General features: G+C 38.3%; 8 protein-coding genes, 3 long non-coding RNA genes and 1 pseudogene across 41 annotated transcripts; 5 read left to right on the top strand and 7 right to left on the bottom strand.

The window, feature by feature from the left end:
- The first annotated feature begins 2,381 nt into the window (after positions 1-2,381).
- PARP2 (poly(ADP-ribose) polymerase) lies at positions 2,382-13,400 on the top strand. The gene is made up of 18 exons (XM_088974405.1): positions 2,382-2,596; positions 2,670-2,943; positions 3,064-3,179; positions 3,336-3,417; positions 4,074-4,309; positions 4,444-4,573; positions 5,388-5,443; positions 6,894-6,967; positions 7,163-7,209; positions 7,358-7,407; positions 8,332-8,394; positions 8,996-9,076; positions 9,421-9,531; positions 9,726-9,801; positions 10,469-10,611; positions 10,705-10,778; positions 12,646-12,751; positions 13,121-13,400. The coding sequence occupies exons 1-18, from the start codon at positions 2,510-2,512 to the stop codon at positions 13,211-13,213; spliced, it is 1,899 nt and encodes a 632-aa protein (XP_088830531.1). The 5' UTR covers positions 2,382-2,509; the 3' UTR covers positions 13,214-13,400.
- A 10,529-nt stretch (positions 13,401-23,929) lies between these two features.
- On the bottom strand, positions 23,930-24,899 carry LOC148867554 (protein LURP-one-related 8-like). The gene is made up of 3 exons (XM_088976105.1): positions 24,567-24,899; positions 24,218-24,442; positions 23,930-24,058 (listed from the first exon to the last, which is right to left on the bottom strand). Exons 1-3 carry the CDS (start codon positions 24,897-24,899, stop codon positions 23,930-23,932), a joined length of 687 nt encoding a protein of 228 aa, XP_088832231.1.
- A 1,787-nt stretch (positions 24,900-26,686) lies between these two features.
- Positions 26,687-40,798, bottom strand: LOC148867555 (uncharacterized). 21 transcript variants are annotated; one of them, XR_016109756.1, is made up of 9 exons: positions 40,451-40,682; positions 38,850-38,973; positions 32,543-32,864; positions 32,206-32,424; positions 32,022-32,130; positions 31,848-31,946; positions 31,389-31,736; positions 27,049-27,104; positions 26,687-26,960 (listed from the first exon to the last, which is right to left on the bottom strand). XR_016109756.1 is itself a non-coding variant. In XM_088977351.1 (9 exons), exons 4-6 carry the CDS (start codon positions 32,398-32,400, stop codon positions 31,848-31,850), a joined length of 387 nt encoding a protein of 128 aa, XP_088833477.1. In that variant the 5' UTR covers positions 32,401-32,424; positions 32,640-32,864; positions 38,850-38,973; positions 40,451-40,798; the 3' UTR covers positions 26,687-26,960; positions 27,049-27,104; positions 31,389-31,736. The 21 variants fall into 21 exon arrangements, 16 of the variants coding, with proteins under 16 accessions (XP_088833477.1, XP_088833475.1, XP_088833479.1 ...); XR_016109755.1 differs by lacking the exon at positions 40,451-40,682 and adding an exon at positions 39,097-39,235 and having other exon boundaries at positions 31,848-31,949; positions 32,640-32,864; XR_016109754.1 differs by lacking the exon at positions 40,451-40,682 and adding an exon at positions 39,097-39,235 and having other exon boundaries at positions 31,848-31,949.
- LOC148867556 (uncharacterized) lies at positions 33,621-35,137 on the bottom strand. Its single transcript, XM_088977345.1, has 2 exons — positions 34,814-35,137; positions 33,621-34,717 (listed from the first exon to the last, which is right to left on the bottom strand). Exons 1-2 carry the CDS (start codon positions 35,020-35,022, stop codon positions 33,631-33,633), a joined length of 1,296 nt encoding a protein of 431 aa, XP_088833471.1. The 5' UTR covers positions 35,023-35,137; the 3' UTR covers positions 33,621-33,630.
- LOC148867557 (uncharacterized) lies at positions 39,648-40,737 on the top strand. The gene is made up of 3 exons (XR_016109759.1): positions 39,648-39,779; positions 39,883-39,941; positions 40,308-40,737. It is a non-coding gene; the product is annotated as an uncharacterized LOC148867557 (long non-coding RNA).
- Positions 40,799-55,198: 14,400 nt separating the features above from the next.
- On the top strand, positions 55,199-77,987 carry LOC148867558 (mediator of RNA polymerase II transcription subunit-like protein). Of its 10 annotated transcripts, none has more exons than XM_088977365.1 (5): positions 55,340-55,549; positions 75,452-75,523; positions 75,691-75,948; positions 76,435-76,547; positions 77,523-77,987. In XM_088977365.1, exons 3-5 carry the CDS (start codon positions 75,783-75,785, stop codon positions 77,655-77,657), a joined length of 414 nt encoding a protein of 137 aa, XP_088833491.1. In that variant the 5' UTR covers positions 55,340-55,549; positions 75,452-75,523; positions 75,691-75,782; the 3' UTR covers positions 77,658-77,987. The 10 variants fall into 10 exon arrangements, with proteins under 10 accessions (XP_088833489.1, XP_088833493.1, XP_088833491.1 ...); XM_088977368.1 differs by having other exon boundaries at positions 75,700-75,948; XM_088977366.1 differs by having other exon boundaries at positions 55,397-56,432.
- A 3,898-nt stretch (positions 77,988-81,885) lies between these two features.
- LOC148867559 (uncharacterized) lies at positions 81,886-83,459 on the top strand. Its single transcript, XR_016109761.1, has 2 exons — positions 81,886-82,240; positions 82,945-83,459. It is a non-coding gene; the product is annotated as an uncharacterized LOC148867559 (long non-coding RNA).
- Positions 83,460-83,773: 314 nt separating this feature from the next.
- On the bottom strand, positions 83,774-85,695 carry LOC148867560 (uncharacterized). The gene is made up of 2 exons (XR_016109760.1): positions 85,149-85,695; positions 83,774-84,059 (listed from the first exon to the last, which is right to left on the bottom strand). It is a non-coding gene; the product is annotated as an uncharacterized LOC148867560 (long non-coding RNA).
- A 451-nt stretch (positions 85,696-86,146) lies between these two features.
- On the bottom strand, positions 86,147-86,958 carry LOC148867561 (heterodimeric geranylgeranyl pyrophosphate synthase large subunit 1, chloroplastic-like; annotated as a pseudogene).
- Positions 86,959-87,312: 354 nt separating this feature from the next.
- Positions 87,313-93,765, top strand: LOC148867562 (folate receptor family protein). Its single transcript, XM_088977372.1, has 5 exons — positions 87,313-87,853; positions 90,290-90,648; positions 91,109-91,443; positions 92,974-93,102; positions 93,458-93,765. Exons 1-4 carry the CDS (start codon positions 87,760-87,762, stop codon positions 93,098-93,100), a joined length of 915 nt encoding a protein of 304 aa, XP_088833498.1. The 5' UTR covers positions 87,313-87,759; the 3' UTR covers positions 93,101-93,102; positions 93,458-93,765.
- A 1,029-nt stretch (positions 93,766-94,794) lies between these two features.
- On the bottom strand, positions 94,795-105,403 carry U1A (spliceosomal protein U1A). Of its 2 annotated transcripts, none has more exons than XM_088977374.1 (5): positions 105,084-105,403; positions 104,644-104,816; positions 98,843-98,936; positions 97,636-97,727; positions 94,795-95,480 (listed from the first exon to the last, which is right to left on the bottom strand). In XM_088977374.1, the coding sequence occupies exons 1-5, from the start codon at positions 105,154-105,156 to the stop codon at positions 95,187-95,189; spliced, it is 726 nt and encodes a 241-aa protein (XP_088833500.1). In that variant the 5' UTR covers positions 105,157-105,403; the 3' UTR covers positions 94,795-95,186. The 2 variants fall into 2 exon arrangements, with proteins under 2 accessions (XP_088833500.1, XP_088833499.1); XM_088977373.1 differs by having other exon boundaries at positions 94,795-95,483; positions 105,084-105,384.
- A 5,526-nt stretch (positions 105,404-110,929) lies between these two features.
- On the bottom strand, positions 110,930-116,917 carry TOPP8 (Calcineurin-like metallo-phosphoesterase superfamily protein). Its single transcript, XM_088980640.1, has 5 exons — positions 116,287-116,917; positions 112,993-113,552; positions 112,324-112,527; positions 112,031-112,188; positions 110,930-111,156 (listed from the first exon to the last, which is right to left on the bottom strand). Exons 1-4 carry the CDS (start codon positions 116,474-116,476, stop codon positions 112,165-112,167), a joined length of 978 nt encoding a protein of 325 aa, XP_088836766.1. The 5' UTR covers positions 116,477-116,917; the 3' UTR covers positions 110,930-111,156; positions 112,031-112,164.
- Between the last annotated feature and the right edge of the window lie 27,262 nt (positions 116,918-144,179).

The raw sequence follows: 144,179 nt of genomic DNA on the forward strand, positions 1-144,179 counted from the left end.
GCGTTGCTTGAAGAAGCCATGAGTGTTGGGGTTTCTTGGAAAAAGAGAGGTTATGAGAGTTTTAGAGGGAGGCTTTTAGAAGTGATCCCACAGATGGCGCCAATTGATGGAGCGCAATTTGGTCGGTCCTAACTGTCAACGATCTTGCCTATGGCTGGAGCAGAAGGTGCCTGAAACGGGGAAGAAAGCGAGTATCTTCGGGGAGGGACCCGGTGAGAATGCTCTGAGGCTCAAGTTAGTATCCTCAAAGGCAAGATGATAAACCAGATGGTGCTAAGTCCACTACCTCATTCTTGGGGGGTAGAGTGCCTTTTATAACCACTTCACGCACTCACTCCTAAGCTTCTGTCAGGTCGGGCATGATTATTTGCGCTTTTGCCAGTTCAGGTATGATTATCTGCGTTTTTACCAGTTCGGGTGTGATTATCTGCGTTTTTACCAGTTCGGGTGTCCTCACCTTTGCTGGGGCAGAACCGCCATTGTTCTCTTTGTTGGAGCCGTCTCTGTAACTGAATATGGCGGTGGCAGGTGGCGGTGGCAGGCGTCCGTTGAAGTGCGGCTGTCAAGCGTCGGGTCCCAAGTTAGTCAGGTGCGTCGCCTCTAGATTCGGACTCCTTCGGTGTCAGGTACGGTGCGTTTGTTCAGTTCGGCGCCCCGGAGGCGAAGTGCTGGAATGGTGTGCGAGGTGAAGTCTTGAATTCGGATAGAGATGTGGCCCGAACTGCCCTGTGGCGGGCCAGTTCAGGTTGTTGCCTTTTGTAAGGCTCGGGATCCAAGGGAGAGCTCATGCTCATTGTGGGAAGTTCGGACCACGGGTTTCTCTTTTCGGAGTTTGTGCCTTAAATATATTGTTGTGCCGAGCCGTTGCCTTTCCACATGTTGAATAATTACAAGGTCGGGCCAAACCTTCATTGATCAGTGCTGAATTTACAAGACATGTAAACCGAAACGAAGAAGAAATCAGCTTTCCATGGATTGAGTGTTCGTACATCACTATCCAGCAATGCTTTGCGTATTGCCACCTCCGTTGCAAAGAGATGGTTGCCGCATCTCTTATTCAATATGCCTCCAAATCGTTGAATAATCTTACAGAAAATAAAAAATAAATAAATATGAGCTTAAGTAGCCAAAGCAAACAAACATAAAAGAAACAAAACAAAATGGTCCAACATCGAGATAGGTGTATCTCATTCGTTCTGGGTTGTTGTGAAACAGTTGTATTGTTCTCAAACAAGACAGAGACGGTGGTCTTGCTGGAGCTACTGATGAGGTAAGAGCTGAAGAAATAAAGGGACAAAGAAACCCATAGATCTGAAATATCTACAGCATAAGCTCTTATCTGTTTTCCGTGCTTGTTCAAGAGCATCATCTTGACAAAGAACCCCCTGCTCTTGGTGGTTCTTTTGAGCTCCACCATCTCATCGTATGTTTAAAAAAACAAGAGTCGGAGATGAATTCAGTTGTTGATATGGGCATGGGGTTTTACATAAAAGGGATGGGTTGATGGTGGTTCGTTTTTACATCATTTTTTTTAACAGACGAAATCGTTCTTCTTTTTATTTTCTTTTGGTTTCGTTGGTGGCTTCGGTTGGGTTTTCGTGAAATGGCATAAAAACAACAGTTTTGGAACATTCGACGGCGAAGATTAACTGAATAAAGGGGACCCTTTTATGACAATGATGGAAAAAAGGATGAATTAAAAACTTAACCAAAGACAACATCAAGATCATGTGAAGCAAAATTAGAAAAAGATGAAAAATAATGGGTTTTAAGAGAAAAAGGGTAAGAAAAAGAAAATAGAAAAATTTTAGTGAGGTATTTTGATAATTTAATGTTTTACATCATTTGACTTAACGGCCAAGGGGGTTTTTGTCTAATGGCTAAAGTTTAGGGGGTTTTTATCGCAAAAAATGTATAGGAGGGATTTTGTCATTGATCTCATAATACAAGGGGGTCTTTATAATTTATCCAAATATATATTTTATCAATAAATAATATATAAATATATTATATGTATTATTTTATATTTTTATATTTTTATTTATAAATAAAATTTAAAATTACAATTTAAAACTTAAAAAGGGTTTTTTTTTCTCACGAAAATAGCGGGGCAAGATTTTTTGAAAAGTTATCCAAAATAAAAAACTATCCCAATCGAACACCTCTAAAAATTTTACATGTATTAAATGTTCAACCCACGACCCAATCATTGAGTCAAACGAGTCAACAATCGAACGGTTCGACCGATCGGATGAACGACGGGTTGTAAACATTAGTGGGAACAGTGTGTTGGTGGCAGATTGAGAGTGGGCAACTTACCACGTTGCCGCACAAGAAGCGTGTCGAGCACAAAGCTTGGGTTGCAATTCTCGAAAGCAAAGCCTAAAGCCAAAAGCGTGTCGAGCACAAAGCTTCCCTCCTTTGAGAAGCTTTTTTTTTTCAAAGAAATCAACCTTCGAAAAGCCATTATCATCTCTTCCCGCCTCGCTTTGGCTTTCCGCCTTCCCCCATGGCAGCAAACAGACTCAAAGTAGAGGAGCTCCGTGTCCAGCTCGCCCAGCGGGGGCTCGACACCACCGGAACCAAGCCCACGCTGGTAAACCTAGCCTTCCCCTCACCTCATCTAACTATACAATGTTCAGCAGCTAAATCACTGTTTGTTCTCACAGGCTCGAAGATTAGAATCAGCTCTTTGCAAAGAAAATGAGTCATTGACGGAAACGACCGATTTATCAGCTGGTCGAAAGAGGCCGAGGGAGTCTGAAAACGCGGATTCAGATGGGCTTGCGAAGGTTAAATTCATTGAGAATCTTCAAGAGATGGGTGTACGCCAATTGCGGGAACAAGCTAAGCTTCGAGGTGTTTCGGCAAGTGGGTCCAAGAAAGAACTCTTACAGAGGCTTTCAGAACACGTAGATAAGGATTCCGAAGAGGCTTCTAAAGGTACCATGTTTCAATTCTTTTCAAAGTTGTTAATATCAGAAAAGGGGAAAATTTATGTGGGTGATTGTTCACAAACCAGTTGGTTTCTAAAGTGAATACATGAGCAAATTATGGTGGCAGATAAAGTAGACGAGGACAAAAAGGAGAAGTTGGTTACCGCTACGAAGAAGGGCAATGCAGTCTTGGATCAATGGCTCTCGGATCAAATAAAGGCACAATACCATGTATTGCAAGTTGTAAGTAATGCAACCGTGTTTATAGTTAGAACTAGCTTTTCTTTTTAGTCAATGCGGCCGTCGAATTGTTCTATTTGTCATTATCTACTCTTCAGCTTTCATATATTGTTACTCAGTTTGTCCTCTACCTGTTTTTTTAATACATTTCTGTTGCAGGGAGACGACATATATGATGCCATGTTGAACCAGACTAATGTCAAGGAGAATAATAACAAGTTCTATGTTATTCAAGTGCTTGGTACATTCAATGGTTCAACCTCATTGTTTTGCTTATTTATAATTTCACTTGTTTTTATAATTTTATTGAAGATATTTGATTGCCAGTTTGCCATTTTTCGTTAGATAAAGTTTCTTATACACATTAAAATCAGAAACATGCAAGTCCATTATCTATCGCACGGAAAAACTTTAATGAAAATGTACAAGTTTATTTTAATCCTTGTAGTCATTGAGGTCCATTTGGTTCGCAGTCTGAATTGGAATCGGAATCGAAATCGTTTGGAATCGGAATCAGAATGGCCTATTCCCATAGTCTGTTTGGTTCGGACAGGAATGGGAATGGGAATTGGAAGCAGCAGGAATGGGATTTCATTCCCAAGGGAGGGGCAGGGAATGGCCATTCCCTCAAATGGGGGAATGCCATTCCAGCAGATATGGGAATGGAATTCCAATTCCGCCTAACCAAACAGTTGGAAACGAACTAGCCCATTCCGATTCCGGTTCCAGATCCCTATTCCTGCGAACCAAACGGGGCCTGAGATATGTTGAAATGAAGGATATTGTGCTCAATTGAACCTCAAGCACTCGGTTTAACTTCTTATTTGTTGGAAAATGTTCAGGAAGTAGTTTATGTTCATTGGATGCTTACTGAAGCTGTTTTAAAGTTAACTGCAGAATCTGATGATGGTGGTACGTACATGGTATACAATAGATGGGGTAGAGTTGGAGTAAAAGGTCAGGAAAAATTACATGGTCCTTACACATTGAGGGAGAGTGCAATCCAGGAATTTCAGATGAAGTTCTTAGCCAAGACGAAAAATGAATGGTCTAATCGCAAACAGTTCATTTCTTACCCAAATTGCTATACTTGGTTGGAAATGGACTACAGTGAAACAGAAAAGGAATCAACTGTGAGTTGGTCTAACGCAAATAATTTTTCTGGATATTTTTGCAAATAATTGATTTTGTTGGGTTATTTTAAATGTGCCTCGTGCTAAATATGCTGTGGTTTATCATGGTTCTCACATTTTGATGATGACATCAGGTTCCAGGCAAGCCAGTTGACTCCATTACAGGGATTCAACCTCGGGAGACACGACTTGAGCCCTGCATTGCCAAATTTATCTCTCTTATTTGCAATATAAGTATGATGAAACAGCAAATGTTGGAAATAGGTTGGTATTCTGTCTATTAACTTCTACTGGAAATTATGGGTTAAATTTTGTTGTTAGTTATCAATGATGGGCATATCATCAACAAAGAAATCCAATTTAAGGCCCATGACCAAAAAATCAAAATCAATTGCTTGGAACTATTAAATTGCAGAATCATTTGGCAGGTGGTCGATAAATTAGTATTGAAAGAACATTTTCGGATTGGATGTATCATAAAAAACTATTTGGCTTGTGGATTTCTGTTAAACTCTAACCGGCTGTACAATGTCATGCATAGACTTGTTCATGGGCTGGGCTCAGGCTTGGCTTTTGCCAAATTTTGAATGGGCCCAGCCCGAAGCCTGAGCCCGACATAGTGTAAAGTCAGGCCCGTGAACAGGTCTAGTCATGCATTCATATTTTGCATAGATATACCATCAACTTAAATTGCAGAATTAATTATCAAAAAAAAAACTTAAATTGTAGAATCATCTGACAGTGAGTCATCAATTAATACTAAAAGAACGTTTTCCAATTGCATGAATGATTATAAACTTTTTGGTTTGTTAATTTCTGTTAAACTCTAACCAGTTGTATTATGCACTCATATTTTGTGTATGATGACATTTGACTATTGGGTATCGATATTTTGCCAATTATATAATGAGGCTTCTTGGACACAATTTTAGAAAGTTTTGGTTACTTAGATAGTGAATTATGTTGAACTCTCTCGTTTGTTTCCCCACATTCCTATGTGTTTCATGTTGTTAACATTATGTTCCAAAAGATCCTCATTTTATCACCTTCTTTATATGTTTTGTCTCTTCCTTTTCAGGATACAATGCTGAGAAGCTGCCACTTGGCAAGTTAAGCAAGTCTACAATTTTGAAGGTAAAGATTTGGATTCATTCATGTAATATATGGTAGAGATTTTTCATTGACAAAATGTATTACAGGATTCATGTAGCTGACCCCATATAGTTGGGACAAGGCATGGATGATGATAATGATTATTTTTTATTGACAAAAAATGCTAGATTCTTTTTTTAATCAGAAAAAAATATGAACAATTTAGATAAGACAAGTAAATAACTTCATTCCAATACATAAACTGAAGTCAAATATAAGCAACAGAAAGATGCCCAGTTAAGACAAAAATTCAAAGAGAAATGTTTACATTCATTAATTCCCCATCCAGTCCTGTCATACCCAAATTAATTAACCTTTTTATTCTCCTTGGACCTCATCTAGAAAGAGTCCATAGTACTGTTAGCAGATATAGGAACCTGAGCACTTCATTTGGTGGCAAGCACTTTGGCCTGTCTTATCAAGTGTCTAAGAGTTCACGGTCCTTCACAGTTCACATCTTTATGATAGCTAGCCTATTGCCACTTGACAATCTCCTTCCACAATTAATCCTTTCAAGCCTGATGAATTTTTCAAAATTTCAATTAAAGTCTTTGTACTAGAGCCAATTAGTGTTTTCATATTATTTATTTCTTTTGTTATATGCTAGGCATACAAAAAAAAGTTGTTGATACCATACACAATGGTAATGAATATGCAAAGGACTCGTGTGAACACTTCTGGGAAAGAATTACAAAATGAGACAAAATAAAACTGGGTGCTTCATTTTGTGGTGAATTATTATCATTGCTGGATTAGATATGCATTGTGGAGAAGAACACTTCTGTTTTTGGTGCTTTAATTTCTTCATAATCTATCTCTGTGGGTTGTCACATATTGAAGAGAGGAAATGAGCAACCTCAAGCAGTGATGATGCTTTAGTATTGAAAGGAGAGTTTTCAGTTAAGGATTTTATCTTGGGAGGTTAAATCTGAGTTAAGAAGCATGTCAGTAGAAACTCAAATGTTTAATGTTTTCCGCCACTTTTCAGTCAGATATTGCTCTCTTTTAATCTTTCCATGTTTGGCTTCTTTGACATTAATGGAATGTGCTTCTTTTGTTTTGAAAAATGTTGATGGGTATTCTGGAGAGATTCCTAAAATTTTCTTAAGAAGAGCCAGGAGGACTCTACTTTTCTAGTAGAGCACTATTAAATCTTTCATTAACATGGCTGAAATTTTTGGTCAACCTCTTAATTTTGTAGTAGAAATATTGGGCACTCTTTTTTTTTTTTGTGGGTTAGGTTTGTTGGATCCTGTTATTTTTGTTTCTGCTCCAAAATTAATTGAAGCAGATAAATACCAGAGTCGAGAATTAGATCAACAATTCAGAATGAATCGGTATTTGTAGATTTGGATTGTATGGTTTAGCCTATATTTTCCTTTCACTATTCTATTAAACAGTATGCAAGTTACTTTTGTTTGAATATATTTAGGGTTATGATGTCTTGAAAAGGATTGCTGATGTGATTGGCCAATCTGATAGGAAGAAGCTTGAGCTATTAAGTGGGTATATATTTCTTCTCATATACTGGAATTTATTTGCTTGGTGGTATTTCTTCTTATTATGCATCTTCTATGGCATACTCAGACTGAATTCAATGTGAAAGTTTCTATCTTGCTTTCCATCTTATTCTTTTCGTTTTTAGTTTTAATATAAACCAAACTATAAATTTACCCTCGCTTGTTATTAATTATTTTGAAGGGAATTCTATACTGTTATTCCTCATGACTTTGGTTTCAAAAAAATGAGTAAGCTTTCTGCCCTCTCTTTCTCAATGAATCATTTCATTTTGATTTTGTATTTCAACTATACAGGGATAATTCAGATTTGTTCTTATGATAGATATTTTCTCATGAGATTAGCAACTAACTAATGAGAACAAACAAATAATGACAGGTGAATTTGTAATCGACACTCCTCAAAAATTGAAAAGAAAGTTGGAGATGGTAATTTCTTTTCCTTCTAACCAAGAAAGAATTCGTTATCTGTAATTAACAGTCTTTGCCTAGGAAACAATTTGGGAATGTTATAGAACACAAGGAAGTTCCTGTTTTCTTGGGAAATCCTTGGCAGATGTGTTCTTCACTGTGATTAGCATTTTCGCATGTTTCTCTCTCTCTCCACTCCTTACGATTTCTTAACTGAGTGTTTTGTGTTTTGTAAACTTTTCCTTCTCCCTATTCTAGGTAATATGTTCTTTTTTTATAAAAAATTATAGAAAATATGTTTATTCAGTCCATCCTTGACATTTTCTTTTAATGATTTCATCCATTTGCCATGTCAACTTTTTAGATTGTTGACTTGGTTCAGTTGGTTTATGATGGTACATAGGTATGTTGGACTTATAGGAGTATCTATATCTTAACTGAGCCTTTTTCTGTTTTGTAAAGCTTTCCTGCTCCCTATTCTAGCTAATATGCTTTTTTTTTTATTATTATTAACAAGTTCTAGAAAATATGGTTTTCCAGTCCATTGTTAACATTTTCTTATAATGATTTTGTCCATCTACCATGTCAATTTATTAGATTGTTGACTTGGTTCAGTGGTTTATGATGGTGAATAGGCATCATGGACAAATAGGATTACCCAGAATGGTCCAAAAGAGTTTTACTTCAAACTTTGAATTCTAAATATTGAGGTTAACTGTTCTATGATTTATGAGTATTATCTGTTTTGTGTTGCATATCAATTGTGCTGTGCGTTAATAGTATTTTATTTGTTTTCAACTTATGTGATTCCATGCAAGCAATTTCTCTTTCACGAGTGAAGATGGTCTACTAATATCCATTTGTTATTTGTTTTCAACTTCTTCAGCCTTCATCTTTATTAATTATTGATAACTGAGGTTTCTCTTCTTGTTTTCCACTAAGGTTGAAGCCCTGGGTGAGATTGAGGTTGCAAGCAAGCTGTTGAAGGATGATCTTGAGATGCAGGTAAAATTCTGTTGTTGTTCTTCTTGATGGTGGATCATTTGTGGTATTAATTGACCATGCATTGGCAATATGACTTGTTCCCCCTTTTAAATAATTTCCATGTCTTCATTGCAATGATGAAAAAACAACTAGTCTAACTATATGTAGCTCAAAATGAATCAACCTATCATTGAAAGTACTAATGTTAAAACAGTTGGAGGCCTCTCAGTCTTGTCTTGATTGAATTCTTTAGCATAATATGCACAAATATGCATGTATACGTAGGCACATATTTGAATAAAAGATGTTATTGCATTTGTTAGTTATTCAGTTTTTTTCCCTGTTGTACTTTTCACTTTCGTACTGCTGCAAAATAGCAAACACACACATAAATAATACTAGCTCCATCAGTCCTTTTCTTTTCCTGGTGAGGTTAATTTTATACTCAGCTTGAGTTTCCATTCCTCATTTCCTTGATGAAGTTTCTTGATTTGTAGAATAAATATAAGTGATGGCCTATGGTAAAATGATTTGATTGTGACATTTTTTTTATAGGAATGATTGTGACATTGTTTTCTCTCCTTGATGAAGTTTCTAATTTCATTTTCCAACATTGTTTTAGGAGGATCCCTTGCATTCTCATTATCAGTGTCTTCATTGTGAACTAATGCCACTTGATGTTGATTCCGAGGAATTCTATATGGTAACTTAATAGTTTTGTTACATCTTTCATCCTGGATCCAGTAGTAACTAAAGGAAATCAATGCTAAGTTGCTCTTATACCCAAGGTTCTAAATATAGATACAATCTGATATGCCGAGTGGGGCATATCGGACTTTGAAACAGTGCATTTATATTTTTTTAGTTTTTTTAAACCTGTTCAGGGGGTCGGTATAAGGCCTGTTTACCCCCCTGAAATAGGTCAAAATCCCAAAGTGTTAGAATTTCTCATGTTGGTGACCCACCGATAGGATACATTGCGAAATTTTGATCCTTGCTTATACCTGATACACACTTATACTAAAATTGCTATTTTCTTGGTGCTAGATTAACAAATATATGATGAACACTCATGCAAAAACACATTCAAACTATACTATTGATATTGTTCAAATATTTAGAGTTTCCAAAGAAGGAGAAGAAGAACGCTTCAGAAAGGTGAGTGAAACATATTTTAAGACTTTGGATCTCTTGCTCTCCCAAGTTTCATCTGCGGCATATATTTCCTTCATTCTCTAGTAAAGATTTTTTTATGTATATTGACATTTTTTTTGATATAAAGTGTTTTCTGTAATTTCTTCCACAGTGCATTTGACTATGTATGGTGAAATGCTATTGGTTTGTTTATGCAGTTCTCTGCTGCAAAAAATAGGATGCTTTTATGGCATGGCTCTAGACTAACGAATTGGACTGGTATTCTATCACAAGGTCATGATTCTCCTATATTATTCATTGTTTTTTTCTTGCAAATGAAGTATTGAAGTGGTAGATTTATACGATTAATTTTCTGTAGTTTTTGGCTTTGAGCTACTATGTTGTATACTTGTACTGCATTGTGGAATACTTGCATCAACCCATGAAAACAGAAAGAATTTCCCTTCCATTTTACTCTATATACTTGCAACATGCATGGGGATTATGACCCGCCTATGGAACTTTCTTATTCATATGCAGTCATCCAAGAAAACATGGTCATTAACTATTAGTTCCCAGCTTGCTTACTGAAAGAGAAGAAGTTTGAGTTGGATGTTACAATCTATTTCAGAAAAAGAGGTCTTTGAATTAGATGCTTACAATCATTCTTTGTGGCTGAAGCTTGCCTAGAAAACGCTGATCGAAAACGACATTGCATGGTTAATGGCTTGAAGCCAATTCCTAGCATGTCTGCCAAGTGTAGGTGGAGGCCCTAGAGGGGAGGATGGTTGTCATCTTATCTGCTAATCTGTCCTGATGTACCATTCTTCTTTTCTTTTAAATGTGGCTATCTTGGACTTGACACATTGTGGAATACTTGGGGAGAGCCATTTCTAAAATGAATGAAAAATAATGGTCATGCAAACTATGTAAGTTCTATCGTCACTTTTTTAAACAACAGGGTTACGGATTGCTCCTCCAGAGGCACCTGCAACAGGATATATGTTTGGGAAAGGGGTTTATTTTGCTGATATGTTCTCAAAAAGTGCAAATTATTGCTATGCAACTCATGCATCCAGGGCTGGGGTGCTGCTTTTATGTGAGGTTATTCTTCATTTTTTCCCTAGTTCTCGTATTTTGCTAACTATACATTTATGGTCTCTGCCCTAATGTTCTTTGTGATACTTCATTCTGCAGGTGGCACTGGGTGATATGGCTGAGCTTTTAACTGCAAATTACCATGCTGATCAGTTGCCAGAGGGAAAGTTAAGGTGCACTTAAGCTTATATATTTCTGGGTTGACAGTTTTATTCTATTTCATGATTCCTAATGCAGATTCATGATAAATAGAGATTGAGCCGTTATCTTTTCTATTATTCACTATTTGGTCAATAAGAAGAAAGAAAACTGGAAACAAAGAATATAGGATAATGGGAATAGTCTAACTACCTTAAACACAGGAGTTTCATTTACCAAATGTATAAGTGAGAAAGTATCATCACCTAGGAACAAGAGTAGTTCACCCATCAAGGCAAACAGGACTGTAGGGAATATTCACTATAGGAAATGAGGGAGTATTTGATGTAGGGTGAGAAGGAGAAAATCCTTGGATGAACATGATAAGAAGAAGAGGGAGAACTAAGGATCTGAATTATGAGAAGAGATTCAGATCTGAATCTAAAAGTGAAAGAGAAGAAATAATGCTCTTCAAAGAGAGAAGATCACACTATTACTTGCAGGTAACTTCAAAATAAACTTGTGTCGCCCTTTACAGACTAAAAGAGAACTTGCATCACCCTTTACAGACTAAAAGAGAACTTGCATCGCCCTTTACAGATTCCAATTTCACTGGGAAATTGACCCAAAATAAATTTTAACTTCTTTAAAACTAAGGAAACCAATAGGTAGCACATTGGGACACTCAAATAAGGACCAATTCCTAAAGTAACTCTAAATACCTTTTTCTAAACCTTGCTAAAACTAACTTAATATTGAAGGCAGCAGATTATACTATAAATAACAAATTTGGGAATCACCATAAATAGTAAATTTGAAAGTTTGCTATAAGTAATAATTTCAATTTTACTAAGAATAGTAAATTTCTAGAAAACCAACACTTCAATTCTCTTCCCAAGACATCAAATAGACTATACATATCAAAAATTGAAAATTTGTGATTGTTTCTAGAATGTAAGGAATCTTGATTTCTTCCACAGATTTTTTCTCTACTTTTCTGCCTGTTTCAGTATTAGTACCTTTCAGTAATATAGCCAGGGTTCTGCTTTAGGAAGTACATTCTGCCTTCTACTGCAAGTACCCTTATAATGAAAAGTACCAAAGGAAATATAATAGTTACAAGTTATCTAAGAGTCTTTGCTAGCTATTTGGAATCCTTCCTCCTTGAATGTGTTGAAGGCTTGAAGCTAGTCTTTGCTATCCACGAGTCAACTCGTGCACAACTATCTAAAATAGTGAAATGTGTCAAAGTCGGCTACAGTGCAATCTAACTCTTAAGTTGACTCTCCAAAATTACAAACCCTCACTTTAAACACCTCTATTTAATCGTGGTCCAACCATTTAAACTGTGTAATAGCAGACTGGTTTTTGTATTTTCCTAATTTACACATAACTAGATCCATTGTTCCATTGTTTGTTGGATCTTTTCCCATTAACATTGAAATTAGGAAAACAATGAAAAACAAGTGTTGGCTGACAGGTTTCAGATTCTGATGTCAGTGTCTGTGTCCATGCAACACTGGTCGTAGTTGAGATTGGCTGCACATGGGTGCAGGTTGGATGCACAAAGGCTGTTAGCTTGGTTGCATCAGAAAAATGTACTTGAATCTATGCATTGCTTATTTGGTTTAGAATAGTCTCAGTATCAGGGATTCCTTTGTCTTTTCACTAAGGATGTGCCAGGTTTATAAAAAATGTACTTGAATCTATGCATTCCTAATGATGCTTTGCTATTTTGTTTTTCAATTTCATGAGATTCAGCCTGAACATGAAGACAATTAAGTGGACAAGTGATCTTCAATATTCTCTGATGCAACATTTTTATGTGGGGAAGCAAAATTTAAGTGCATATATAACCACAGATTACCTATGACTAATGGTGCTAGACATTCAATATTGCAGCACAAAAGGAATTGGCGAAACGGCACCGGATTCTTCAGACTTCCTAAAGCTTGAAGACGGTGTTGTTGTTCCGCTTGGGAAACCAAAGAAGCAACCTGGGCCCAAGGTATCGTTCTTTATATCAAGCATGGTTTTCAAAACCGGACTGGACTGGATGGTCAAACCGGAAAAACCGGGAACCAGACAGGTGATCGGTTCCGTTTTCTCAAAAAATTGGATTTTCCCCCAAAACCATTGATTTTGGTCAGCAAACCGCTGAACCGGGCAGTTAACCATTTGAACCGTTCAAACAGTTTTGATTGTTTTTTTTTTTTTTTTGTCAGAACTGGCCGAGTGTTTGGTTTGAACAGTCGGACGGTTCGACCCAGTAACCGGTCCCTGACCGGTTCGGTCACCGGGTCGGTTTTAAAAACCATGATATCAAGCATTGTAATATGTAAAAGTGAATCATAACGTTCGTTCATATGCCTTGCAGGGTAGTTTATTGTACAATGAATACATAGTATACAATGTGGAGCAGATCCGAATGAGATACGTTGTTCAAGTAAATTTCAAATTTAAAATGTAAGACTCAGGCAACAACACTGTGCTCCATTTCTTAGCAGAAGCATACCTGTGAATTCTTGGTTTTCTTTTTTCCATGTCAGATGGCCTTGTATTTAACTTTGTTTGGTTCAAGACGTCCGCCTCCCAAGTCGTATTGTATATGCTATGGTTATTACTAAAAGGAAGTAAAAAAAATGGTTCTATGTGCATCAGTGATTCGTTTATTGTGTTTATTTGTATCCAAGTTTTTGTTCATTTACCTGAACAATACCTAAAATTACTACTCCCATCCACTGTATTTTGCAATTTGACCTCTCTAACACTTCAGAAAAAACTCATTTCAGATTTCAGAAACATCTCCCGGAAATTTAGTGTCTATTTATCCTTTGGGACTATGGAGGTCAATGAGTTAAATTACATTTTCACTGACACATGCTTGTAATTTATTATTCTATTTATCGTAAGCCAAATCCCAGAAATTCAACTCTAGAATTTAAATTCTTGTTTGGTATTCCAAAATGCTAGAATCTCATTCGGCCGATATTTTCGGCCAGACCTTTACAAGCAAAAGAGCGTAGAAGAAAATACAGAAAAATACATTGCATATTTCTAAATTTCATTGCGGATCTAAAAAAATTCAAAATGTCAAATACCCACATTCTATACACCAATGGTTGCCCATGAATTGACATCAATTAAGAGATGGCACCTATTCCAACTGTACTTTGGGCTTAAGAATTCTGACCCTGAGCTGAACTGTCATTCTCCCAAGAAAACCCTGCATGTGAATGAGACAATAATCATTGACACTGATCAATCATCATCAGTTAGAAGGAAGATTTAAGCTGCATTTGGTTGCATATCAATTGATGAAAAATGGATAATTTGATTGGAAAATGTTATTCCGTAGGAAAATGGACCAAATATCAATTTTCCTGATGCTTTACATGAAAATCAAATCTAAATGGCCGAAAAATGTGTTGTGGCCTTGTATTATATAAATCAAGGGAAGTAACTGTACACACACACATATATATTTCAAAAGTACTGGGGAGGTTGAATTGGACCAGTCCAGTCCAAAGCATTTACTGGATTGGATTGATGGATTTATATTGGGTTGGGCTGGATTGAATCAATATCCAGTCGATTGATAGAAGATAAGATAAGATAACAGGTGTCAATGGATCAGATTTAGGTTGGAACCAATTTAAATAGATTAGACTGTCTAGACATTGAATTGCACCAGTTCAAAGTGATGCAAAGTATTCGTTGGATTATATTGGACTTGGTCCACCTGTAATAGACTCGTATGGGTCAAATCCTACCTTTTACATATGAATCATTTATGTTATGAATTAGATGATCTAGATGTATATACGTGAAAAAAAAAAAAAAACACACATTGTTTTCTATATCAATTTATGGATCATCTTAAACATGTCCTATTTAACCAAACCCACAAATGACAGGAATTGTTCTGCATGACAGAAATGACTCTTGAATTTTGTCTATCGCCTACCACCAATCAAAGAAAGAGAAAACGTTAATGTATTGTAGATGGTAGCAGACATCTATGATCCACCCTACCATCCATGCATTTACGTCGCAGGCATTTTAGTTATATTTTTCTTACCCGGGAGAAGAAGAAAACCTGATCAGACTCAGACCCCTGTTTTATAAACCGGAGAAGAAAGAGGAGATGGATTCTTTGTTTTGAATATCAAAGATAAAGGAGGGACGTCCCGTTATATAAAGCAGAGAAAGTCAAAAGGAGAAGCAGACGTTTCAAAACTCTTTCACTTGAAAGTTGAAAGTTGAAACCTATCAATTCGTTAAAAGGGTCTGCTTGGTTGGCAGTTGGAATCGAAATCGGAATCAGAGTCGAAGTCCTCCAGAATCGGAATTGGAATGATCCATTCCCATGATCTATTTGGTTCAGACAGGAATGAGAATGAGAATTAGAATTAACAGGAATGGGATTTTAATGGTTCAACCGTTTGATTCAAATGGATGGTCTATTGTAGTGTAAAAATATAAAAAAATAAAAAAATGGCCAAAAATTATTGTCCAGGTCAAACAGATTGACGGTTAGACTGCCTGCGTCAATGGGTTGCAGATTAAGTCAATGTGTTTTGGCAAAGGAACCATTTAGGCAGTGTTTGGAACCGGTGCCATTGCTCCAAAAAACAGTGACACATCAGTGCTACGTTAGAAAATTCGGTACTCTAGAAAACAGTAACATGTTTGGAACCAATTTTCCATAAAAAATTGTGTTCTAAACCATGCTTTGGAAATTGAGAAGACGAATTTCAAGCTCGTTGCTGCCAATGAAAACATGATATAGTAGTGAAATAGACTTCCTATAATCGATATCAGTGCTGAAAACATATATAGAGCAATAATACCAAATAGAAGGTGTTGCTATTGCCCCCTCCTAATAGAAATATTTCCAAAAAAAAAAATGATACTTCCAACCTACACATATACAGCATATGCAACATCATGCAAACATATGCTTAGGCTAATTCCCAAGTCCAAAGTCCAAACCCCAAACAACTGTCGGTGCAGAATTTAGATTTTGAAATATCTTAACTAAAATATCTCATTCTCATCTATGTTTTCTCTCTGTCACGGTTAACCTCTGCTTCCAAAGTCAAGACAAATGCATCCTTATTTGAGGAAAAGGAATGGTTAAGAAAAGAAAAATATCTTAGCTAGGCTCAAATTTGAGCTTCCTTCCACGTCATAGAAAGCTTTTCTTTCTTTCACCTTAGGTTCTGTTTCCTTTGTGAAGTTCTTACCCTGAAATATCTGGGCTATGTTCTTGCACTTTTTCCTTCATAGTCAAACAATTGCAGCTTTATTTGAAAAAGTGAACATTAAAATATTGTTAACATGAGAAAAGTGCAATGAATAATGGGATATTAGGCAATGGGGGCTCCACAGTCCACGTGGACAAATTTGTTTTAACTTGCAATGTTAATCCAACAACGATTAAGCACCCTTGACCAACTCACCATGACATACATGAGGTGGACAAACCCTGTGTTTATCATTCAGCGCCTTGAAATCCCGACATTAAAAGCACATTGTATTGCTGTTTTTTGAAAGGAACAAGCTGACCGCTCAACTTCATTTCCATGATGCAATCAAGTGTTACACTGGCCACTGTATCTTATTGCAGAATTCTGAAATTACAGCCCCCATAATCTATTAGGAGTCTCCCCCTTCCCTCATAAATCGCATTTCCCCGTGAATTTGGCATCAATCCACGGTTATGATTCATTCTAAATGTACGATAGAGCTAAGAATTGTGAGGTGAACTGAATAATCATTTTCCCTCAAAATTTTGGGGGTGAGTGTCAAAATGATTTCTTACCTCATAAAAAAAGTTAGGGTTTTCATTGATTTTCTCACCTAATAAATTTTTATTGGTTTGTACAGATTGAAAAATCTATCAAAATACAAGAGATGCTATACCATTGGCGGGGTTTTGATAAATAAAACTAAAAATCTGATAAAAGTTTATGAAGTTAGACAAATTATAAGTTTTCAAAAAAATGAAAAAGGCTAAACAGTCCAAAATCCAATGGAGAGTGGGGACAAATGACATCTGCTTGTGGAGTTGTGTATAGGCTGTTGATGCTAACGTGGTTAACCCGGGATCTCCCGCTATAAGAAAAACAGTCTATGGTGGCAGTCCTATGTATGTCATCTTCTCTTCTTTTTAGGAGAAAAAGCCTTTCTCCATGTTCATTTGTGGTGGAATGACTTGTTAGGGATTCCTTAACTCAGGGACTCTTTTGAGGAAGCCTGCATCCTGAATGGGAAAGAGATAGATAGATAGAGAGATTGGTTGTTAGTTACATTCCCAAATCGATAATCCCCTCCTAGTTTCATTTCCTTATTTATATATTGTTGTTACAATTCTATTATAACCGCCTCTCCACTTGTCCAGTTCGTTAGTTAGTTTGTTCTAGTGGTTGGTTACATTCTTTAAAGGCTGGCGTTGTCTTTTCTTGTACACTTGTATTCCCTTTATTTGTGTCTCAACAATCCCTCCTCCCTTGAAAGTGACCTTGCCCTCAAGGTCAAGATGTGGAAATCTATTCTGTAAATCCAAGGTTCCCAAGTTGCATCCTCAATCTGTTCCTTAGGTTCTTGGAAGATCACTGAGAACTTCTGAAGTAGCTGTTGTAATTGTGTGCGGCCTTCTTCGGATCTGCTTCCTTGGGCTAGAATGGGGTCGTTTCCGTGGGAGCCTATCTGCATTAATATGATGTGGGTTGGGTCTGCTGCCTGTTTCCTTAGGGAGGCGAGACTAATGGGTCCTGGACCCTTGGACAGCTGCCCATGAATATGCACCTGTGAGCTGCCCACTTGAAAATCCATGGTGAGGCAGGCCCAATCACATATCACCGGCCCTAGTTGCCTTAACCATTGGACTCCGAGAACTACATCTGCTCCACTGATTTCTAAGGGGTGCAGATCTACCTCAAACTCATGTCCTTGTATCTTCATCTTTAATTTTGTGCACGTACTGTCGCACACCAGGTTGCTCCCATTAGCTACGTGCACCAGGAATGTTGTACATGGTTGGACTGGAATCCCTAGTTGTCTGACCAATGTTTGGGTAATGAAGTTGAGGGCGCTACCACTGTCTATCAGAACCGACACATGGCGCCCTTGTACCAGTCAAGCCTTACAAGGATACTTCCAGGTATTCCTTTGTCCATTGCCCCCATTCTTGGTTGTCCATTGGCTCTTCAATGTCTGTTGATTGCTCGACATATTTGATTTCAGGTTAAAGGAAGAAAACTTGAGGGATCTTGCAGCAATGGCCCGGCCCGAATTTGTCTCCACATGCATAACAAAGGCCCTTTTCCCATCGGGCTTGCATCTCATCCCAGGTTAACCTCTTGGCTGAGCCAGGGCCTGAACCAGAGTTGGCGTCCTTGCCTGTGATTCTTACTTCTGATCTGGGCTCCGGTTTACCCAAGATACCTGGTTCTAGGTTCGGTAGACCTGGTCTGATTGCAGCTCCTAGAGGTTGATTAATCCTTCTTGCCCGATTCAGTTTGTCTTCATGTAGTTGAGTTAATGTTGCTGCTTCAAGAACGGTGGTGGGCTGCATGGCTTTTACCTTCAGCCGCAATTCTTCCCTGAGTCCACCAACAAAACTGCCGACAAGCGCGTTTTCTGGCTAGCCTTGCACGCGCACAGCTAATCTTTCGAACGCCATCTGATAATCTTGGACGGAGCTGGTATGTCGTAGCTTAGCTAGGCTTTCATCATAGTTATCAAAGGCCGAGACTCCAAATTGCATGGTTAAGGCATCGGTGAAGTCTGCCCATGTGGCTCTTGGGTGTCGTCGCCGGTACCACTGGTACCAGACGATCGCCTCTCCTTCCAGGTGTGCAGAAGCTAATGGGACACGAACAGGTCCTTGTGTTGTGGTAATCGAAGTATCTTTCTGTTCGCAGAAGCTAGGATGTGGGATCTACCCCTACGAGGATGGGAAACTCGATTCTTGTTGTTCCTGATCCGCTTCGATGATCGGTGTCATTACGCTCTTTTTGATTCAGCCCAGGTGTTGCCTGTGCCAATCGTTCAAGCAAGGATGCGAAGTTTTCTTTGATTTCTTTGGCGTTAGCCGATATTCTTTGCATTTCTCCTTCCATGTTGTTGATTCTGTTCTCCATTGAGGATGACCTTGTGCTTGGAATCTTGGCTCTGATACCAACTTGTTAGGGGATGCCTAACTTAGGGACTCTCTTGAGGGAGCCTGCCTCCTGAATGAGAGAGAGAGAGAGAGAGAGAGAGAGAGAGAGTTGTATTCCCAAATCGATAATCCCCTCCTAGCTTCATTTCCTTATTTATATATTGATGTTACAATTCTGTTATACCCGCCTCTCCACTTGTCCAGTTTGTTAGTTTGTTTGTTCTAGTGGTTGGCTGTTAGTTACATTCTTTAAAGGCTGACGTGACCTTTTCTTGTACACTTGTATTCCCTTTATTTGTGTCTCAACATGACCAATGTGGCCCAAAATAATATAGCAATGACTTAAAAGGGAGATTAATGTTTTATAAACAATTGCTGACAAAATTTGGTCTTTGGCTTACTTCTTTTCCCTACCTCTTTCAGCGGAGGGTGACAAAATTGTCTTCTGTTGGGCGCTTGAACTCATTCAAAATTTTTTCTTTCTTTCTTTTTTTTTAATTCAAGAGTTTCTTTTCTATGGGTTTAATTTGAACTTGTTGTAGTGTTCTAAATTTTAAATTTTGTTGCTTTGTTGTGACTTGAAGTAAAGACATTTTGTTTGTGAAAAATAAACATAAGAGAACAAAACTTAGGGTCCATTTGGTTCATAGTCAGAATCAGAACGGTCCATTCCCATAGTTTGTTTGGTTCAAACAAGAATGAGAATATGAATTAAAATCAGTAGAATGGGATTTCATTCCCAAGGGAGGGACAAGGAATGACCATTCCCTCAAGTAGGAGAATGTCACTCTAGCAGGAATGAGAATGGGATTCTGATTCCACCCAACCAAATAGTTAGAATTGGAATAGCCCGTTTCGATTCCGATTCCAGACCCCTATTCCCACGAATCAAACGGGGCCTTATTCCCACGAATACACTAGTGTGATTTTGTCTGTTGAACTGTGTTCTCTCTCATTGTTTTAATTTTTTTAAGCCTAAATTATGTCAATTTGCAAACTCTGACCAACATTTGTCCTTGAGACCTTGTTATTTACATAATATCTCTCTAGCTATTTTTTCTATTCTAGACTATCACTTTTGAGTGATGCCATTGAGTTGGCTTATTTATGTCATTGCTTTAATTTATCTTTAGCCAAAAATATTTGCCATTTTGCAAAGTTTAATCAATATTTACTTGTGAGGTATGCAATATTGGTAAAAGCAGAATTCAATTCAACCTGGTTGAATAAAAAGTGTTGAGGGAAAATTCTCAAGAATTTTTTTTTTCTTGAAAAAATTTCCTCAACTTTCTGTTTCTATCATATTTTCTATCAAACCTAAACATTTATGGAATTCAAAGAGAGGCCTCTACTTCCAAGCAAACACTGTACTGGTAAGCTTCAATTCTCCATCCAAAGTATGGGATGAAGTTATTCAGAAGAGTTGAAGACTACTACATATAGAAAGGCAAAGAAAACTTAATCTTGGCTACTTGAAAGTCTAAGGATATCTTATACAAGTTATGATATCTACTCAGTGCATCCTCAAAGTTGGACCAGGCCCAAAGGATCCAATTATGTCATTATCGAATAGCTTTAATGCTGAAAGTAACTACACTTAAATGTAGAATCTATAGATTAACATGATCGTTCGTCCAGTAAAGTGTAAGATGGGAAAGAAATTTAAACTTTAGAAAGTTAATTATGCATCTCAAAGAAGCAAGAGGGGAAAGATTGCAAATGCCTTTGATTTTGATTACATAATTTTTTTTTTTTGTTTTTTTTATAGAGATGATCTATCTCTTAAAGGGTGCAACTTGGGTTGGTTTAGGTTAACTAAGCCCAACTGAAGTAAGGGTACCTAAACCCTAACCTAACCTTAAAATATGTAACCCTTTAGGGTATTAATATGCAATTTTCACATTTTTAATGACTAAACAAAAATTTTATAAACATTTAATAATATTTAAAAATATTAATAGGGGTAATATGCATGGTTTTTAAAACTGACTTGGAGACCGAACCGGTCAGGGGTCCAGTTATCGGGTTGAACGGTTCAACCATTTGAACCGAACGCTCAACCTGTTCTGACAAAAAATTAAAAAAATTAAAAATGGTCAAAACCATTCAAACGGTTTGACTGCCCAATTCAGCAGTTTGCTGACCAAAATCAACGGTTTTGGGGAAATCCGATTTTTGTGGAAAACGAAACCAACCACTTGATCGGTTCTTGGTTTTTCCGGTCCGACAGTCTGGTTTTGAAAACCATGGTAATATGTATATGCATGTATGTATTAAGTTTGACTTCAGTCAAGTTGCTCAAGGCTTCAACCCTAACCTGACCATTCCGAAACCAGATAGAGCTAAACTCGATTTTTGCAAATCTAGTTTCTTAAAATCCTAGTCCAATTGGACTCAAAATTTGATCGGGTTAATTGGGTTTTGGGTTGACCCATGCAGATTTGCATCCTTACTCTTTTCATCATGATGTTGTGTTAATTTTCAAAAGAAGCCATTGGTGATGGATTACCACTCACTCATGTTTAATAATACTTTGAATTTAGTTATCTTACTGCCTATAAATTATGCGAGGCAAATAAGTAAAATTCAGTGTTCTAAACAATGTTTTTGAACGTCATTGACCCAGACGATCGGACTGTTCAGCCCAGAAACCATCTAAGCAACCAGCTCCATTTCACCCCTAACCCATTCTTAGGTTAAAAACCGTTGGCTCCATCAGAAAACCACTGGCTCGGGCGATTGAACTGTCGACTCGTTTGACCCGGACAACGGTTCACAGTTTTAAAAAAGTTGTAGAGGAAAGAAACACAGGACCTCAGATATGAGATCCAGAACAAAGAGAGAAGAAGAAGAAGAAGAAGAAGAAACATTGCAGAGAAATCGATCTCAGATCTGAGATCCAAGAACTCAGATCTGTGTCTATTGCTACCGCCTCGCCATCGCCATCACCATTATCGTCGCTGGTGGGCATCGAATCATCCACGTCCTCTTCCTTCTTCTTCCCTCCTTCCCTCCTCCTTCTTCTTCCTTCCTTCCCTCCTTCCTTTCCTTTCCTTTCTCTTCTTTTTTTCCTTTCTCCTTCTTTCTTTCTTTCTTTATTTCTTTCTTTCTTTTCTTCTTTCTTTTTTTCTTTCTCAGCTGACATCAGTTTGTCTGTCTCTTCTCCATTCTCATCTCTCATATAAACATATAAATATTTTCCCTAATGCAAAGTTGCAAACTGTCCGAATTGTTTGATTCTGACGATCAAACCGCTGACCCGAAAATCAGTAATTAGAATGATTTCATTTCTGGATCTATTGAAAAAAGGTTTACTCCTATTAATCAATATTATTAGATTATTAATCACACTGGCTACTGTAATGGACCTAATTATACATAGAATTATATTAAAGGAAGAAATTTATATGAAATAGTCAAAATGTTTTCATGTAAATAACAACTAAGCCCGAAAACTATTAAATTCACTAGTTTGAACTTGAAGTAAGCTCCTAAGCTATGGTAAATTACACAAAAGGCTTAGACTCATCGAATTTTAACATGCATAAAATTGGACCGAATCACACGCTGACTGTACCACAAACGAGAGAGAGAGAGAGAGGATGGCTTCAAAAATCAAGAAATTCTACCAAGGAAAAAGATTGTTTAGAAGCATATGAATTGTGTGGAAAGTAGAATCTTGCTATTTGCTATTTAGAGAAGACTAGTTGATCTGTGAACCATCAATCATTTCTCATTGCTTCTCTTATTCTGTTGAGACTTGACACTTCAAAGTTTGCGTCACGTCTCTCTTCATTCTTTGTTTTAAGTTTTTACCTTGGGTGGCATTTTTACGTTGGCTACTTTGCATCTTTGTTTTCACCTTTTAAGCAGAAACTCTCTCACCTTGGGAAACATATATAATTTTCACAAACATAGGATCAAACCCAACTTCATTTTCACAAAGATAACAGCCAAATTACTTGCACAAAGATAATAGACCTGATATTTAACACATAAATCAATTAGACTACATTTGATTCTGGTGTAAATGTGAATCCACGTAAACCTCCACCGTTGGTTCACATTTGTTTCCAGTGTAAAAGCAGATCGGTGTAAAATCTACATTTGGTCCACTTTTTCAGGTGTTTGTTTGGAATGTAAAGCTTACATTGAAAATCGATATAAATCAGTTTCTTGGCTGACTTTTTCATCGTAAATCAATGGAAATGATACATTGATTCTCACGTAAAAAAAAAAATCCTCCAAATGGTGCATTCAAATTTTAAACTGATCAATTGAACTTTACACCGAGGATTTTTCCATCACAATCAAACACAGTCTTAGTTTTTTAATTGTAGAGAGTTTTTTATGTGATTGTTTTGCTTGGCTGTGATGTTATTTGAAAATGATGTATTAGGTTTGGGTGGTGGTCAGTACTCATTTGGGTAGGGATGCAAACGCTTTGGATTGGATTCGTATCAGGGTATATTTGAACCTGATTCAACATTTTTCATGTCAAATGGACTTGATTTGAATTTAAATCCTATTGATAAGTTCCATCTTTGGATCTGATCTGACTTGTTTTCTTTAAAAATTAATAAATTACTAAAAGAAAATAAAATATACTAATTTAAATAGAGTAAAAACAAAAAAATACAAGTATTTTTTAATTATTTTCATCGTATATATACATGTTTTTTATAAAAAATAAATAATATAATAAATTTATAAAAATATAATATATATCGAATCGGATAGGCCAAATAGGAAATTATATCGGATTGGATCGGATCGGATCGTGCCAATCCAATTGCACCCCTTAGCTTGTGGCTGCTCCTATTGTCTGTGTTATGTTTGGTTTTTTAGTCATTGTAGAATGCTTTAATGAAATTCTGTTTACCAAAACACATTACGTGGATGTAATTGGGATTGAACCCGTGTGGCCGTGGATGAGTTTCTTGGTAGACTGATTCTGAAATTTACATTGAATTTGCATTACATCTGGTCATTGGCTGTCAAAAATTTTCTTCGAACTCATCTCATGGCATCATTGATCATAACCATAGCCATTATCATAGCTTGATCAATACCCGGTTGCACAGTCAGAGTAAGCACATCTTTCCCAAGAAAAGACTCTGAAGCGGCGCCACTCTTCCTACTGACCTGCCATTGCCATTACGGAGAGCATATATTTTGAGTTGTTAGCTTCTGGGCAAACATCAATAGAAGAACAATAGTTTGGCAGAACTGATGCATGGGTTAAACAAATAAAACCCATTAATTGCTTTATATATGGATGCGGTTATTTGTTCTTACTCTTACCTCGGCCACCGGAGACGTGCCGGCTGTGGTTCGGTATATCTTTGACCATCCATCGTGGCCTGACCATTTCATTCGGTACTCGTCTCTGGCTGCCACTGTTAGCTTGCAGCTAGGGTTGCCCAGCATCTTTGTGGCCTTGATGAGTGGCTTCTCATGATCAGCACCACATCCTAAAACTTCTCTATCACCTCGGAAGGCTTCCCAGCTCCCTGAGATGCTTAGTTTCTGCTAATTAACATCGTACACAGGTGCAGAGTTACTGATCTCACAGTGAATAACTAAAACGATTGAATAACCAATTAAACAAGCTTTAGATCTGTAGACTCACAGTGAAGTTATTAGTTATTACCTTTCTGCAGCGTCTGATGGTAAACAAGACATTCCCAGCGCAGTCCATGAGGAACGTCTCCTCCCTCCAATCACAGGCATAGTTATCGACTCGAAAAACCAATCTACCATCCAAATCATTATATACCGTGTAGCCATTGCCATTGAAGAGCAGGGACTTACGCCAGATGGTGAGGCGAGCTGGGCAAGCACCAGCCGGGGCGTGGGTCGAGGCCTCTGTGCATGCCGACGCAACAATTCTTGGTTTCAACTCCTGATTATGCACCGCTTTTCTTCTCTGACTCTGAGACTTGATGAAACGTCGTCTGTCTTGGGCTAGAGTTGATATCTCCATTGCTGTTCGGATATCAGCAGATACAGTAGAGAAAGACGACGGTCGATCGCTGACTGGATGTGGCTGGCTGTTGCCGCTGTTAATAATTAACTCTGGTGATGGTATATATGTACACCCACACAGAGGTTCATTCATTCATGGATTGTGTACCATGTTATTTATATATGGAAGCCTCTTTTGATTTTCGGGTATGGTACCGATGGGGAAATAAATATGAAAAGCCATAGAGCCAACCATTGGGGGTGGAAAATGGAGGGGGGGAATTTACAATCACAGTTAGGGATTTTTAAACCATAGGGAGGCCTTCTTTACTTTTTAAGTGGTTTATGTAGCCCGTTGTACAGTGTACACGCCTTGTTTGGATGAAGGATTAAGTCCACTATACTGTATACAGTGTTTCTAATGTTGGTGTCAGAACTCGAGTTAAACGTGCAAAGAAGCCGCATCTATGAAAAATTATTATTTTAAGATTTTTATTTAAACAAAAAATAAAATGTACTAATGGTGATTTCCAATTCCATATGTGCAGATGAATGAATGAGAACGCGGCCTACGTGCACGTTTCTTTTTTCTCTCTTTCATTCGTCTTCACATGATTTTTACATGATAGCTTTCAACGCAATTTATGTATTTGTAGTTTTCCACTTCTTTTACTAAAAGATGTAATTTCATTAAACAAAAACCTACAAACTACGATACATCAACAAGCAAAAGATCGAACCATTTTTCCTTTTGGATGCGTTTGGTTGCAGTGCAAATTTATACAAATTCATTAGAGTGCAAATGTAAAAAATGCAATTTCTTGTTTAATTTTGTTTTAGATTTTACTTTATTCTACTTCGTTTCTTAATTTATTTTATTTGTACTATAACCAAACAAAATAAACTAAAATTTGAAACAAAAATAGATCTGAATTTACATTCAAATCATTTGCACTGCCATAGTTTTGCATCAATGCAAATTTATTTACATTGCAACCGAACACAGCCGAGCTTAGTTTGGAAAGAGTACGGAGCAAAACTTTATAAGTTGTAATTTGTATTATTCTGTATGTATTTGTATTCTTTTCAAAGGCTTAGTTTAGAGTATAAATATAAATATGTAAAATGCAAAACCTTACATTTTGTATTATTTTGTATATATTTATATTGTGCATATTTGTATTTGTATTTGTATTCCTTTCTAATTGAGCCCTAGGTTTCGGATCAATGGTTCAACCATTTAGGTTTAATGTGTTTAATTGTAATATTATAATTAAAATAGTTAAAATAATTATATATATATGTTTAAAGAACGTTTGTATAAATCAATTTGAGCATCAGAATAATGTCTCGAATTTAAAAAAACAAAAAATATATACAAAAAAAAAACGTTTTTTTGCGACGTTACCACCCAAACGTCGCAAAAAACTTTGGCGACATATGCGCAAATGTCGCAGCCATATACGTCGCAAAAACTTTCAACGATGTTTACGAAAAAATTGGCGACGTTTGATAAATGTCGCAAATCAAAGAATTTTGACGACGTTTATAAACGTCGTCGAATCTGAGAAGTTTCGCAACATTTACAAACGTCGTCGAATCTGAGAGTTTTGGTGACGTTTTATAGATACCAAAAGTGATACATTTTTATTTGATAGATTTGTTTTTTGCGACGTTTAATTAAACGTCACTAAAAGTTTTATAGATGCTTATTCCACCTGTTTGTGCGATTTGCCCAATAAGGCGTTTATCTACCTATAGGCTCAATAATTCTTTTATCAACCTGTAATTTGAATTCACATGAAATTTTTAAAAATAAAATTAAATATTAAACTTTGAATAATCTTTAAGTCCAACAATCTTTTTTACAATAAAATATTTGATAGTTGTATGTTCAAAACCAAAAAACGAAAGATATATACATCATCTAAAAAGGACTTTCTTCCTCCCCTTCACATTCCCCCTCTCCCTCTCTCGACTTATTTGATTTGCATGAGATGCTCCTTCCCTTTCCGACTTGTTTGAAGTGTATGAGATGCTCTTTCCCTCTCCTAACTTGTTTCACGTGCATGAGATTCTCCTATAAAAGACAATGAAAATAGAATATTATTTTCATGCCAAAAAATTATAAATGCATGAAAAATAAAAATAACGTTGGGATGGCTTACAGGGTTTGCTGGCAAAAGCATCATGAGAGGTGTAGAAATTGTTTTCCGATCCATGACTACACAAAATATATATATTTTTTTTAATTCAAACAATAACTTATGATTGTTTCTAACTGATTAGTCCCACAACTAGTAAAACAGTTATCAAATTTAGTTAATCCTTTCTTTTTATTTGATATATAAATTCAGTTAATGCTTTCTAGAATAGATACAATCAAATGTTAATGCTTTCAAAACATCAAAGGGGAGTAGTTGCTTCTTTGTTCCCAGAACACTAGAAATTTCGTTCAACTATCATTTCATAATTCATACTACTAAGTTATCAACTTAATGTTTTTTCTCCCCAGTCCACAAGTTCCACGTGCAATATCCGGCCCTCACTTAGGAGATGCAGCCCATCGATTGGTTAAGTACACTTAATGTCAGAGGCAGCAATAACACTTCCTCAGGATAGTCAGAACAAACAAATCATCGAAATATTTCAGGTAATCACATGGTCAACAGACCAAGGCCAGTTGGACCTTCAGGGTCTGAAAAAGGATTCATCCAGGACCCCAATTACCACGGGAATTACTACCATCCTCGGGCTGTCATTAGTAGTTCCAAATCAGCACCTTCCTTCAACGACATACAGGGCAACAACAGACAAAATTTCAGGACGCAAGACAGGTCGCAATATCAAGATTATAACTTAAGGGGTGGAATGTCTGCCTTGACAATTGAAGAAGGTTCAAGGGCTCGACACTATTCTGGTGTGCCACCAAGGATGCCAAACTCTAGGTACTCACAAAGTCCACACCAGGTATATGTTCAGAATGCTACTCTGCTTCCTTGGCCACTCACTAATTGGATTGATAAACCGATGATGAGAAATGCTGGAGATTATGAGAAACAACAGGTGAAGAAGATTTATCAAGTGAGAGCACAGCAGCAACAAGAAACACCAGATGCTGGGTGCTAGTAGTAATTCTTGATGTTGTCTTGGTTCATTTCTTTTTTAGGTGATGGATATAACTGTGGGCAGGTGTAGTAGTACATATGTAATTGGAAAAATAATTTATGTAGAACATTTCAAAGCAGCTGGACCAACTTAGCTGAATGTTCAACAAGGGGATCGATCGAGCTGAACTGAGCCAAACAACGCTGAGATGGATGCAGCTGGATAAATATAAATACATTTTCTTACTGGTGGTGAATGTGAAAGGGAGGAAATGACAGCATTGAAATTGAGTATATATAGCTAAGGTGGCCTCTAAAAAGTTGGAGATCATGGAAACGAACACATGGAATTATAATCACACACTCATGGTGTTGTTTGGATTATAATTCCATGTGACCCTTACCAAACTGACCCCTACAAATTACAATAATAAGTGATTTATTTGGTTAGACGAAAGAAACCAAACAATGAAAAGAAAAAAGAAAAAGCTGCTTAATTGGTGTTTTGCTGTTTCACGCATATGATACAGAGTATGAGAGCTATCCATCCACTTCCACTGAACTTGTGAGGCAAAATGTCTCTGAGTGGACATGACAAAGGGTGGGTCGTTGGTGGCTCCCTCCAAATCCAAATCCATATATATATATATATATATAGATATATAGATATAATGGGTTTCAATTAATGCTGGGTGCTGGGATGCATATCCATATCAAGTTCTTATTGTACTTATTTTAATTAGAATATACATGCATCTATTCAAAACCTTATTTACAATTAGTACTTTTATGATTTAAAGTACTCAGGTCTGGCATTTGCTTTCTATATAAGAAATTAATTCTTGAAATCTTTACTCCTCTTCTCAACTCTTAAAATAAAGGCTGAATTATTTGCTCCATTGTACCCCCCCCTGTTCTGCCCGCCCATCTGCAAGACAGTTTGCAAACCAAGGTGTCCATTGAACGGCTGCTCCTAATTCCTTTAATATCTCTTTCGCTTCTTTGATTTTGTATATGTGCTTTCATGGTCACTCCTCATTACTGACCTTAGTGTCCCTCTACTATTATATTGTTGTGTCTCATTTCCTTAGCCTTTTCTAAACCTGCCAACACAGCTTTCAATTCTGCTCTAGTTGAATTTCCAACACCTTTAGGTTCACAATACATGATCAAAACTTCATCCAAGTAATTTCTAACCATTTCTCCTACCCCAGAAAGGTCTGGGTTACCTAAGCTGCACCGTTCAAAAGTCAACTTGATAAATGGCATCCACAATGGGTGCCACTCCACTTGTATTTTTTACCTGTTTGGAACAGAATCAGCCAAATCCCTTCAATTTCTTTTTTTTTTTTTTTGAAATACCAGTAGAAAATTTTCATTAAACTGAAAAAGAGGTACACTTCCCTTCAATTTCTTATAACATCATTAGTCTTAGACAGGGCAAACAACACCACAGTCCAAACAAAATATGCCACTTGGATAGACAAGTGTTTTAAAGGTGCAAGGGGCTTTTCCAACCAATTTCTCACTTTCTCTCAGCCCCCCAGCTTGCCAACCAAGGACAATTACCCTTGGGTATTAAAGTCCTCCATGCCAGTCTCCCCCTCAATTGTGGAGCCTAGTAGGGCTCAGTAAATAGATTTTTGTTTAAGCAGATATAGGGGATTAAAACGGAAGCGAAGGGGCAGGAGATGTTTGTTGAGATCATAAGATTGCTAACAAAAGTGATGAAGCTACTTTGGATGTTCCTTTGGTAGAGTTGTAAGGAGAATCACAGAGGTCAAAGGAGAGGTTGCAAAAGAGCTTCTGATGTTGTTCTAGCAACAAAAGATGAACAAACTTTGCAGTTTAGGGATAAATTTGAGGTGTAGGCTTTGGAGGGAGGTAATATTGGTCTTTGTAAGCCTCAAGGGTTGACGAAGAGGTAGATGAAGACTAGGGATGAGCAATTGGTCCAGAGACAACTATTTTGGGAAAAGGTGTTGGGGAGCATTGTTCCAAAGCTGTTGGGGGTTACAAGATATAAGAGAGGATGGTCAATCTGAGAACAAAGAGGTGGGTTGGAGAGGGGTTGAAAGAAGTGGAGTTGCTTGTGTAGTAAAAGTGTACAAGAAGAATAGATAGATAGATAGATAGATAGATAGAAGAGAGAGAGAGAGAGAGAGAGAGAGAGCTTTACGTTTAACTGATGTCAGCGAAGATGAAGTTGAGTCAGAAGTGGGGGATGACAGTGATGATGAGGTGCACATTGATGAGACACATCCAGTTGAAATTTGGATGGATATTTAGAAATTCATGAATACATAGGTGGATGTGAATAGAACTTTGGATCTATTTTTTATAGGCGGGGAAGGCTAGGTAGGCTTTTAGAAAGCTGGAGGAATTAAGTAAAGAAAAAGAGAAGGTAAATAAGGCAGAAAGTGGTTTTGATTTAAGTTTTAAGGAGCTTCAAGAGAGAGTGATTTCTTCTAGAGGGGATGGGGACAAAATTTAAGCAGGGTGAGAAGTATGGAAAGGAAATAATTGCACTTTAAGTTCGAAGAATGTTGAGAAGGTTTCTAATGTCATTGGACATTTCAAATGACTGAACTCTAAAGAATCTTCATCCTATTCGGGTACAAAGGTTTTTGCATTTTTTTATCAGCAACACAAAATTGGATTCATTAGATTAAAAAGAACAAATACAACAAGAAGTTATGGGCATAAAACAGAAAGCCCAAGAAGAACTCTATCACATTATTTACAAAACAGCCCAGAACATGGATTGTCTTTGAATTTCTTGTTTAGCTAAAACCATCAGCCATACTGTTTTCAGATCTCCTAATCCATTTTATTTGGATCATCATGTCTTTAGATATCTGCTTGAAGCGCCTGAACTCATTCCTTGGCTTCCATATTACTCCTTCCCCTATTTTTTCGCAATTTTACTAGGCTGAATGGGGGTTTATTTGGGTCAGACCTAAGAAAAAGGTGAAAAGGTCAAAGAGAACAGTCAAAGATGTTCCCCCAGTTATTCCATCTTACACACAATCGGAGGTAACTTTTGGAAGGATAATGGTGTACCAGTAGAATTTTAGCAAAGATGTTCCCCCAGTTATTCCATCTTACATACAATCAGTAAGCAATTGTGGCAGACCGCTATTAAGTTTCAAACAACAACATCACTTGGAGCCCTTCTTTTAGAAGAAACTTTTAAGATAGACAAGCAGCTGAACCTAATTGCATTCAAACCCATGAAAGTGTTTATTTCAGATTGATGTCAATTTCAGATTTCTGAGGTGGATTGCAGATTTCTAAGGTGGATGCCAATCTTAGGAATTAGTTGCACCTACCATACTCATCAAGGTGCATTCTTATCAACTATTTAACCTTAGTAGAGGGATCAATTTTCAAGATTTTACCTGAACCGAAGCGGGAGTGGGAGACAATGCATCCAATCCTTGACGATGCGCTAACTGCTCCACCAGGGCCTCTAGTCGCACTACTTTTGCTTGAAGATCACCCACCTCTCCTCGAAGCATTTGGTTTTCTTTACGCAACTCTGAATCACACAAGGTGGCTGTACTACTGGTGGTACTTTTGAACCCATTAGTTCCAAAAGCACGCTTTGGGTTCACTCCAAAGCCCAAGCAACAAACACGCAATGGATGATCTTTACCCAAAATCACCGCCATTGCATCATTGGCACCAATGGGCTCAACTTGGGTGCCCTGTTCTGCTTGTGCATCCACATACTTTTTCATCTTTGCCTACAACAATTTCAAATAATATATTTATTTAAAATGGACCATCACATAACCACACCAAAAATAGTTAAATGGATAAAAGTAAAAAAAAATAGTTACAGCAAGCTCCCTCGCTCAAGGGTCATAAAACTCCCGCTGGGAATTTGTATGGGCCTTTCTGAATAAGTCCTCTCTCTTAGGTGGGGGCATATTGTTTCGCCTTCTTTCTTCCGTCTACTACAAACCATTGAGAGTCAATATATAAACTAACAAAAGAATCAAAGGTATAAATTGCATTAGTGTTCTCACCATTTCATGGAGGTGAGCAGCATAGGATTTCCGGCCCATGTGGTGAGGGACCATATGATGTGACCTCACTTCAGTCATCATTTCACACTTTGCCTATAACAAAGACAATCTAGTGATAGTAATAAAAAAATTATATAATTACCATATCCTAAAAAGATTTACCAATATTACTTTCAACTTATACCTTGCTCTCTGGCGTTTCCCAATGGTCAAAGAGGCATTGGAGATCACCACGATCAATATTTCTCTTATGTTGAATTGCCTCCGAGAAGGCTTTCTCACGATCAGGAGCATATTTGTCAAAATATTTCTTCTTCACATGACATCGAAAGCATTGATGCTTCTTTCCAGCTGCAGCAAGGATATCTATTTTCTCCATCTCATCTGGGACAATAAATTTTTCCTAACACAGATGAAAGAAGAAAAAATTTAAGCATTAATAATTAATGCAAGGCAATAATCAAATTCATCCAAAAAAATACAAGGCAATAATCAACTAACAAAAACAATGTGGATCTTACTTTAATAGCGTCATAAAATCTGTTTTATGCCTCATCAGTTATTGTCCTCCAATCAGTGTGAAGATTGGGATTATAGAACAATCCCTCACTAACATACCTATATACGACATCAATTCTGGCCTCACTTCCCCAACAGGCTGATCATAATTGGAGCTTGATCTCTCTTCCTCTACTGGACATGTGGCAACACAGTGTTGCCACGCCTCCCTGACCCCCTTTTTCTACGAGAGGGCCCAGGGGCTTGGGAGGATGAACCTCCAACCTCCTCTACAGTGTGATCATTGTTGGGGAGCTTTGGATCTATGTGATCTTTACTATGCATCTGTAACCACACCGAAAGGTTAAAATAGTTAGCACATATGGATTAATTATATTTATAAATAATAAAAAAGAACATTAAACAATAAAGACGATTCATTACTGTAAGAAACATCTACTAGACTTTCTTTTACTTCTATGCTATTTTAAACATCTTGTAGTTGGCTAGATTTATATCAAGTATGTAATCATCTCTTGCAATGGACTAAGTTTGTTCTTCTGATATTTCTATGAAAATAAGAAGTTATCAAATAAAAACTCCGTTATGAATTCAACCCTTGTCATTAGCAAAAAAACAGACAGGAAGAAAGAAAGATAGAAGAAGAAGATAGACCTAAACATATATAGCTCTAAAATATTCTAAGTAGGCTAGCTGCATGAGATATTGCAGCCAAGAATATAGAATTACTAGCTCTAAGAATGCTCATGATGAAGAAGTTTTAATGTAACATGGTTTCACCATTATACAGAATTACTAGCTCACTATGTCTATTGCATGCACCTTAGAAGAAAAGGTTTGTGTTTCTTTCTTTAAATTTGATCGGTTAGACCCAACTATGTATCTCCAATTATTTTGTTCAGCCATCTCTCCTATACATAAATGGTGTGAATCAGCCATTTCTTATAGATTTGATTGATCTGTTATGTTTGTTTTGACAAACCAACCACAAAATTAAAGTCTAGGTCTAGGTAACAATAAACTAATTTAAGCCTAGCTGAAACTACACAGTAAACTAATTCAACCACAGAATTAAAGTCTAGGTCTAGGTCTAGCCAAAAATAGATAGGGCCAAATCTGGTCCTATTGACAGCCCTAACTTAAACTGCACAATGTGGTTAACCATAAACACAACATTTTCATGTAATTGAGTGTGTGAAGAATCACCCAAATAATAGATATTAGTTTTATGATCATCCAACAATTTAGAAGAAATGAAACAATTTAGATGCCTATTACCAGAATCAGAGTCGTCACTAGTTGATATGTATGACTCCTTATCAGTAGTTGACTTGTCCGAGACATCTTTCTCTGACAAATCATTGATGAATTGGCCATTCGATCCATGTGAAGCTCTACTGTGTGAAATATTAGAAGGTTTTTCTACTATACTCGACGCAGCATCATCTCTAGCCCAATCCATGTTTTTATCATTTATGGGGATATTTTCCCTCGCTTGTATAGACACAACAGGTGCACCATCCCTATATGCAACATCCCCTTCATTTTGTACTACCCCTACATCAAATAAATCACGGGGCTTTGTGTTGTTCACTATATGCCAACCCTGGTTCAAATCATCTTCCATATAAAATACCTGTTGAACTTGATTTGCAAGCACGAATGGCTCATCCTCCTCCCTCTCACCTGTATGACACAATTTCCCAAAGTTCACGAAAGTGTATCCATAGTTTTCTTTCTTAACTCCCATCCAAGGGTTAACCCAATCACATCGAACTAATACAAAGTTGACATCCTTTGTATACCTCAACTTAATTACCTCTTTGATCCTCCCATAGTATTTGACATCACTTTGAATCCCATGCATGTCCCGCTTACTTGTATATGAGGTGGTGTCTGCAATAATCATCACCCCACTGTTTTGATAGGCCTTTCCTCTATCTAAGGAATATGGACGGAATCTATAGCCATTTATTAGATATCCTGATAACTTGAATGCATCAGCCTTAGGCCTCATTGCAAGGGTTGCAACAAGATTGGAGAATTGTCCACCATTCCCACGCTCTTGGGCATCTAGTACGCGGTCTTGCAACCAAGAAGCAAACTTGTTTTGATGGGCCTTTTGTAATTGTTGTTGCTTTCTTGGAAACGAAGGGGCCAAAGCTCTTAAATGCTCACTACATTAGAGAAATTCAAATCAATTTAAGGAATCAATAATTAAGATCCATAATTTAAAAAAAAAAAAAAAGATTGCATGAGGTAGTAACAATTACTTGATGTACGGGGCCACCTCTTCTACATGTGTCAATACATAATGGTGGGCCTGGGATAGTGAAAATTCATCTAATTTCATAACTTTTTGCGCACCGATTGCTCTACCCTTGCCAGACATAGATATATCCTCCACATCACCCTCAGAATTCCTTCCTATTCGCGTGAACCTAGCATCAACATCATTGAGATACATGGAGCAAAATGTCATGCACTCCTCCACTAGATACCCTTCCGCAATCAACCCCTCTGAGTACACTCTATTGCGCACAAGCCTTTTATACCTACTAAGCACCCTTCAAAGGTTGACATGTATAAAAGAGATAAAAATCATATTAGTGTATGTATTGAGACAAATCTTGCTAACAAATTGAGTTTAAATTGAGATTGTTACCTCTCAACTAGAGGCATCCATCTATATTGGACTAGCCCTCCTAACCTGACTTCGGACACAAGATGGATACACAAATGGACTATTATGACAAAGAATGATGGTGGAAAGATCATCTCTAACTCACACAAGGTCACTGCTATCTTCTCTTGCAAAGTGTTCAAATCTCCGGGTCGTATTACCTTACTGCAAATCTCTTGAAAGAAATTACTCAAATCCATGAGGGGACGAGCAATATCCTTCAGAAGTACCCAAAACAACTCTCTTTTGGGTCACCTGACAAGTGTCATTTTCTTTGTCCTTTCCCATACTCAAAATTTGTCCCTTCTAACTTCGAAACTATTTGCACACCAGAAAGACAAACTGGTGGAAGTCTAAATTCTTGAGTTCCATCAAAGCTCCACTTATTCTTTCTCCACCTATGATTTATTGGGAGGAATTTGCAATGTCCAAGGTAGCAATGCTTCCCCACCCCCCCCCCCATTCTTCAACCACCTAAAATTTGTTTCAAAATGGCAACACGGACAGGCTAAATGCCTCTTGGTGCTCCAATCAGACATTAAGGCACAAGTGGAAAAATCATTAATTGTCAACATAACACATGCCTTAAGTTGGAAGTATTGCTTGCTAATTGCATCATAGGTTCGTACACCCTCTGTCCACAAAATCTAAAGGTCCTTCACAAGAGGTTGTAAGTACATATCAATATCATTTCCTGGACCTCTAGGGCCTGGAATTAGCAAAGTGAGCATCATGAATGGTGGTTTCATACACATCCATGGGGGCAAGTTGTAAGGTATTGCCATTACAGGCCATATGTTGTTCACGGAGCTCAAAGCAAAATGTGGCTCAAATCCATCAGTTGCTAATTCCAATTGTATATTCCTCTTATCAATTGCAAAGTCCGGATACCTTCGATTGAAATCTATCCAAGCATCTCCATCAGATGGATGGCGAAGCATTCCATCTTTTGTCCTTCCATCGTCATGCCATGTCATACTCCGGGAAGTCTTACTTGACATGAATAGTCGTTGTAATCTCGAGACAATATGGAAGTACCGTAACACCTTCACAGGCCTTTTTCCTCTTTGAAAGGGTAGCATCCTGATCATAATCATCTAATTCAGAATTATTGTCACTCTTCCATCTCGATTCACCACATTTATCACACGTCCTTTTCCACATCATCACCCCAAAAAAGCATAGTCATTTTTACATGCATTGATTTTCTCCATCTTACACCCAATATTTGCAATAATCTTCTTGCACTGTGAAAAACTGCTAGGACATTTGGCACCATCGGGCATTGCCTTTATAAACACCTTCAAAAGTTCATTAAAGGATATATTGCTCCAACCGTACAATGATTTGAGGTGGAGAATTGTCACAATGAATGACATCACTGTGAAGTGTTTGTTTCCAAACCACAATGGCCCTTCTGCATCCTTAATGAATTGTAAGAAAGTTTCCATATCCCCATATGGCTCTTCTGGGGATATTCCCAGTTCATCCACTTGGTGGTTATCCTCAAAGCACATGGGGTAAATATCCTCGAGCATCTTCCTTACATTTTCCTCTTCTCTCACATTTACATTTGAATGTGATCCTAAATTTGTTGAATTGACATGTGGTCTTCCCTCACCATGTGCAATCCAAATATCATAATTCTCCATAATGCCCCAAGTACAACAATGAGTCACCACATCTTCCCATTTTGAAACCTTCCATTGCAACACCTTTTGTAAAGGCATTTTTTATGGCACTGAGAATAAGCAGCACTATGCTCAAATGCATAGACCACCATAGTCATGACACCGAATCTGAATTCATCAGAGTACCTAAATGTCACAAAAACAATACATTTAAAACCTTAGCATCATTCTAGATTTTTTATAACTTCCCAAATACAACAAGAAGTAAGAGAAAAATGGATGAATATTACCAAAATGCCTTCATCCATGATTTATCTGGATAGTTTTCTGTTTCTGACCTAAGCCTTGCCTTCAACCTAATAAGTACTTATGATGCTGTGAATGTTTATAAATGGTATCTTATGGAGTTCTCATTATTGAGGTTTGGCCTAGAGATATTTTGTGTTTGTGTGTGTTTTCATGTTTTTTTTTTTACCAATAACTCTGAAAATTTTCATTAATTAAGAAGTTTTAATATACAACAAGAAGTTACAAAGAAATCAGCATAGAAGATGACCCAAGACAGCATTACAAAAGTGCCCAAAACGTTTCTTTCTTTGAAGCCCTTGCTTTGCTAATCTATCAGCCAAGTTGTTGGCCGATCTCCTAACCCAACCTACCTGAATAGAGCCAATTTGGGGAAATTTTGATGGACCTCTTCTCCACCAGATGGATTGAAATTTTGATTTGTCACTTTCTACAATACTACTCCACCTGATAGGGACTGGCTTGCCAAAACAATTTGTCTACCAAAGTGAACCAACTATAGGCAAGTGGGGAGGTGATAGAACTCTCTAGTCCCTAATGATAACAATAAAGAAATGGAGCCCCTTTGGCAACATGGATGGGGCTTAGATAGAGTCTGATATGGACTGCATTTCTTTATTTCTTTATTTCACAAATCTTACTATGTTCCAGCCCAAAACGAACTCTTTCCATGTGCTTAGAAAGAGTCCTTATAGGCTCTTAAATTTAAGCCAAAAAAGAGCAGAAGCCATCTAATATGGACTGCAAACTGAACTGATACTCAATCTAGAAGATGTTCCATCTGATAGTCCATTTGGGTTGAGCAAATGATTCTTCCACATGGTGGCCTGATCGGGCCAACTAGACTTCTTTCCCGTTCAAACCACACATCAAACAGGTGAGCATATGCCTGTTTCATATATAATCTCTACAATAAGACATACACTGTCCTAATATGGGTAAGTATAAATTTCTTTTTTTGTTAATTCATATATAATCCCTACAATAAGAAAACTCACCAAATAGTTCGTATGATGTCAAGATATGAACATGGATATAGAAGCTATAAATCATTTGTGAATATGTATACATTGACAAATTTGATTAAACTAATAACATATACAGATTTTTCATAATATGATTTATTAAAATGCATATATGACAGAAGTGTTAATACTATAAAGTATACTCCAAAATTGTCCACACAGTATCCAGTGGCATATCAGGTACATATCTTACACTAGTACACTAGGCATGTGCAGGTATCCAGGTATCAGAGAATACTTTGTGGAAATGATTTTCTTTTCTTTTCTTTTCTTTTTTTTTTTTTTTTTTTTGATCAGCAAAACAAAGTTGATTTAGTAAAATAAGAAGTTATACAACAAGATGTTGTGGGCAGAAACAACAGGCCCAAAACTATCCCAATAATTTCAAAACAGTCCAAAACATGGATTATCTCTGAATTCCTTGTTTAGCTAAACCACCGGCCAAATCGTTCGCAGATCTCCTAATCAAATTACAAAAAAAAAAAAAAAATAGAAGAAATGGATTATTTCTTGACATAATTACTTGGGGTAACCAATCAGATAATACCTATTGAAAACAACTAAGATGAAGCAACCATTTAAGTGTCTAAGCTTTTCATGCATCATATATAATATATTGAAGAAAGAATAGAAAACTTAAAGGAGAGCATTGATTTAATTTTACCAGATTAGAATCAGGAAGATTGTTATGATGGGTCCAAGATGTTCCAGTCAGTTCGATATAGACCTGAAATCCTCTGCTAGCAAACAAAAATTTCTTGATGTTTGCTCTTCCTCCCTTGAGTGACCTGCGCAAAAAAATACCATAGTCCAGAAGATAAGAAGAAGAAGAAGAAGAAGAAGAAGAAGAAGAAGAGGAGGAGGAGGAGGAGGAGGAGGGAAGCATACAAAAATGGGAACTCTCCAGTTACCTTCAGTGTTCACAGTTGAACCATAGATTAGATTCCAAAGATGAGATAAAGGGATTAGGGTTTTTCTATTTCAAAGAGTATGAGATGGGAAGATGAAAGGGAGATTGTAGCAGCTGGTGACGAGTCGGCAACAATGGTGGAAATGGGGCGGATATGGTTCGGTTGAACAGGGGAAGGAAAAGGATTTCGAGTTTTCTATGTTAGGGCTTTTGTAAGGATTGGAACTTGGAAGAGAGATGGGAAGATGAGGGAGAGAGAGGGGAACGACGACGATGGTGGAGTGGACAACGGCGAGACGGCGAAAATGGTAGAGCGAAGACAAAATGATGGATTTTTTCCTGAGATGATGAGAATGAGAGATAATGTGAGAGCTGGCTATGAGAAATGAGAGATAATGGAAGAGCGGCGACAGAGTGATCGGAAATCGGCGATGAGAAATAGCTTCAGTGGTGGTCGCTGCCTCGCTAGTTGGTAGAGTAGCTTCAACGCTGCCTGGCTTCGGTGATGTTGAGGAAGAAAGTTTTAGGGTATCGAACAAGGGTGGGAAAGTTCAAAGCTCCAGTCATTCTTCAAGACAGGTGAGGTACAAAACTTTTCCTCTGATATGTATATGAGGAACTACACATCTTGGAGTAACACCATCATATGGAGGTACAAGAAACATACACAAAGACTGCGTTCAGGTTTGAAGTCTTTCTTTTGGATACCAAAACAGGGGCTCTGCCCCATTGTCCCTTTCAACCTATCTTTGAATGACGAAGATCTTTTAATGTTTTACATGAACAGGTTATTCAAGTGGTAGTAACAACTCGGTTCATGTACCATAACACAAACCTTCGTTTCAGGTAAACTCTCTGTTCGAAAATCAAATTTTTAGATGGCAAAACAGGGCTCCGCCCCATTCTCCCTCTACCTATCCGTGAAATATCGTTTTATTTTAATGTTTGAACAGTTCATCTAATATCATTTTTAGGTGAACAGTTTTATGTTTTTTTTACCTCTATTTTATTTTATGCGTTGCATTCTTCATCTAATCTCAGCACTTCATTGCTTTTGTTTGAGAAACAAAGTCTCTTCAGTTGCAGTCAGACCTAGTTTTGTGCTACGCATTATCTCTTTTCTTTAGTTAGTAGTAGTTCAAATCTTTAATCTCTATTTTTCTAAGTGGAAGTTGAATGTAACCATACAGTATATATCTGCTGCAATTGTAGATTTTAGAAGCACAACACCATCAAGGCCTTTAAGAGGATTGGGAGCTTTGTCTTTGGTCACCTGGCAATGATGCCAGAACAACCATCGATATCGATAGAACAGCCAAGGCATGTGAAGATAAATAGACCCCACAACGACTTACCTGAGTTGGAGTTGGAGAGACGAAGATGAAAATTTCCCTGCAAATGTAGCCTGACACAACCTGTCCACGATGGATGAAGGATGAATAGATCGTAATGAGGACTTGAGAGGACAGCCTACTGCCTACCCAATTGGAGATGAATAGATTGTTGTCGGTGTTGGTAGTTCCATTAGAACCATAGAGATGAGTTTCTAGATATCCACCTGTTGCTGTTAGGATTTTTGCTTAGACAAAAGTAAGTAGGAGTTTCCACTTTCCTTTTTAACGGCCCTTTTCTCACTTCTCAATTTTCTTAGCCAACCAATGACCGGAAGTAATTGATTAATTGGGCTTGGGCAATTGGAATTTGGAAGTAATTGATTGCGCGTATAGACCGTTTATACATTCGGGTAAGGACGACAAAGTAAACACGTGTTGTTCATCCGTTGTCAATCCATGTAAATGAGTTTCTAACTTTCTATTGGATGGACCGGTCCGGTCCCTACTTCGATCCAAACTTTTTTTCAAATCCATGCTCCATGTTTGAGTCGATCAAACAAAACTTTAAGCTTCTTAGATAAAAAAAAAAGTATGGTTTTAAAATTCATTATTACATATAAAATTAATTTCCATTAGAATCAATGCAATTTATTTAATAAAAATTACTACTTCAAAAAATCTAACTTCATAATTAATATACTCACAAGACCTAATAAAATTAATAACATTTAATAAAAATTATTCAAGCAATAATTAATAAAAAAAAATTATTAATATATTATTAAACAAAATTAGTATTTCATAGATTAATAAAGTTATACACTATTAGAGAGAGACATTTGGGTTTTCCAAAGCCTCTTATTTGAATGCATGTTATTATTGCATTTAAGAGAGAGAGAGAGAGAGAGAGAGAGAGAGAGAGTAGTAGTAGTAATAAAAATATAAACATCTTTTTCATTTTTTTAAATGGACCTCTCATAGCTTGTTTTATAGCCCAGCCTGGCCCAAGACTTAGCCCAGCATGACCTGATTTACACCTCTACTTAAACTTGCCCAATACCGGGGACGGGGCGGGGGAAATTCAATGACTCCCCATCCTTGATGTGGAGTGGGGTCCCTTGCCCCTAAACTCGTCCGACATTGAGGAGTGGTTGCCTTGCCTTGAACCCGCTTGACATTGGGGACAGGGTGGGAATGGGATAGAGTGTTTTGACGATGGGGCAAGGACAGGGATGTCGGTGCCTTGCCCTGAATCCACCCATTGTCATTCCTATATAATTGTTAATTATTAGTGAAATTAATAAAAATGTTAGTTTTCCTAATTATTTTTATTTATTTAAATTTAATCAAAACTTCATTTAAAATAATAACAATTATTAAAATTACTATAATTTATTAATAAAACTAAATTTATTAAATGTATTTATTCATATTAAATTAGCAATAATTATTTTCTATAAATCAACATTAAATAAAAATAAGTTATTAAAATCTTAGATATTAACAATAACTTTGAATACTTTTAGTTAATTAACAAAAAATTTTGATTATTAATTTAATATTAATTAATATAAAATGAAATTGTTAAATCTTTCATATTTTTCGGTGCATCGTACGGGTCCTCGCTAGTATTAATATTAAATACGGTTTACAGTAGGAATGGCAACGGGGTGAGTTCGAGGCGGGGATGATATTCTTCGTCCCCAACCCCGATTCTAAAATTAACCCTGTCTCTGTAACTTTCAATCCCTGACGAGGATGGGTTCCCCAATCATTGTTATTCAAATTTTTTTTTTGCAATAAAATATAATTAATTTATTTTATAATTATTTTTAGTATTTTAATTAAGATATATGAGTTTTAGAAATTTTGAATTTTGAATTAATTTTTTTATCTTTTCCCACTATTATTCAATATTTTTTTATTAGCACGCCCTAATGGATCATGATTAGGGGGTGCAAGTTAGGGTTGTCAATGGATTGGGTTTGGGTTGGGTCTAGTTGGAATCGAAACCGACTCGATAATAAAATTTAAGGACCTAGAATTGAATCTGGCTTGACAAGGTTTGTAATTAGGGGGTGCAAGTTAGGGATGTCAATGGGTTGGGTCCAGTTGGAATTGAACCGACCCGATAAGAAATTTTAAGGACCTATAACTGAATTGGGCTTGACAAGGTTTGTAATTTTTAGACCTATAACCGAACTGACTGGTTCTCAGAACAATTGGCTTGCTCTAAGGGTAATGTATTAGGACATGAAACCGACCCAAATCGATTTTTTGTCCATCAATTTGTACTCAACCCATTGACTGCCCTAGTGCAAGTTACGCTAGGTTATGTAAAGTATTGGTAAACCAAACCCAACTGGAGTTGTGGAACACTCAACCATAACATCAATTCAACTCGAAAGCTCCAATTAAGTTGGTTTCATACTTTTTAACTCTAACTTTACCTTAAATATTAGCCTAATCCGACCCTTCTCAATTTTTTCAAGTTGCGGGTCTAGGCATGCACCTAAATTGAACGAGTTCGGATCTCCTGCCCATGCTTATCACAGCCATACATGGAGAACATCTCATCCTCTACATAGTGTTATGCAGGGGGAGATGTTCCCAATTCATGGGGGATAGTGTATTGTGGGTAGGCGTGGGTAGGAGATCCGGAGTCAAATTGAACACTCACCCTTAATGAAGAAACTAGTTAATTAATTAATGATTACCAATAAAATAACAATTATAATATAATAGAAAATATTATTAATTAATTAAAATAACATTTAACATTTAATTAATTAATAATTGTTATTGGGGTTGCTTTACCTACTATTTTTCATTTTTTTACAACCAACCAATCAAATGTAAATATTTTCCACCTATTTATTTACATATCATTACTACAATTAAGGTATAAGTATTTTAACTATAATTATTTATAATATGGATATATTTAAAATTTTTAATATTCAAAATAATTTTAATTAAAATGAGAGTATACTTGATACTTGAATACGAATTTCTAATAATAATGAATAAACTAATAAAAATAAATAACTAATTATTTCAAAACATTAGTTATATTTATAAAACTTAAAAATAATTTGTAAAAATTAAAACTATCACTTAATATATAAACGTATTTCTATATGTATTATCAAATTAACTATAATTAATTTTAAAATAAATTAATTTAAGAAATTAAATAATAATAATAATAGTAATAATAACAATGTTATGTGGTGGTAATAGTAGCAATAATAGATTAACATTACTTAGCATAAATAACTAAAAATTTAATACTTTTAACGACGTTATTTGAAACGTAAATTTAATATGTGGCGGGAAAAGGTCTTTTACGACGTTATTTGAAACGTCGTAAAACGTAAATTTTAGCAACAGTTATATATAACCGTTGAAAAAAGTTCGTTTTCTACGATATTCACCACTGACGCCGTTAAAAGTGGAATGTTTTACGACGTTTCGTATAATCGTCGCGAAACTAACGTCGTCAATAATGTGTTCAGTTTTATTCTATGCAAAACACAATTTTTTCTCATTTCATGTAAATGAATCAATGCAAAAAAAAAAAAAAAAGAAAAGAAAAGAAAAGATATTTCAGAATACGCAAAAGCCGCAAAACGTAACAGGTTTTCGGACTTCTGGCAATAGATAAACAACAATGCAAATTAATATCAAATCATAAATAAGAGAATAAATGAAAAGATAAATTACCATCTCCAATTCTAAGAGTTGTCACTGTTAAAAGGGTACTACTATGATGTCGGGAAGACATGATACCAGGAAAATTTTACAACCAATCAAGAGGCACCATAAAAGTAGAAACCAATTAAGTTGGTTTTCATCAAAATTCATAGGGGTTGTGATTGGTCAAAGCCTTTTCGGTATGATGCCTTCATAGATTTTAACCTAAGAGAATGAGCATTAAGAACTTAATAAAATGATTAAAGTCATCCTTGAGAAATGAGTATTGTCAATGTCATTTTAATTAAAAAAAATGCGTGTATGAGAAACATCAATTTGATGTCTTAGTTAGAAATAGCTTGTATTAAACATCTCAAAAGGGTTTTAAAACATTTCAGATAAAAAACATCTATCTAATGGAAATTTATATTGATCAACCCAAAATGCAACAGAAATGCAACACCATTATACCGAACATCCTTTAAATTGCCAAAATGCCAATAGTTTTACAGCATTGCAGTTCCTCGGCATTAAGACTTGACAACTTGATATTTAGGCTATGTTTGGTTTGAAGGAAAATATAGGGAAGGGAAGGAAAAAATAAGAAACCTTTATAACCCTTGTATTGATTTTCTTGTCCTTTCCTACTTTTTCCTTCAGACCAAACATAGCCTTAACATCGAGTTAAGAAAGATTTGAGTATCGATGTTAAGAAATGATTAATCGCCGCCGGCCGGTGTTAAGAGATTCGCCAAAGATTGATTGAAGTGGACAGCGTTAATACATTGGCCTTCTTTCCACTGCCTTCAGGCTTCAACATTCAACCTACTCAAACCTTAGGAAAAAAGGTTTAAAAAAAAAAAAAAAAAACAAAAAGGGAGAAAGAACAAGGTAAGCTACTAGGCAAAAGAGGGTTGGGGCCTTAGGATGCATGCGAAGTTTACAAATTTTAAGCCCAAAATTCATCAAAACAAATTTATTTTTACTCATGACTCATTACTCCCTATCCGGTTCAATGGTTCAACAGTCCGGATCACCCACAAAACACAGGTCTAGTTAGTTCATAATTCACGTAATAGGTGCTGGATGCCTGGTTAGATGAACTTCTATGGCAAACAAAATGAACCCTAATGATAGTCTAAATTGTGAAACTTGGACAGCCAAGCTCTTGTCGATAAAATAGAATGTCCTAAACACTCTAAAAGCGTGAACATCCAATCATGCATCAAAAAACATTTTCCCATAAATTTAACATACATGTGTTTATAGACTTTTTACCTTTAGAAGATCTGGTTTTAGAATTTTTTACCTTCAGAAGATCTGGTTTCTTGGTTGGTGATACTCTTTAAGTTGCGCTTGGAAACGATGCAAATGGAATGTGTAAATTCTGGTTCACGGTAAATTTGCATTTTGGTTCACTTTTGCCTATGTTTGGCAATATTACATTTATACATTGACAAATGACAGACTATGCATATTTACATTGATAAAAAAGAAGTAAATTTGCATTCAAGTGGACTTTTGATTAAAAAAAAATGCTTTATTGGAATTCATGTTTGCATCCATTACAGCTACAAGTCTGTTTGGTAAGAAGGTAAATTTGTCAGTGCAAAACTAACATAATTTTGCAATTTAGGCTGCATTTGGTTGTAGTGCAAATTTATTTGCACTAGTACAAATGTAAAAAATGAAAATTCTTGTTTAATTTTGTTTTGGATTTTACTTTATTCTGCTTCATATCTTAATTTACTTCATTTGTACTGTAATCAAACAAAATAAGCTAAAATTTGAAACAAAAATAGGTCTGAATTTACATTCAAATCATTTGCACTGGCATGGTTTTGCATCAGTGCAAATTTATTTACATTGCAACTAAACACAACCTTATATGAACCATTTTACACCCTACATATTTGCATTCACACTCATTCCAACTACAGCCTTAAGGATGAGGACCACCTCCTTCCATCCCAACATACAAAAGGGTATTTCTAAAATTTGAGCGTGGGTTCATGCTCCCCTTCCTTCATGTCCTAACGCCAAGAGTGATATGGGCCGAGCTAGGCTGGGCGTAGCTCTTGTTGTGTGGCTTAATTTAATCGAGGCCTGAGCCTAGTGTAGCCCACATTATTTATACCTGTAACTTGACCTGTTCATGGGTCGGGCCAAGCTTTGCCTCCTTATCAACAGAAAACGTACAGGCTCAAGCCCGAGTCCAAAGCCTGATCTATACACAAAATGTCTTATTTTCAATGTACTTTTATAAACTAATATTATATTAATTTAGTAATAATTTAATAAATTAATATATATTTTCTAATAGTAAATTAATATTTATTAATAATTAAGAAACAAATATATATTATATATAACACAAGTACTTTTTTATTATATGTAATAGTATCAGGTCGGACTTATTTGAAAAATCCCAAGCCCAGCCCAAAAATTATCAGGCCTAGCATTTAAAGCTTGAGCCCAGGCCCATGGGCCAGAAATTTTGTCTAAACCTAAAAAATAACGAGTTGGGTCATCGGGGTACTTGGCCCATGAATAGGTCTACCTGTAACTAAGTAACCAAGCAACCCATTACTCATGATTCTTTTTTGAATAGAAAAAAAAAAACTTGCAATTGTTTTTTTCGTGACAAATAAAATGACTTGCAAGTTGCAATTTTTTGCACTTTGCAGGTTGCTCATGTCCTTAAGACATCCCAACGTTTTTATAAAGAAACTAGTCGAGACTATGTGATGCACAGGCTTGTTAGTTGTTACACAAAATTGAGGGAGAAGTAACATTATGACATTTCTAATTGAGCCAAGGCAATCTAAGCTAAATCAAATATTATATTTTTGAGTTATATTGACCACAATCCAAATTGAAACCCTAGTAAGAGTGACTAATCTCTTATAAGGATGTCAATGCATCAAGTTAAACGGTAAATTCAACTTGACTCATCCAAATGGTAATCTCCTATAAGTTCATCTTGACTCAGCACTACATGGTCAGGTTAGGGTTAGGCTTATTAAGGTGTAGGGTCAGGTTAGAGATTTGATTGTTTAACCCAAATCAGGTGCATGTTTGGCTGACTTAGCCCATCCGGTCATATTTGTTAGATAGTTTTGTATGCCCTTAGCTTCAATCAAGATGATGCACTTTATGAGTTTATTATAAATGAATAAAATTGCATATTTGATTCATGTTCCCTTGGTATGTTTCTGTGTAATACCCTTAAATTGGACACTTAATGAGACTCGTGTTAGTTTAGAATGTTCACAGCCAGTGGGTCAGTCTGGGGAGACCTATCCTGACAAGGCTGACACTATTGTGCCACCAAGTCGGTTGGGGTGGCATGTCTCAGCTGCCAGGGTGAGACCCTAAGCATATACAGTGTATGATTAATTGAATCTTTGAATTGGACCAGATTTCCAGTATTGCCCTGGACCTTGGAGATTGATGGGCAAAACTGGAAAGTTACACCTGACCCCTAGACTTGATTATGATACTACACTAGGTGTCAGATTGGGCTGTCTTTGATATACCATTCAGTGAGATCCTTAGTGGGGGTCAAAATTGGGTATATTGGGACAGTCCGAGAATTCATCTGAGTGGGTAATCATAGTGACAGGATCAACCCCTTTGTCGGACAAAGGTAATGATCGGGGATGCATTATCACTAATGGAAACCAAGACTGTCAGCAGCCGATTTTAAACATTGAGATTTGTTTTGCAAAATATATTTTATATGAGATATAAAAGTATATATTTAATGGTTTCTAAAAGGTTTGCAAAAATGTTTTAATTCCCGGGATCCATATAAGCAGAGTGCAATATTGTTCCTTGTAGCCGAGGGAGATGTCCTCTCTTGTCGGGCGGTGTGTGATCATTATGGGCTGAGAGGTTAAGTGTAAGACCATTGAGGATAATACCTGATGGGCTAATCTTGCATCTGCCCACAGTCCCTGGGTGTTACAAGGTGGTTTGGCCCAGGGACCACTTAGGATAAGTATTGGGCCGATAGAGCCCATGAGATGGGTTTCAGGGGTGCACTGTCCATAACAGTGTATTCAGCCAAGCCTTGTAACAAAGGCTGGACCGAACCCATGTGGCTGATGTGTATATCAATGTTTGGGTCCCACGCCATACAAGGAAGCCCAACTGGGTAGCAGTTTGGAAGGCTAAGTAAATATATGACCTTAAATGGGCCTTAAGCACATTTCGAACTAGGCTGATTTGATTAGTCACTTAAAGGGGCAAATTCTGAGATGGATCAGTTGATAGGATTGGGCCTAGACCCTATCCACTTAGAGAGTCCAAGATCTAAATAAGATTTAGATCTGGAAGCATCATAATTAGATTAGGAGATGGCTGATCTGATCTGTAGATAAGATAAGGGTTATCCCTTATCACTTAAAGGAACTTCTAATTCAAATATGATTTGGATCTCCAACTCCTAATGGGATTAGGAGCTGATCCCTTTAAGATTATAAAAGGAGCAGGGGGTGGCAGCGTTTAGACATGCAACCAACACACTCTTGTCTTTAGAGTTGAGATCACAAGAAGAGAAAATTCTGCACCCTGCAAATACTCTCTTGCCGCCTCCTTCCTGCAGCCGCCGCCTCTAGTAGTTCGATCTTCTCATCTCTACAGGAGTAATCAAGATTTGATCTTGATACCAATCTTTTGGAGAAAAGATTGATTGGAGTTGTATTCACAAGCCATCCTGTTGATTCTTGCGAAGGGTCAAGTTCTTTTGGAAGAACACTGTTGATTTTGCTCCATCCTGCACTGCGCCATCTTTAGTGGGAGCAGATTTTGGATCATTCCTTGGGCGTGAACACCTCCATTGGGAGATACTGTTTCTCCGTATCAGGTATTATCCCTCACTACTTCTTTTGGTTTAGATCTGGTTCAATTTATGGTTCAAGAATGATCATTGAAAATATGATTTTCTAAATAGGGAATACGATTCTCAGTTGAAGGGAGAGAAAAATTTTTGAAATTCGCCCCCTTATTCCGCAATCTTTGGGCGCCAATGTGATAGATATCCTATCCCTTCAATATTCTGCACATATAAAGGATATTCTTGTAATTTGGTCTGACTAATCTTAAAGTTTATGATTTCTTTCAATATTTGTTTTAACCCAAAATAGGAGTATGATTATGTTAGAGTTTTAATTATTTAAACCGACTCGAGTTCAGGTTTTGGTAATGGTAACTCCCGTCCATCATGTCATAATATCCCTACATATATAAAGGATATTCTTCTAATTTAGTTTGACTTCTAACCCCTAACCTAAGTATATGATTTATTTCATTATTTGTTTTTATTTTTTTCTTTCACTTTGAAGACACAATACCTTGGAGCCATAAACCAGTTTCCAACGTAAATTAATGACTCTTGAGTTTTCAAAAAGTATCACAAAAATTACAATTGAAAAGAGTGCGGGACAGCTTGAATCAGTATTGAGTTGAATCCTATTGGTCGGGTTAGGGTTCAATCAAACCCTTGCCAACCCATCCAACCCTATAGGGTTCAACTTGATACCAACCCAACCTTTGTCGCAGTCTTTCAATTGTATTTTTTTGTGATACATTTTGAAAACTCAAGAGCCATTAATTTAAGTTGGGAATTGTTTTGTGGGTTATTGGGCTGATATCCTTACTCTCCCATGCTCTGTTTTTATTATGTATGGACTTTTTTTTTTTTGAGATAAAATGAAGTAGAAAGAGCCCTATGACATTCTTAATTAGGTGTTATCATGGGTTAAGTTAGGCTATAGGCCTAGTTTAAAGCTTTATTAATGTAATTATTTTTAGAAGGATTTAAATTAATAAAAATTATTATTATTATTATTTTATAACAAATTTGAATGAATTTTTATTATTTTTATAAATTTTAAGTATGGCTTAAATGGATTAAAATTATAACTTTCATAGTTCTATTAGTAACAACAATTAATAACTATGCTACTTGATTAAGTTAATCAGGATTGTTTAACCACATATATAAGTTACCTAATTAAATAAGTAACTTAAAACACATGGTTGATAAATAATTTGCACATATAACTGTTATATAACATATGGGACCATATTGGTATCAAACTAATGGACTCGTATGTAGTGCGTCTAAATTTACAAAGGACCTATATCTAGGGGTGCAAGTAGGGTGTGTCCAGCCTGAGTCTAGACCAACCTAACCCACAAATTTGCATGGATGAACTTGGATTTTTGGTTCCAAGGTTGGGCTTTCTTTATTTTTAGCACTAGACCTAGGCCTAGTCGTTGGGCAACATGAGCCCAGCCTAACCTTATCCCTACTCGAGACCAATCGAATTATATACATACATACATGCATATATAGACACATTATTTGTGTGCATGCACACAAACACACACACACACACACACACACACACACACAAATATATATATATATATAAATAGATAGATAGATAGATATAGGCTAAATTTTAGTGTGTGTGCTTAATTAGTGATTAATCTAAGCCCAACGGGCCAGGCTTCAGCCCAACCCAAGTGTCTCAAATTTTAGTGTCAGATGGGCTCGAGGATAAATCTAGCTTGACCTTAGGCTTGGGCCTTAAGCCCAATTCTAAGGGTTGATCTTGGGTTGAGCTGAATTACTGTTATTTTAATTACTATGAAATTATTTTACCTAATTAAGTAAATAAATGTGAAGTTATTTTAATTACTATGATATTTTACTTAAATGATTCATTAAATATGGTAATTTACTATTGAATTACTTTTCCAAATAGTTCAACTAAATAAGTAACATAATTTACATAAATTGTGGTAATTTTCAATAACAATGACCATAATTATTAATTATATTTATACTTAATAATTTAAGAAATTGTCAATAATAATTTAATTACAATCATTGTTATTTTAATTATTGTAAATAATTTTATAGTAATTAAAATAACAATAATTATAATTTAAATAATTCATTTTACTTTTTTGAAATGTTTGGTAATTAATTAATTATAATTACTTATCAATTATTAAGAGTAATTTTTAACATTAATTAATTATCAACTATACTTAATTAATTAACTATAATTAATTAAGTATTTAATGAATAATAGTAATTTTTTAGTAATTAAATCTACTAAGTTAATCAATTGTATTTGTCTTATTGTACTATATATTTTTTCTTTTATTATTATTTTACATATATTTTATTCATCTTAATACATTAATGAGAAATTATATGCATGTATTTGCAAGGTGGATAGAGATAGAGATGGAAATAAATAAATAGATACAAGGGACGAGATTAGGAGATGTTTTTAGATGGAGTTCTAGGTAGGGAAATAGTTTAGGGGAGAGAGAGAACCAAGGAGAAGCGTTGATTGGGTAAAGAGAGAAAGGAGAGGCCATCTAATGTGATCATCTTTGTTTCAATAATATATTAATAGATTTCTCTTTCCATATATTACCTTTAAACTATACAAGTGTAGGGGCATATGCATGCAAGGGTAAATATATAAATTGACATGATATAATCAAATTTAAATTCCATGACCGGCACCAAAATCAAGGGCATCTACCATGTACTTGTGCAAGTAAAGTGCAAGTAAATGATAAATATATAAAGATATTATATAATCACATTTATCTTTTATGACATACACCACAATATATGCAATCAAGACAAGTATACACTTTATAATAATATGAAGGGGATGAGAGATCCATCATATGGATAGTCGAACCCTATAGCTAGGTAGAGTGAAATTTCAAAAATTTATCTATCTCCCATATGGGAATCACATTCCCTATTTTAGAAAACTGCATTTTCAATGATTAATCTTGAACTTAAACTGGACCAGATTTGAAACTAAAAGGTAGGAGAGGGATGTACCTAATACGGAGTAACAATAACTCTCAACAAAGGTGTTCACGCCCAAGGAAAACGCTAAAGATTGCTTCCATTAAAGATGACACAGCGTAGGGTGGAGCAGAATCAGCAGGTGGTTCTTCAGCAAGAACCGGACTCTTCAGCAAGAATTTGATGGAGGGTGAGTGAGCACGACTTTAGATAAGTTTTTCACCAAAAACTGATATCAAGAATGTTTCTTGATCGCTCATACAGGTGGAGATCGAACTGGCTATGGCGGCAGCAATAGAATGAAGCAAGAGTAGAAGATGGCATCGGTCTAAGTAGAGTTGTCTTCTCTTTTGAATCTGTAATCTGATTGAGTGTAGTAGGGTTCGCCCTCCTCCTCTATTTATAGCCTTAAAGAAAACTTATCCTAATCCCATTAGGAGTTTCCTAATTCAAATATCATTTGGATCCGGACTCTCTTTAAGAGATAAGGATAAACCCTTATCTTATCTGTAGATAAAGATCAGCCCTCTTAATTTTATTAGGAGTTTCCTAATCCAAATCTTTATTTGGATCTAGACTCTCTGAGTGGATAGTGATAACTCCCTATCCTATCTGCTGATCTAAATCCCAGAACCGCCACTCTTTAAATAATCATATTATACCAGTTCGAATTGGGCTTTAAGCCCATTAAGTCTATGTGCTCACATATCTTCCAAGTTGCTGCCTAGTTGGGTATCCTTGTATGGCGTGAAATCCAAACATTGATCTACACATCAGCCACATGTGTTTAGCCCAACCTCTATTATAATGCCTGACTAAATTCACCGTAGGAAATAGTGAACCCCTGAATCCATCACCATGGGCTCTAATGGGCCCAACATTTACATTAAATTGTCCATAGGTCAAACCACTTTATAAAAACCCAAGGACTGTGGGCAGATGCAAGATTAGCCCTTCAGGTATTATATTCAATGGTCTTACACTTAACGATCAAACACTGCCCGACAAGAGAGGATCTCTCCCTCGGTTGCAAGGAACAGTGTTGCACTCTCTACTCACATGGATCCCGGGAATAAAAACTTTTTGCAAACATTTTTAGACCATAATAAATATATGTATATTTCTATACAAATATATTTTGCAAAAACAAATTTCAATGGTTGAAATTGGTTGCCGACAACTTTGGTTTCCGTCAAAGAGAGTGCATCCTTGATCATTCACTTTGTCTGACAAAGGGGTTGATCTTGTCACTATGATGACCCACTCAGATGAATTATCGGACTGTCCCAACATACCTAGGTTTTGACCCCTTCTAAGGATATCACTGATTGGCACATCAAAAATAGCCCAATCCGACACTTAATGCATTATCATGATCGAGTCTAGGGGTTAGGTGTAACATTCAAGTTTTGCCCATCTATCTCCAAGGCCTAGAAAAATACTGAAATTCTGGTCCAGTTCATGGTTTCAAGAAAACCCACACTACATGTACCTCAGGTCTCACATTGACAGTTGAGACAAGCCACCCCAACCAACTTGGCGGGATAAATCTCCCCAGATCTATCAAACGGCTGTGAAGATTCTAAACTAACACGAGTCTCATATGTGTTCAGTTTAAGGGTATTACACAGAAACATATCACAATAACATGAATCAAATATGTACTTTATTCATTTACATTAAATGTCATAAGTTACATCATTCTGATTGGAACTAAGCACAATAGAGATAGAATAAATATGGATGCAAATGGATTGAATCAAATTCCAATCATGGTATATCCGAATCTTATCTAACACTATTAAGAGCCATCCGATCCAAAATTCGATTAGATCTCATAAGTATGGATTTGAATTTGAATTCGATGAAGAAGTTGTATTTTTGGATCTGATATGATCTGATTTAAATTTCTTACAAAATTAATAAATTATTAAAAGAAAAAGAAAATATAATAATTAAAAAAAAGAAAAACAAAAAATACAAGTATCTTTTGGGTCTTCTCGATAGTGCTCTTTGAGGGAGTGGCTTTAGAAGCAAGAGATCAATCAAGTGTGAAGGTGAGATTCTCTAGAAATATCCAAGAGTGAGTGAATGAAAAAGATGGAGGAAGGCCAAGATGAAAGAAAGGATATTTCGCAAAATAAATAAATAAATAAATAAAAACTCACTAAAAACACACAAAGCTCTAAAGGCCCATATGTGAAAATCTTATCTGGCAAACCTTTGAATATTTTAGGTGTAATGGCTCAGATGAAAAGCATGTGGCGGTGGATGAAAGGCTCGATGTCAATAGAATGAACCAACGATGATGTGTTGTGGATCTCTTTCACTAGGGAGAAAGATATTTTGAATATACTCTAGGAGGAACCTTGGATAGTTAAGAGACTATCCATATGTTTTAGCACAATACTTGGATTCGGCTCTAGTTGAAGAGGTGCAACTGAACTATATTACCATGTGGGTCAGAATCCTCAATGTGCCGATAGCCTACAGAACTAAAGAAATAGGTGACCTACTAGCCTAAGAAGTAGGGGAGATTATCAACCTAGAACAGAGGAGAAAGAAGAGTGAAAAAGGAGGAATGGAGTAAGGGGCTAAGAGTTAGAGTGAAAATAGATGTGAGAAAACCTCTTTTGAAGGTTTTAAAAGGTTCTCTGGAAAAATGGACAAAAAGTAGTGTCCAGATGGAAATATGAGGCAATCAATGGAGAGCTTGGCCTCAAGGTTATCAAAACAAAACATAAAGAATACTAGAATCTCAGAGGATTATGGGCCATGGCTGAAGGCTGATATCAATGATGCCAAGGATAGATTTCTAAATTGAAATCTCGCTTGATTAGAACAAGACAAGGCAAAGGAGAGAGATATTAAAACGGATAGGATATCTCGGAGGGAGTAAAAGCAAAAGAAAGTAAAGGCGTAGTGTCCTAGAAGCCTGAGAATGTCACAATTATGGACCTGATTAAGACGCTGATGAGGAGGAAGCTTTTTTAGGAGGCCAATAGTGGATTTGTAGTGGGGGGAACGTCGAAAGGATTCCAAGGTAAGATTAAAAGAAGGACATCTTGAGTTGATTCCATTTAGCACGAAGAAGGGAAAAGTGAAACCTGTCTTATAAGCCTTTCTCGAACGAGGAAGCAGGTGGGTGGACCGCTCAACCCAGAGATAGGCTCAACGGCTATTTCTGGAAATGCTTCAGATGATGAATCACCGACATCCTCTCAGACAGAAAATGAGGAATATATAAAAGAAGGTGATTTGGATCTGGGTCTTTCGATGGAACCAATCCATGAACCGTTTTTCCCTTTTGACCCATACCCGATTCTTTTAGCTGGGGAAAATAGGAGACAAAAGTTGAGGTTGGAACGAATGGTACGAAAAGGGTTAGAGACTCCCCTTTCAAAGAGAAGATTGAGAATGACAAAAGCAGAAATAGGAAAAAATGGAGGATGCTCAGCTATGATAATGAAGAAACACAGAAGGAAGTATTGAGTTATTTTAATGGTGGATTCGTGCTAGAAGACCTGGAGTGTCTGATTAAAAATAAAGACCTATCTACAAGTCAAGTATGCCAAAACCCTATTTCTTTTACTTCTCTCTTTCAATGTGTTAATATGTCAATGCATGTGATTTCTTGGTTAAATGGGTTAGAACCCAAATCTGGCATGGAAACAATTTTTAGAAATTCATATTCCACCCTGTTTTTGGAATGCCAAATATGATACCGTAACCTCAATGAATCCAGAACCTAGGCTAAGGAAATTCATATCAGAGGAAAAGTTTTGTACCTCACCTGTCTTGAAGAATGACTGGAGCTTTGAACTTTCCCATCCTTGTTCGATACCCTAAAACTTTCTTCCTCAACATCACCGAAGCCAGGCAGCGTTGAAGCTACTCTACCAACTAGCGAGGCAGCGACCACCACTGAAGCTATTTCTCATCGCCGATTTCCGATCACTCTGTCGCCGTTCCATTATCTTTCATTTCTCATAGCCAGCTCTCACATTATCTCTCATTCTCATCATCTCAGGAAAAAATCCATCATTTTGTCGCCGCTCTACCATTTTCGCCGTCTCGCCGTTGTCCACTCCACCATCGTCGTCGTTCCCCTCTCTCTCCCTCATCTTCCCATCTCTCTTCCAAGTTCCAATCCTTACAAAAGCCCTAACACAGGAAACTCGAAACCCTTTTCCTTCCCCTGTTCAACCGAACCATATCCTCCCCATTTCCACCATTGTTGCCGACTCGCCACCAGCTGCTACAATCTCCCTTTCATCTTCCCATCTCATACTCTTTGAAATAGAAAAATCCTAACCCCAGCTGCTACAATCTTCTTCTTCCAAGAAATTTTTGTTTGCTTGGGTTTTTTCTAGCAGAGGATTTCAGGTCTATATCGTACTGACTGGAACATCTTGGACCCATCATAACAATCTTCCTGATTCTAATCTGGTAAAATTAAATCAGTGCTCTCCTTTAAGTTTTCTATTCTTTCTTCAATATATTATATATGATGCATGAAAAGCTTAGACACTTAAATGGTTGCTTCATCTTAGTTGTTTTCAATAGGTGTTGTCTGATTGGTTACCCCAATTAACTATGTCAAGAAATAATCCATTTCTTCTATTTCATTTTGTAATTTGATTAGGAGGTCTGCGAACGATTTGGCCGATGGTTTAGCTAAACAAGGAGTTCAGAGACAATCCATGTTTTGGACTGTTTTGAAATTATTGGGATAGTTTTTGGGCCTGTTGTTTCTGCCCACAACATCTTGTTGTATAACTTCTTATTTTAATGAATCAACTTTGTGTTGCTGATCAAAACAAAAAAAAAAAAAAAGAAAAGAAAAGAAAAGAAAATCATTTCCACAAAGTATTCTCTGATACCTGGATACCTGCACATGCCTAGTGTACTAGTGTAAGATATGTACCTGATATGCCACTGGATACTATGTGGACAATTTTGGAGTATACTTTATAGTATTAACACTTCTGTCATATATGCATTTTAATAAATCATATTATGAAAAATCTGTATATGTTATTAGTTTAATCAAATTTGGCAATATATACATATTCACAAATGATTTATAGCTTCTATATCCATGTTCATATCTTGACATCATACAAACTATTTGGTGAGTTTTCTTATTGTAGGGATTATTTATGAATTAACAAAAAGGGAAATTTATACTTACCCATATATCTTATTGTAGAGATTATATATGAAATAGGCATATGCTCACCTGTTTGATGTGTGGTTTGAACGGGAAAGAAATCTAGTTGGCCTGATCAGGCCACCATGTGAAAGAATCATTTGCTCTACCCAAATGGTCTATCAGATGGAACATCTTCTAGATTGAGTATCAGTTCAGTTTGCAGTCCATATCAGATGGCTTCTGCTCTTTTTTGGCTTAAATTTAAGAGCCTATAAGGACTCTTTCTAAGCACATGGAAAGAGTTCGTTTTGGGCTAGAATATAGTAAGACTTGTGAAATAAAGAAATGGAACCCCTTTGGCCCCATCCATGTTGCCAAAGGGGCTCCATTTCTTTATTGTTATCATCATTAGGGACTAGAGTGTTCTATCACCTCCCCATTTGCCTATAGTTGAATTTCGATCAAATTAGTCCATTGCGCTTCATAAACTCCCCGCGCTAAGGCGACACTCTTAGCCCGAGGAGTAGGGGGCAATTGATGAAGGATGATTTGACCCGATCTATGAAGTGGCGACACGTGGACACTGACCCGACATAAGCAACAACTCATCATTGTGGCCCAGTACAGCCAAGTAACGGGCCCATAAAGCAGCTCGCCACATCATATCGCGCAAAAGGAGCTCACCACGACGCGAGCTTTGGGTTCCCCGAGCTACCCCCAAAGGGATATTCCGAGGCAACTTCAGCTCGCAAGCCAAAAAAACCAGCTCGCCCGAGCTCCCCAGCAGACAAGTCATCCCCAGGACTAATTCTACTAAGGGTACTCCTGGAGTATTCCGAGCTTGCTGCAAAGTAGCTCGCGAGTGGGCCGCACGAGCATTCCATAGGAAGCTTCTATTTGATAGACCGTATCAATCATACTGCATCATATCCCTTACCGACGGTGCAGTCCATTGCGCTTCATAAACTCCCCGCGCTAAGGCGACACTCTTAGCCCGAGGAGTAGGGGGCAATTGATGAAGGATGATTTGACCCGATCTATGAAGTGGCGACACGTGGACACTGACCCGACATAAGCAACAACTCAGCATTGTGGCCCAGTACAACCAAGTAACGGGTCCCTAAAGCAGCTCGCCACATCATATCGCGCAAAAGGAGCTCGCCACGACGCAAGCTTTGGGTTCCCCGAGCTACCCCCAAAGGGATATTCCGAGGCAACTTCAGCTCGCAAGCCAAAAAAACCAGCTCGCCTGAGCTCCCCAGCAGACAAGTCATCCCCAGGACTAATTCTACTAAGGGTACTCCTGGAGTATTCCGAGCTCGCTGCAAAGTAGCTCACGAGTGGGCCGCACGAGCATTCCACAGGAAGCTTCTATCTGACAGATCGTATCAATCATACTGCATCATATCCCTTACCGACGGTGTAGTCTCTGTCGTTTCGACAATCTGCGGCCACGTCTCTCAGTAGGCGGAGGCGTGCCTGTCACTTTGGGGACGTGTCACTCGCCCTGGTAAGGAGTACGTCCCAACGGTCACCTGTGCAGCTCTGGAAGGTAACGACTGTGGTAGGAGGCCCTGTGGTGGTTATGCCTGATCTCACAAAGAGTGCCCCTATAAAAGCCCTCAAGGCAGAGGAGAAAACTTCTTCTTGAGACCTCCAATCTTTCGAGTATAGGAAAAAAGCGCGACCTCCACTCTTAGCCTTCGTGTTTCCCTTTACTTCCCATACACAGTACTAACTTAAGCATCGGAGTATTCCCACCGGTTTAATCCCCAGGAATCTTTCCTTTCATCTTCTCAGGTGCCGTTCGTTGCCAACAAGGAGCCAGTCAGCAGTCAGCTAGGAGTGCTTGGATCGCGCTACATCAGTTTACATTCGAAATTGAGGTAAGAACCCATGTTTCTGACAATAAGGAGGGATGTGAAGAACACTCCCTTATCCTCCAGTCCAACCCCCTTTTGGACGTAGGGGCCTAAGCAAAAGGGTAGGAAACCCTATCTCTTTTCTATCAGAACCCCACCTTCGAACTTGGTTGGTCTCAAGGGTCGAAGGAGTATATCAATTCCCGCAACTGTCCAAAAACACCACTGTTCTCGCACTTGTATGAACATGATCAGAAAGAAATGAAAGAATAAAAAGAAGAGAAGCTAATGAAATAAACTGAACTAAATCAATAGCTATTAACATGTGAGGCTCGAGTCTAGATGATTGAGATGAGGTAAAGGCATTACCTCAATGTAGCCTTGGATTGATGAAATTGATACTAGTGTTAGAACCTGGAGACGTCACAAATTCGAGTTGGATGACAATGGTGTTGGAATTGAATGGTAACAGGATATCGATGTCAATGGGCGTAGAATGGAGGTACGTTCGATGGCCTAAGTTGGAGGGATAAGAAGCGTTCTCCCTTCTATCCCTCTGATCTCTCAATCTCTATATCGTCTCTACCGTTTTCTCTCATCTCCTTGGCTTGAAATCTGCCCATCTTCTCTTCGTTCTCCCTTTCTTTTCTTCAATCTCATCCCAAAATCTCCGATGACCTTCTCTCCATTCTCTTTTTCTTTGTTCATTCTCCCCAAAACTCCCAAAGTCCTCCGACCTCTATTTTCTTCTCTCCGTTAGACCCTATTCCTTCGACCTCTATTTTCTTCTCTCCCTTAGACCCTATTCCTCCGACCTCTATTTTCTTCTCTCCCTCAGACCCTCTTACTTGAATCTCCCCCTCCTGAAACTTCCATTGGGTTGCCTTTTTAGCTTTCCGAAAGAAAAACCACTAGAGAGAGACCTCTCTTCCCAACTTCTCCTTTTTGAAACCCCCACGAAAAAGAGACCTGAAATCCTCTCTTTTTCATCAACCCAACACATTGAGTCACAAATTCACAATCTAAAACATTAACTCCTATTAGAAGAAATCCCACATTTTATCTAGATTTTAAGAACCCTGATCAGTTTATCAATATCAAATAGAGGTTTATTCATCAAAAGGCGAGAAAATAAACACATAAACAGATAAATGAAGATCAAAGCATACATTAAAAACAAAATTTCAATTTCTTTTTTCGTTATCTAACAATAATATCTTCGCAATGAAAGATTGCGTTGGTTCAAGAAAGAAAACCCATAAAAAAATTTAATGGTTGGAATTTCATTCATTCGATTTAGAACGCAACAACTGAGTGGATGGGCCCAATATGGAAACACCATGGTTTGTCCAATTCGATGAAAAACCTACCATCGAACATAACCCTTCTCAATAAGTTTGAAAAACCTACTACCGAGACCAAAGTTGATACTTGGTTAAAAAATCGAAGAGAAAAAGAAGGGAGAGACCAAAGAAGAATAATCCATGAATTTGGGTGGGAACATTACACAACACAAGACTATTCACTGATCGATGTTGTAAAGGGCGCTAGGTAAGGGTTTTGGCTCCAGAATCCAGATCGATGCTGCTATTAGGTTGCAGGAATGAGACTCCATATTCAGAATAAACTACAATACCTTAAACTAATTAAATCATACCTTGATTTGTGTTGTGTTAATAGTTGCAGGTATGAGACTTGCACTCGAAAATGGTGCCTTGGTGGTTTGGTCAACTACAGTGAAAAAACAAGGAAAAAAAAGCGAGAGACCATAGTCACTGTGAACTCAGTTCCAGTGAACACGAATTGATCGTTGTTAAACTTAAAATCATAGGTCACATCTCACAAACCATAGTCACTGTGAACTTAGTTCTAGTGAACACAATCGGGCTTCGGGCTTTTTATTAGGGCCGGGCTCGGGCCCAAGTTGTAGGCCCGTTTGTTGGGCCGGGCTCGGGCCTAACAAATTTTCATTAAAGAAGAGTAAAAGCCCAGCCCGAGCCCAGCCTGGCCCGACCCATGCCTTGGTGGTCTGGTCAACTGCAGTGAAAAAACAAGGAAAAAAAAAGCGAGAGACCATAGTCACTGTGAACTCAGTTCCGATGAACACGAATTGATCGCTGTTAAACTTAAAATCGTAGGTCGCATCTCACAAACCATAGTCACTGTGAACTTAGTTCCAGTGAACACAATCGGGCTTCGGGCTTTTTATCAGGGCCGGGCTTGGGCCCAAGTTGTAGGCCCGTTTGTTGGGCCGGGCTCGGGCCTAACAAATTTTCATTAAAGAAGAGTAAAAGCCCAGCCCGAGCCCAGCCTGGTCCGACCCATGAACAGATCTACCGGCAATGATTGAGTTATAAAAAGGGGTACGCAATTTCTTCTGTCGATTTATTCCACAATACACAGAGCAGAGCACTAGTTTGTTCGATTTCAACTTTTCTGGTACACCGGAAAATTTGAAATCAATGCCCGAATGCAACGCTAGAAAAGTTGAAATCGAACAAACTAGTGCTCTGCTTTGTGTATTGTGGAATAAATCGACAGAAGAAATCGCGTACCCCTTTTTATAACTCAATCATTGCCGGTAGATCTGTTCATGGGTCGGGCCAGGCTGGGCTTTTACTCTTCTTTAATGAAAATTTGTTAGGCCCGAGCCCGAGCCCGGCCCGACAAACGGGCCTACAACTTGGGCCCGAGCTCGACCTTGATAAAAAGCCCGAAGCCCGATTGTGTTCGCCGGAACTGAGTTCATAGCGACTGTGGTCTGTGAGCTACGACCTACGATTTTAAGTTTAACAGTGATCAGTTCGCGTGAGAGAGAGAGAGAGAGAGAGAGAACTCACCGCCGCCGCCGGAGTTGTTGCACTTGTGAACGTTAGCCGCCTTGCCAGTTGTGTGGCTGCCTGAGAGTGTAAGGATGAGAACTGTGGAGGATGTGGAGAAGAATGGTTCGACTGGAAAAAAGAAAGGAAAGAGGCAAAGAGGTGAAAAAAAGAGGGGGTCTTCGACTAGGGTTTTTAGGTTTAGTTATAGGTCGGGGCAGGCTGGGCTATTTTGGAAAATCTCGAGCCCGACTCGAATTTATTGCGGGCCGGGCTTTTTGGCCCAAGGTTAAGCCCGCGGGCCCATATTCGTATTCATGTTCGTCTGGGGGCCAGGCCAGCCCGTTGGGCCACTCGACCCATGAACAGCTCTAGTTGCCGGAGAAGACGACTCTTGTTGCCAACACCGAAAGAGACAACCAGAGTATGGTTTTTTTGCTATTTTTTCTATCATTCTCTATGCTTTTTAAGTGTCTTTATGTTACATTGACTTCTGTCTTTATATTACATTGACTTCTGCTTGATTTTAATGCAAGATTTTTTCGGGTTCATCAGTCCAAGGCTACATTGAGGTAATGCCTTTACCTCATCTTAGTCATCTAGACTCGAGCCTCACATGTTAATAGCTATTGATTTAGTTCAGTTTATTTCATTAGCTTCTTTTCTTTTTATTCTTTCATTTCTTTCTGACCATGTTCATACAAGTGCGAGAACAGTGGTGTTTTTGGACAGTTGCGGGAATTGATATACTCCTTCGACCCTTGAGACCAACCAAGTCCGAAGGTGGGGTTCTGATAGAAAAGGGATAGGGTTTCCTACCCTTTTGCTCAGGCCCCTACGTCCAAAAGGGGGCTGGACTGGAGGATAAGGGAGTGTTCTTCACATTCCTCCTTATTGTCAGAAACATGGGTTCTTACCTCAATTTCGAATGTAAACAAAGAGAGAATTTCGGCATTCATACTGACTAGAGAGAGGGGTGCCTAACCCCTTCCCTCTCTCTCTCTCAACTTACCCAGAAAAGCCTTATCTCGGCCGGGCGATATAGAGTCATTATCAGTTCCAAAATGTTTTACTGAATACAATTCCAGGAGGTCCATCACTCCCAGTTATCTGTTTCTGATGGGTGGTGACTCCATATATTCGGCCATGAAGTGAACTGCCGGGTTCATTTTCCCAACGTTCACAATTGTGTTGATAAGATCCTTGATTCTCTTCAGCTTCATCCATAGAACCTTTTGAAATTCAGATTCAGAGTGGACTTTATTAGTTCATGCAGGAGCTCCCCAGGTTTCCATTTGGGGCATGCATATCAGAACTTCAGAAGCATAGGTAGACTCCCATGAAAGATTTTGTTTTGGTCTAGAGTTTCAAGGGGAAAAAGAGATGGTGCCTTTTTTTTCTTTTTGATATTTGCTTTTTTTTTTCCTGTTTTGATGCTTCAGGCTAACGATGCAGCTTGGCTATTCTTTGTTAACTTCTCAGATTAGGTGAACGATATTTGGTCCCCATTGTTAACTTCTCTATTCAATTGTCATCTTCTGTAATATGTTCATCCCATGGCTACTATTTGTTTCTGCTAGTATTAATGTATTATGTTTCAATTGAAAAATTTCGAAATCATGTTTCACCATGCTAATATTACCCTGTGACAGTTAACACTTTTCTCTCTGAACTGTGCTGCTATTGTATGTTTGAGTCATGGATTTTTTTTTTTTTTTTTTTTGAGGCAGAGTCATGAGTAGTCTCGTAGAAGTTATTTTTCAAGTCAATTGTATGTTTGTATGTGGTATATTAGTCAATTGTTTTTTTTGTTGGTTAATGAGATTTTCTTGTGGTTGCATCATGGTGAACCTTGATTATTGGCAGAGAGTGTATTCTATTCACACAAACCCAATTGCAGGAGTGTCTTGCATTATTTTTCTCATTTTGTTATTCAAACCATGACTAGGTCAAATCCAAAACCAGATTGGGCAATTTGTTTTCATAATTACCCGAATTATGAATTTACCATATTAACTCTGGGTCTTGAAAATATTGCCCCCAAATAAGTCTTACATGAGTGCATTACTCTAGGCCTGGATGTGCGGTGGACTCATCAGAAGCCAAGCCACATCTGAGTTTTATTATTTTGCCCACTGTATGTATGTAAGTATGATGCAAAGAAAGGGGGGAAGAAAGAGAAAACAAAAGGAAAAATAAAACAGCACAAATCAACTTACTAGTTTACTCCTCATGGATAAGGTATTGTTAGATACTAAAAGAAACATATAATAAGAAATTTGAAGATTTGTTTATTTTATTATTGCATGTCTATATCTGTCAGTGACAATGTTTCTATATGTCCACTAATCTTGTAATGTAACTAGAATGTGGGATCTACTTAAATTAGGTGCTGCGGCAAACTGGTTCTTATTTTTTTTGATAAATGAAGACAAATTTTATTAGAAAGTGTATAGAACAGGTACAAGTGTCCTGTGGAGAGGCATAGGCTCTGACCTCTCCAAGACATCAAAAACAAAAGCTTTCTACAAAGATGCCCAATACAATTGTTCCCTGTTTACCCCTTGCTTGGCTAAGCTATCAGCCATAGCATTTGCTGATCTCCCCACCCAACATATTCTAATACACAGACTTCTTGTTAACCACTTGAATTTCTTAATTTCATTCATAAAACAACACACCACTGACTCCGGTTTCTGTAACCACCCCAGAACCACCTTGGAATCTCCTTCTATTATTAGATGTTCCACTCCTAGCTGTACTGCAAGCTGCACCCCTTGAAGGACAGCTAATAATTCTGCCCTACTGGAGTCCTCTTTAATTAGTATTTTTGAACAACAAGTAGTTTTCGTGAATATTAGTAATCTGATGTTTATAGAGGACCACATAAGATCTATCATCTATCTAAGACCTGTTAGTTGGATATGTGCCTTAGGAAGTAGATTCAGTATTTTGTTATCTTAGTAGCTAAGTAAAGATTTCTTTTATAGGAAACAGTTACTTTCATTAGATAAAACCAAAAGAACAACTGTCACCTTCTAAAGTGAAAGATGAACCCTGAATAACAAATAACTTACAACACTGCCCAACACAAAACCTCCCGATTCACTCCTTGTTTTGCTAGGTTGTCAGCTAAAGCGTTTGCTAGCTGACAACCTAGACCAATACACTCGTGCACCCAGCTCCCTTGTGAGGCTCAATAATTCCCTTACAGGTTGTCTAAGGGAGCATGTTCCCAAACTATTTGATTGCAGCCAACCTATTACTAATTTTGAATCTCCCTCCACTTCTAACTGTTGAAAACCCAATTGCTTGGCCCATCTGAGCCCCTGTAGGAGAGCCAATACTTCAGCTCGAAGCAAGTTCCCCGAACCTATTGGACCAGAATATATAGCTAGGATTTTTCCTTCTGCATCTTTAAACACACCCCCTATTCCAGAAGGTCTAGGGTTCTCAAGAGAGCTGCCATCAAAGTTCAGTTTGACATTACACTGCAAAGGAGGGGAGCAAACTGCTTGTATGGTAGGTGATGAAGTAGAAGACCTTGCTAAAATACTCCAGCCTCTAGTCAAATCTTCTATAGAGACATCCTTGAACAAGTCAAGAGTTTTCAGCTAATGTACTGCCTTGATGGTGATCCCTTCAATAACTTCAGGACCTGATTTTTCTTTCCCTTGGAAAATCCTATAATTTCTCTCTTCCCACACTGCCCACAAGATAGCTGCCCTCGTTGTTCTCCACATCACCCTTCCTTTCTTCTTTGGTTGTTGGAAAAAGCTAGGGTCAAATAATTCCGCTACGCTTGTGGGAGGAGTCTACCTACAATCAAAGAGAGAGGAGAACCAATCCCAAATTAGAGCACTAAAAGGACAAGAAATTAATAGGTGATGCACCATTTCACCATTCCTCAAGCAAAGGCTATAGACGTGAGGTGACAAGCACCAATTTGGCCTCTTTCTTTGAAGAACTTCCAAGGTATTGATTTTTTAGAGAACCACTTCCCAACAAAAAGCCCTTAATTTTGGGGGTACCAAAGTGCTCCATACTTCTTAAAAGGAAAGGAGGAAACCGGGTTAAAGGGAAGGACCATAGCATTGAAAAATGAAGAACAAGAAAAACTACCTGTAGAAGTTTCAGTCCAAATTCTACTGTCAGGAGAAGAGTGGTCTAGAAAAACTAAGCTTAGAAGATAAAAAGTATCATTTGCCGAATCTGCTTCTGAGTCCCTCAAACCTCGCCTTAGTCCTAGATCCCAAGAATCCTCAGAAGCACGAAAAGAAGAGATAAATTGAGATTTTTTCAATGAAAGGGAATATAGGTTTGAGAATCTATCCATAAGGGGAGATTTCCTAATCCACAAGTCCTCCCAGAAAAGAATCTTATTACCCACGCAAGCATCATACCTGATGAAAGGAGAGAAGGCAAGCAAGAGACCAACAATATCTTTCCACGGGGAAAAGCGTAAAGCCCATGGGTCAAGTCCAGTGTCCCATCCATTTGCTGCCATTCCATGAATACTTCTTATCACCTTATGCCATAAACTCTCTTGCTCCTTAGGAAACCTCCATAACCATTTGCCTAACAAAACTATGTTTCTTATTCTAATATTTCCAATCCCTATGCCCCCTTTGTCTTTCTTTCTAGACACCACTTCTCATTTTACCCTATGATCCTGTTGGAATGTTAGCTTTATTTATTATGTTTGTATTCTGCTGAGTTAGGGTCCATTTGGACAAATTAAAGCAGTTTTTTCTTTTGGTTTTTATGCTGTAACTTAAGTAGGGGCATAAGGGTCCTTTCCCTTCTAATTATGGTCGCCCTATATATATTAATATAAGCTGGCGCTGCCAGCACTGTAGCAAACTCCAAATCTCTCTCTTCTCTCTTCTCTTCCTCTTCTCTTCTCCTACCTCTCTTATCCTTTGTTTGGCTGTTAATAGATCCTTTTTAGTGTCTCCAGGTTCCCACAGAAAATCTCTCATTATTTTTTCAACCTGGTTTGCAATCTTAACAGGCAGTTTGAAGGTAGACAAAAAATACATTGGCAAATTTGCTACTGTTGACTTAATTAGAGTGATTTTATCCCCTAAAGAGATGTAGTTCCTTTTCCAACCCGCTAATCTTTTTGAGAATCTTTTCGAAACTGGGTACCAAAAGCTATCTGACCTCGGGTTTCCTCCCAATGGTAAGCCTAAATACTTAAGAGGCCAATCACTTACCTCACAACCTAGAGACCTAGCCAAAGATGCCACCTCTACTTCTTGCCTATTAATTCCAGGTACACAACTTTTATTCCAATTTACTCTCAAGTTGGAGACCTTTTCAAAATTCTCTACCAAGACCTTTAAATTTTCCAACTCCTCCAGATCTCCTTCACAAAAAAGAATCAAGTCATTAGCAAATTGAAGGTGGGTTACAACTATTTTCTCCCTCCCTACTCTCCACCCTCTAAGCAAATTTCTAGCATCGGCTCTAGTAATCTGGACACTCAACACATCAACTATCAGGGTGAAAAGGAAAGGAGAAAGAGGGTCCCCTTGTCTTAAACCTCTCTTTGCCGGGAAGAAATCCTTGGCTACCCCATTAACTAGAATGGAGTAGTGGCATGAAGAGATACAACCCTTAACCCACATGCACCACCTCTCTCCAAATCCTCTAATTCTCAATTCTTCCTCGTCATTCCATTTGCTAAGGTATGAAAAAATTCGGATGAATTTGCTTTCACATTAATGATTTTTCTCATGTTTTTTTTTTAATCTCTTTATATGCTAATTGAATATCAAGTTATGTATTTATCTCTTTACATGCTATTTTGATTGTGTTGGGCTTGGATTTTTATCTCTTTATATGTTTTCTTATTAGGGGCAAATTTGGAAATCCTGGTTGATTCTGACTCCAACCTCTTGATAAACTAAACAGCATCAATCAGAATCTGATTCCAATTCCTGTCTGAACCAAACAGGTAGGGGGAATAGGCTATTCCGATTATGCTAGTATGTTGAAAACCATGGGAGAAACTTGAGCCTTTAATTTCATTGGACCCAATGGACCCAGTCAGTAGTGGATCCGGGAGCTTTGATCAATGCAGTCTAGGGTTGGCAGTCTTGACCCCAACCCATTTGACCCACCCATTTTAATAGTCTTGAAAAACCATCTGTACCCATCCAATTGAATAGAGGGCAAAAATGGGTCAAGTGACCGATTTAGGGTCAGGGGAAAAGGGTCCAGGTGGGTTGGGTTGAGGGTAGCTGTATTGGTATGTGAGAGAGGTAGGTTGAGTTAAGGTTCAAACTGCTTGAAGTTTTCTTTGCCTTAGGTCCTTCATACTCTGAGATTTTCTTCTTGATCTTCACATCTTTCATTGGAGCAACCTTCAATGCTAAAATTTTCACATTCGCCATTGTCACTGAGTCAAGCTTCAGGTAGTTTTTGCCACTTTTTGTAGCCACAATCTGGAAGGGTAGGGAGACAATGACTGAGGTTTGAAGTCTCTTATTCACCGACAACAACTGATGCTCAAAGCCTCTTCTTTACTGACAAATGGTGCTATTTTCTTCTTTCCGTTGGCTTCAAGCACTGTGCGGGATATTTGCTCAATCTGTTGAGCATACACATCATGTAGGCTTCCTTCTGTGCAAGAGTTTAATCTATATCTTGTTTCGTCCGCTCCTTTCACTATGTCTTGCTTTGACATTTTGTTTTGAGCCAATGGAGAATTTGATTCTGTTGTTTCAATCTTCACATGAATCTGACAAATTCAATAATCAGCGATATTTGTTCCGACTTGTTGGATGCCCTTTGCTATTCCCATTTCACTTTATTCATTCAATTCTGCTGTTCTGGATGGATTTACATGTATATGGAAGTCCTCAAAGTTTTGACTAAATAGAAACTTAGCAATTACTATGACTGTAGCTGACTCCTAATTAGGATCCTAGAAATTCCTAAGAGTAGAAACTCAGAAAATAGAAACACAGCAAAGTAGTAGCCGACTTAAACCGATAGTTTCCTAATTGCAGATCTTCTGAAAAATAGGAATCTGAAAGGAAAACAACAACTGGTTTAAAAACTAGAAATTATAAATTTTAGAAAGCTGTCAGTTTCTAAATCTGGCTGCAGCCAATTGTTCATCCTTCTCTTATATGTTTTAGTAACATTGAGATGCTCAAATCTCTCTAAAAATTGATCTTCTATATCCTCTATTGCTGTAGATGTACATCGGGGCTATTACTGGTCCCAATAGATACAAGATTGTAGCTCCTCTATAATCTGTTCATCCCTTTGTTTTTCTCTGAATTAGGCGTTTGGTCCTGTATAATTAGCTAGGTTTTTCCTTCTATCTTGGTTGGGTTTTTTCTATATTTTGTTATTGTTTCTTTATTTCCTTTTAATAGCTTTGTTTTGATGGTTTAGATAAAGTCTGTTCAGAGAGAGAGAGAGAGAAGAAGAAGAAGAAGAAGAAGAAGAAGAAGAAGAAGAAGAAGAAGAAGAAGAAGAGAGAATTCTGCCAAACTAGAGAAACTAATCCTCTCCCAGTCGACCATAACAATTTATCATATCAATTAAGGATATAAAATCTAATATGCCCCTACTTAAGTATGGGACAAGTAACTTAAAACAAAACAGACTTGACAAGTCACTAGTTAAAGTATAATGAAAAGACTAGGTTACCCTACTCAACCGATTTTAACATTCCCTCTCAAGCTGGAGAATATATGTCGTATAATCCCAACTTGTTACATATATAGTTCATTCTCCCTGAACTCAAACCTTTTGTGAACAAGTTTGCCGATTGATCACTCGAACTCACGTGCTTTGTGCTTTTCTCTTCAATAAGGACTTTCTCCTTTACAAAATGGCAATCAACCTCTATGTGTTTTGTCCTCTCATGAAAAGTTGGATTAGATGAGATGTGGATTGCAGCTTGGTCGTCATAGTACAATCTCATAGGTTTGCTCATTGAGAATCCAACTTCCTCCAGTAGATTTTTCAACCATATTAATGCACATGTGGTGTGTGCCATGGCCCTGTATTCAGCTTCAGCACTACTCCTCGCCACAATAGTTTGCTTTTTACTCTTCCACGTCATCACATTTCCTCTAAGAAATGTGTAGTAATCTGTAGTGGATCTTTTTCAAACACCGAGCCTGCCCAATCTACATCTATATACCCAACTATCTCAAGACTTCTTCCTGGCTTGTACAACAACTCGCAATCTGGAGCTCCCTTCAAGTACGACACAATTCTAAGAACTACATCCTAGTGAGGTACTCGGGGGTTTTGCATAAATTGGCTCACCACACTAATGGCAAAGGAGGTATCTAGTTTGGTAATGGTTAGGTAGTTTAGCTTCCCCACTAACCATCTATATCTTCCATGATCATTGAACATTTCACCTACATCACTACTTAACTTAGCATTTTGTTCCATGGGTGTTTTAGCTGGTTTAACACTTAATAGTCTTGTTTCTTCCAATAGATAAAGAACACATTTTCTTTGGCACAAATTTATACCTTGTTTCGACTTAGCAACTTCTATACCCAAGAAATACTTTAACTTCCCAAGATCTTTTGTTTGGAAATGGTCTTGTAGAAAGGTCTTTAGCCTGCTAATCCCTAGTCTACCACTACCAATTATGACTTTATCATCCACATAAACCACTAATAAAATCTTTTCGGCTTCAGAATCATAGTTGAACATTGAGCGGTTGACTTGACGTTGTTTCATTCTGAAATCTTTCACCACTTCATTGAACTTCCCAAACCAAACACGGGGAGACAGTTTCAACCCATAAATTGCCTTCTTGTCGTACACACTTTACCATCCTCCCTCGAGCAACAAACCTTGGTGGTTGCTCCATGTAGACTTCCTCCAAAAGATCACCATGGAGGATGGCATTTTTAATGTCAAGCTGAAACAAAGGCCAATCATAATAACGACTAAGAAAATCAAGACACGAACTAAACCAATCTTAACCACAAGGGAGAAGGTTTCCATGTAATTCATCCCATATAACTGAGAGTAACCCTTAGCAACTAGTCAAGCTTTCAATCATTCCACACAACCATCTGGTAAAATATTTAACAGTATACATTTACAACCTACAACATGCTTACATGGAGGAAGAGTGGTGAGCTCCCACGTATGATTGTGTTGAAGAGCAGAGAGTTCATTTTCCATTGCTTGATGCCACCTCGTTGAAGAGCCTCTTGGACATGCTTGGGTATAGATATAGAAGACAATAAAGAAACAAACTAGCGATGTGAAGTGAAAAAGTGAGAGAAAGAAACATAATTGGATATGTTATGTAAGGTACAACTATGTTTACCTTTTCGTAACACAATGCAAAGATCGAGGTTAGAAGAGGTAGGCAACTCTGGGATAGGAGCAACTAGGGGTGGCCATGAGCCGAGCCTTTCACGAGCTATTTGAGCTCTGCTCAGCTCAGTTTAAACCGAGCTTCAAGCCGAGTTCAAGCTCGATATAGTCTCATTTGCTAATCGAGACGAGTTCGAGCCCAGTGAAGCTCGGCTCGTGAGGCTCGCGCGCCTAGTATTAAATAAATAATTTTTATTATATATATACATACATACATATAAATATATATAATAATATTTTTATTTTTTATGTATAATAGTAAATAATTTTTATCGTTCTTATTTTCTTGTATGTAAAATAAAAAGTTTTTTATAATTTTTTTTGTATATATAATATTAAATAATTTTTATAATTCTTAATGTTTTGTCAAAAAAAAAATAATTTCATACATTAATTTTTATTTTTCAAAAAAAAACTTGGCTTATAGTCGAGCTTGAGAGCTATGAACAAAGCAAAGCTCGAGCTCAAGCATGATACTATTCTTGTGAGCCAAGCTTGAATAGCCAAGTATTCGGCTCGGCATGGATCAAATCCACCCCTAGGAGCAACTACATGATTTGCAGACGAGGTAGAAGTCGAAGGAGGTGCTGGTGTTTGTCGATGAGTATACACATGCCGGATTGGCAGTCGTTCAGTATGAATTTACACTGGAGGAGGTAAAGGCCCAGTCATAACAAGAACAATTGGAATGGGATCACCAACTAGAAGAGGAAGAGGGGTCAATGGAGAAGATGATGGTACATTAGGACCCGAGAAGAATGGCACAAACTCAAAAAAATGTGGCATTAGGGCAAACAAATGACTTCCAAGTGTTAGGATTGTAACACATACCCTTTTTGGGTCCGAGAATAGCCAAGAAAGATACACTTAATAGAATGTGCGTCCAACTTGTCTAAACTAGGGCCTAGATAATGAGCAAGGCACACACCCAAAGACCCGGGGAGTTAATGGAAATGGAGACAGGGTGGGGAACAAAATAGAAAAGGGAGACTGACCATGAAGGATGAATGAGGGGATCCGATTAATGAGAAAACAAGCCGTAAGCACTACATCACTCCAAAAACGTTGAGGAACATTCATATGATGGAGAAACCAAGCTGTTTCAAGAAGATGATGGTTCTTTGTTCAACCACCCCATTTTGTTGAGGGGTGAATGCACACAAAGTTTGATGAATGATGCCATGTTGTTCCAAATATTGTTGAAAGGAAGTAAGAAAGTATTCTTGGCCATTATTTGAATGAAGAATTTTTATTGGAACACCAAATTGCATGCGTATTTCAGCATGGAATTTTTGGAAAACAGAAAATAATTCACTCATTTCTTTCATTAAATAAATCCATGTCATCCTTGAACAATCATTAACAAAAATGACAAAATACTTGTAACCATTATAGGACTCAATTCTAATCGGACCCTAAACATTTGAATGAACTAAAGCAAATAAGGACACAACATACAATTATCAACCCTAGGACTAAAGGAAACCCAATGGTGTTTCCCATACTGACACGATTCACGCTGCAAAGAAAGCAAATGACTCAAAGAAGGAAGTAGTAGCTTGAGAACCTTGAGAGATGGATGACCCAGCCTACGGTGCCATTGGAGAGGAATCAAGGAAGTTTGAAGTGCAATGGAAGATCCACCATTGTCAAGATAATACAATCCATTAGTTTCATGCTCTCCACTAATCTTCTTCCCTGTCTTGAGATCTTGAAAAACACAAGACGAAGGGTAAAAAGTGATAGAACAATTAAGAGACTTAGTTAATTTACTAACAAACATAAGGTTGAATGGAAAGTTGGGCACATATAGAATAAATGATAAAGAAAGAGATGCGGTTTGTGATGTGGAAGCTTTAAAAAGGGAAGAAAACACACATGGAGTCCCGATCATGTTATTAAAGGCTCCATAATCAATAAACCAGCGAGAAGGTTTAGATGCCAGACAAGCCATACCTGAATGTGCAAGGGTAGCAGTGTTCTGTTGTGATGTGGCTTGAAGGAGCCTCTCATACTCATCTCGTGGGACACTCATCATCTCCTTCCCGAAAGCAAATGTAGTTGTTGAGGGTGTTTGATCTGTCTATTGATTATCACTCACTTCACCACCACTAGCAGTAACATGATTAGCCCATGTGGAAGGTGGACCATGTAAATCATAACAGAAATTAATTGTATATCCTTCCTTGCCACAATGTATACACTTTCTAGTAGTGTTCCCTCTTCCTCTACCATGGCCTCCCCCTGAATCACGACCTCCACCACTTCATGAGGGAGTAAGGTTGCAAAAGAGGTCGTTGGTTGTGACAAGTGAAAGATATCTCTTTGGGTTGGGATGGCATTGCTGCCACCGGTGGTACTGTTGTGAGGGATGACCAGAGAGCTAGTGGTGACTGTCACCATCATCGCAGTTGGATGGAGGGTGGTAGTATATCTGAGCCGTCTGTGGGTAGTGAAAGTGCAACTACAGAAGTTGCCCCTGGCGAGTGGATTAGGTAGCATGAGTTGCGACCAACCACAGACCGAGCTGATGAAGCAAGCAACCATCAGAAGGGCTTAAATGTAGTCAATGTCCCTATTTGCCATGGTTGCTTTGCTCCATTAGACAGATTGTCTTAAATTCTTTATCTTCCCGCTGGCCATGGTGGTGGCTAGCGGCGAGCCCTTTGGATTCTGTTTCATTTTCTTGAGAAAGAAGATGATGAACAATATATTTTATTTCTAAGGGTAATTTTGATATTTTCAAAAATCTTAAATCGCACATGAGGTCACCTGGTATATATAAGTATTAGATTGTGACAAAATGAAAGTGTGGATAGTAGATTGTTGCATTTTAAAGTTTGGATACTAAATTGTCAATCGGCTAAATAACTATTGAGAATTTTTACTAAATATAAGTCCGCATCATTTATGGGGCCCATGAATTTATTACTGTCGTGGAACTTCATAATTGGTCAAAGAGGAGAGAGACCCGATTCAGCAGTCTAATGCTCATTGCTCAAAGAGAAGAGACCAATCTCAATCTGGAGTTCTAGACCCGTCTGTCACTGGAACTCGATTCGGGCATTCAACATAAAACATAGCTGCATCTGGTTACAGATAAATCTGCTTGTGGACTGGTTACGCTACGGTTGTTCCCTTTTTTATGCTGCCGGCGGGCGCCAAATACAATGATACAATGGATTGTGGCCTTTTGTTGTCGCTGTTCTTCGTCCTTCTAATCTCCTCTTCAATTGGTAAGGAAGCCCCCCCTCTCTCTCTCTCTCTCTCTCTCTCTCTCTCTCTTAGGGCTTCCAAGTTCCAGTGCGATCCATCTTGGGCAAAATAAAATTTTGTAGTCTGGGAACCATATCATTTGATGGATTTTTTTTTTATTTGTTTGTTATTCCTGTAAACCCTAATTCCTTTTTCTCCCATTCGCTGACGAATTTCTTATGAAGTAAGAAGCTTCCATACTTCACCCTTTTGAATTAGACTGTTTTTTTTCAAATATACAGATGAGATCCTCTACGAATCTAATTTTGTTAGGTTGCTTAATCACTGATGACAGGAGAATTTTAACCTTCTCAGACTTTGTTTAATGAGTCCCTTCTGCTGATTTTTATTCGTAGTTTTTTTTAGTAGTAGAAGTAAAAGTAATGCTTCAAGTTTTACATTAGTTAGGGCAAATGGCTCAAATGGTCAGGTCGCATTGCAAATTTGCAATCCTAACCTCGCTTTATCTCGTGGGCATCTCCCCCTCCCCCGCGACAAATAGTAGTGAATAATCCTTTACGATGGCTTGCAAGATGACTGTATGGATGATTTTGGAATAAGTTGCCAGTGTCTAATTTTGATTGAAAAGTTGATATCTTCAGTGAATTACACTTAATTTAGCAAATTCACTCTGAAGGTTTTTGAGTTTTTCAAATGTAAGAGATATATAAGAATGGCGACCAAATCTCCTACGGTGGTTTGTAAAACTATCAGAAATTTCTTTCATTACACGTGCTGAATTACGCTGATGCAGATGCATGGTAATTGGTATGTACACTGCTACACTTTTTGTGGTCAGGAATCAACATAAAACAATTAAATCAATATATCCATGCAACGCTGTAGAAGATTGTTTACTTGCAAGAAAACACTGGAAAAGTACTAAAGTACTAACTGAAAAAACAAATATTCCAGTTCAGATAGAAAATATTGCATGGTACTCATTTTTGATATGATTAAGTCTGTCACGTAACTTTTTGGGTTTTATCCTGGTGTCAGTTTGTATTATCCATGACCACATGGAAACACAATGGATTGAAGGTACCTTGGCTTCTTGGCTCTTGGACCGAGGTTATATCTATAACTCTGTTCTGGTTTTGACTTGTAACTAGTGGGGTCAGCATTTGCTGTTTTTATCATTTGTACATCACTGTTGCCGATGCAATAAAAAAGTTTTTATTAGTGTTGTTTATATAAAAGAGAAAATCTTTACTGGTCTAATTGAATCTCTTTTATAGTTATTGCAGAAAATTGAGGTCTCTTCATTACATTTGAGATAGAGAGAAAACTTTCTGTTTTCAAGGTTAGGCACAAGACAGTAGGGAAGGAAATGGCAGAGCGACAGCCACTTGATCAAGTAGATCAGCAGATGCAATCATCAACACCAAGGGAGGACATGATCGCCTGTGTCATGGCATTAGAAGCTGCACTACTTCCATGCCTCCCAGCAAGAGAGCTCCAAGCTATAGATCGTTCCCCCCATCCCTCTCATCAGAGTAATATATGGGCACCCTTTTTTTGTTTGATTTTTCTGAGATGTTTGAACCTGGTATTACAAATAATCTTTTTTGACTTTAATCTTGTTCACCAAAACACCAAGTGTAACTGTGGAGTGAGTTATTGCAACTTATTGTTCTTGTATGACTTAACTTGATGGGTTATTGGAGGCTTATTATCAATTGGTGGATTTAACCATCATAAAAGTATATTTGATGTTGATAAAATGGAAGTTTGAGTAATAATACTGGTATAAACTTCAAGAGAAGCAAGATTTTGAAGTTGGATCTCATGTTTTTGTTTGGTTTTGGCCTTTTTTTTTTTGGTGCTTTTTAGTAAATGAGCTTTACCGTACATAGAGTTGGGGATGGGGAGTTATGCATATGTGGTTTACTCTTCGTATGTGAATGTCTTTTTGAAGCGCATAACCTCAACTTATGTGTCTGTACAAGTATATAATGAACTTATCTTGTGGTTGCTTACAGTTGATGTAGAGAGGCATGCTAGAGATTTCATGGAGGCAGCCAAAAAGCTTCAGCTTTATTTTATTGGTTTGCAAAATGAAGATCAACCTACTAAGGAAGAGACACTTCGAAAGGTAATCAAAATTTTAATACCTCTTTCCCCTGAAAACAGGATCATATTGAGAGGCTATGCAGCTACACTGGATGGCTGTATGATTTCAATGATTCATGGGTGTAACCAGAAAAGTTTCTCTTTCTCTCTCTCTAGAATAAAAGAATAAAGTTTGGATAGGTAATGTAGCCTGACAATAACTTCAATTATAGGCTGATTTGGACTGTGGGAGCAAATGCATGGCCAATCCAAAGGGTCTTCTATCTGATAGACATTTTCTATCTGCCCACAGGATTCCTGCATGTGGCAGAAATATGTGGTATTGTCTGGGGAGCTCTAGCACATTAGAAATATTTTTGAAACCTATTATCTTGTGGTCGTGATGCATACTTCATGACTTCTTGATTTCTTGATTAAAAGCCAATTGGATGCTTGTTGGATTTCTTCTAGTCTTAGCAAAACACACTCAAGTTTCTTATATAAACCTCAAACAGTTAAACCAGACAATTGAAATATCCTAAATTGCGTATCACAGGAATTCAAATTGTCTGCATCCACAGAAGAGGACTGGACCTACTGAGGAATGCTAAGAATAAGACTTTTCTTTTACTATGCAATCTTACACAACAGCTAGAACATTGTCTTATTTCAGGTTGGCCATTCATTTGTCAGGCCAGGTGCCAATTGCCATCCCATAACGCAATGTTCCACACGTGTGGCATGAGATGCATTTGTAAGGGGTGCAAGAATTAAAAAATTGTCTTTGGTATTATTCTTCTCAAATTACCAAAAAGGGGAATGTTAAAAACCCCATGAAGGAAGAGAGAGAATAAAGAGAGATTTGATTTTTTTCATTAGCAAGTATTTTACAAGGTGTAATCTATTTGAATATCAAATCTTAGTTTTCAATGTGTGCATGGGTGCATGTATTCCAAAATGTAGAGAAACATCTATTAGGATTCTTAATCTTCTTGGTTCTTTCTTTCTGTTTTGCCAGGAGATTGCAGCGATGGAGGAAGAGCTGAGACTGAAGACTGAATTGATCAAAAAGCAAGAAAGGTTAATTGAAGGTTGGAGGAAAGAGTTGAAAGAGCAGCTAGACAAACATGTAACAGAACTTGAGAGGGTGTAATTGTCGGCTCTTTAGCTTTATTAATATTGTTGGTTAATTTCCTTTTCCTCCATTTGAGGTAAAAGAAGAGGGCAAAAAGGATTTCTACTGTTAGAGGTGAGAACTGTACTAGCAGTGAAATTAATATTCCTTTCCCACTAGGAAGAAAAGAAAATCAAATGTGAGAGTGGATTGAAATATTGACGTTCTTAAATTCAGGTTTTGCGTAGTGGAGTTTCATTCGGAGTGGGGTTTTACATTGATCTTGATTTACACTCCATTCAAATGTGAACAAAACCGAACTGATGTATATTTTTATATTGATGATGTTTTACACTAGCACAGGTGAAAGCCGTGGGACTTACTGTGTAGGTATGCCATGCAATCTAACGTGAGACTTACTAGTAGGGATGCCATGCAATCTAAAGGAAACATTTGGAATTCACCAAATCTATTGTGTCATAAGAAGGTAAGGAGAATTATCATTGGACCACACGGGTATAAACCAAGGGCCTGTTTGTTTGCTCTGAAGCCTGACATCTGAAAGAATAATTACATTAAGAGGAATATTGGTATTGGTGAACTTTTCATTCATTTGAACTCTGAATGTAAAAAATGTTGTTTTGAATTCTGAATTTTAAAAATTATCACATATCTGTTTTGACCTCATATATGAGTTTTTGTGTGTCTTTCTAGGGGTACCATTGGAAAACAAAAAGTTGTATGATTGTACTTTAAGAGATAAGAGGGTAGTTGGGATTTAAGTCGACCTTATATCGTGTTAGGAGCTTCTCGATATGCCCCTATAGGGGTTGTATCAGGTTAGATCATGATTCAGAGGGTAGTCGGGATTTAAATCGACCCTTCTAAACTAGTTTTGAAAAAAACAATAGAACATAAAAAAAACATTAATAATACACCCTACTTTGAACCTTGGTATAAACTATGGGAATGAAATTTACCAATTCACACTGGTCCTATTGAGTATGGACAATTGGATTTTCCACGTTTCCACCCTTGACTCGGCTTTACATGGCAAAATCTGAACCTCAATATACATGAATATGGTGAAAGACCTAGACCTGGATGCACACAAATTCATTAAGGCTTAGTTTGAAAGGAGTATAAATGCAAATGTGTAGAGCGCAAAACCTTATATTTTGTATTATTTTATATATATATTGTACATATGTGCATTTGTATTCTTTCCAAATTGAGCTTAAGGATCATCATCTATGCAATTTTAGTACAAAATACAAAGTTGTAATGTGGTTCAATGGTTGGACCAAAGTTCAAAGTATTGATATGTATTGTATTGGGAGCTTCCCATTACGCCCCTACAAAGGGCGTATCAAGGTTTTGACCGGTTTAGGGCGTGGATGGACCTTAAATTGCCCTTTCTAAATCGAATTTGAAAAAGAACTAAAAAATCTACTGATATAGCTTGATATGCCTCTATCGGCGCATTGGGCATATCGATATTTTAAACCTTGGGTTGGACCATTAGGTCCAAATGTCCAATAGCTCAATTATTGATATCAATGTCTTAAAAACCGACCCAGAGGCTGAACCATTTTTGCCTTTGGGTCGCGGCTCACCGGTTCGATCAACCATGTCAAACGATTTAGACCATACCACATATATACAAAATACAAAGTTGTAATGTGGTTCAATGGTTGGACCAAAGTTCAAAGTATTGATATGTATCGATCGATACATATCGTATCGAGAGCTTCACGATATGCCCCTATAGAGGGCGTATCTCGGTTTTGATTGATTCAAGGTGTGGATGGACCTTAAACCGCCCCCTTTGAACCGGATTTGAAAAAAAAAACTAAAAAATCTATCGATACAGCTTGATACGCCTCTATCAGCGCATCGAGCATATCGATATTGGACCTAACAGTCCAATAGCTCAATTATTGATATCAATGTCTTAAAAACCAACCTAGAGACCGAACCATTTTTGCCTTTGGGTGGTGGGTCACCGGTTCGATTGACCGGGTCAAACGGTTTAAACCATACCACATTAGTGCATATATATATATATATATACAAGGTTGGTTTGGTTTTAATTGATTTACAAATGGCCAAACCTAAACTGACCTGACCCAATTAGTTAGGAAATTGTTAAACCGAAACCCATTAGAAATACTATAAAGACGATCAACTCGAGTCAAGTTGGGTGGTGTTGGTCAATTTCACCAGTTTGATGAACAACCTATCTGAAATTAATTATTGTTATTTTTATATTCTAAAAAATTATTAAAAGTAGTATATAAAATATAACTAATTATTAATTATTTAAAAGGTTAAAATGTAAAACAATTGTCTACTCTTATGTGCTTTTATTGTTTAACTTTCATTTAACAAAGCCCATGCATCACACGAGTCCTTGTTAGTATTTTCCTAAAACAATTCCAAATTGTATCAAAAGTGAGCCAAGTATTTAGGGGTGTTCATGGGTTAGATTGGGTCGGTTTATTGGGGTTTTTCCAACCGACTCGACTTGGTCGGGTTACTTGAGGTGGAAACCGAAACCGACCCATTGATAGGCCAAACCGACCTGGTCGGTTTGAGTCGGGTTGGGTCGGTTTCGATTTTGCTCCTGTACAAAAGGACACCTAATTGAATTCTAATTGTAATTGCCTAATGGGTTGCCTATTTGGTGTAAAAGACTATAGAAAGTTAGGAACTAGGATAGATTGCCTATTCTAATTGTAATTGCCTAATGGGCCTTCTAGTTCTAGTAGAAGACTAGTTCGGTTCGGGTCGAGTTGGTTTTGGTTTTTATACAAGAAAATCAAAACCAACTCAATATATCAATTTATATTTTGCCCAACCTGAAACCGACTGATACTAATGAAAACCCGACTTACTCGGGTTGGATCGGTCTGGGTTGGGCATTCTTGTGAACAGCCCTACAAGTATTAAACATCATAGAATGAGAAAATAGAATGCACTGGTTTTGAAATTGAGATTTACATGAGAAAGATAAACCTAATCAAACTAAAACTCACTAATCCTTATCACATCTTAACCCAAGATTAATCTCATCACAATATTCCCTAATACTAAGAAGACGCCATTTTAATGGCAAGAGATATGTATTTGAATTACGTGGATTTTTAAAATGAAAAGACATTTGATGAATAAAGACTTGAATTTACAATTCATCATCATTATTTAAGCCATACATGCATGCATACATACATACATATATATATTAGCAATAAATAATGTATAATTATGTTACTATGTTTTACATATGTTATATGTATTATTTTGTATTTAATTTATGTTTTTAATTTTTTATTTATAAAAATATTAAAAATTGTAATTTAAGGTAAAAAAAGAGGTTTTTTTCATGAAAAATAGCAAGGCAAGGTGCCTATGGCTCCTTGGGATGCACAATCTTGAAAAGTTACAAAAAAATCACCCCAGTCAAACATTGAAGTGTAAAATCATGCCCTTTGAAAGTTTTGCATGCATTGAGTGTAACCTACAACCTTGTCATTGGGTTGAACGAGTCAATGGTCGAATCGGCTGGGTTGAACAACTCTTGACCAATTCAACGATTTTTGACCGTCTGATGGGTCTTGACTAAATCAGACCCAAAATTCTGACCGGGTGATGATTTGAACGGTTCGACCAACATGGTCAACTACAGGTTGAAAACATTGATTGATATTATAAATCAAAATGTCTCTAATAAGATATATTATCGTTTAAACAAAATAGTTGTGATAAATGATAATTATTGTCATTGTTTTTAATGGTAAAAATAGCAAAAATATAAAGAAAACCAAAAAATGAGAATTAATGTAGTGACCTATAACCTGTTGGCCGTGTCATACAGTTCAACCATTCAACTGGCCGGGTCATAATTGTTGGTTAAGTCAACTTTTTTCTTTTTTTTTTTATTTTTTTACAAATAAACAATTTGAGGTAAAAATAAAAGACCCGAAAATATGGCCAGGTGGTGGTTTACCAATCCGGCTTGATTGAAAACATTGGTCCAAACTAGAGAGAGAAGAGCAAGGTTTAAATAAACGCTTGAATTGTTCAACGGGCTGTGCAACCAATGATAAGATTTTATCTCAGTATTAAATGAATCCGCGTTCTATGCACCCGTAGGTGTACGGAAGCGTGAACCCTCCAATAGGAGGTGTGCACGTCGCCAACTTCATACTCATGCTAATGTTAACGGGATTCCAACGTTAGCTACTTGAATCCGCTACTTGAATCCGTTGAACTGAACACAAAAGGACAAATAGAAATTAAAACCAATTATTCTTTCTCCTCCGAGCCCTAACCCAAAAGAAGCATCCCACCGGCGCCCGTAAACGTAGAATTGACCGGCAGAAAAAAAATCAATCGACAGCAAGCAGTCTTGTCTTTTGTTTCCTATTCTTCTTCGAATCTTCTTCTTCGAATCCTCACTTGTTCTTCTCTTGTCAACAGATCGAAGGTCCATTGTTCCGAAGCCGGCGGTTATCAGTCATCAGAACGAAGGTCCACCATTGGAACAGGCACTTTCCCCAGTGTATCACCTGAGCCCTATTACTAGTTCATCGGTGACCAACACCAACCGGTGGTCTATGGTAGATTATAAATCTTCCCTTAACTCGCCAAAATAAAAAGAAAAATAGTGCAGTCATTGTAGTGTAGAACTTATTATTGAAACAAATATATTTAATATGACCGTATTCTATAAAATTCTAAGCTTTTGTGGTTTCTTGGATGAGGGATGGATATGAGGGTCATTCAGTTCTGCAGCACACTTTACTAGAGATGCAAAATTCATGGTAAATAGAGGGAGCATTTCATTCCAATGAATCCACAAATTGGCCAACTTGAATTAGATAAGATACACTCTACAACCTAATTGGCTTAGTTTAAAGTGTTTGTATATGAATTTTCATGTTTGCTACACTGCTATCATCTGTATTTTCCAATTGACCAAATTCCATAAAGGTCAACACCGGGTGCTATATACACTTAATGTTGTTCATGGTTGTTGATTCTAGGTGACAATGAGCCCCTAAGTGATGAGTTTGAGATGGAATCTTGCAAAGAACAAAAATTAAGTTATTAGTTAATTCTATAGTTTAATGTACAAAACATGTATATAAATTGAAAAAATAGCAAACATCTTTATCAAATAACACTGAATTTCATCTCAAAGCATGGGAAATAATCAAACCTGCCAGAAGATAATTATTTAGATCTATTAGAGCATGCTAAATTTTTTCTATTAGAGAATCTTTTATGGATATTTGTTGATTAATATGTTGCATCCATGTAGGCAAACAACCCAAATGGGAAGTGGTATGATTATTTTGTGTGAACAGTTCCAAAAGGCCTTGAGGATGATGGCATTTCATCCATGCACAACCAAGAAGATCTAGAAACCCAAATTAATGAGCTTGACAAGTTGGTGGCTGACATGGATGATTGTTTAAAAATATTGGAATCGTTGCTATCTTCCCACCAACCACATATTGAATAGATGAAGACCACTCATTTCATAATTGGGTTTATTCTCTTGTGTATGTATAAGAATTAGTGAGGCGTGTTGCTTTTTGGATGTGATAGAAGGTGTTTATACACTAAACAATGAGGCAGCTAGGTGTTGTGTCTATTTTTGTAATCGCTCATTTCATTAGGTATGTGAACGAGTTTTTGTGAACCCTTTAAGACACCATTCTAGTAGCAGATGTGAACCTTTTATCATTTCTTCGTATCTACTTTTTTTAATTCCATGTGTAAGTTCCTCAATTTGATGAAAATAACATAATTATGTGATCTGGGTTGTAAGTACATGAAGGTCTACATTCACAAAACAGTAACTTTTAACCACACCATTAAGATATTGCATTGTTTCAGTTCACATGTTCTTTAAAATCTTTCAGCCCCCAAAAGAGATACTTCAACATTACAAGGGCGTAGGTCATGCATTTTTTCAGAACCCACGCCTTTTGCACATTATGGGAAGTGTAAGTGGGTTGCAGATAAAAGAACTTCTCCCCTAAGCCATGACTGGTTTCCAGGTCCTGATTACATTTTATGATCTGATTCCTTTATATTCTGATGCACCAATCTCTAACAAATATGATCATGCCCAATGATCCCACTGAAGCCGCATACACCATAATAATGCATAGCTAAATGTATTGTTATTGAGATACAACCAAAAACCAGATTGGGCAAGATTGCCTTGTAAAGAAAAATTAAAATTACAAACTCTCATCAAGAGAGAAGACTATGTGATTACAACAAACACACTGCACGAAGCCTATCATCTTCTACTTAGTATGGCTGAACGAAGCCAAAAATATAATGAAATGCAAAGCCATCTTCCTCTTTCCCCGGGTCCTCTGGACAGCTTCCAGATCCGTATTAAGAGCAAATTCATAAAACCTAAACAAAATTAGAGGGCAAATTAGAAATTGGATAGGACCCAGATAATTCAATGATCAGTTTGTAACTAGCAAAGCATTGGTTTGTTTTGATCCTACATCTGCCTGATCACAATCAGTGCATTTTCAAATATCACAACCTACTGAATTTACAATTCTGTGTTTCAGAGTGTCATGCAATCCCAACCTGCCACTGGAGTAATTGAAGTTGCAACCATGAAGCGTCTCTCTTGGTTCATTTTGCCAAATGGCAAAATGGACACAATGAATAACTTTCAATGCAATACTTGCAAATTGAGGGCGATGGATGTGAACCACCAAATCCCTTTCTTTTGTCAGAACATCTATGAAGGTACTCAGAAGAAACATGGATATAAGAGTGAGAATAGCAGAGATTATAGACATAAATAATCATTAATCCAAACCCAAATCTATTTTCACTCTTAATCTAAATGCTAGACCTAAACCAAAATTAAATCATTTTATCTTCAAATTTCACTCAAATTTTATATTAGACCCAGCACTGTAGGCCCTACCAAGCACCAATCCTGCATCAGGATGGGCATAATGATGAGGAAGAATGACTTTGTTTACCATAGATGATGGCCTAAATGATACAAACCAAGGAAAATGGTTAAAGAGATTTGGAAATGAGAAGAATAAAATTTTCGATTTTATTCTTTTTCAATTCATGTGTATATCTTCATGTCCACATTTTTATTTGCCTCATGGTGTTCTTAATGTGTATCGGCCATGCAACCCAATGGGTTAGCAGCCAACTCTCTTTTATTTTTTCAGATTTATCAATGATATGACTTCATTCTAAGGACCAAATTCCATTATCCAGATCAAATAGAAATAGGTAGGAAAATTTAATCAACCATCATGGCATCATCCCAAAAACTCTATACAAATTCCATTAACAACAAAACACCAATGAGAGACCCACATATGTTTTCAGATAAATATGATATAGATGATGAAAATTGAATGGGAATGCGTTTGTTTGTTTATTTATTTAGTTAGTTAGTTATTTTGAAAGAAGAACTTCGTTAAAGAGAGAAAGAAAAGCAATAGAGGGAGAGGTTACCTCCACGCTAGAGATACAGCAAGGGCATTAGGCTTCTGAACAGGAAAAACAAGAAATTTCAGAGCAAAATTATCATCCCATATCATGCTGCCCCAACGGTGGACCTTCGTTCTGGGGATTGATGACCACCGGCTTCGGAAAAATGGACCTTCGTTCTGGGGATTGGTGACCGGCGGCTTCGGAACAATGGACCTTCGCTCTGTTGACAAGAGAAGAACAAGTGAAGATTTGAAGAAGAGGAAGAAGAAGAAGAGAAGAAGATTTGAAGAAGAATAGGATGCAGAAGACAAGAAGGCTTGCTGTTGGTTGATTTTTTTCCGCCATTCGGTTCCACGTTTACGGACGCCGGTGGGATGCTACTTTTGGGTTAGGGCTCGAGGAGAAGGAAAAAAGAAATCCCAAATTTCAAACAATGGGTTTTCATTTTTATTTGTCCTTTTGTGTCCGGTTCAACCGGATTCAAGTAACTAACGTTTGAATCCCGTTAACGTTAGCATGAGTACAAAGTTGGTGACGTGCACACCTTTTATTGGAGGGTTCACGCTTCGGGTGTACAGATCGCAGACTAGTATTAAATATATGGGAAAATTTCGAATAGGTACGCTGTAATTTAGGCTCAGTATTAATTTAGTATTAAAACTTTAAAATGCCACAATCTAATAGTTGAATTTTCATTTTGCCATAATCTAATACCTGACATTAATTCACTGTTAAGTGTTATGGGAAAATACACAAATGCCCCCTTAAATTTCACCTAATTTTCTTTATCAAATGAATCCCAAATGGAAAAGATTACATTTTCAAACTCCAACGTTCCATCATCGCCACCACTTACTGCAACCACAGGAGTTGCCCCGGAAAACAGAATGAAATAGAATTCTCCCAAAAAATGGCATCTTTCCATTGTTATTTCATCATCATCATATATATATATATATATATATATATATATATATTTTTTTTTTTTTCTTTTTTTCTCCTTCTTCCAAACTATGTATCTAATTATACAACGGAATAAAAATCAAGTCTGTGGTATCGAAGGTGATAACCATGGAACTACAACGAAGTCCTTGCCGGCCGTCTTCCCTAACTCCTTCGAAGACGGCCGAAGCTTCAAGCAATTTTGCAATCTTGTGGACATGAATGTACTCCAATTCCTTTAGATCCATTATTTGCAAACCCTCATAGGCAATGTCAATAATTTGGCCTGCCACAAGTCTGTCAGACCCAACTATTGCACCCAGCTTGGCCATTACTCGAATGACAAGCTCTGGCTACACATTGATGGTCCTAGACGTGACATGCTCAAAGTCAAGGGGAAGCAGTGCATCCCCCACCAGAAAAGCTATGGCTTCCCCAAAAGCCTTATGGTTGGTGGGCTTGCCTCGTCACAGATTATCATTGTCCATGCAAGGGAGGCTATCGTGTATGAGTGACATGGTATGAATCTTCTCAACTGCACACGCCACGGGAAGAGCCAGCAACTCATCCCCTCCCACTAATTCATAGGATGCGATGCACAAGATGGGGCAAGTGTGTTTTCCGCCGGCCAGCAATGAATACCTACCTCATGGCCTCATGTAACTTGAGTGGATGGATGTCTCAGAGGAACAGCCTCGTCTAGAGCCTTATTCACCCTTTCAGTCTTTGTGGCCATGTATTCCTCAAAATGGAACACCAAGCCTGAGTGGTTCAGTGGCATGGTTGTGGGCTCATTCATCTACACTATTGCACAGAAAATAGAACGCACCTTATGGGATGCAATATGAGCACACTTCAAGGAATCAAGTTCATGAAGATGGTTAATGAGATTATTCTTCTTCTGGGTGCTTCTGCGACCAATTGCTTCATGAGGGAGTAAGGTTGCAAAAGAGGCCGTTGGTTGTGACAAGTGAAAGATATCCCTTTGGGTTGGGATGGCATTGCTGCCACCAGCGATACCATTGTGAGGGATGACCAGGGAGCTGGTGGTGACTATCTCCATCGTCGCAGTTGGATGGAGGGTGGTAGTATATTCGAGCCGTCTGTGGGCAATGAAAGTGCAACTATAGAAGTTGCCCCTGGCGAGTGGATTAGGTAGCATGAGTTGCGACCAACCGCAGGCCGAGCTGATGAAGCAAACAACCAGAAGGGCTTAAATGTAGTCAGTATCCCTATTTGCCATGGTTGCTTTGCTCCATTAGACGGATGGTCTTAAATTCTTTATCTTCTCACTGGCCAGTGGCTAGTGACAGAGTCCTTTGGATTCTGTTTCATTTTTTGAGAAAGAAGATGATGAATAATATATTTTATTTTTAAGGGTAATTTTGATATTTTCATAAATCTTAAATCGTCAATGAAAGTTTGGGTATTGCATTTTAAAGTGTAATAATTGCTTAAATAAATATAAGTCCGCATCATTTATGGGGGCCATGAATTTATTACTGTCGTGGAACTTCAAAGGAGAGATCCGATTCAGCAGTCTAATGCTCATTCGGACCAATCTCAATCTGGAGTTCTAGACCCGTCTGTCACTGGAACTCGATTCGGGCATTCAACATAAAACATAGCTGCATCTGGTTACAGATAAATCTGCTTGTGGACTGGTTACGCTACGGTTGTTCCCTTTTTTATGCTGCCGGCGGGCGCCAAATACAATGATACAATGGATTGTGGCCTTTTGTTGTCGCTGTTCTTCTTCGTCCTTCTAATCTCCTCTTCAATTGGTAAGGAAGCCCTCTCTCCCTCTCTCTCTCTCTCTCTCTCTCTCTTAGGGCTTCCAAGTTCCAGTGCCATCCATCTTGGGCGAAATAAAATTTTGTAGTCTGGGAACCATATCATTTGATGGAATTTTTTTTTTATTTGTTTGTTATTCCTGTAAACCCTAATTCCTTTTTCTCCCATTCGCTAACGAATTTCTTATGAAGTAAGAAGCTTCCATACCTCACCCTTTTGAATTAGACTGTTTTTTTTCAAATATACAGATGAGATCCTCTACGAATCTAATTTTGTTAGGTTGCTTAATCACTGATGACAGGAGAATTTTAACCTTCTCAGACTTTGTTTAATGAGTCCCTTCTGCTGATTTTTATTCGTAGTTTTTTTTTAGTAGTAAAAGTAAAAGTAATGCTTCAAGTTTTACATTAGTTAGGGCAAATGGCTCAAATGGTCAGGTCGCATTGCAAATTTGCAATCCTAACCTCGCTTTATCTCGTGGGCATCTCCCCCTCCCCGCGACAAATAGTAGTGAATAGTCCTTTACGATGGCTTGCAAGATGACTGTATGGATGATTTTGGAATAAGTTGCCAGTGTCTAATTTTGATTGAAAAGTTGATATCTTCAGTGAATTACACTTAATTTAGCAAATTCACTCTGAAGGTTTTTGAGTTTTTCAAATGTAAGAGATATATAAGAATGGCGACCAATCTTCTTTCATTACACATGTGCTGAATTACGCTGATGCAGCTGCATGGTAATTGGTATGTACACTGCTACACTTTTTGTGGTCAGGAATCAACATAAAACAATTAAATCAATATATCCATGCAACGCTGTAGAAGATTGTTTACTTGCAAGAAAACACTGGAAAAGAAGTACTAAAGTACTAACTGAAAAAACAAATATTCCAGTTCAGATAGAAAATATTGCATGGTACTCATTTTGGATATGATTAAGTCTGTCATGTAACTTTTTGGGTTTTATCCTGGTGTCAGTTTGGATTATCCATGACCACATGGAAACACAATGGATTGAGGGTACCTTGGCTTCTTGGCTCTTGGAGTTGGTACCACATTGTATGCTTTCAATGAAAATCTACACGGAAGGGGCTCTGTCAGTTATATATTTCAGCCTTTTCCCTTCTTATTTTGAAGTCCTTATTTGAGCTGAAAAAATGCTGACATCCAACCTGCAGACTAAGCTACCTCAGGTTGAAGTTCCAAATCAAACTACTATTAGTCACCAGCCTATCAACAATGGCATGGTGGGGTGGGGGGGGGGGGTGAGCCCTGCTTGTGTGAGGGTTGCCAAAGGGTCATATTGCTGTCCCTGTAGGAACTTTGCTGAAAGGCAGGTTAAAGCTGTCTATTAGAAAGAAATAAACATGATTATGGGCTTCACTTATTATTTACAATTTTCTAATTCTTTATGAAAGACACTGATTTGTTGGACCACTCTTAGTGACAAATCTGATCTAGAATAAGCTCACATGCCATCTGCCGGCCAAGTCAGAAAGCACCTACATTGGCAATAACAATGTAATCACATGCTGACATCCAACCCACATGCACCACCTCTCTCCAAATCCTCTAATTCTCAATGCTTTCAGTAAATAACCCCAGTCCACCAAATCATAGGTCTTCTCCAAGTCCAGTTTGCAAATTAGACCCTTTTCTCCTTGTCTTTTTCTGTAATCCCACACATTCATTGACAATAAGGATCTAATCAATAATTTGTCTTCCTAAAACAAACGCCCTTTGGTTCGGAGAAATCAAGGATGGTAGTACCTTTTTGATTCTTTCTACCAAGACCTTTCTACCAAAATCAATTTGGATGGTTTGGACGGACCAACAAGACATATTGGATTGGACCAATCTGGTCCAAAATATTTATTAGGTTGAATTAGACCTGGTCCATCCGTAACAAATTTATATTGGATTGGGTTGGATTAAGCCAATAATTGGTCCATTGATATAAGATAAGAATATCTGTGTCAATGGACTGGGTTTGGGTTGAAACCAATCTAAATCAAAATGAATTTGAACAGATTGGACGGTCCAGACATTGAATTGGACCGGTCCAAATTGGTTCAAAACATTCATAGGTTTGGATTGGACCTGGTCCATTTATAATGGACTCACATTGGACTGGATCGGATTGGACCAAATCCAGTCCAATTGACACCCCTACATGCTGCTGATTACACACTACCCAAATTTTTAAGTTACTAAACAATCAGTCATGTGCATTGCATTTTTTTCCAATTTAGTTTGTTAGCCATACATCTATTTTCATGTATGCATGCATGTTTGAACACCACTTAGCGTCTCAAGAAATCCTAAATTGCTCTGTGAGAGCTCATGTTGGTTTCAATTTTTCGTAGTGAATTCCAATCGATGTAATATTTCTAATTAGAAATTTCTTTGAATTTTTTGGAATGCAGGAAAACCTGATGGAGTGTGCATTTCCCAAGGTGGTCGATTCCCTCCATTCTCATCTGAAGGGAGTGCTCCAAGAAAAGCAACCAAGGGTCCGAAAGACTTGACCCTCTGCCGGGTATTCCGTAGAAAAACATGTTGTGATGTAGCCCAGACACATCCGGCTTTGCTTTCAATTAGAAGACTGGCTTCTACAGGGGAAGCCAACCAAGAGTGTTTGCAATTATGGGAGTTGTTGGAGTGTTCTATTTGTGATCCACGTGTTGGTGTCCAGCCTGGACCTCCTCTTATATGTGCCTCTCTTTGTGATAGAGTCTTTCAGGCTTGCTCTAATGCATACTTCTCTATGGATGTAAAGACCCAGGTGGGTGGGTGGTCTAATTGTAGGTTAGGAAGTGTAAAGTATCCATTTGGAGATTTTGATAATAAGTGCATGTAACAAGCATGCGTGTTACCTAGAAACTTTAAAATTGGAACTACATGGGTATATCAATGTCTGATTGCACTTCCATATAAAAATATGCCATTTTGAATTGTATACCAGTTGTAGCAAGTTAGGGATAGAATACAAGGGTGAAAAGTTGCATTTAAGATGAATGGAAAATAGGCTCTGAAAATGATTGTAATCATCTATGTGGAATCATTTGTTTGGACTGCTATGACAAGTCTTTTGGATGGTTGAGAATGAATAGTTCCAGTAATCTGGTTGACTTACTTTTTACAGTGTTCACATCTGTATTTAGGGTTTAACCTGTTGGTACTAGGACTTGTATACTTATTTGTGAATTCAATTTTCTGATTAGATGTTATTCTTCCAATGTCAGGTTCTGTCTCCATGCGGATTAAGTGAATTTATTTGTGGAAGAGCTTCTGAATGGGCCCCTAATGGTACAGAGCTCTGTCGCCTTGCAGGTTTTGCTGTTAAACCATCTGAAGATAGCTATCAGAGCACTGAGCAGCCTTCTTGCTATGGAGGAAAGGCCAGTTTAGACTCTATTGCTGATTCATGGAGGACTTCACAATCTCAGGTGCCCCAGAAAGCTGAAAACTCAGGGGTACTTGATGATTTTCAGCAGTGGGTAAGGGAAATGCCATTTAGTGAGAGAGTTTCATGGGCAGTGGGAGGCATGGTGCTCACAACAGGGCTTCTGTTTATAAGGTAGACTACAGTTCTCGGAAAGTTAGGCATAATTTTCTCAGCTCTATTTATGAAACCATCACCTTTTATTTGAAATCCTTGTGCCTGCTGGTTTATGTTGGTTACTTAGCATGTTGATATATTCTTGTGTATGCTTTGCACTTGGTCGAAGTGTTACAATTTAGGAAATGAATGCTATGATTCAAATTGAAGCATCTATCAACAATATAAATTTCAGGTGAGGTCCAACCTTGTTTTTTTGGATTGGGTGTTTTCTTGAAGCAATTTGCATTGGGTTAGTCTGTATGATTGTGTTTTTTTTTAAAGGGTGGAGAGTGGTGTGTTCTTTTGTTTCTTTTCCTGGATTGTGTGTGCTTGTGCTAGGAAGGGTTGGACGGTTTGGACTATCTCTCTCTCTCTCTCTCACTCTCGGGTGATCTCTAAACAATTATTAAATCAAGTTTTCTATTTTTATTATTTTACTTTTGTGAATCATCAAAAAAATAAGTGGACTTCATGTTGTTAGCTAAATAGCTAAATATAACTTCTTGAAAATTATTTAAGTTAGATAAAATTTTAATTAATAATTTTTAAAAAATCATAATTTAAAATTTTATTAGACCAGTAGAGTTTCTAAGATACATTTGCAATTTATAAGTTTTAATTGCTAAAACAATTATTCTGTTTTATATTATTTGTACTTATGTAAATTACCAAAAAATAAAAAAATCATTTTCTTGGCATACATTATTGATGGATCAATAGATTTGATAGATTATTTATAAACCAATCTTATAGTTCTTTCTTACCATCAAAATCATTTTAAGTAAATTATTTATAAATTTTGGATTTTCCCATTTGTGGTGGTGGGGGGGGGGGGTGAAAGATCCATGGATCTACTAATTACAAGCAAGCAAAAACATCACAGATCCAACAATAATCAATATGACCTTGCATTTCAAACACTGATATGTAGCCTACTAAATCTTGAAGGATTAAATGAAAAACATGCGGAAGACCTCAAGCAAGATTCAGAATTTCAATATGTATTGGCCGATACGTATTGTATTGGGGGCTTCCTGATATGCCCCCACAGGGGCGTTTCAAGGTCTCGACCGGTTGGACCTTAAACCACTCCCTCTAAATCAGATTTGAAAAAAAAAAAAAACTAAAAAATAAGCTATCAATACGCCTATACCGGCGTATCGGGTGTACAGATATTTTGAACCTTGACCTCAAGTGTTTTTGCAGATCAACAACAAGAAGTTGTCACAGGTTGGATACGGAACAGCATGGATGATACTGATGGGCATGTTTGGAATGAAAGTTTTCCCCATTCCACCCATGCCACATGCCAGTCTCTATGGAAATGGATATACTGTTTGGCCTGTACCGGGTGTTGTGCCAATAATTTAAACGTTGTGTGCATCTATAGTAGTTCTATACCCAAGATGATCCTCAATGTAGAAAATAAGGACAACTTTATTGTTTTATGTTCTCCAATATATCTGGTTAGGGTACTTGCTTAATAATCTTTCATGGTCTGTGCAGCAAAAGGAAGAGCTATAGCCACCGGCAAAAGCAAGCAGCTATTCTACGCACTGCAAAGAGACTGGAATCTAAGATGAACCAGCAGTCTTCTGTCAATCAATGGAACAGGAAGGGGGGTGGAAGATAAAGGTCTACCTTGTATTTCAACACATTTTCATCTGTTAACTTTAGATTACCTGTATTGGCCTTCTAAAGCCGGAAAATATTCTGTTTATACATGATTAGGCATGCTTGTAAATGCCATCTGTTATTCGCTTTAGGTTTTTTATCAAGGGAGGAAAATGTGTGCCATATGGCACCAAACCATGCTCAACATCCGAATGCTTTCCACCCCTTTCTCTCTCTGTGCTGAAGCAGAGAAAAAGAACTGTGGCAACACAAACACGGCTTGGTCCTTCCCCTATTAATAACCTGTACATAATTGCATTATCTGCCTTCAACCTTAAAGTAACACTACTATTGAATCCCCTTGTTTTTGTTTCAGTTTGGTTGCGGCTTGCAGCCTCGGAGGTTGGAGCTCAGCTAGGAAAACTTGGGGTTGGGGGCGGCTTCTAGGGCTTATCCGCATCCAGGGGATCTGTCTTCTGCACAGCCAATGGCAACATCGGTTGTTAACGGGGCAGCAACCCGCGTGTTCAAATTTCAAGTTCCCATGGAATACTGTATTAATATTTTATTTTCTTTTCTTTTTCCAATTTTCTGCGTCCAATGTCACCCTTGCTGCACGTCAAGGGTAGTTGTTCTACAAGTACAGATCACTTAGAATGTGACTTTCCGATCGTGTCAGTGGAATTTGAGAAATCCTATTGGGTGGGTTGCCCTGCTGTTTGGGAAGATTATAAATGCAAATATGCAATATGATGCAAAATATAAGGTTTTGCACTTTACATATTTGCATTTGTACTCCTTCCAAAAGTGCTAATAGGTATGTTGCAGTGTTGCACCGCTGAAGTTCCTCTTTGGACTTCGTGGCTCGTGCTGTTACACGTATCGGTATTCTTGTTGGATCCGTTCCAGTTCTTCGCTTCCTCAATTGCAATCTTGTTAGATGGCGAATAATACACTAATCATATTATTTACTATTGCTTTGCCCTGCATTGGAACAATAGAACCCACAACATCATCGCCGAAATTTGGTATGATTTGTTCCGACCTCTTATGTAAGATCTATTTTAGACTTTTTGATGGTGAATTCCTATTGATTCTCAAGTGTAAAAGAAAACACGAGATCAATCGATTTCACATGATACATTGATTATTGATACCTGCAAAGAAGCCTATGGTTGTCATATACTAAAGTTTGAAAATCATTTTCTTTTTTTCCCTTTTTCCTGGGGGTTAGTAGGTGGCACATATCCATGGAGAAATCCAAATTCATTGAGATATATTTGAATTTGGAAGAATAGGGTCTTCAGCGTTTCAAATCCATGTCAAATGAGCACAGTTTTCTAAACCAGTCTCCACTTTATCTACAGGTTTGGTTTGTTTGCAGTGCAAATTCATTTAATGAGTTGAGAGCAAATTCTGGTTTATTTTTGTTTATGATTTTGTTTTGTTTGCATTGCCAATGAGACTCCATTTGGAAGGAATACAAATACAAATATGTAGAGTACAGAACTTTATTTGTACTGTACATATTTGTATTTGTACTCCTTCCAAGCAGCCTGAAGTAAAACCTACAGAAAATAAATCAAAATCTGCACTCTTCTCATTTATGCTAGTGCAAATGAATTTGCACTTCAAAGTTCAAATCAATGGTAACTCAGGAGTCAATTTTGCCAATGCCAAATTAGAATGCACAAACCAGCAATCATGATAATCTAGTAATTAAAATGATCTAATTGCATTACGTAGTTATGTAATAGTCAAAAGAAACACAGAAAAGACCAACAGTTGACCTACCTTAGTCATTAGTAGGACTCATCCCCAATTCCCCATGGACTAAAACAGCCTTGCCATCTTGGTTTGTTTACTGGGTCCTCCAACACAAGGTCCAATCAAAAACTACCAGGCATGTTAACGGTAGACCACCCTAGGGCCCACACAAGGGACATATATCCATTCTCCACGATTCTGTGCAAAGTATATGATAACAACATATTGAAAAGGCAGTTGTAGCATCACTTGCTGTCAGGACAAGAAGACCATTGAAAGTCTATTCCTGTGGATGCAGAATACAGCCAGGACAACAAGAAATATCCCAATACTAGTATTTATTTCTTTGCATATGTAATCAGCATTGGGTTCTGTTGGGTAATCTTAAAACCCTGTAGTCCTTGCATTGCAACTGTTGATTGCATTTCATCCCCATACTCCACAAAAGCAATCCCAGGCTTCGCCTCCACCATTCTAACTTCTTTAAAACCAGGGTACTGGCAGAACAGCATTTGCAGCATCATTGGAGTTGTCTCATGTGGGAGATTTTGAACGAACAATATGTTATTTGGTGGAGCTGGGGCCTCTGGAACCATGGTCTTCGCCCCACCTAAATATGGTAATTGTGATAGCTGCTTCGCAATTAAACAAGAAAAAAGAAAGGTTTAAGTCTTCAAGCAAAGTTCAATTGTATAGCTAATTTATAAGTACTATAATAAGCATCAGCAAGAAAACAAATAATTCTTTAGATCTTTAGATCATAAAAGAGGTAACCAAATCAGATCCCAGTGGGATTTACTCCAACGCATAAAAGCCATTAAGCCAATAATATGTAACATCTGTATAAGTAGACAAGAGTGGCAGAAAAGCAATACTTTGCATCAGCAAGGATTCAAATGATTCCTCCAATTGCAATAAACTTTTTCAGTTCTTTCATGCACAGTAATCATCATAATCCAGTTTTCAGGATTCCTTTATTGAGGTAAAATTCATTTTGCATAAAAAAAAAATAAAAATCCAACATTTCAGATCACCAACCATGCACATTCCCAAGTCATTTAGTTACTTCAAGAGAATGTGAACTAAAGCCAGACAAAATCAATGGCCTCGGGAAGGAAATAGTGCACCATCCACAATTACCAATAAACAGGAAAAAGGAAAAAGAGTTGAACACTGTAGGGTGCAAGTGGGTCTATATTTTAAAAAATAAGGCTGATGGATCTATTGAGAGGTACAAGGCTAGATTAGTTGCAAAAAGGTGTCACCCAAAAGGAGGGTGTTGATTATAAAGAGACATTTGCTCTAATTGCTAAATTGAATACCATTCGGGTGTTACTCTGGCTGGCTGCAAATTCTCCTCAAAACTACATCAATTGGATGACAAAAATGACTTTATGAATGGAGACTTGCAAGAATAAGTTTACATGGATCCACCTCCAAGGTAATGACATGGGAGGAAAGGTGTGCAAGGTAGTTGGATACCAACAAAGCAGTGTTGGCCACACATTATTTTACAGAAAAATGGAGAAAAGCTAACAGCATTGATTATGTATGTTGATGATATGGTGGTCACTGGAAATGACCCGAGTGAGATTCAGAAGTTGAAATGCTTCTTAGACAAAGAATTTGAAATCAATGATATAGGATCTCTAAGATAATTTCTAGGAATTGAAGTTGCTAGATCCAATCAAGGAATTTACATCTGTCAGAGGAAATATGCTTGGAGTTGCTAAAGGAGACAAGGAAGCTGGGGACAAGACTTGCAGCACTCTTATTGAGGATAATCATTGTCTACAAGAAGGTGATGGAGGATTATATCTTGACAAAGAGAGATATCAAAGACTTGTTGGTAAACTACATTATTTATCCCTCACCAGACTTAACATTGCCTATTTAGTCCATGTAGTCAGTCAGTCAGTTCATGCAAGCTCCTCAGGTCACACATATGAAGGTAATTGAAAGGATCTTGAGGTATCTCAAGACCTGTCCTGGAAAGGGGTTATTGTTCAAGAAACACAACAAAGTTGATTTAAAGGCTTATATTGATGCTCATTGGGTAGGTTCTCATGGTGATGGAGATCTACACTAGGATATTGTGCACTTGTAGGAGAAAATCTAGTCACTTGGAAAAGCAAGAAACAAACTGTAGTGGCTAGATCAAGTGTTGAAGTTGAGTATAGGGCCATGGCTCATGGAGTTGCTGAATTACTTTGGCTCAAAATTCTCTTGGATGAATTAGGGACACATATGATTGGACCTTTGAAGTTATATTGTGACAATCAAGTTGCAAATAATCTTGTTCAGCATGATAGAACAATATTGAAATTGATAGACACTTTGTGAAGGAACAGATTGTCTCTGGAGACCTTTGTATTCTTTACATGCGTTCTACAAAATAGCTAGCAGATGTGTTTACCAAGGGGCTCACTAGATTGAGATTTCAAGAGGTTCTGTGCAAGCTGGGCATGACAGATATCTATGCTCAGCCTAAGCTTGAGGGCGAGTGTTGTGGGACTTAACTATATGGGCTTGGGATTGTTTTTATTTTTACTATGTACTTGTTTTTATTAGTCAGGATTGTGGCATGGGCTTGTATTGTTCTCTTATGTTTATGTTTATGTATCTTACAACCACCTAAGCAGGGGCATACTTGTCCATCCATGTTGTATGGAATGTCTTACTAGATTAAACTTCAACATTGATGTTTGACAAGTAAGCCTCAAACAAATATCCAAGAATTAGACTAAAAAGAAAACTGAAAGAGAGGTGTATTTGAGACATGCTTACAGGGGGTGCAGCACCATAAGCACCAGTGTATGCAGAATTTAGACCCAATCCAGCTTGATTAGCATCATGTTGTTCTTTTCGCTTTCTCTCAGCTGCATAGAGGAAGAACTACATCTTCATAAAGGTCTCAATAATCAAAATAGTGAAAATACTATATAGGAAATCAATTTATAAACAACCTAAGATGGATAAATTTTGCATAACAAAATTCACAGAATGGAGAAAATAGGAAACAACATTATCAAAAGTCCTGTTGCATTGCTGTATCCTGGTTATGAATTAGTGAAGGATCACGAAAGCAACATGGACATTTTTCATCTGGAAAGGGGGAAGAAGGTTACTTACTAAATTTGGATAAGTTCGAGTGTACTACCGTTATGGTTTGTTATTATGCCTATGTGCCTAAAGCCAACAAAATTACCATATAGAAATGAAATTGAAGGGTTAGCTGCAAAGCTTATTTAATTTTTTTATTTTTATTTTAAGAAGGTACAGTATAATTGTATCACTCAGAAAGTACTAAGAGCATGTACAAGAGAGCCCATGCATAGAAAGGATGCTTTAATCATTTTAATCTTCTGGGTTATTGACTCATTTTATATAAGCATAATATAACCATCAAAGATTACTTGGGCTAAAAGATTATTCATTTTGAAAAATATGTGCCGGGACAGGTTGGCTAGTCAAGTTGTTTAATGAGCTTCCCTAGATGACCCAGGAATCTTCACATGTCAACCAAGTTTAGAGCTCAAGAAAGAGTCTCCTTATTCCCCTTCCCGTCATTAGTTCATTAGAAACATTTTGCCTAAAAGGCATTGTCATATATGTTCAAAGTAAGCCCTCTTTTTAAGGCTAACTTTTATCTTAAAATAAAGAAAAGTATAAATAATTATTATCAATTGGGCTAAATGCCAATTAAAGGTTGCGTATAGGGCTGATATGGACTCTGGAATTGAACATGTGGTCATCCCATAGGTCTCTATCTGTACGCCCATTAGGTGCTGTCAATGAGTTATATCTACCTAGATCTGGATTCAATCCAATTACATACTATATAAATTTGGGCAAAAAACTACCTTGTCTATTAATGGAGATTAACAGATTATACACGACTTAAGGCATCAAGATTTGGGTGTGCAGCAGATAACATTTTGAAATAGAAAAGATTGAGCTGAAGTAGGACATATAACAAAATGAACCACGGTACCTCTTTCATCATGCCTCTTCCGTCTTTCTCGAGGAGCAAAGGTACCATCAGCCTTCGCTATAATATCAGATTTTGTCCTAGCATATTGTATCCTCTGCATTTATTTGAACTCATCTATTACATATTTATGCAATGTATTGTGTCAAAGTTCAGTATGCTTTGGGCACTAGTTATGACTGATGAAAATCAACTTCTAAAGTTAATAATAAAGCTTCAAATAGAATTGTTGAATATATGGACACTGTATGCCCCCAGTAAGATGCTAACAAGATGTTCATCATGGTATACAGAAGAAAGAAGGCCCTGCCCAAAAATCGTTACTTTCTTAAAAAAAAGTACAAGAACAAGATATTCATCATAAAATGGATGTAAACACGGAAGTGTTACAGAAAAAAGAAAACATATTTGAACTACAAGAAAATCTGTTGACCAAGAATAATGAGAGAGTATCTTCCACTGATAATAAACATATCAATAACAAACTGAATTCCTTAAGAATTGGTGCGAAGGAAACATAACACATTTGAAGGAAAGAATTGAAGGGTAAAATGAAGTTGTTAAGCAAAGACATGATTTCTCTTTTCATTTCATTTCTTTTCTTTTAATGGAGAAGTTCTCTATAAAATAAAGTATTAGAGATGTACACGAGTATATAAAATATATGACATCTTTTACATATCACCACCAAGACCCAAAATCTATCTACAAAAGAGTCATTGCTCACAGTATTAAACATTTTCAAAACAAGGAACCAATCAATAAAGTCAACCTTATGAGAAACCAAGAGAAGCCTGCACCATTAGTCGAATCAATAATATCATAACATTCCCCATTTTTTGCTTTCTTTTTCCATTTTTTTGGGAAAGAAAAGCTTAAATCCATTATGTTTTTTTTTTTAATAATTAACAGAAACTTTCATTAAGAGATATTAAGAGAAAGATACAAGAGAACAGGTAAGACCTTTTGACCCTCCCTAAAGGTACATTTCAATTTACAATATTGCCCAGAATAGATTGACTCTTCCCACCCCTTGTTTGGCCAGTGAATCTGGCAAGGAATTGGCACTCCTCTAGTCCTCTTAGTCCACTGAAATTTGATTTCCATGTTTTGAGTAAACTGTTCAACTTTCTTTTTCTCATTTAGATACTTCCACAAACTGAATTCATCCTTCTGTAGCCAACTGATAGCTAGCTCAGAATCACCTTCCACCATCAGTTTTCTGATATTCAGCTCCTGGTCTCTTTTTACCCCTTCCAGAACAGCCAATATTTCAGCTCTTAGAGAATCCCCCCATCCAATAGAACAGAATACATGGCAAAAATTCAACCTTCTTCATCCCTGAAAACTCCTCCTATGACGGGCATAGATTTCCTTCACTGCTACCATCGAAGCTCAGTTTACCCCTTAAATCCATTATGTTTTATAGTAAATAGAAAATTTATAAAAAGAAAGAACAGAAGAGAGATACAATCTTGTGGGATAGTTGGACAAAGGTGAGGGGGTGACTTGGCAGCTTAGGAATGAATACAGGCACTTTAAGTGGCTGTCAAAAGACATAAACTTGCAAGTTCGTTGGGTTAGAAGATCTGCCAACAGTTTGGCAGATAGTTTAGCTAAGCAAGGGGTTCAAAGACAACACATGTATAAGGCACAATTGTAACAAGGGTTGGGTGGCTTGCCTTATTTTGGGCATGCTAATTGCTCACAACTTCTTGTTGTATCTAATTCCTTTAGTCATTAATGAAAATCTCAGGTGATAGGCATCACAAAGCAAACCCCAATATAATAACATCCAACTCCAAACCGAAACCACACCCCAGCACTACTATGCATTATGCAAGACTCAAATCCCAAAGATGACAACCAGAAAATACTAATAAACAATCAAAAGAAATCCCAAAGACCACTGCCAATCCATGATCAAAGACAAAAAATCATCTCACAAAATCATAATACACCCTTGACTCGATGCCAATATGAAATCACCACCAACTTACAAATCTTTTAAATTTGAACAAAATAAACTGCACTTTTCCACCCATTAACCATCAGAACACCCCAAAAGCTTCTATAAGATCCACCCTTCCTCCCAACCTCCTACTGAAAGCACTCTCCTTAGTCCTTCCTTTAGACCCTTTGCCAGGCTCAAACAATGCTCCTTCAATACCATTCAATCTCTCCTCTTCGAAGTCCAAGAATACTTTTTTATTTGTTGCTATTGAGGTAATATGGATATTTATATCATTCACATGTTCTCGGTATTATATGTATTTCTCAGGGCCAGTTCTGGATATGTAGGATAACACACTCAATTTCCCCTTTTCTTCTTCTGGCACATATAAAACCTAAATCAGGATTCTATAATTGCAACTTCGTGGCAAAGAAAGAATAAGACCTACCCCAAAGAAGGAACTTTCAATTACAGATTGCATTAGCAATTTGTATGGTGTACTTTCACTAGATTTGAAAAGAAAAATGCCACTCAATAAATGATTTGTATATGGAGTATTAAGATAAATTTCCAAGATTTTAAGACTAAGGATTTTCTTTTATAAATAACAGAAATAAATATTTATATTCATTCAAAAATTCTTGACTACCCGAAATCTGTGTATCAGGATGAAGGATACAAAGCCAGCTGTGGCTAAAATTTAAAAACCAAAACAAGATTTTACAAGTTCACTCCCGGCCCTAGTAATCCCCATACTAGATTTTCCCTTACAGCATTGTTTTTGCTAAAGTATCAGCCAATACATTTGCAGCCCTAGGCACCCATTTAAATGAGCTATTCAAATTTCTGCCTAGAGACTAGCTTGTCTCACCAAAGGTCTATAACTCATGGAATTTCCTCCTTGGTCGGTTACCTCATCCATGAGATTATTGTTATGCAGTCACCCTCCACCTCCACATCAGTCCACCCATTCATAGTAATCAGTTTTAAGCCTTGATTAAAGATAGCAGTTCCACCTTTAGGGAGTTTCCTAGCCCAATTGGGCCTGAAAAGCTGAAAAGAATATTACTGTCCTGGTTTCTTATCACTTCTCCCATACCTGACACCCCCAGGTTGCCAAGATTACAACCATCAAAGTTAAATTTCAAACTCCCAAATCAGGTGTTCTTCATTCCTCACTTCTTTGTTGGTTCCCCACTTTGTTACCGTTGTATAATCTGCCATCCTCTTAATGATTCATCCATGGTAACTCCTTAAAAGTCATCACAGACCATTGACTAATGTGCTATTCCTACCATTGTGAGATCCATCAGCAAGCTAATCTTCAAAGAAAGTATTTTTCAGACTAAGAAAATGGTTTTATTTTTATGTCTTTTACATAAAAGATAAATAAGAAAAATCAAATAATGACGCGACAAATTTGGTTGACTTCCCCGGGAGATCAATAGAACTGCAGATGTTTTAGCAAAGCAAGGACTGGGAAGGGATTTTTTGTATAGTGCCAACTCTTTGTCATCTCAGTTTGTTACAGGCTCTTCTTTTTGTGCATTTTTAGCCTGTTTGTACACCTCTTATGTACATCCCTCTCCTCTTTTTTTGAATACAAGTTACCATTCTCTTCAAAAAAAAAAAGTTATAACTTCTCAGAGGGACTGGAATATTTTTATTTTGGGCTTTCTAGAAGCAGATAGAAGCAGCGCAATAAGAAATCAAGACATCCAAGAATTGAACATAGTGGTGATGAGGATGTTGAAATGGATGAATGACACAAGGATAAACAACAGTACCAGAAACAAGTGCATCCATAAGGATATGATGCTTGACAAAGTGGAATAATAAAACATGATCCATTTATATCCCACCATACAAGATTCTTAGCGTACATGGGTGATTGTACAAATCTTTTTGACAGATGTTAATACAATACCTACCTGTTCAGGAAAAAAAATGTAGCCAAACCCAAATAGTTGGGATAAGACTATTTAGTTTGGTTGAATTAGGTGTCAACCAGCAATAACTCGAAGGAAAATTCACATGATATCAGTAACTGTATTCTTTGAGAAAATAAAAACTATTGGTGCATTGGAGAATTCAGAAATGATAAGACTACTATTCTCAAACCGAATAGCAGACAACTAATTGAATGCTTGAATTTGTCATGATTAGATGGGATTTTTAGAGTGGAATACAACTTGGGTATAAACACATTCATGGGATTTAGGAGTTGCTCTGTTAGGTGCTGAGATGAGGGAAAGTAGAATATAATGATTTGGATATGTGCATGGAAGACCAAATACTGCACTTAGTGCACTAGTAAGTAGAAAAAGGCATAATTCAACTTGAAGGGTGAAGAAGAGCTAGGCATAAGCAAAAAATAATAAGAATTGAAGTAGTGAAGGGAAAAAATTGATAGATCACAATTTTACCATGATCCATGGATATATCCCTACATAAATTGACGATGAAACAGAATTCATGTAGCCAACCCCCATGTGGTTAGGCTTTGTTGGTGGTGGCGTTGTTATAAATACAAACTTGGGTATATAACAACAATACAACATGGTAAAAAAAAGACTCTCAGAATTGTTCACATGATAAGTGGGAATCTTAGCATTTGACAACCATGTTATAAGTTCCCAACTCCATGTTGCTGGAGATTTAGTAAAGGCTCTTGGTTTTAACCAACAGCCAAAGGTATATAGGATTTTCAAGCCTAGACTTGGTATCCACAGGTGAAGAACTACACCAATAAATATTAGTTCAGCTAACATATCTTGCACCATACTTGAGAGGGATTCTCTATTTAGCTACTTTGCTTCTTTGTGGAGCATGTGGTAACAGCTACACTTTTTACGATAACTATGAAGCAGGTTGACTAAGCTGTTGATACTTACAAGAATAAGATGGGGATGCCTCATATTTTAGTTTCCTAGAGGAGAGTTTTTCAGAGCATAGATATAAAGAAACATATAAAATGGCCCAAACATATCCATGACAAAATTACCCATATATCACAACAACATTATTTAAATCTAAAAACCAGCTCTTTTATGGGGAAAAAAAAAACAATGCATGATATATGCCAAAGCATGCACATTGAGTTGCCATATCTTCTTCACGCCTATTCATCAAGACTCATTTTATACTTAGAGCTTCAGCTCATTGCAGCATCATTGGGTTGGATGAATTATTTGAAGATAATTACAACTGTAGGAGGAGAATTAGAAACTCAAACCTCAGCTTCTTTTCCCAACTCTAAGAATATCAGATCCAAAACATTTTGTTTGTTATTTCTTTCTCCCTTTTCTTGGTAAGCCCTTCATTGCAATTACTTGTAGTGTATTTAAAAGGAAAAAAAGAAAAACGAAAAGGCGAAGTTGTTCTCATCATTCAAAATAATACATCATTTTCTCCTACTTCATACCTGGGATTCACCACCCTCTTGGATAGAAAAAAGTTCCAAAGTGATTAATAATAATGGTCGTGATTCATACAATGAAGCATGAAGGAAGCTAATAAAGCCTTTTTCCCAACTTGTACCACTATATCTAATATAGGAAGTAATAATTTATTAGTTCCACATCTCAGAAAAAATTCTTCCCACCCTCTCCACAAACCTGACCTGACAAATCTTTTTTTCTTCCAAGGAATCCCACAAAGGGAGTGGTAGGTATATTAGAGATAATTCCACTAGATGCCATTAGAGCTCAAAAGCAGTCAAAAGTCCCCGCATTGCAAAACTTAAGACTCTAAAAAATCTAGGGCACGAAACTCCTCAGTTTCCACGTTGGATGCGCATCATGGATTCATCTAAGTTAACCATCAATGTCACTAATTAAGTAAGGTGTACCATTGGCTTGTCATAAAACGGAAAACCTTGCATTTGCCTGAGCGCGTTGGTGGCGGAAGAAACATCCTCGAAAACAACCCAAGCTTGCCCTTTGTGTTTCAGAGTCTTGAATGCTAAAACCTCCAGTATCTTCCCGAATTGAGAGAAAACCGCCAATAGAGATTTCTTCAGCTCTGAAATTTAAACAGTTTGTGCGAATTTAGATGATGCAAGAAAAGTGGGGCAAGAGCAGGGGGTTGGATAGAAATTTCATGTTAGCTAAAACTTCCTTGTATGGTGAAAGCTTCAGAGAAAATAAAAATAATAAAGTTTATCATGATCAATTACATATTTACAGAGTAAAGGGGAAAGGAAAACTGTCCCTGTCTGCGTGTGATATTTCGAGTGTGAGTGTGTGAAACAGAGAAGGAGAGGGAGGAAGTAATGGGGCGAACAATCACCTTCGAGTTTGATTTTTTCGTTGAGATTGTTGATGTAGATGGTCATGTTAGGAGGAATCTCGCTTGTGCTCATCTCTGCAATTTATCTATTAATCTAGGACTTTGTTTTAGTGTCTCTTCTTGTCTCCACCTATTTCCGCCAAAATTCTGGAATCCGAGAAATCAGAGGCTAATGTGAGAACCTGAAAGACAGAATTTCGAAGGGACTACGAACGGAGGGACGGAACTCAAGCCAGTATTAGGGTTGCGAGTTGCGAGTCGTTGGGGTGCAAAACGATATCCGACCCTATTCGGTCGAATTCGGATCGATAATAGGATCCGATCAGATATATATTATATATTTATAAGTATAAATTTATAATACATTTGTTATATTATATTTTTTATATTTTTTATATTATATTTTTATAAATTTGTTATATTATTTGTTTTTTATAAAAATATGTATATATGATGAAAATAGTTAAAAATATTTGTATTTTTTGTTTTTATTTTATTTAAATTAGTGTACACTATTTTGTTTTTCTTTTAAGAATTTATTATTTTTTAAAGAAAACCAATCGGATTGAAACCGCCTTACTAATAGGATTCAAATTTAAATCAATTCATATAAGATCCGATTGGATATTTGGATCGGGTCTGACATGAACAATGTCGAATTGAATTCGGTATATCCGGATTTGAATCCTATCCGATCTGTTTGCATTCCTAGCGAGTTGCGACAAATGTAATATTGAACCAATGAACTTGTGACAACCGGTTTCGAGCAAGCAAGGCCGAAAGGAGGATGGGTTCAGGGTCATGGGTGACCCTGCTTGAGAGCTGAGAAATGAGAATCTTGCCTCGCGAGTTAAGAGCTTGAGAATAGGGGTGCAAATTGGGCGGACTGGGTTGGGTTTTAGTCAACCCAAGTTACACCCCTAGTTGAGATTTGTAGCCTGAGCCCAGGTTGAAAACTTAAAAAGTCCAAGCTTTTGGGCCCAAGTCTAACCCATGAAAAATTGAAGGCCGGGTTGGTCCTGCCCAAGTTACACCCTTAGTTGAGATTTGTAGACCTGATAAAAGTGTCGGTCAAAAAGTGGGTTAGGGGCCTACCTAATGGCCCGGCCATAGGAAGTGGCTTAACCCAGCCCGAATAAAAAAATAATTTGGGTTGAATCAATTTTTTATTCGGGTTGAATCAGGTGGAGTCATGGTCATCTATTTTCAAAATAGTGTTGACGTAGATGGTTGAACCATTCAAATAGTTTGAACCTGATGATTAAACTCACATTTTTTATAACAAATTGTTGACTTGATCACTTGATCAATAATCTTAACTTGGGCAGTTGAACCATTGACCTATTTGATTCATGGGTCAAGCCTAACTTAAAATATTTAGAATTAGGGAATAGCCTTGGCCGGCCCAACCCAAAACTCGACTGACCCAAATGACCTGAAAAATGCCTTGACCCCGGCGGAACTTGATTATCAGGTCTAGACTCTAGAGACTTTGAGAGCAAAGACAACTTGCTGCTCCCAAGCTTAAGTGGCAAAAAAAGCTTAATTCACTGAACCTAACTTAGGTCGAGTGAAGTGAAAGCCCACTAGTAGCCCAGCTGAGGTCTCCAACAACTGAACGAACAGGTGGACATCCAAATTCATTATGTGATGCTGGTTGATTGATTATAAGTTTTTCTGGTATTATGTCAGAACTTCCAAACCTGGTTCATTTACGTAAAGTCATAACTCATATAACTGACTGGTAAGGGCTTTTGCGTTGATTGAGAAGCTTTGAAGAAGAAATGACTTTTGGGATCATGTAAATCTATTTTGGCTTTCCGGTGTTGTACTAAACATGATTTAAAAGCGTTCCGCATTTTCAACTCATGCATGCAGTGCCAGAAGCCGTTGCATAAATCTATTTCATTCGGAAGATTCCTGCTGGACCAGAGTCACGAAGACCTCCATTTTAGGTTGGTTTGTTGCTACAACTGAACCATCCAAAAGATGCTTGGAGGAAGTTGTTTTTGTTCGCAAGCCCAATTGAATAAGTTGTAAGCTCCAAGGATAAGTTATTAAATGACCGAATTGTCCTTTCATCAAGTCCATCTTAAATTTTAGGGTAAAATGCAAAAACCTCCCATGAAGTTTCTGACAATCATAAAAACCTCCCATTTAGTTTCATTTTAACAAAAAAACCTCCCCAAAATTTTTAAAGAATTTGAAAAAATCTCCCTTCCGTACGGAAAAACGTTAAACCAGTGCATCAATTTTTTTTAAAATATCCATTTTACCATTTTGTAAGTTAATATACTTTTATTGAAATACCACCATTTAAAAATCGACCAAAAAACTCCCTTTGACATTTTTATCCTTTTCTAATCCCTGAACTCAATCGTACGAGGAATGCAACTCTTTGATCTTTCATCCAAACTCTATCGGTTCCAGAAAAAGTAGTTCTAAAAAGCCTGTCATTTTATTCCTCCTCTTTCAATGTCCCTTCACTCCATTGACTCAAGAAGAGGCAGTCGTTGACTCTTTCACCGTTGAAGTTTACTCCGGTCAAGTAAAGAAGCAACATTCGATGCTTGGGACAATGGGGTTTCCTTGAACTCCATTGACCTCCCTAACAACTTTCTTCAAGGCGAGTTTTCAAATTTCATCACAAACATGTCAAGGTTACAGAAGATTAAGCTCGCATACAACCAGTTTAGGTCGAACATTCTAGAGATTGCATTACCATATGCGCTTTCCTCTATTGATCTCCACTCAAATCAACTCTATGGGCCACTATCAATGCTTTTAAACACTAACAAAATCAAATTTCTGGAGCTTGTAAACAATCAAATCACAAGTAAGATTCCAGAGTTTAGTGGAGGTTTGGGTTTGAAACTGTTGAACTTGGCAAGCAACAAAATTTTAGGTCTACAACTATGCATATCGATAAGCATCATGGGGACATCCTTATTACCTTCTTCACTACAAATCAACAGAAATCCAACTCCCATCATTAAGAAGCATCCTCAAGCCCAGTACTTGATTAGTGCTAGTAACAATTTAGGGACATTAGAAACAAATTCGCACTGAATCAAAATACTACACAGACTTCCTCACAGAAACCAAGAAACAACAGATGAAGATGCGTAGAAACAAATCGCAAGGCTTAACAAATAGACATTATGATAGCCCAAAAATCTCAGACGAACAGAACAATTAAATAGTAGATGAACTACTGATTGAAAAGACGAACCATAGCATCTAGTGAAAGCGCTTCCATCCTTGGCACGTTTCATAGTACTTTTCGCCACTTCGACCCTCTTTATTGCTCTTAGAGTAGACTTCGATGAAGCTCCTGCCATGTTTTGTTCAATCGAGAGACCAAGCTAGCGAGATAGAGAGAGAGAGAGAGACGGATTCAATGGTGAAAGAATCAACAGTTGCCTCTTCTTGAGTTGATGGAGTTTGAAGAGACATTGAAAGAGGAGGAAGAAAATGACAAGGATTACTCTTTTCTTGAATTGATAGAGTTTGGATGAAGGATCAAAGAGTTGCATTCCTCGTACAGTTGAGTTTTGGTGGCTTTTCAAATGGAGGTATTTCAATAAAAGTATATAAACTAACTTACAAAAGGGTAAAATGGACATTTCAAAAAAAATGATGCACCGGTTTAACATTTTCTGTTTGGGTTAGTGATGGAAGGGAGGTTTTTGTCAAATTCTTTAAAAGTCTAGGGGAGGTTTTTGTATTTTACCCTAAATTTTATTGAGTTATGATTTTGGTTGGTTTTCTGAAAGACAAATGAAACATTTTACTTTACTGCAAGGTTCAAAGTATCAACACGTATCGGTTGGTATCGGCTAATATGTATCATTTTGGGACCCCTCCGATACGCCCCTATAGTGGGTGTATCGGGGGTCTAACCAGTTCAAGGGGTGGAGGAGACCTAAACCGGTCGCCCTGAACCAGTTTCAAAAAAAAAAAAAGTAAAAAAAGGGTATTGATTTTCCCGATACGCCCCTATTGGCATATCGGGAGTATCGATATTTTGAATTCTTACAATTGAAGAGAATCATGTACAATGAGATCATGAATGATAAGAAGGTTTAGAACAGAACAAGCAAATCTGGGTTATCTGATTCGTGAGATTCAATCTAACAAATTAATTTTTGGGCTAAGGACATTGACCTTGTCATTGTTCATGCAATGGGATCTCCTACAAACAAAAACCCTACATCTAATTAGGGGTAGAGTCAAATATCAAGGTGGGGGGGGGGGGGGGGGGGGGGAGAGGGGCGAAAAGACTTTTCTGTTAAAACTATCATTATAGGGAAATTGTCTAAAACTCATCATGAGTTTTCAACATTTCTCTTAAACTCACCACAACTTTTCAAAATTTATAAAACTCACCATGTAAGTAAGTTTTTATTTTCCAAAACCCACCTTCCGTTAGTGCACCATTAATGCTTCTTAACAGAGGTGTCTATGTCATTATAAATAACAATTTTCATGAGCAAATTACCCTTGAGTGGTGAGCTAGAGGAAAATGGTCTTTTTCAGTTTTCAATTTTCTTGTTTTTTTGGTGTTTTGTTATAATTTCCAATGTTTTTTATAATTTCATTTTTTTATATTTTTCTATTTTCTACAATCTATAAATTTTCCTGCATTTTTTGTTATTTATTTATAATTTCTGTGTTTTTTTTATCATTTTTGGTGTTTTTTCTACAACTTTTATTTTCTGATTTTGTTTTTCAATTTTTATAATTTCTATAAATTTTTATATTTTTGTAATTTCTATATTTTTTATATATTTTACAATTCTATGTTTTTTGTGTATTTTATATTTGAAAATATTTTTGAACTTTTCCTTTTTTTCGTGTCTAAATATTAAAATGATAATATACTAACACTTGTTAGTTTATTTTGTATATATTTTATATTTTGCTATGAAGGTTAAAATAGTAATATATTAACACCCGTTAGTCTGTTTAACGTCAAGTTAGTGACATGATGAGTTTTAGACATTTTGAAAAGTTATGGTAAATTTAAGAGAAATGCTGAAAACTGGTGGTGAGTTTTAGAGAATTTCCCTTATTTATATGGATGGAGGGTGGGCATGTAATAAAGCAGTTTGGATCAGGTAGGCACGACGTTATAAGCATACTAAATGAGCACTTAAATTTTTTTTTTTTGCACCTGTTCCTTAACATATCCCCAGCCTTAATACCCACTTTTTGACTTGAAATTTTTTTTGCACCTGTCCCTTAAAATACCCCCAGCCTTAATACCCACTTTTTGACACTGTGGTAAGACGCCGAGGACTAATAAATATGGATAGATGGGCCAAAATATAAGTGGGATGCAAATAAAAATTACGAGGATTTTAAAGGCAGAGGGCTTATATTTCTCCCCAATTGCTATCCTAACAAGTTACATGAGGGAAAGACAGACGGTTGATTCATGCCAACTAAGAATTATAGTTTCTTCCAAGGGGGAATAAGGGATTCAGCTTCATCATTAAATAGAAAACTAAATCAAGAGGATGGATTAGGGCAAGTCCAGGTCAATATTTGAAAATTTTCTTTGTAAGTTGTTACCTCAACGATACCCTACAAGCTACAATATCGAAATTTTGCTATCAGCAACATTTCTTTTGATGGATTATTACTCCTTGCATCAACCCACTCCATTGCACCGTGTGATCGATCGTTTATATTTCCCATCAAGTATGACCTACTTCATCCCAGCTCTGTATTTGGGGAAAAAGAAATCTCTGCATTGCGAGGGGATTTTTAAATGAAGCCCACAAGCTGATCTTTTCGGAAAAAACAGGGATTAGATTATGTAGTTTTTGAACATGCCAGTGTTTGGTGAAAAAGATATTCAAGTCCACTCAGTTTACTCATTGTATTTCTAGTTTGTGATTATGGCTATAATTGGTTGATCAAGATAGAGTCAAACAAGTTCTGGACTATGGTCTGTTGAAGCCATGCATCTACTGGCAACATGAACTTACATTAATAATTCAATTAAAAAGAACTGACTTACACATGTTGGCTCAAACTTCTCGACAGAGTCATACGCTGGTACAACCTGTAAACAAGGCATCTACAATTACTGCAAGGAAGGATTCATGAATAGTATTGCAACATAGCATCCAGAACTTAGGTTGTTCACGGGTCGGGTTGGGTCGGTTTACTGATATTTTTCTAACCGACCTGACCTAGTTGGGTTACCTGAAATTGAAACCGAAACCAACCCTGTATTAAGCAAAACCGATCTGATCGGTTTGAATCGGTTTGAGTCGGTTTCAGCTCACAACCTAACTTAACTAGGATAGAGACAACTTAGTTAAGTAAGAACTAAGTAGGTTGTAACTACTAACTACTAAATCGATTCGGTTTCATTCGGTTTTCATGTGTGAAAACCGAAACCGAACCAAATCATTGGTTTATGATTTTTTATAACCCGAAACCGACTGGTGCTGAAGAAAACCCGGCCGACTCAGGTTGGGTTGGTCCGGGTTGGTCGGTTTGGTCGGGTCGGGTCTTCTTATGAACAGCCTATCCAGAACGCAACCAACAGAACCCTAATCAAGGTGGGGGGCAGCGAGCATGGAGTTACCATGCTTCTTCTCAGGGTTGGTCGGTTTGGTCGGGTTGGGTCTTCTTATGAACAGCCCTATCCAGAACGCAACCAACAGAACCCTAATCAAGGTGGGGGGCAGCGAGCATGGAGTTACCATGCTTCTTCTCAAACCAAATGACCAAGGAGTCATGCAGAATTTGGCATCAAATCTGTACCCTCAAGCTGGATAGTAATAGCAGATCAAGAAAATTGAACAAATATAAATTTAATTTGGGCATACTCTTTTGTAAAGGTAATCCAGCTAAAACTCTCAGTTCCTATACAGATGATTCTGTGCATGGTAAATTTACAAATTGTATGACACTCCAATGAAGTTCACCTATTGACAAGCTTCAATCTCATTACAAATTCTGGTTGCCGCTTGATGGGTAGTAAGGCTTGTTTGGATCCAAAACCATTTAAACCCTCAATCCCCAATTTAACCGAAAGAACTCTGATGTGGAACATCAATTTTCAAACTTTTCCACCTTTAGGTAACTGTTAGCCAAAGAAGTAACATGTACAAATCAGAATTTTAGATGAATACGGAAAAAAAAAAGCAGCCAACAATAAAACATTTTGCATCACAGAATATAGTTGATCAAGTATTAGAAATGAAGTCAAATGGTGTACCTTCTTAGCAGTGGCTCCTGATTTGTTAGAACTGCTTGGTGCTAGTATATATTCAAACGGTTTTAATATCTCAAAAGAACACATTAACTCTTCATCAACACTCAATAGAGCACCTGCATTATCAAACTCACCACCATAGTTTGGAGCTGAAAATATGGTAACCAATTTCCGTTTAGCAAAGAATTCATATCCATCCTCTACCACCTGCAGGTTATTAAGGAAAAAATAGGAAAAAAGAATTAGTCCTTATTTGGTAAATGTTATCCACATGTTGTGTAGCTTACATTCTTCATTTAGGAGGCATGCTAAGAATCAGCATTGGATGTGTGTCCTCCTACGACCAAAAAGGGAAAAGTATGGTGCTCATGTCATCAAGATAATCACATTCTTTTTAAACAGCTAGAAAGAATGCAATGAAATGGCAAGAAAATTGGAAAAAGGTTTGGAAAGATTTTATGGTTTCTATTGATCTGCTATTGTTTCAATTGATCTTGTGACACAGGAGACATCCTAAGTGAGACCATTTGGCAGTGTTTTGTGTAGTTATACAATTGGCAAATCATATGTACAGCCTACTCAAGGAGAATCTTATGTTTTCCAAGAATAGAGCAAAGATTAGGAGACTAATAGAAGGTTGTGATTGATCCAAAAAAAGAAAAGGTTGCTTACCTGATGGCCCCGGCATATGAGGTCAAGGTCATTCTTTTCCAAAAATTCAACGACTCTATCAGCTCCAAAGGTACATGACACACCTCGATCACTTTCTGACCATCCCTCTATTCTTGGATCAGGATCAGACCATAGCAAATCACAAAGGAGACCACTATCTGGAATCTCTGTGGGTCTTGAGATTTCATTTATTTGATTGACATTATGTAATTCTGGTGAGAGACCCCCATGCATGCACAAAATCTTTTCATCAATAAGTGCAGCCACAGGCAAACAATTAAAGCAATCGGTGAATATCTTCCAGAGTCGTACATTAAACCTTCGTTTACACTCATCATAGAAACCATAGATCCTATTGATTTTTGCATCTTCGTGGTTTCCCCTCAAGAGATGGATTTTGTCAGGATACCTTAATTTATATGCCAGAAGCAAACATATTGTCTCCAAGCTTTTCTTGCCTCTATCAACATAATCCCCAAGAAAAAGATACGTTGAAGCAGGAGGAAAGCCACCATAATCAAAAAGCCTCAAAAGGTCTTGGTATTGTCCATGTATATCACCTTTGAATGGTATGCAGTATTAGAGAGACGAAGTGTAATGAAATGCAGGAATATAGCAAAGATACTATATCTAATATGTTTGTACATGCATAAACCATCATTGCTACTATTATTCATGAAGCTAGTATCTCCATGTTTGCATGCTACTACACATAATATGCTAGTTTTGAGTTCAATTTCTCTGATAAATAACAAACATCCCAAATGGCTAGCAAACTCAATAGCTTGCAATAGGAAGAAGCAGCAGAAAGGTACATACATGTTATGGTTGAGAGGACCACTTAAGGTGTGCTTCTTGGTGGAAAGTGGAGTATGATACAAGTCGAGATATGACCTTAGAATAATGTCTCTTTGGTTTAATCTCTAGTTACCTAGGCAAAGACCACCCTAAACAAGCCAAAAACTCTTAGGTGCATTAAGAACCCTAATCCATTTGCAAAAGGTCAAGAAAGTTGCTGTAATCACATTAAGTTCTCAGTTACCCAATCATGAAATTATGCACATTCAACTGGGACATAGCATTTAGATATTTTGTGGTGTCTTATTCTGGTCACCATCCCTCTCTCATTCCTATACCATTTCATTTGTTATCAACTTTCATTAATGTGTTTTTTTTTCATAACCATGCTAAGAAAATTTTGAAGCTTGTATTTGGCCCATTATGTTGTAAACTTGAGCAGTTGGAATAATCCCAAGTGTAATTCATTTCTTCACTCACTAATGTTCTAAATACAATGACAGGACTGCAATGACTATCTCTAAACATATTCGTTTCCTTGGTCAAGATCCTCCATTGTTGGTTTTCCTCTTTCCTTTTAATCTATAAAAATGTTTTCCAGTATGTTTATCCTTCACATCATTCACATCATTAGAAATTCAAAAACTTACTAGAAAAATTATCTTTTTAACAAAACAAATGTTATTAAATGAAGTACAAGGGATAAATCTAGAATGGTGCCATGAATCCATCAAATAGACCCACAAGCCAGTCCAACCTTTGCCTCAGGGTTTGCTCCAACAACAAATTAAAAGAAAAATCTTAGAAGACCACCGGCATAGACTTGGTGATCTTGCAAGAAAGGCCAAGGTAGTCAAGCACCATTTCAAGCATTCAAACAATGTCCAGATGATATTTTTTACCTTAAACACTACACGGCCCAGTGAATAATGAACTGGTTCATTAAGAACCAGTTTGCAGGTCAGTTCAGTTTATTACAATTTGTGTGGGTAACTTACAAGGGATTTTCAAATATAGATAGGAGTAATGTTGCAAGAAGCTCAGGCTAAGAAATGACTTTCAGCTCAAGCACTAAACCATGTAATTACATATTTAACAGATGATCAGAATCTAACATTGAAAGGATCCACCCAAGAGATTATTTGGGCCAAAAATTGAACTGATTAAATGATTATGACCTACTAAATATCCTCTATATAACTAACTGTAAAACTACACCAAGAATCAGATGGGCAAAAATGATTCAATCAGGCGGATTCTTTGTATAGGCAGTTTCCTAGGTGGGTACTGTAAAATGGCTTGTCCTGATCTAAGGTATATATGACATGAACTAAAAAGAATTAAAACTCCTGTCTTTCGATAGGCAATTTAAGACTCCTATTTAAGGTAAAATACCTTTAACCCAATAAGGGGTCAAACAGCATTCTCACTTATCCCAGCCCCAGGTCAAGTTGAAGGTCCTGTTTAAGACCTGAGGTGAAATAACACTCTCCCTTGTCCCTTACCTCACTCAAAAGTTAAAAGACTTCAAAATAATATATATGCATGGAGACAGAGAAATTAAAAAGGAAGTTTTATAAACCTGCCACTATCGATCTGGGTTCTTTTGGAAATTGCAAATTGTGAACTACGAACCTAAACTTGAACCAAGGAACTCACAAAATAGGCAATCATGGTGCAGAAGATGGAAAGGTTAGAGTCTTAGAGACCAATCAGACCATTTTCCCTCTTATCTCATATAAACAGTCAAACAGATATTAATATGGCCAAAATATTAGAGATGAAAGCTCTCTTCAAAAGCACAATGTAACTGAACGCCATACTAGTTCTTGACCATTCCACTATAATAGATTTAGTCATTCATAATTGGCTCTATAACCACTACTTCATTGCTGTAATGGAGACAGAAGCAATGCTCTCTCCGTGTACGTGCATACGCTCTCACCCAAATAAAATAAAGTAAAGGAAGAAACCTTCACCATATTCCACACAGACTCAACCCAACGCCCCAGTTACAAACACAGCTAACTTGGCAATATGATATCTCCAACAACGCAAACCCACTTCCAGAGTTCCAATTCAACAACCTTCGCCTCAAGAGCCAGGAAACTCCTTGACATTGACAGATGCCTCATTGATCCAACGAACACGGGAGAATCGAGGATGCATGTCACTTAAATTTACCCAATTTGTTCAAAGCCACCATTGCAGCCCTATGCATAAATTGATTTCCCGAAGAATATAAATTGGGGGAAAGGCTTAAAGAAATCTATGTTTAAATTATATCCACCACCATAAATATCTACTCTTATCCGGACTAGTTTTTAAGACAATTATTGATAGATAAATAAAACCAGTTACCTTTAATTCTCAAAAGTAAAAAAAAAAAAAAGAAGCAACTAAAAATGATAAAAGAAGCAAAGAGATCAAATTGAATTCTGCCACGAATTCCCCAATCAGAAAGGAAAGGAGCAGAAACAAGAGACAATAACAAACCGCAAATCTTGATAGGAGCATGCAGCTGAAGGAGATTAGGCTGAGAGATGAAGACGTGTCTGGCGTTGACACAGAGCTGCCGGATCTCAACCTCAGATAACTGGACTTGTTTCCCTCCTCTGCCTTCGAGTAGTCTTCGTATGATATCGTCCAATACAGTCCTATCCATCGTTCCCTCTATCGTCATCATCGTGAACGTCTGTCGAAGTCCAAGATTTCTTCTTATTCTTTCTTCTTCTACTTGGGTTATTGTTGATGGAGTAACGGAAAGTAATTACTAGGGAATGCACGGAAGAGTAGTTGGCTTTTGAAGGAGATTGGATCAACAAAGAAAAATCGGATGCGAGAGATTGGCTTTTATAGACGATTCAATCTGTTGCAGTTGATCCTTGCACCTCTGATTCTCTGAAGCAGCGAGAATTCATATTCTTCTCTCTGTCAGACTCTCTTTCCATTGTGACCACGCATTAGTTTCTGCGTTTTTTATTTAATTATTGGTCTGATCATCATCTCTCCAGAATCTCTCCCTCTCTCTCTCTCTCTCTCTTGGGGAAGGAGAAGAACCTGAAATCCTAATCTGCCTTTGCTTGTGAAGATGATTCATCCACAAATGGTTGAACTTGAAATCTTCAAAAGACGCGTTATCTGCCATTTGATTTGACAAAAATATTTTGATTTGGCGCACGCTAGCGGCTAGCTTAAGCCCTTTTGCTCTCTCCTGAAGTAGGTGGGCGCAGACCAGGTCCCGCGCAGGCTAGCATTCTACAAACGTCAAGAAAACCGCGTGTTATATATAAAGTATAAAAAATAAAATAAAATAAATAAATGCTTCGGGGCTCTCAATTACTGGTGGTCTAACAGTCTAACGTGAGAAACATCCGTTAGATTGGAATAAATGGTGGATAGCAATCATCACAATCAGATGTTATTGCTGATTCCTTCGACATTCTTTAACGTTCTTTTTTTTTCCTTACAAAAACGTTTTTTTTATAAGTAGCCTGCATTTTACCTCAGAAATCTAAAATTACAGTCGGTCAACTGAACAGTAAAACCCTTTTTTTCAGTCGGTCAACGGAACCCTCTCGATTCTCAGGAAGTCAGGAGCAGGAGGTTGATGACTTGACCTAGATATTTCGTAATTCATAGCCGGTATGGCCACATGGGCCCTACAATTTGCCACTTGTCACATGAGAAAGAATATCAGGACCCACCATTCACCAATCAACATATCAGGTTTTAAAGCAAATATTTGAAGGTCGATCGAATTTCAAAGCACTTCGTGGTTTTGACCTTCCAGATATCTGTCACGAGGCAATTTAAAGACAACAGCAACAACCAGGGAGGATATAATTAAAATGTTAATCTTCACTAATATCTAATAATTACCCATTTTGCTTTGATTCTAGGTAATTTGCACATAGGTACCATGTAATTTGGGGTATTCTCACTTTATATACTCTCTTAAACTAATATTATTATGAGGGGTAAAATTAGAAAATTGTTCATGTTCTAAATCTATTTTTTAAATTATTCATCTTTCTTCTGCCTTTGCATTTCAAATACAAATTAGTGATGATAAAGTAAGCATGCAAAAGTTATGGATTTGGGTTGAGCACTTGAGCCTAGCTAAATATTTGGCTATTAAAATTTCATTCATGGTTTTCAAAATCGGATTGGACTAGATGGTCGAACTGAAAAATTAGGAACTGGTCAGGTGATCGGTTATGTTTTTTTTTTTTTTAAATCGGATTTTTGTCAAAAAAGATGTTGATTTGGTTAATAGATCGCTGACTCGAGTAGTTGAGCTGTTCAAATTGTTCGAATCATTCAATGGTTTTGACCATTTTTAATGTTTTAAAATTTTTTCATAACGGATTGACCATTCGGTTCGAATGGTTCTACCGTTCGACCCAGGAACCAGACCCTTGACCGATTCATTGTTCGAGTTAGTTTTAAAAACCTTGATTCCATTTGTCAAAAAAAAAAAAAAAAAACATTGGATTCAAGTTAATGTTTAGAGACGTGAGCTTAAATTCAGTTTGACTCAAGAAACTCGTATGTTCAAGCTAAGTTTGGCATAAAATTGATTGTGAGCCAAGCGAATACTCGATTAGGCTCGTGAGTTAAATTTCATTGAGCTCGAACTCGGCTTTAAAACATATTTTTCCACTGTTGGTTTTTATCTGTTAGCAAAAGAGTACAAATGTAAATATGTACAATAAAATTACATACAAAATATTATAAATATAATTTTATACTCTACATATTTATATTTATATTACTTTCCAAATTAAGCCTAAATTGCAATAGGTGGAAAAAAAGGATGAATAGTAAAAAAAAGAAGAGTTGGGATATGGGCAGTTTTGTTATTTTGCCCCTCACAGTAATGTTTAATGTAATTAGGACTCAAATGTATATTTCTAAAAGTTAAGATATTAAAGTTATACATTCGAAAGTTGACCATAAATTGACTACCCAAAATATATTAGGTAGTTATCTACAATTTACCATTGATTTTTTCGAAGCAACTTTTGCTTTGAAATAAAAGCTACAACTTGGTTTACCAATAAAAAAAGAATTTAATATAATTGTGGTTTGAAGCTTAACAAAATAATAATTATCTATGTAGCTTCTCTCTTACTCCTTTGCATTCTTCTTAATTTTTCTTTCCTTGCTTTATCATACTTTCTTACTTCTTATGCGCCTCAGCTTTTAAGACAAGTGCACAAGAATTTATATTAAAAATATCTACCAACATCAATGTGTTACCAAGTGATATCAACGCTGACGGGGGAACTAAAAGTCTAAAACTGATTTGGTCCAATAATTCGTAGGTTTGGAACAGAACTGGATGGAGGTGATTTGGTCCGATCTCGTAGTTCAGGTACATGTGGGTGTGATTTTTCTCAAATAGTGACTCAGTATGACAGTGCAACGGACGTGAGCACAATTCGAAGGGGAAGTTCCACTGAGTTCAGCATGGCAACTCGGCAGGTAAACTACTTGTCGAAAGCCGCCTTACCCGCACCTCCTCCCTGGGGTTAAGGCACTTGGGGGGTCCTGAGTTCGGGGCACCCTGACCCCTTTTGAGACTCGAGCTCCTCCCAATGGACCTCGGGCCACCCCCAAGCAAGAATGCACCGATTCTTCTTCGGACGCCTTGAGGCACAAAGACCTCGGGTTGGCTAGCTCGGCATAACTGACTACAGGCAGCCCGTCACTCAAAGGACAGCCCTGCTCAGGGTAATTCGCAGGAGGGCTTCCTGCCCAACTACCATACCCGACAAACCTGCAAACAGCAGGCATGTCCCCGCGCCGCACCTGCCACCTTTAGAAAGGCGTCCCACACCTGACAGACACGTACTCTGCACGACGGCCCCACATGTGCCACCTCAGCCCTGCCTGTAACGGTTGTGGCAGGCTGACAGTGGTGGTTATACTTGCTCTATCAGAAGTCAGAGGGCCTGAAGCAATGGAATTCGGTTATAAGGAGCTTATTCTCAAGGAACAAGGTATCTTGAATCACTAGCGCAACCTGCACTCTTAGTTTTGGTTCTCCTTCAGCTTCTTGCACACAATACTAACTTAAGCATTAGAGCATTCTTGCCGGGAAACCCCCCGGGAGTTCTTCCTCTTTCCTCTCATTTCAGGTACCTCTCAGGAGCCACGCGAGCGCCAGCTAGGAGTGATCAGATTGTGCTACATCATTTGGCGTCGTTTGTGGGAAATGCTTCGAAAAGCCTTTTTCCAAACTTTCACGTCTGTTTACTCTCCAGAAACCCAACACTCATGGCTTCCTCCAGCAACGTCGAATGAAGCACGGAAATGGATAATTCCAGGGAACAACCCCAACTTCTTACTATCTGTATCGGATAGTTCACCGTCCCCCTCTCAGCGGACGGAATCCCCAGCTTGAACGTGCCCCTCACAATGGCACCTGTCATCGCCCCACTCCCTGCTATAGTCGGGATGACGTTCACCGAACCTTCGTTCGTGCCTCCAGTGGCTATCCCGAACCAGCTGGAGAACCTGATGCAGTGCATGAGGGCCATGCAAGCTCAAATGCAACAGTTCCAGCAACTTCAACTCTATCAACAACATGTACTGCACGAGGTCTCCCAGTATCAGTATTAGCAGCAGTTCCCCCAACTGCCCCAACCTCAGCTTCAGCAGCCTCAACTCCCACCTCAACGCCCAGCCTCGCAGCAAGCCAAGTCTCACCGCCAGAGCGAGCACCCCTCCGGCCGAGGAGAGGTCCCCCAAAATCTCCCAAAAAATCAGGCCTCCCCCCACGACAGACGGGAGAGACTGGCTACCCCGATCTCGTCACGGGCGGACAGGTTGGGAGGACGCCAACTCAGCAGGTCTACGTCGCCTCGACAGTCGAAGTTTGGAACCCTGATCCTTGAAAACCGGTTCGAGATCCTGGCAACAGACTCCAAGCAGGACCCCTTTGTCCATAGCCATCACCAGCAGACCGGGCTACTACCTGTGCAAACCATTCCGGACAGCACAGAGGTGAGCAGCACGAACGCCGAGTCCACCAAGAAGCAGAGGCGCCGCCGCCGAGCTCGCCGATTTGTCACCCGCAATTTTCCCAAGCTCATGGGCAAAAAAGAGGTAAGCTCAGCCGAAGCCAAAGCTCCTCTCCTCTCGGTTCCGTCCCCCCTGTCTTCCAAACTCCTAGCAATCCCAATGCCTAAGGACTTCAAGCTCCCCCCTCTTGACAAGTATGACGGGTCGTTTGACCTGAATGATCATGTAGATACCTTTCAATCACAGTTTCACCTGGCACGAGCCAGTGAATCGTGCATGTGCGTGGCCTTCTCCATTGCTTTCAGGAGAGCAGCCCGCACGTGGTACCGAAACTTGGCACCCAGGTCGATAAGAAGTTAGGCGTAGTTCGCACAAGCCTTCACGTCCCACTTCGTCACCAGCAAATGGTGTCCGCGAACTGAAGAAAGCCTCTTCAACATAGCACAAAGAGAGGGAGAGTCCATTATGAGCTATATCAAGCGATTCAATGACGCCTGTATGCAGATACCGCGCCTGGACCCCGCCTTGCGCCTTGCAGCAGCCAAGAAGGGCGTGAAGCACAAAGAGTTCAAGTGGCACATGGTCGTCAACCAACCCGTGGCCATAACCGTGTTTCTGAATCTTGCGGATAAGTTCATAGCCACCGAAAAGGAGATCAACCAGAAGAGCGAGGGCGCACCCGAAAAAAGAAAGAGAGAAGGAGAGCCTTCCAGTCAATTATTCCGAGCTCCTGTACCGGACCGAGCTGATTGCACCCCACTGAACGCGAAGCGGGCAGAAATCCTGATGGCGATCAAGGATGCCCCGTACGTGAAGTAGCCACCCCGTCTGCCGGGGAATCCCAATGAAAGAAATAAGAGTCTGTATTGTAGTTTTCACAAAGATCACGATCACAGTACCGAGAGTTGTAAAAACCTCCATGACGAGATAGAGGAGCTCATCCGTCGTGGATATTTGTGAAACTTTGTACAAAATAATAACAATAACAATAGTAATAGAACAGGTCGACAAGGGGAGTACGGTAAAGATGCTCCCGAGTCCAGCAGCAGGCCTACCGAACAACCATAGAGGCAGCCTCCAGAGGAGAGGCCAGTCCAGGGAACCATCCACATGATAGTGGGAGGTTCGATCGTTGCGGGTTGCACTTCAACAGCAGCTCGGATGTCAGTTGTTGAGGCCACCCAGGAAGGGCAGAACCCCTCAAAGTGGTCGAAGACGGGAGACCCAATTTTCTTTATAGAAGACGATGCGCGAGGGGTCCACTACCCCCATGATGATGCGCTCGTAATAAAGCTAAGAATCAACGACTTCAAGGTCAGGCGCGTACTCGTGGACTCAGGCAGCTCAGCCGACATCCTTTTCAAAGCTGCGTTCGACCAGCTTCAGTTGTAGAGAAGCGACCTGAGGCCTACGGACACCCCTTTAGTGGGCTTCAGCGAAGAGGAAGTCTGCCCCCTTGGGAAAGTAACAGTACCTATAGAGATCGGTACATGGTCTTGTGTGGTCAGATTCGAACACAACTTGGTGGTAGCGACCCCCTCCCCTACAATGCCATAATAGGTCGACCGATCACCCATGTCCTACGGGCGGTGCTCTCCACTTACCACTTGACTATTTAGTTCCCAACAGACTTCGGTGTGGGAGTAGCACGGGGAGACTAGCTCGAGTCCCGCAAGTGCTACATTGTCACCCTGAAGGGGAAAACCAAGGTGGCCGATGACCTCGAACTGGAACGACCCACGGAGCAAGGCGAAGAGCGAGTTGCGTCCATGGAAGAAATAGTCACGGTCCCGACCTCAATAGCAGACTCAACTTGGACGTTTCAGATCGGCGCTTCCGTCTAGGAGCCCCTACGATCCGAACTGGTAAGCTTTTTACTTCAAAATTTAGATATTTTTGCATGGTCTGCGGTAGAGATGCCAGGTATAGACCCCAAACTCATAACTGACAAGCTGAACACTGATCTTGTAGTTAGGCCCGTTAGACAGAAGAAACACAACCTAGCCCCGGAACGGTGGAAAGCGGTTGACGAGGAAGTCGAGAAGCTCATCGCAGTGGACTTCATAAGAGAAGTCCACTACCCAAGCTGGGTAGCCAACCCCATCCTGGTAAAGAAGGCCAACGGAAAGTGGCGCATGTGCGTCGACTACACTGACCTGAACCAGGCTTGCCCGAAATATTGCTTCCCGCTCCCCAGAATCGATCGTTTGGTGGACGCGACCTCAGGGCATGAGTTGCTAAGTTTCTTGGACGCCTATTCGGGCTATAACCAAATCAAGATGGACCCGACGGACGAAAAAAATACTACCTTCATCACAGAATTCGGCCTTTACTGTTACAAGGTTATGCCCTTCGGTTTGAAAAATGCAGAGGCAACCTTTCAAAGGCTCATAAATAAATTGTTTGCACCATTAATCAGCAGAAAAGTAGAATGCTATGTAGACAACATGGTCGCCAAATCTCAATTCTCACATGAATTAATAAAAGACTTGCATTCTATTTTTGAAATTTTGCGTAAGTTTAATATGAGATTGAACCCAAACAAGTGTGTGTTCGGTGTGACCTCGGGTAAGTTCCTAGGATACATCGTTAACCGGCGCGACATTGAAGCCAATTCAGATAAGGAGGTTCAGAGGTTGAATGGCCGCATAGCCGCCTTAAGCCGCTTCATGTCCAAATCGGCGGACCGCTGTTTGCTGTTCTTTAAGGTGATCAAGAGCAAAGGGTTTGAGTGGACCCAAGATTGTCAGCTCACGTTTGACGAGCTCAAGAAATACCTCACTAGTGTGCCAATCTTAACCAGGCCCGAGGAGGGCGATGTTTTAGAACTGTACCTCTCGGCGAGTGGCGAAGTGGTCAGTTCAGTACTAATAAAAGAAGTAGATCAGGTCCAACAACCCATCTATTATGTTAGTAAAGTATTGTAGGGAGCAGAGACGAGATACTCGGAGATAGAAAAGCTAGCATACGCACTGGTAATTGCAGCTCGGAAGCTCCGTCCGTACTTCCAAGCTCACATTGTTATCGTTCTCACTAACAAACCTCTGAGACAAGTCTTACTGAAGCCAGAGGTCTCTGGTCGGTTGACGAAGTGGGCCGTTGAGCTCAGCGAGTACGATCTCCAGTATAAGCCGCAAACTACCATTAAGGCCCTAGCCTTGGTAGATTTCATCGTCGAGTGCACATTCGGCTCTGAAGCCCCCAGGCCGGTTGAGCACGAGGCTCCCAACTCGGGTGAGCCCGAAGCTCCCAGGCCGGTCAAGTCCAAGCCTCGTGAGGTAGTAACCAGTGTGGCATCTCTCCTAGTTCAACCAAGCCCGAGCTGGGATGAGGAGCACTGGATCCTTCACGTAGATGGCTCCTCGAACTAGCAGGGTAGTGGAGCCAGAATAGTTCTGCACGGCCCAAGTGGCACGAAACTGAAGTACGCGCTACGCTTCGAGTTCGCGGCATCTAACAAAGAAGCGTTGTATGAGGTGTTGATAGCTGGACTATCTCTAGCCAGAGAAGTAAAAGCCAAGCACATCGTTATTTGTAGCGACTCCCAGCTTGTGGTCAACTAAGTCACTGATGAGTACGAAGCTCGTGAGCCAACCATGATCGCCTACTTAGCCAAAGTCAGAAAGCAGAGGTCGATGCCCTGTCTAGGATAGCCAGCACCAACGACATCACCATGAGAACCGTATACATAGATGACTTGTCTCGGCCTAGCATTCTAAGGGGGGTAGAGGAGGTCGCTCCCGTCGTTCAAGCAGAGCCGAGCTGGATTGACCCATTCGCGAGCTTCTTGCTACACGGGACCCTCCTTTAGACCGCAATGCAGCTAGAAGGGTACAACACCAGACAACCAAATATGTCATGATAGACTAACAACTATACCGGAGATCTTACACGCTCCCCTACTTGCGTTGCTTGCGACCTACCGAAGACAAGCTTGTACTCTGCGACACCCATGAGGGTCTGTGCAGTGGGCACTTGGGGGGCAGGGCCCTCGCCCAAAAGGCACTTCGACAAGGGTATTATTGGCTAATAATGAAGGCAGACACTATTGAGCTCGTCAGAAAATGTGACAAATGCCAGAGACATGCCAACATTCATCACCAACCCGCTGCCGACCTCAAGTATCTTACCAGGTCGTGACCCTTTGCGCAATGGGGTATCGATCTACTCGGGCCATTCCCACCAGCATTAGGTGGAAGGAAGTTTTTAGTAGTGGCAGTGGACTATTTTACCAAGTGGGTAGAAGTTGAACCCCTCGTGTGCCGCTTCGGATTACCTCGGGTATTAATCTCCGACAACGGCAAGCAGTTCGAGGACATCAAGTTTCAAGACTGGTGCGAGACATGAGGATCCAACAAAATTTCACTTCAGTCGCGCACCCTCAAACAAACGGCTAGGCAGAAGTAACGAACAGAGCCATCCTCCGCGGACTAAAGACACAACTGGACTGAGCTAAAGGATTGTGGGCAGATGAACTACCCAGTGTCCTATGGGCCTACCGGACCATAGAGAAGACCTCCACGGGAGAAACACCCTTCAACCTCACCTACGGCACCAAAGCAGTGATCCCCGTAGAGATCGAAGTACCTACGCTGCGACTAGAAACATACTGTGATCAGACAAATGAAGATGAGCTATGTACCAACCTCGATCTACTCGATGAAGTAAGGGACCTTTATATTAGGACCGTAGCCTACCAGCAGAGAGTAGCTCGGTACTATAACGCTAGGGTCAAGAAGTGGAACCTCCGCGTTGGCAACCTGGCCCTCCGTAAAGTTATGGTACCTGAGCCCGACGCTGGCAAGCTCGGGTCCAATTGGGAATGTCCTTATCGAGTGAAACGAGTGCTCGGGGAAGGAACATACGAGCTCGAGACCCTCGAAGGGAAACAAGTACCTCGAGCATGGAATATTGTCAACCTGAGGCAATATTATCTATAAAAATCAAGTAGGCCACGAGCCACTCCCTAAGCCTAAGGGCCAGAATACCGAGCTAACATGATCTCGGCACAATAGGACCCAACCACCTCTATGGCATGAGCATACCCTTGAGAGTGGGCCATGAGCCAACTTCTCCAGCCTAAGGGCTAAAACGCCGAGCTAATGAAAAGACCCCGGCGGTGTACAGGACTTAGTGGCCTTATCAGCATGAACTAAGTACTTACAACACTCAAGGTGCAGGCGGTTCGGGCACGAACCTTGTAACGAATAGCCCGCCGTGGCATGCAATGAGTCGAACCCGTTAAGGACAACCGATGTCAACTTAACTTAAGCGCGGACAAGTTGGGCATGTACCCTACTTTGTCACTCACTTCGGGTACGCAACTCTAATAGCTTGGGTGTTAAGATCGTCTTAGTAAAAATAAAGAGTGCGCCAGAAAAATCCAAGTGCCACTCCAGCAAGGGGAAATTCAGGAACGGACTAAGAATCCCTCCCAAAGCCTAATGGCCACAAAACGCCAAATTGACAAAACCTAGTTATCTCTAACCCTTAAGGGAAAGACAACTCGGGTATGAACCCTACGACATCTACACCCCTGCTGCTCTTACACAGCTCGGGTAATCTACATTAAATCGACCAGCTCAGTGTCCACTCACACTTAGAAGTATTTTTGCACTAAGAGATACTTGAAAGAAACTATGTTTCATTAAAAAGAGAGTTCAGGTACAAGAATTTTTACCCGAGCCCAAAGGCTCAGGATAAGTACATTCATAGTCCAGAAAGGAAAAAGACTAAGTTACAAAAGCAAACTACTTTGGGGGCCCGCTGCCTTTATTAGGGGCCCCCTCGGGGACAGTGTCTGGATCGGCATCCTCTGCTCCATCTTTGGGACCTTCATCCTCGGAATCAGGGTCGTCTTTTGACTGACTCACGGCGTCGTCAGTAATCCGCGAAGTAGTAATGACGCTCGTGTCCAACTCGGGGTAGAGGTGCCTGATCAGCCACCGATTGAGCTTGAAGCCCTTATGGTAGGCCTCCGTCATCACATCGTCGAATCTCGAAGAGTTGATGTAGTCAATGACGGCCTGGGTCTTGGCCTCCTCGAGAGCATCTTCGAAGATTAAAGTCTTCTCCCTTATGTCCTCCTAGAGGTAACCCACTTCATGCTCTAGTCTCCCCTTCGCCTCCTTGAGGCCTTGTACCTCAAGCCTCAGGGCATCCTGCTCAGCCTTGAGGCTGCTCACCTTGAGCCCTAAAGCCTCCTGACCGACCTTGAGACCGTTCACTTCGGCCCTCAACTTGTCTTTATCCCGAGCCAGCTCTCCCTTCTCTGAAATCAACACCTCGATGAAACTCTTTTGAGCCGAGGCGTCGCTCTCCAAGCGGTGAACCTAACAACGAGCTGCCCTCAACTCAGTATGGGTTGCGCGAGACGATTCCTCAGCCTCCAGAGCCCGCCTCAGATGTCGATCTGATTGGAGGGTCAAGGCGCGAATGGCAGAGTTCACCTGCAAAAAGGAGAACTGGTTAAGAGGGAGACCACAAAAAAAAAGAGGAGAGAAGGGGGACTCACCACCATAGTATGGGTGACGGCTCGGGCACTGAGCTGACCAGGAGTGAGTTCGGCCCACTCGCTAACCTCCCCCGAGTATGCAGCTCGCTTACTCTTCTTCAGGTTACACTAGGGGTTCAGAACGGATTGGCTCCCCTGACCCTCCGAGTTGGAAGCCGTCATCTCCACATCCTTAGTAGAGCTCTCAGAGACCTTGACAACAGCTTCGGCAAAATGAGCCTCGGCAGCAGCGTTGGCCTCGGCAATAGCGTTGGCCTCGGCAACGCTTTCTCTGGCAGGTCTGATGGGCTCAGCAATAGGCTTGGCGGGCTTAGCGGTAGGTTCCGCCATCACCTCGGACCCCTTAGGCACAACCCCCTCTTCCAAGTCGATGATGGGCGCGGCTGCCACCTCGGGCCCCGAGGCAGAAGTCTGTGGAAGTCGAGGCTCGGCTGAAGCTTGCGGGGACCCAACGCGCGCCTTCTTTGCCACGCGTTTCTTCCTCTTCATCTGGTGGAGGAGCCTCTGGTTGTCTATTTTTTCCGCCTCCATGGGACCTGCGGTGAAACACGACATCAGTAACCCGAAGCAAATATATGAGCGGAAAGCCGAAGTGGGGAAAACCTGTCTGGACTCAAGCTCACACGGACGAGCTTCTCCTCAGAAATGAAGTCTTTGTAATGCAACCTGAGCTGAGCCAATGACTAGAGCTCCTTCTTGGTCTTCCCGTCCAGGATGACACCAGGGTCTTGAACGGCTATCCTCCAATCGGTGGGGAAGGGCCACCCCGTACTACTCCGGACTACGAAGTAGTCCCGCTTCCAAGCTGGGACTTTGCTCGGGAGCTTGTGCATGAGTTTAAAACCCGAGCGAGGGGACAGATAGTAGGACCGCCTATGCCCGGGGAAAGCGCCCGAAGCGCTCTTCTTTATAGCCAAAATCGTACTAAGAACATCTAAATCTATGGAGAGGGAACGGTCAAAACAAAGACAAATGGACCCCACTACATTCCGTATGGAGTTCGGGTGGAGTTGGTCCAGGGTGATGTTAAAGTGTACCAACACCTCAACGATCAAAGGGTGAAGTGGAAGTCTGAGCCCAGCTATTAGTTGCTCCCTGAAGATCACGATCTCGTTGGGACTGTGCTCCCATGGGAAGTTGCCGGTGGGAAGACTATATGAGTACTCGCTAGGGAGGCGGAACCTCTGTATGAGGTCTTGAAACCTCTCTGAGGTCATTATGGAAGGCCCAAACTAATATGGTTCCCGACCTCGGTGGGAGGTGGACGCCAGATGACCCGAAGCCACCCGTACTTCGGACTGCTGGGCAACGAAGGGGACATCCCGATCCGAGGTACCTACCTCGGGCTCGTCTATGAGACTGTCTACACTAGACGACATACCGAACTAAAAGAAAGAAATGAACTAGAAGGGAAAAGGAAACTCGGAAGGACTCACCAAAGAAATGCAACCGGACTGGAAGAACGGAACGACCTAGAGGACCCGAGCTAAGAGACCCCTGGCACGAGCTCAAACGCTAATGACGAAAGCTTTGTGGCGAAGAAAATGGCCATGGAACCCCCTATTTATAGCCGTGACCGTGGGTTCTTTGAGGCAAAAATGATTTTACGAGTTTTTGACATCCACGAAGTCCAAGTCGTGTGAAGTCCGCACGTAATCTGGACGTGACTCAGATCTCTTTCCGGTCAAGCGGGGCGCTAGACCAGTATAGCTGGACGGAATGCGCGACAACACAGCATAAACATTGACGCCAAATCCACCCAGCATGTCATGACCTCCCTGCGTTGGGTCGCCGCCGCCAGCGCAAGGAGTGGGGGGCAATTGATGGAGGGTGATTTGGCCCGACCTTGTAGCTCAGGTACACGTGGGTGTGACCTTGCTCAAATAGTGACTCAGCATGATAGCGCAACGGACGTGAGCACAACTCGGAGGGGAAGTCCCATCGAGTTCAGCACGACAACTCTGCCTCGCCCGCACCTCCTCCTCGAGGTTAAGGCACTTCGGGGGGTCCCGAGTTCGGGGCACCTTGACCCTTTTTGAGACCCGAGATCCTCCCAATGGACCTAGGGCCACCCCCAAGCAAGAACGCACAGATTCTTCTTTGGATGCCCCGAGGCACAAAGACCTCGGGTGGGCTAGCTCAGCATAACCGGCTACAGGCAGCCTGTCACTCAAAGGACAACCTTGCTCAGGGTAATTCGTAGGAGGGCTTCCTGCTCGACCACCGTACCCGACAAACCTGTGAACAACAGGCATGTCCCCTTGCCACGCCTGCCACCTTTAGAAAGGCGTCCCACACCTGGCAGACACGTACCCTGCACGACGGCCCCGCGCGTGCCACCTTAGCCCTGCCTGTAACGGTTGTGGCAGGCTGACAGTGGCGGTTATACCTGCCCTGTCAGAAGTCAGAGGGCCTGAAGCAATGGAATTCGGTTATAAGGAGCTTATTCTCAAGGAACAACGTATCTTGAATCACTAGCGCAACCTGCACTCTTAGTTTTCGTTCTCATTCAGCTTCTTGCACACAATACTAACTTAAGCATCGGAGCGTTCTTGCCGGGAAACCCCCTGGGAGTTCTTCCTCTTTCCTCTCATTTTAGGTACCTCTCAGGAACCATGCGAGCGCTAGCTAGGAGTGACTGGATTGTGCTACATCACCACTGAATCACCACGATCGAATCAACCATGACCAAACCCAAACAAAGTAAGGCAAAATTTGAAACAAAAATAAATCAAAATTTACACCCAAAACATTTGCACTGTTACAGTTTTGCATCAATGTAAATAAATTTGTACTGCAACCAAACACAGCCCTAGCAAACAAATTTTGACTATTCAAAACAAGTGACAGGTTGCTAGTAAACGAGCATTCGGGATCTGCTACCCACAAGTTGTTTCTATATCCCTACCCACAGACTACTACCTCTGTGTATTGAAAACATCTCCCCAAGAATGGCAACGGAGATATTCCCAATGCAGAGCTATAATATCTCGTGGGTAGAGATGTGGGAACAGCTCGTGAGTAGAAGATATGAGCCCATAAACGAATCATCCAAGGTCGCCCTACTTTTTTTTGGGTCGAGACTGAATAATTTAGAGTTTTAGACTTTTGGTAGAAAGTCTAATACATGGATACATAGATATGTATCTATGTAATATAAAAATAAGCCCAAGACATTTGAAGTTCGGATGGACTCCCCACGGAGTGCACCCGACAGCCCATCTCCCTCACGAAAAAAGAGAGAGTAATTACCTCCATTCCCTAAGGTTTAGTTTGGAAAGAGTACAAATGTAAATATGTAGTGTTTAAACTAAGCCTAAGGCTCAATCCGGAAGGAGTATAAATACAAATTTGTAGAGTTTAAAATCTTGCATTTTGTATTATTTTGTATGTATTTATATTCCACAGTTCCAAACTGAGCCTAAATAATTGCTCACTTCCAGATGATGTGGGACCACACCTGTAGTGATCAACCTTTTTGATTTTATTTCTTAATTCAAATAAAAGATATATCATAAAAAATTTCACTTCATTAACTTATGTGGTTCTTTTTTAGATAAAACGGGGGATTAATTATAAATTAAACTTGATTGAATCTCCTAAATTAAATAAAAAATTATGTACAAGCAAAGGAAATTAACCTAATTCATCAGTACTGGTAATGGATCCCAAACAAAATAATGGGTGTGGTTGCCCTAGGGGGTGGCAATTGGTTAGTACTAAATTAAAACACATACCCCACCTTGTACACTTTGAGGGATGGTCCATGTAACAATAATTGTCAACAAGCCAAAGCTAGTGTTTGGTTGTCAACAAATTATAATATTATTGACCAAAGTACCCCCAAAAAATACTCTTACATGTGTAAAATGTAAATGCTCTTTTACCTCCCAAAATATGCAATATATATATACTAGTAAACGTGTGCACATGCTTTGCACGTGGCAATTTTAGATGATGATAATGATAGAAATAATGTATCCAACATTTTCTATAACATTCATGTATTTTTTATTTTTTATATTTTTTGTTTTTTCACAATTAATTGGATGTAGACTGCAAAATCTGGATCTGATTACATATTGGGCTACAAAGTTTTGGGTATCATTGGTAGACCTACCTATTTGGCTGGATTATTCTCTTTGTAATGTTTTATCTTCTTAGTGTATACTTTTTTTTGTTTATTTATAAAAAAAATGTAAGACTTAAAGAGGGGAATTGAGTGAGGTGAAAATTATAGTTTAAACTACATTTTAAACCTCACAATTAAATAAGGATTAAATTAAAAAAAAAGATATTTTACTCAAAAGAAAGTTTTACAATTTTATTAATATTTTTAATAGTAGTATAATTATGGAGTTATAGATGTGTTCAATTTTTTTCTATAATCTTTTTTATTTCCATGTATGTAAAAATAATACTATTATTTTTACTTATTTTTTGTTTAATATGTTAAATATAAGATATTATACATGTGCCCAATTTTTTTAATAAAATTTATGTATTTTTTATTTTTGTTTGTTTTTTATATTTTGTTAATTTTTATTATTTAATTATGATATTAAAGGTTGACAGATTGACCCAAAAGTTGAACTATTGATCTCTACCAAATAGAAAAATAATTTTTTTTGTTAGTTTTAGATTATGTATTTTAATTTCATCATCAATAAAAATAATTCTTGTTTATTACACTTTTTTTATTCGATTAATAAAAAATATCATAAATGTGTTTATTTTTTGTAAATTTCTATATTTATTTCTATTTAAAAGTTTTATTATCTAACTATGACTTCATCGGTTGGCCAATTTGATTTGGATAGTTGAATTGCTTAGTCATCGCTTGGATAAAGAATGATTTTGTTTTTGAGTAAGTTTTAAAATATATGGGTTTATATTTTTAAAAGTATTGGACATAGATCTAATTAGTAGCGTTTATTAGTGAAAAATTAACTTAACTATAGGATTTAATAAGAGAGAATGGGAGCTAATACAATAAATACAAGAGTAAAGAGTAAATGAAAGGGGATTAAATGAGGTGAAAAGCATTAATTGAATTACGTTTTCAACCTTCATAATTAGAGATGGACTAAATAACAAATGAGGGCATTTTAGTTAAGAAAATTTCAATATCCTCATTCGTACTTTTTATAATAGTATATATATATATATATATATATAATTGAATCGGTCCATAATTTTTTTTTCAAAAATACTAAATTGATTGGTTCGGTTAATGGCATTTGTCGTTTTGATGCAATTTTTCGTTTCTTTCTCCTTGGCCTCGCCAACAAAGTGAATTGAAGCGATAGAACGGATTGGCTTCCCTGCTCATCATCCCGATGCAGATCATCATCGAGAAGGACGTGTAGTGCATCACGTTGACCTCTTCAATCATGCCTATAGCCGCCCTCTCCTCCTCGGTATGCCAGGCCAACGAGGGTTTTGACACCTTAGTCCTCGACACCTGGATCACGGGCGGAAGGGGCGAACCTCCAGGGAAACGCACAAAGAAGAATTTCTCTTTCTAGTGCTTCACTGAGGACGAGGCCCCGACAAGCACTTTAATGCGTTGCCTCGCCGAGAAGTAGTAGAATCCCTGCTGGTGGTGCTTCAGTTGGAGAAAGTAGGAAACCATCCCCAAGGTAATCTTGACTTCGTGGACAAAACAATAAGTCATCAGACCGATCAGAAACCTAAAGGAATTTGGCATCAACTGCACTGGTAGTAATCGGTACCACTCAAACACTTCAACTACTCCCTCGTGCAATGGTTAGCTAATCCCAAACTCTAGACTCTTTTCATACACACAGAGCTCGCCTAGCTGAGCATATATGGGCCTCTCATAGACACCTAAGCTCGTATCCTCTAGAGTGTAGTATAATGCTCAGATCCGAGCCATATCCCTAGGGTTCAAACAGCAAGGGATGGTCCCAAATCGACGGCTAGCTTGCACAAGAAGCTTGACCTCCACAGATGACGGTCTTGCCTTGGCCCCCTCAACCTCAACAACCCTCTCAGAATCTACCTCATTGAAGTCTTCAGCCTCGTCGAAGTCTTGAGCCTCGGCCTCTCGACCCTTGGCCTTAAGAACATCGAGCACGATAGACTTGGTGAAAGACCCCAGCTTGGACTCAGAACAAGAAGCAAAGTAATCAAAGGAAAAAGCAGAAGAAGAGGAAGAAGAATGAAAGGATGACGAAGACATCTTACCTAGCACGAAGAACGGAAAGCTGTAGAATTGAAGAAAACACCGAGCATTGAAAACTACACCTCACCGAGCTCTCTAAGTGACTTCTTTTGCAAATGACAAAGGGGAAATGCTCTTCACCTATTTTTATAGGGCTCCCAACACTCCAAATCAAAGCAGGATCAACGGCGTAAACCAAACGCCGCTCTGACAAGCTTGGAAGGCCAATCGACGTGAATGCTCTCTGCACGTGTACATTCTCGGGAAGCGGAACAACGCTTTTCACAACCCATCTTGGGGATGGGACCAGCATTGAATCGGCCGGTTCAACCAAAATCAACTTCAAGTTCCTCAACCTAGGACCGAAGTACTCTTCCACACTTCACTTTGGCCGAGCACTTCACTCTTCGACTTTGGAACTAGGGGAGTGGTGTTTGGGTTATGGTTGAGCTAACTCCGAATGCCATGTGACCGCCTTATCTCCCCAACCACGTCAGCGCTGCGTCGTCTCCGCAGCCTAGCTTAATTCTTCGGCCACATGAGCACCACATCACCTCCGTGTCTCCACCTTATCCTTTTAACCACGTCAACGCCATGTCATGAGGATAAGCACGACCAAGACAGGAGAGTGGATGGGGACAACTCCGCTTTGGATTAGGTCTTATCCCAAAGACATCAGCGGTTAACCTCATCCCGACAATCCCAGAAGCCTCATCCAACTAGGACACTGATCTTTGGCTATAAAAGGTATCTCTCGCTCAAGGTAAGGGGCCAACTCTTAACTCCCATACCGTTACCCTGCTCGGACCAACACTACTCTCTAATTGCTCGGCCTAACCACCTACTACTTTCTACTGACTTGAGCGTTGGAGTACCTATCCGATAATAACTCCTTGGGCCTTTGACTTCCTTCTTGGTTTCAGATCTCATTGCGTGGCTTCATCGTTCCATCCCGGCCCTGCCCAGTTGGCAAGGACTATATGATTGTGACCTCGGTTCTTGCACCATTTAGGATCGAGCATCATCAAGTATATATATATATATATAATTGGTCCATCGTTTTTTTCAAAAATACTAAACTGGTTGGTTCAACTAATTGCATTTGTCGGCTTGATGCAATTTTTCATTTTTTATGGACACCCTTAATTTGTATGTTGGTGCAATATAACATGCTATGAGGTTGAAGTGGACTGAAGATTGTTTAGATTGCGTTTGGAATCAGTGTAAGTCAAGAATGATGTAAAAGTTTACACCGAATCGGTTTTGTTGGCATTTGGAAGGAGTGTAAATGAAGATCGATGTAAAACTCCACTCCGGTTTAAATTTGTTGGCGTTTGGATTGAGTGGAGTTTTACATTGTGAATCAATGTAAAACCTCATCAAGCATAAAGTTTTACATCGATAATCGATGTAAAACTTTACACATTTTTATCACGGTTTTCAAAATGTAACGGTCACCTATTATACAGTTCAGTATAAAACGTTACACCGGATCCAAACGAAGCATTAATATTTCATTATTTGTTCTTGGCATGTTATTTAAAACATCTTGGGAGTATGATTAATTGTAATAGGTTTTTGGCAGTTTGGGTTGGCTCCCCATACCAACCCCACATGACATTACATCCACATATTGGAAATATGTCACGTACTTGTATCTGTCATTCATGGGAGATGTTCCCCATCTCAATCAATCTTAACATTCATAACCCTTCTTTCACCTTATAATTAGTTGTATTTTTTTATCCCATTCTCCTAAATTTGGTTAAGCAAAATATCTAAAGATAAGCTGTGTTTGGTTGTAGTGCAAATTTATTTGCACTAGTACAAATGCATGAGAGTGCAAATGAAAAAAATGCAAATTCTTATGTAATTTTGTTTTGGGTTTTATTTTATTTTGTTTCATGTCTTAATTTACTTCATTTGTATCGCAATTAAATAAAATAAGTTAAAATTTAAAACAAAAATAAGTCAGAATTTACATTCAAATCATTTGTAATGCAAATTTATTTGCATTACAACCAAACACAGCCTTATTTTCTCTATTTGAGTTAGAAAAGATTTGTAGGAATGTGGGACTGGTTAGAATTTGGTCATAAGGATGAAAAAACAAAAATCTTGGTGATGAGAGTCCATCCCCGCTGAATCCCTACTGGCAATGACAGTTTGGATATCGCTAGGTGATGTTGGCGGGTCGAACATGCAAAACGAGAACACGTCAAAGAACCCGAGGATGACCAAACAAGGGACACCAACGATCAAGTTAGCACCGAGTTGACGAAGTGGAAGGAAACTGACGAGAACACGTCAAACGGCATCGTGGTTGCTCTTATCCGATTTCCCGCGAAGCGGAAAGAACCGAGTTTATTGTTGCCAGGTGGGCATCATGTCCACACACGGTTCGGGGGTGTTAATTGGTGCGAACGGATAAAGAGGGACGTGCCACGTAGGCCAGAATCATACTGAGGTCGGTGTGATCCCTCAGGTCGTGGGTTGCCCAAGTTAGAGAGGTAGATTTATATTTGGGGCAGTCAATGGACGTGTGTCCTAATCCTATAAGCCGCTTTGCTGATCTGCTTAAGCGAGATCAGAGTTACTCTAAGTGGCATAAGCTGATCTGTTAAAGAGCCTTCAAATGAGGTCATACCACGTGTCATGCTTAGGTGTCATAAGACTGGTTTTGATCACACCATGTGATTGGAGGGTCATTTTACCGCTCATCAATTGGTTTTGGAGAGGTTAATGCTATGAGTAAAAAATTATTTACTTACCAAAACCTCTAGATTGTTGAGAGAATATCAAAACATGCGGGGCAACATCATTGAAGTGAAGTATGTGACAAAGAAAATAAAGTTCTTTGAATGTACAAGTTAGAGAATGACTTAAAGAAAATTTCTATTGGAAAATAAAAAATGGCCCATACCCTAGATTGATAGAAGAGAAAAATCCTTTAGGCTGAGTTTGGAAGGTGTACAAATTCAAATTTGTAGAGTGTAAAATCTTATATTTGCATTTGTACTCTTTCCAAACTAAGCCTTGGAAAAAATGATACATGGTAGCCTAGGTTGTTTAAATTTTTTTTGAAATGCTTATAATCCCCATCTATTTTTCTCCATTAAGCCTCATAAGAACAAAATAGAAAAGATTATTCTTAGTTGTAGTTGATAAAATGATGGTTAGACATCGACTCTATATTTTACTCCATACAAATGATGGTTAGACATCACATGGTTCGCTAATAGTGTGTTATTCAAAAGATCTTGGGGTATGGCTACTTATAGTAGGTGTTTGGGAGTTTGGATTGGCTCCCCACACCAACCCCACCATGGCACCCATGTGTTTCCAACCTGCTGTGAGGAACCCATTCAGACTTATTGGAATTGCTTTTTTACTCTTTTTTTTTGTTGGATGAACAGTTTCAAGCCATTTCAAGCAAAATTGAGTGTCAGATCCTGTGATGGTCACTTCAAATGCCATTTTAGCTTTTCTTTCAATAGAAACAATGTTTTTCAAAAAAAAAGGGAGAATGACGTTCGAGACTTTCAGTGTTAGAATTTTTAGGCCCAAAGTTTGAGGTGAGTGTCAACTCGAAATTGATGCAAGTCATGGGTGAACATTGATGTATAGAATGGGGGTTGTTGATATAATATATATATATATATATATAGTACGCAGCCATTATCTAAGAAAACACATTGGTGTATAGAATGGGGGTGGGGATGCTGTATTAGTGCAGCGTGGACATAAGGTCCCCCATGACTTTGTGTCTGTAAATGATCCCAAATTGTCATCCCAACTACCGGTTCATGGGCAACCTATTGAAAAGATCTAGTACTCTTTGTTTTGGTGTTAGAAATATCTAGTGCCTGGTGCCTGCCACATAACCTCCGAATATTGCGATGTGACACATAACCCAATAACAAGGTTTTTAAAACCGACCCAGAAAACAAATCAGTCAGGGGTCCAGTTTTTGGGTCAAACGTGGATCATCTGAATTGAATGGTCAGCCCATTCTGACAAAAATAAAATGATTAAAATTGTTGAACAGATTAAATAATTTAACTGTCTGAGTTAACAGTTTGCTAGCCAAATCAACATTTTTTTTAGCAAAAACCTGATTTTGAGGAAAAACCTGACCGATTTCCAATTTTTCGGCCCAATCATCTGCTCTGATCCAGTCCGATTTTGAAAACCATGTCTAATAGTGTGAAATGCACATTGGCTTTGGCCAATATACCTATAATCCCCCCAAGAAAAAGAGTCTGGATTAGGGCCACTAGGCAACCAATAATAGCACCCCATGTTAGTTGTAGATGTAAAATAAAAAATTGAGGTGTTGTTCATTAATAATGTCGTTTGAATTCAAAATAGCATGAACCATTTTGCTTTAATCTAAAGCATGATTCAATTTAGTACATTATATATCGCAGATTGAATTGGACCATATCACAAAATATCATCCATGCTTAAATCTTGTGGAATTGAACTAGGTTGCAATAGGTACAATCAATTTTCTATAGCTTTTATAATAAATTATTATGATACTTAGTTCAAAGTTTTATTCTGACAATGTATCCATGCTTTCCATGCCACAATGCAAAATGCTCTGAAAGAGTGTGATGTGGTTGTTTTTTAATCATGCCACGATAGGGCCCAACGGATTGAAATGATCTATAATCTAAATGGTTGTGAGGCATTTATATTTTTAAGATAGCTACTAGATCCTTCAAACCAAACCTTGCATAAGTTTCAGTTCTGCACTTGCCATATAAATACCCTTAGATCCCCACTTTACCCTTGTAGCAATTCAAAGTAAAATTTTAAGATAGCTATCAGAACATTTATTGAATGTTGAATGTTTACTCCATCTATTGGGTGTACCTACTAGATCCGATCTCAACACAACTATCATACGTTCAACTAATCCAGAATCTTTCTATTAATGATAACTATCAAAATGCTTTCTCGTCAAAGCCAAAGATCATACCTCAAAGTAGATGAGTAGGTTCATCACAACTTTTACCCATGTCTAAGTTGGGGTTATGCTGGAGGCCTTTCTCAACTTTGGCCAAGAAGATCTCATAGAATGGTGGTTGCAATATAATAGCCATATCAATAACAAGGCTTTAAAGTACACTTATCTTGCAAAAGTCTGTACAATTTTCATAAGTATATGGGATGCAAGAAATGATCAAAATTTTACTAATGGGAAACTAGACCCCCTTCAGATCCTGTGCAAGGTTGATAACTACTGCACCTCTAGAGTCATTGAGCTACAAAAATCACATTTTATTCAACCGCATGCAGAATGGGATCTACGACAGGTTCTTCATACAGCTCTTTCGATCATCTTAGTGGATGGTTCATGGAGCACTACCACACACAGTGCATTAACTGAACTCTTTATGTTCTCACATAGATCTCCTCCTCATTGCAGAAGGAGAATCATGCATGGCAAGATCATCAGCAAAAGCTGAGCTATAGGCAATAATAAGAGGCTTACGTAAAACTTTTTTTATATGGGCTACAAGGCAAGTTTTTTGCTATCAGATGCAAAAAATGTTCTCTTGAAGATAGGAGGAATTGATCAAAACATTACCTGCGATCTTCAAGCGTTGTATGATCACATATTTAAATTATTATTACTTTTTAAAAATATAAAATTGATTTATATAAAGAGGGAAGTAGTTAAGCCAGCTCATGAACTTGCAAGAAGAGCTAGGCTTAAAACACTTGTGTTAATAGTACCAACCCCCTATGTACTTAATTGCATGTTTTTTGAATGGTTGTAAAAGGGGGGTTCAATTGTACCCACGATGTTTTTAGTGGATCCTTTTTATTGAGAAAAAAAAATTGGAAAAATTTATGATGCAGAAAAGATATGGTATAGAAACAGTTTTGACTAATCAAAACCTACCCATGAATTTTGATAAATAACACCATGTTCCTATGATTCTAGTTTATTGATAAGTTGTTTTTTGGATATCATATCTTTTCCCTATCATAGTCGAATCTGTCTAAATTTTCTATTCATAGTTTCAAATAAGTGTTAGAGAAAAAGATTTTTACAATATTATACAACTAAGATAATAGATTATTGGCCTATCGATTCACCCATGTAAAAGTTGTTTCTAGGGGTGACAATGGACCGTGCTTGGGTTGGACCCATCTGAATTAAAATCAATTTGAATGAATTGGGTAGACCAATAAGACAGATTGAATTCGACCAGTCTAGATTTAATGGTCCAAAGTATTTATTGCATTGGATTGGATTGGACCTGATCCATTTGTAATGGACTTATATTAGACTGGATTGGATTGAACCAATATCCAATCCATTGACATAAGATAAGAGTACAGAACTACAGATGTCAGTGGACCAGGTTTGGGTTGGACCCAATATAAACTAAAACCTATTTGAACAATTTGGATGGTCCAGAAATTTAACTGAACCAGTCCAGCATGGTTCAAAGTATTCATCGGATTAGATTAGACCTGATTTACCGGTAATAGACTCATACCAAACTGGATCAGATTGGACCAATATCCGATCCATTAACAACCCTAATCGTCTCTAACCTATTTAACTGCCATTATTCAAAAAATAATGTTCCTTCCATTTTTCAAGGCCAGATCTGCTCGCTGCTGCAGTCATTTTATTCATTTGCTTTGAACTAAGGGTGTCAATGGACCGGTTTTGGATTGGGCCCCGTCCAGTCCAAAATCAATTTGGATGGATTGGATGGACCAACAAGATATATTGGATTGAATTTTATTAGATTGGATTGGACCTGGTCCGTCTATAACAAATTTATATTGGATTGGGTTGAATTAAGCCAATATCTGGTTCATTGATATAAGATAAGAATATATGTGTCAATAGATCGGGTTTGGGTTGAAATCAATCTAAATCAAAATGAATTTGAACAGATTAGACGGTGCAGACAATAAATCAGACCAATCCAAATTGATCCAAAACATTCATTGGATTGGATTGGACCTGGTCCATTTATAATGGACTCACATTTGACTGGATCGGATTGGACCAAATCCAGTCCGATTGACACCCCTACTTTGAACTTTGTCACGCACTTGCATCTAGTTGATAGGTCGCCCATTAAAACTTGTTTGATATCATATGCATGGAGGGCATTTATGTGTAAACTTACTTTTAAGTTTAATGAATGTACGAGTTTTTTTTTTCTTTTTTGAAGTCCCAAACTTTACTCAAGACGGAGGGGTGACCAGTGACCACCTTAAATTTTATTAACAATTATCAAATGAGAAATTAGCAATAACAGGGGAGGACTTAGCCTGCCTTGCCCCAAACTTAGAACAAAAAACTCTCAACAGAACTCTCTCATAACCCTTGAAAAAAAAAAAAAAAAAACAAAAGTACATCAAAGGCTAACCAACTCTTAAAATGGAGAGATTTATGTAATCTTCACGCAACAACCTCCAATGATCATCTGTACATTGAGAAACAATGTCCAAATTTCTGTTTCTTTTTGTTTCCACCGCAAAATTTGCAAGGAAATCTGCACACCCTTAGGCTATGTTTGGTTTGAAGGAAAAGGTAAGGAAAGGGAAAGATAGAAAAACCTATACAAGGTTTATAAAAGCTTCCTTGCCTTTCTCTTCCCTTCCCTACCATTTCCTTCAAACCAAACATAGCCTTATGTATGAAATATGGAAAAATTCATGTTACCAAGAGCACGTTTAATCTAATGAATGTTTGAGTTCGAGCAGATTTTGACGAAATAAAACAAAACAAAATAATGGAGTGTTTTTCATGGTTTGGTCCTTTTTTTAATAGGGTTATTATCTGAAGCAGCCCTCCATTTTCTACTTTACTAACTTTTTTGATACCTCCTGAGATCTCCTGTCTATTCTTTAAACTAAAGTTTCAAAAATAGGCCTATCCATTCACACAAATTGACCTGTTGGTGGGGTGTGAGATGAATTAACATGAAATAAGCAATAAAATAGGGGAAGATAAATCAAGAGTATTTTTTTATCATATGATAAATAGTTAATAGTATTAGGGATGCAAATGGATCAAATCAGATTCAAATTAGGGTATATCTAAATCCAATCTGACACTGTTCATGTCGGATCCAATCTGATCTGAAGATCCGGTCGAATCTGATAGGTCTTGATTTGAATTTGAATCCTACCAGTAAGTCGGATCATCAAATCAGACTCTATCTGATTTGTTTTATTTAAAAATTAATAAATTATTAAAAGAAAAATAAAATATACCAATTTAAATAAAGAAAAACAAAAAACTATAAGTATTTTTTTAATTATTTTCATTATATATATACATGTTTTTTATAAAAAATAAATAATATTATAAATTTATAAAAATATAATATAAATAATATATTTATAAATAAATAAATAAATAACATATATATTTATATTTATAAATATATAAACATATATTGGATCAGATAGGGGTGATCCGAATCCAAAATCCAATTTCTGATTGAATTATATTATCTAATCTCATCCGAAAATCCAAATAGGGGTGATCCAAATTTGACCAAATAGGATTGGATATCCATTTGCACCCCTGATGGATGTATGGACGGAAACGGGGCCATCAGTTAACTAATTGGACCATTAGGCTAAAAGGGGACATTACTTTCATTTTGAACTTGGATTGTATTTTGAATTGTTTGTTTTAAGCCCAAAATTCTATAGATAATGAATGTGGGCTTATATATTGAGCTTGGTGCTAAAAACCCATGAAAAAGAGTCCAAAATGATTTGAATTTAAATTTGTTTGGTTGTCTGTTGAATTCAGTTCCGTTTAGTTTATGAAATGGTCAAGATACAATGTTGGTTAGGTTCCAAATTCCCATTCAAACAGAACCAAACTGGAACCGGATCTGTTCCTCACACTTGGGCGTTTCACATGCACATCCACCGTGTATTGGGAACATCTCTCGTGAATAATAATTTAAAAGTAGAGGAGATGTTCCCAATATATGGTAGGATTTGTGTGTGAGGCACCCGCTGTGAGGAGCAGATCCGGTCTCAACCAAACCAACCAAACTAAACCCTTATTCTTTTACCCTACACAAGAAATCAAAAACAGCATGGGGCCTTGGGCTGAACTTGGATTCAATCCTCACAAAACAGTCCTCACACCATATTTACAGCCACTTACAATTGTGTATTGGAAATGTCTTCATAGTTGAATGTTTTTACTCATGGGGAGATATTCTCAATGCACAGCCGCAAGTGGCTGTGAGCACCGTTTTATGAGAATTGAATCCGATCTCCCTTAGGCTGATTTTTCCCCTTGAAAATGATGAACGGCCTAGATCTATGGTATCTAGGGTCAACAATTGATTACCTAGCTTAGTGAGCCTTTCCAGGCTTTCTGCTGGCCTGTTAAGGATTCGGGTGAGTTGGGATCTCCTGCCAACAAAACATGTTCCAACACCCTACCAATAAACTTGATCTGACACCATACATCTCACTATGAAATTGGGGCCTAGTATAAAAGTGGGACCTACCATGCATGAGATGAGGGGTGTCAGATGATGTTGATAGGGTGTTGGAATATATTTTGTTGGCAGTTGATTCGGACTCAACTGGGGTTGGGTTAATGTCTTTGGCATGCTTTTGGACTAAGGGATTAGGTCTGGTTAACTTATGAGGTGTTCATCAAAACAAAATCAACTTCTACATCAGCAAAATCATATCGCGTCTGCAGGTGTGGTAGCTGTTTTTAGTTTGAAATAGAAAAATTAGAATACATCACCCTGTATTGGAAATACTTCCACTGAATAATAAATATAAATATGGAAGATGTTCTTAATGTGTGGCCAAAACGTGCTATGAGATTGATGTGAGGAGCAGATACGGACTGAAAATAAAATGCATACTAAATTAGTTGGGACGCTGCACAGACATTATTAAACAAAATTGAAGGAAAAAAGGCCTTATGACATTTGTCAATAGATTTGAATCATTCAACTGATGTTCTATAGTCTACCTGAATCCCCAGGTGATAGAATATATGATCGATCTCACTAAACAACAAAAAGTAGGCATCACCATCACCATTGGTTTTAATTTTATACCACCACTTCCACCACCACCACCGGTTTGCTCATTGGTTGCACCATTCACCTGCTTTTAGCACGTCCACCAATCTCAGTTGTTCGAAATGGTCTTTTTTAAGGTTAATCAATTAATTTCAGTTATCTAGATAATGTACCTAATTTCAATGACTACTATGTTCTCATTTGTCTAGATGATGTACCTAATTTCAACACTACTGCCTTCTCTACCACCAGTAACCCAACACTGCCATCACCCTCATCTCCACCACTTCGTCAGTGTTCCTTCTCCCCATTCACCCCATCTTCTTCTCCAGCAACTTTTCTCATCTATGTATTTTCCATCCCAACTAGTCCATTCAGTTCCACTTATACATCTGTTATTACAGTCGCCACACTACCAGCTCTTTTTTTTCTAGGGTAGCTAAGTGATTCTTAACATATATAAAAATCATTTAGAATATTTTGTTTGTTTTATTATTTTTACCTTTTGGTAGAGACAAAAAGGTCTAGAAATAATTGTCTATATTTACATTACAAAGAGGCAAAGAAGAGAGGGGGGAGGGGGGGGGGGGGG

Source organism: Nelumbo lutea, chromosome 3 (genome assembly GCF_056320005.1).
Source record: "Nelumbo lutea isolate HS-2025 chromosome 3, American lotus-T2T, whole genome shotgun sequence".
In the NCBI taxonomy this organism is placed as follows: Eukaryota; Viridiplantae; Streptophyta; class Magnoliopsida; order Proteales; family Nelumbonaceae; genus Nelumbo; species Nelumbo lutea.

Coding starts and splice junctions, on each gene's coding strand:
- PARP2 (XM_088974405.1), top strand. CDS start 2,510: ATGGCAGCAAACAGACTCAAAGTAGAGGAGCTCCGTGTCCAGCTCGCC. Junction 6,968..7,162: donor AAGCTTGAGCTATTAAGTGG/GTATATATTTCT, acceptor ATTATTTTGAAG/GGAATTCTATACTGTTATTC. Junction 7,408..8,331: donor TGAAAAGAAAGTTGGAGATG/GTAATTTCTTTT, acceptor TTTTCCACTAAG/GTTGAAGCCCTGGGTGAGAT.
- TOPP8 (XM_088980640.1), bottom strand. CDS start 116,476: ATGATGACGATAGAGGGAACGATGGATAGGACTGTATTGGACGATATC. Junction 113,553..116,286: donor TGCTCCTATCAAGATTTGCG/GTTTGTTATTGT, acceptor TACCATTCAAAG/GTGATATACATGGACAATAC. Junction 112,189..112,323: donor CAGGAGCCACTGCTAAGAAG/GTACACCATTTG, acceptor TTTGGCTAACAG/TTACCTAAAGGTGGAAAAGT.
- LOC148867558 (XM_088977362.1), top strand. CDS start 55,433: ATGCTCAGCTATGATAATGAAGAAACACAGAAGGAAGTATTGAGTTAT. Junction 55,550..75,755: donor AAGACCTATCTACAAGTCAA/GTATGCCAAAAC, acceptor TCTGTTTTCAAG/GTTAGGCACAAGACAGTAGG. Junction 76,548..77,522: donor AGGAAGAGACACTTCGAAAG/GTAATCAAAATT, acceptor CTGTTTTGCCAG/GAGATTGCAGCGATGGAGGA.
- U1A (XM_088977373.1), bottom strand. CDS start 105,156: ATGAGCACAAGCGAGATTCCTCCTAACATGACCATCTACATCAACAAT. Junction 98,937..104,643: donor CGTTTTATGACAAGCCAATG/GTACACCTTACT, acceptor AAATAAATGCAG/AGGATACAATATGCTAGGAC. Junction 95,484..97,635: donor CTTATGGTGCTGCACCCCCT/GTAAGCATGTCT, acceptor TTAATTGCGAAG/CAGCTATCACAATTACCATA.
- LOC148867554 (XM_088976105.1), bottom strand. CDS start 24,899: ATGGAGATATCAACTCTAGCCCAAGACAGACGACGTTTCATCAAGTCT. Junction 24,443..24,566: donor CCATCAGACGCTGCAGAAAG/GTAATAACTAAT, acceptor GTTAATTAGCAG/AAACTAAGCATCTCAGGGAG. Junction 24,059..24,217: donor GCACGTCTCCGGTGGCCGAG/GTAAGAGTAAGA, acceptor TGGCAATGGCAG/GTCAGTAGGAAGAGTGGCGC.
- LOC148867555 (XM_088977351.1), bottom strand. CDS start 32,400: ATGGAGAAAATAGATATCCTTGCTGCAGCTGGAAAGAAGCATCAATGC. Junction 32,115..32,205: donor GGGAAACGCCAGAGAGCAAG/GTATAAGTTGAA, acceptor TCTTTGTTATAG/GCAAAGTGTGAAATGATGAC. Junction 31,947..32,021: donor CTGCTCACCTCCATGAAATG/GTGAGAACACTA, acceptor GGTTTGTAGTAG/ACGGAAGAAAGAAGGCGAAA.
- LOC148867562 (XM_088977372.1), top strand. CDS start 87,760: ATGCTGCCGGCGGGCGCCAAATACAATGATACAATGGATTGTGGCCTT. Junction 90,649..91,108: donor CTATGGATGTAAAGACCCAG/GTGGGTGGGTGG, acceptor TTCCAATGTCAG/GTTCTGTCTCCATGCGGATT. Junction 91,444..92,973: donor ACAGGGCTTCTGTTTATAAG/GTAGACTACAGT, acceptor TGGTCTGTGCAG/CAAAAGGAAGAGCTATAGCC.
- LOC148867556 (XM_088977345.1), bottom strand. CDS start 35,022: ATGACATTTTGCTCCATGTATCTCAATGATGTTGATGCTAGGTTCACG. Junction 34,718..34,813: donor GAGGTGGCCCCGTACATCAA/GTAATTGTTACT, acceptor TCTCTAATGTAG/TGAGCATTTAAGAGCTTTGG.